At 34.5% G+C, this 130,982-nt stretch overlaps 1 protein-coding gene across 3 annotated transcripts; it reads left to right on the top strand.

Annotated features, from left to right (window-relative positions):
- The first annotated feature begins 27,391 nt into the window (after positions 1-27,391).
- On the top strand, positions 27,392-96,074 carry PPIP5K2 (diphosphoinositol pentakisphosphate kinase 2). 3 transcript variants are annotated; one of them, XM_037530100.2, is made up of 32 exons: positions 27,392-27,866; positions 28,621-28,748; positions 35,346-35,732; positions 37,182-37,377; positions 39,807-39,897; positions 41,355-41,440; positions 42,473-42,627; positions 44,129-44,230; positions 45,412-45,573; positions 47,017-47,138; positions 48,938-49,039; positions 50,530-50,617; positions 51,913-51,987; positions 52,074-52,183; positions 52,827-52,912; positions 55,066-55,191; positions 55,326-55,447; positions 55,716-55,898; positions 61,008-61,149; positions 61,710-61,933; positions 63,645-63,772; positions 64,342-64,456; positions 70,367-70,474; positions 70,564-70,680; positions 74,099-74,263; positions 76,496-76,669; positions 77,949-78,021; positions 79,647-79,766; positions 80,650-80,712; positions 84,065-84,205; positions 88,643-88,768; positions 94,363-96,074. In XM_037530100.2, the coding sequence occupies exons 3-32, from the start codon at positions 35,619-35,621 to the stop codon at positions 94,473-94,475; spliced, it is 3,729 nt and encodes a 1,242-aa protein (XP_037385997.1). In that variant the 5' UTR covers positions 27,392-27,866; positions 28,621-28,748; positions 35,346-35,618; the 3' UTR covers positions 94,476-96,074. The 3 variants fall into 3 exon arrangements, with proteins under 3 accessions (XP_037385997.1, XP_037385999.1, XP_037386004.1); XM_037530102.2 differs by lacking the exons at positions 27,392-27,866; positions 28,621-28,748; positions 80,650-80,712 and having other exon boundaries at positions 35,592-35,732; XM_037530107.2 differs by lacking the exons at positions 27,392-27,866; positions 28,621-28,748; positions 76,496-76,669; positions 79,647-79,766; positions 80,650-80,712 and having other exon boundaries at positions 35,592-35,732.
- The last annotated feature ends 34,908 nt before the right edge of the window (positions 96,075-130,982 follow it).

Here is a 130,982-nt window from a genome sequence, read left to right as displayed (position 1 = left end):
CCTCTGTGGGCTCAGACTGCTGGTCGGAAGGGGCCTGGCGTGGAATAACTTCCCGGCTGGCCACTGGGTCCTCCAGAAACCTTCTGCCCTTTTCAGCAGACTTAAGAATGTCCTGTTTTATAGGGTTTTAGTGACTTTTTTTTTCCTGGTCGCTAGGTGGCGCAAGAGATCTCTCCTATTGTCCTTGGGGGGCTGTTTTTTCGCCTCCCCCCCCCCAGTTGGACAGAGAACAGAGCGGGAATGGTAGGGTACACCTCAACAGCTTTGGGGGCTGTGTCTGCCTTGTGCCCCAACCGTCGTGGAGAAACCACGCCCCGAATTTTCGTCCCGGCGGGTCTCAGTTCAAAAGCCCTCAGGTCCGGACGCGGGCTGTAGCCCAGTTCAGTGGCGCGGGAATGGCGCCTTTTGCACCCGGCTCCCGTGCCTGGGCGCCTGGTTCCTGCTCACTCAGGGAGGGACCTTCACCTCAGTGAGGACCTCCGTGCGTCTCCCCCCGCAAGCCTAGGTCGTCTCCCCCGCAAGCCTAGGTCGCAGGCGCGGGGACCTGGGCAGCCGCGATCCCGGTCTGCACTTGCTTTTCAAGCGCGCCAGGCGCGCCGCGTTTCCCGCGCAGCTATACCGGCAGCCCGGGCTGTGTGCGCGGCTCCCGGGGTCTTTGTTCTTCTCTAATGGCGCCCGGAGCCGTCGCGCACCGCCGTGGCGGATCCTGCAGGGTTCGCCTCAGCTCCCGTTCACACGGGGTGTGGTGGCTGCAATAGTTCCTTTCCGCTCACAGTCCCGCTTGCTGCGTCGTTTGTTCTTGTTGGTTGTTTTGGTTTGTTGTTTCCTCCTCTCTGCCGGTCGGAGTGCCGCCTCTGTGGGCGGGGGAGGGGAAGCAGGTTTCTGCGCTTTCCCTCCCTTCTAGTCCTCTTTTATGGCCACTTTCTTCTTCGGGCAGTTCGCTGGCGTCACCCGTTTATCTCCCGTGTCCCAGTTCCTCACTGGGACTGCCGCTTTTCCTCCCTATTCACTTTTTTTAAGGGAGATCTTACTCGCAGCGTCTCCTGGCCGCCATGTTGCTCCGCCCCCTTCTCCAATTCTTATTAATGTAAAAGTAGTTAAGTAGTTTGGAAATGCTGTTAAGAAAATGCAGATATTTATGACGGAAATATAGATAACTGAAGGTGGTAAGAAAATGAATTTTAAATGTTAGTATGGAGTGAATTGCTACGTAAGAGAAATAATTCTGAAAAATAAAAAAATAAATTATACAACCCATGAGAAGTGCTATATGAAAAAGCAGCAAGAAAAAAGAAAAGTGGTGAAACACTTTCAAAATGTGTTGCTAGAGGTTCAACAACAAAGTTCACATTAGCCTGTGTTAACAGTGGAGAAGGCTATGGAGTAGTTATTAAAAGAACTTTAAAAAGTTCGTTAAAAGTGTTGCTGATGGGGCCTCCCCTGGTGGCGCAGGCAGTTGAGCACAGCGCTGTGAAGCTGTCCTTAACCTCTGCAGCTCCAGTTCCATCCTGGCTGGCCAGAAAGCGTCCCACCTGGCGAGGCAGATCTCTCTTGTCTCGCCTGCTGCTCCCCTCAGCAGTGTATTTCATCAGTCTGCCTGTTCTGTTCCTCGCTCTGTCTCTGGTGAATCCTCTCACCCTCTTGCACATCTGGCCTATACCCCGGTTCTTGTATAAATAAATCTTAAAAAAAAAAAAGTGTTGCTGATGAAATTTTCCCATTAAGCTAGGGAGAATTCCCTATGTTTAATGCTGCAAAGAATCAATGACCACAGATACCACAGAATTTAAGGTAGTTCCAAAGATCTTACATAGATATTTGATGCAGGAAGTTTTCTGTCTCAAATGGTATTTTTCCATACTGAAGAAGTAGGTCTGTTTTAGAAAAAATTCTTAGAAGTTACCACTTTGATTTGCTGGAAATGTATGCACAGACATTAAGTGTAAGCATCTCCTAGTTACATTTGGCTTAGGAAAAATTGAACTTTATCAACTTCATTCATTATTTAAAAGAGAAGAGTTTCTATATGTAAGCTATAAATGTATGTGGGAAAAAACACACATATATATCCTTTTTCTCTTAAATAAGTGATAAACTTTAAAGTACTGTGATGAAACTATAGAAAACAAGGATTAACACAGCAAATTCTACACAAATTATATGCAATGGTAAACTGTTTTGGAGATATCAAGCTTTATTTGTGTAGGAAACAAACAAAATTCTCATTCATTCAGAAAAGGTCAAATATGTTTCTATTCCACAATGGTCTAAATACACTGATGCCAAAAGAAATGCTCTTTAACTTTGAAAAAGAATACCAAAAAAACTGTTGAGGCCTAACACACATGTTGAAATAATATTTTATATATAGTGGATTATATAAAGTATATTACTAAACTTATTTTCACTTATTTTTTGTACTTTTTAAATGTGGCTACAGAAAATTAAAAGTTGCATTACATTATTTTGCATTATATAGCTATTAGACAGCAATGATCTAAAATAATCATGATTTATGCACACAGAAAAGAGCACAGTAAGTTTTGCCCTCAACAGAGACACATAAACAGATCATATTAAAGGACTCACATTCCATTACAGACATTACTTAAGTATTTCTTCTTTTCTCATTCCACTGATTTAATTATATTTATGACATCTGTTTGGTAAAAACATTGTTTCAGTTTTGACCATGCTGAATAATAAGGTCTTTAATTTCTTAAAAAGCAAGGTATTTTCAAAACACTTCAGCAGTTTGGACATACTTTTTCTTATGCAGTTTTAAGAAGTTAAAAAAAAAGATTAAAAAATAAATTTTAAAATTTCCCTGGGGGTGGGGGGGAGTTAAAATCAAAGCCTTAGAAAAAGTCTGAGTAGGTCAGATTAATTTATTTCTTCAAATAGAAAGAAAAGCACAAGGTTTTAGAATATTTAATTTTCTTATTCTGAAGAGCGATGACTAGATAAATCCTATATATGGCCTGAAAATTCTACAACATTCAGAATGTCTTGCCATTCTAGTGCATCCTTCCTCATGATAAAATGACTGATAACTATAATCTGATACCACAAAGTTGTCAGATTAATAACCAGTACTAACAATGGAGAGCTACATGACTGGTGGTTTATAGATTGTATAACCAAGGGAGGTCATATAAACTGTATTAATAACAGTCAAGATCACAGGTTTGATGCTACAGGGCCTGAACTTTGCTTTGTTTCATGAACACCGTAATTGTGTTAGGTAGAATGATCCACTACTAGAGATGGTATGGACTAATTAATCCCTGGAACCTATGAATAAGCCACCATACAAGGCAAGGAAGAATTAGGATAGTGATGAAATTAATGTTGCTAACTAATTAACCTTAAAATAGGGAGATTATCCTGAATTTTCCAAGTGGGTACAGGGACAAGGCCCACATGGAAAGGGAAGGGGAAGAAGAAATGTGCAAGGGGAAGGAAGGAGGTTGGAATGTTGTGATGTGCGAAAATCTCTAGCCATGATTGCTGGTTTTGAAGAGAAAGGAAGAGGGCCGCAGGCCAAACAATGTGGGCAGGCTTTGGAAGGTGAAAAGGCAAGGAAAAGATCTCTTTGAGAGCTTCCAGAAGAGAGCACAGCCCAACAAATGCTTTGATTTTAGCCCAGTAACACCAACATTGGACTTTTAAGCTACAGAACTATTAACAGGAAAAAAAAAAAGTCATATTTTAGGTCATTAAATCTGTGGTAATTTGTCTATGGCAGCAACAGAAAATTTACAAAATAATGAAAGCCATTTCACAAATGAGGGTTTTCAACTGTGAAGGGCAAGCAGACTAAAAGTTTTTGGGGAGACACACACAAATCTATCAGAGTAACCACCCAAAACAAAACAAATAAAAACTACTAGAAATCTATGTTGGATAGAAAAGTGGGTCAATATCAGTTTTTATTTCAAAGGAGAACATTTTGATTACAAATAGACATAGAGCATATCATAAAATTTCTTGTTAAAATAATTAGTCTTGAAAAGGTGCCTGGCATTGAAATAGACAAATAGGCCTACTTAAAATAGCAATGAGAAATATCATGGACCTGGTACTGAATGTGCTCCTTCTATATTGTTTCAGATAAGAATGGATAAGAAGTTGGCAAAGAAGCTTATCAGCTTTGGACAGCGAGTCTAATACAGCTATGAAATCTCAAGGCAAGAGTAGCAATGACAAATGCAGACAGACAAATTCAAAGATCTTTTGGCTATAGCTCATCCAAATTTATGTCAAAAAAAAATGTGATGGTTATTCAATGACATTTTTCTTGCTTTAAATTCAGTTCAAGGATTATTTAAAATAAGTTCTCGAGGTTTATAAATCACATTTATTTTGAATTTTGGCAGGTAATATAAAGGACCAAATGTAATCAGGAACCAGATTCCAGGATGGCTAGATCAGCACTTCCTTTGGTTATGACAGAAAAAACAATTCTGCCCATCAAACCCATGTTTCTTATGTGTATGCTAGTATAATACTGCAATTTCCTTTAAATTACTGAAAGAAACATCTGCAAAGAATTCAAGTATGAGGCAAAAATTAAACTGCCTCTGTTTTAATACTATCTACTCTACTGCAATCTGAAATATTCAGAAGCAGCAAAATATCTGGCCTTCTAAGAAAGTCTTTGGCAAGAGAAAATTTAAAATGTTGAAACAGATCTTAAGACAGCAACATTTTAAACATAAATTTTGTGTTCATTAAGGAAAATTAACACATGAGAGGGGAGCAAGTGCTGAATGCCAAAGACTAAGAGGAAACCACGCTAAAGAGGAAAGGACAAATGTATCTGCATAATCTTTCTTCTACTTAACATGTAGAAGAGAGAAATTATAAAGGGTGGCTCAGCACTCAAAGAAGGCACAAGGAATGATATCATTTATAACAAAGAGAATGAAAATGCTATGAGCTTTTGGAAATAGAACAATTCAAGACAAGTTTACTACTAGAGCAACCGAGTCTGTCACAAGAGAAGGAAAGGCACAGGTACGGAGAGCTTTTAACACAAGAGTTGTGACTCTGAGCAGAAGCAGAGTTGAGCTACTACTGAACAGGTCCCAAGGGATTCATATCCTAAAAAAGGTATAGGGTAAGTGTAGATTATCTGTTATTATTGCTGCTGTAATAATTGTTTCCTTAAGCCTATTAAACAATTCAGTTGTTTATACTGTTTTAAAATATGCCAAATTATTGTTACTCATATTCAAACAATATTGATGCTTCATCATTTTTTTTAAATAGAAAAGCAAAATTAACCAATTAACTCCCTCTCATTTATCTACCCCAGAGAATCTCTAGGGAGCAGATATAATAGGGCAAAAATAAAAGAGTCTCAATAAAGTAGGATTTAATCTGAAAGCTGTGGCAAAAATGTCATTAGCTCTAGTCTGGGAAAGAAAGGGTTAGAGATCAGGATATGCTCACTGTTCAGAAACTTATTATGGTATCTGAGTATACCCAAGTATACATATATCACATGAATGCACCCTCCTTGCATCCATCATGACCTGGCTATCAAGCAACATTAAAAGTAAATCACGTATTTTTAAGGCTCCTAATATAGCTAACAAAACATTCTGGACAGGTTTGTTTTGGTGTTTTTCATGTTAAAATGAGGCATAAAGTGAAAAAGTTCTGTGACAGTAAATAGAGAAAACAATTCTGTGAAACCAGTTCAGTATCTGTCACAAGAATGGGGGGAGAGTGTGAAAAGTATACTAGAAAAAAAACAGCTCTTATAAGCCCAAGAGTTCCAGAGGATACGAACATCTAAAACTATACCAAATGAGAAGGGAAAAGAAAACTAACCAAAGAGGGTGAAGAGTTGTTCTTCTATTTTTAACTTCTTTCCTTATACAAAGAATATAAAATATAGAAGAGAATTGACAGATATTTACCTTGTTCACTGGATTCTCTCACATAGGGCTTAAGGTGAGACATTTTGATAGGTCTTTTAAGTCTAGTTCCAGTGTTGTCTCTCAGAACAGCACATCCACTTTCTGTAATATAGTCTATGACACAAGGACCAACCCATTCTGACTGGAAACGACCATCCTTCCACCAGTTTTTCCTCTGTCTTAAAACTTCATGACCCACTTTTAAATGGAAAGGATTTAATTGCTTTGGTTTCTTTTTAACAATGATTTTGCTTTTATTTAGTTGCTCAAAATTGTTGTTCTCCATCTACAAGTACGAAAAACAAAAAGAGAATGAACAAAGGGAGAAAGAGCTATAGTTTCCTGAAAGAAAAATGCAAATACTGTTATAACAAAATAAGCTATTTATCATGCCACTAGTTTCATTTAACTCTTACAACAATATTTTAATTATCATCATCCCAACTTTATAATGAAGACAGACAGGATAAGTAATTTTCCCAAGTCAAACAAGTACAGAGCATAAGACCAGAGATTTGATCCAGCCCTAGCTAATTCTAAAACACATGACTTTCACAATTTCAGTCATGTAGTATATAGAGAAACCAAACAAATGGATCAGTTAAATAAAACAAAAAAACACTTTAAAACTATTAAGACCAATAAGTGATCAGAAGAAAGGAAAGGGGTTAGAGGGGTAGGTAAAATGAGTAAAAGGGAGTGATGAAGGACACAACTGGACTTTTATGAACTTAATGTAGTATGCACGTTGATTTTTAATAATGCATTAAATCTGAAACTTATGGTATAATGCAATGTTACTTCAAAACAAATTTTTTAAATACATGGTTTTCCCATTATCTCTCAGAACTTCATGGTTAAATAAGCATTCCATGTAATCAAGAGAAGCAGAATATGATAGAAAATTTGGTTTATGGATATATTATACATATGCATGTATATATGTGTACATTCTGAATTTTTTTTTTTACATTCTGAAATTTTTTTAAAAAATCACTTTATAGATTTTTAGATTATAGCATTTCTATTAGATAGAATCACCTGGCCTGCTGACGTTGTCTTACTTTCCATTTTTTTATCAGCTTCTTTAATTGCACCTAAAATTTTGGCAAACATACTTGTATTATCACCATCCACTTCACGAAGAATATCTGAAGTCTCAGGCATATAAGGATTTCGATTAAACATTTGAAAATATGGCGTATTTTTAGTAGGCTCCTATTTCAAGGAAAACAGATAGCAATTTATAATAAAACATTTATATAATCAAGAAATAGTCACAACTTGAAAGTGTAAATGATATGAAGGCACATACCAAGTGAGTTACATTGAAGGCAAAAGAAAGAGCTGACAGGTGATCATCCCAGTTGTTGGGGTGGTCAGCACAGTGTTTGGAAAGAAACGTTTTGATTGTACTAGGTGTACTTTCAGCTGGATTAACAGTTTGAGAAGCATGAGAAATTACAATTTGTTTTGTGCCAAACAACCCACACAGTTCAATATTGATCTGAAAAATATATAAAAAACAAAGCTGACTTTAAAATGTAATTTACTTGAAACTTGTCTATTTCATGGACCACAGTCATTCTACACAAAACATGAATATTTTGTTTAAAATAACAAATACTATTATAATCTTGATGGGCCTGGACTTTTATCTAAGTTATGTGTTGGAGAAAGACAAGTTTCTGTTACTTTCAGCTGTATACAATTCCTAGTTAATATATTTATTGACTTAGGTGGCCTTTTAATTCATAAGTAATGAAATTTGGGTCTCCCTTGGTGGCACAGTGGTTGAGCGCTGGGTTGTGCAGCGCCAGTTCGATCCCCGGCCACTGGCGAGGGACCCACCAAAAAAAAAAAAAAAAAAAAAGTAACGAAATTCTGGAAATCTCAAAGAACAGGTATGATTTGGGGAGGCCTAAGGTTATGATACAAGGTCATAATCAAAGATCTTAAAATGAGTGACCTTTGGAAAAGACTTCAACTTTTTGTCTCAAGAGGTTGCCAAGGAATAATTCAGTAAGTCCATGTGCGAAATGCTATCTTCATACTCTTATCCAAACAGTCTTTTCTCTATTAAACCAGATATTCCAATAATGGTTATAATTTTGGTTTTCCAGATGACATTTTATTTTTAATTAAGAAGGAATTTTTCCTTGAAAATGTTTACTCCGTTTCCTTCAGAGATTTACAAAAATGATTTTTGTGCATTTTATCAAAAACAATTTAGGAAGTACCCTTAAACAGAGATATGTCAGAAACACCTGTATTTTCATCCAAGTGCACAATAAGCCTTCCATAAAAGGTTTATATTTACTGTTAGCTTTTGTAAAATTTTTGCAAAATTTTCAAAGTCCTGAATTGATTATCATGTGACTTTAAAAATGACTGGCAAAACTGCTGGTGATTGATGGCTTCATACTATCATGCAATATCTTGAAGCACTATATGCATTTAGGGTGAGGGTTTTGTTAATAAAAGTGGAAATGAATCAATATTTCAAATAACTTCTTGATAATTTTGAATTTTGGAGGGCAATTTCCTATCTGATATTGTTTGCCCATTTTATTTTCATCTCTCTATAAGAGAGTTAGTACTAGAAGTTAAGTAGAAGTATCAGCTCTATTACTCTCTTGTGGTTGATAATGATTGTATTAATAGTATTATCTTATTTCACTGCAAGAAATCTATGCTGCCTAGCTATTCTTCAGGGAGAAGTCTGGTGAAAACTAAATGACATCTGTAAATTCACTTACTACTAAAACCAAAAGAATGAGTGAGAGAATCACTGTAGATTTCTATATATTGTGGATTTTCACTTTTCTCTCAGGATACCTTCATATACCGTGTGTGATGCACAAACATCTACCTTGTTGATTCAGAATGCCATTATCAACCTCTACACATTATTAGAAAGTTTCATTTCTTTCTTATTTATTAGATAAAAAAGAAATAAATATAAACAGAAAGTCTAACATTAGCCCACAAACTGAACTGTCTTACACACTCCATTTTGTAGACCACTGCTGATTCAGTTAAAATAAGCAAGATAATGTTGCAGTTACAATCACAATCAAGTCTCCATGGCATAACATGGAAGTTATGCAGAGTTGATGTAGTTTGAGATATCTTTCCAAGACACTTCTTCACTAGGCACCTCAGCAACCCTAGATAAGAGAAGTTCCACCATATTACACTGTAATATCTGGACTACTGAGTCAATTCCCCAGAGAAGGAATAAGACCAGATTAAAAAACTGAGCATGACATTGTCACTGCCTTTGGCTAAAAGTGGCACACATTCACCCACCTAATTCTGTGGGCCAGAACTAGTTACTTGGACTTGTTCTGTTTGGAAGGCTAAGAGAACTACTTATTGCTGAGTATTAGTATATCGCAAAAGTAACAGATGATTATTCATATTTAAATCACTAAAAATATAAAAGCAACATAATAATACATATAAGCAGAAAAAAAATTAAAAATCTATATTCTCAGCACTTTTAAAAATAAAAACCCGAAGGTTAACTTTATGATTTTGTATTTCAGCTTTTTGTAACTATTTTATATAGCTCTATATGTAAATATATGTATATGTAACACATAAAATTATTTACCCAGATTTTTAATTCAACATGTTGTAAACATTACCTGTTATTTCCTTTTCTTTCTAAACATCATTTTTAAGGTTACAAAATATTTCACCATGTGACCAGAACTATTTTTCTGACTTTTTTTTTGGATATTTAGGTTGCTTTCTGTCTCTCCCTAATATCTATAAATATATACAAATGGCATCATAAAAGAGCTGTTCATATATACTCAGGATATTTTCCTTAGAATAATTCTTAGAAATAGGATAGCTAAAAGACAAAAAATAAATACATGGCACTTAATGGACTTTTGGCCAACTGCTTTACAAATGAGGTAATTTCAAGGTCTAATGCTGCCAGTAATGTAAGGCTATTATCGGTTTACCTGTAGTCTCTTTGGTATTACTACTATTTTTGTTGATTAGGTAAGTAAAAATGATCTTAACATGCATTATTCATTACTAATGAGTTTGAACATTTTTCTGTGTTTACTACTTTAATTGCCTTTGTGAATTATGTTTTTACCATTGACTAATTTTTGAAATTTGAGTCTTTTATAATAAAGACAGAAACCTCTTTCTGCATGGATTTATTTAATTTTTGTTGGCTTATTCCTTGCCTTATGTTTTGGTTATTTATCACATGATCTTCATATAGCCAAATTTGGTGACGTTTTCCACTGAAATCCATACCACCTAAGTTAGAATGTTACCTCCATCTCTAGACAATTAGGAAAACTAAAAAGATAATTGTATTATTTTTGTTTCAATTTAAAAACCTGAAAATTCTGTAATTTAACTGAAAACAATTTTAGTATATGGAAATTCAAAAACCATATTAGAGAAATCAGAAACAGTTAGAAAATTGTTATCAATGCTGCCAAATGTATTTAGTAATCTTTCCCTACTCCACTTATCTGTGATGTGCTGACATTCCTATTTTAACCAAAGTTATCAAACTGTGTGCCAAGGGGCTCCCTTAACATCTGCTGGACACTCTGAAAACTACTAGCATAAGGAGGTTACAGTTTTAACATTAGATAAGGTTACATTACTTTTGATGATGTTATGTCTTTACAGAACTAGTTTTTCAGAGGATGCTACAATAATCAATGTGAAACAGAAAATGAAGACAGTTCTCTGATTCCAAGGTTTTAGAAACTGAGCAGTGATTAATATGCATACATTTCCCATTAGTAAGCAATTGTGTTTATTTAAGAGTGAAATAAAAATATTTTCTCCTTAAATTTATGAACAATCCTTTTTAAATAACTAAGTTTTTAAGATCTCATTAAGTTGTTTGGACCTATGCAAAAGAGCTAATATGGCTGACTTGAGGCTGCTATCCTTTAAGAGACCTGCTAACAAGGTTGGACTTTGGCTAGAGTCTAGAAACATGGACTTGGCAGGGTTTCCACCATTCCCTAATTAATAAGCATGGCTACTCTGCCAAAACAGTTCATACAAACTGTTTGCATTAACATGGTGGTTTATGTTAAATAACTTCTTTCTTTGGGGAGTCTAGAATTTTGGTATATGCCAAAAATGGGATGCCTATGTGACTACCCCCCACCAAAAAAAAAAAAAAAAAAAAAAAATCTAAGGTACTGAGTCTCTACTGAGCTCCCCTTGGAACATGTGTAGCTACAACATGTTGCTGGAGAACTAAACATATGCTGTTTGATTCCATTGAGAGGACATCTGAGAAATTTGTGCCTGGTTTCCCCTGGACTTTTTACCATAAGCTTCTTCTCTATTGATTTTGCTGTATATCTTTCTATTATCATAAATCTTACTCATGCAAAGTCCTCTTCCTAGTATATCATAAAACCTGCAGACAATCTTGGGAATCCCTTCTCAACGGACCTAACTATTTAATAAATATAACCTTAGGCATTCCTATTGGATTGAGATATCAAAGTTGCCATGAATAAAGACAGTTTGGCTATCACTGATTTTTTTCTTATATCAGTACTCTGTCAATTACAAAAATTTTTAAGTATGCCTTAAGTACAGTAGATAATGCATTCTTTTAAAAATTTTTCATATATATTCTTGCCCACTTATTCTATCAGGTTAACTTCAGTCTGTAAAAGGCCAGAATTAGGGGAAAAGCTCCCTTCTTTTTAATGTTGATTAGAATTTCATTAATAATTATACTTTTGATTTGGGAGAAGATGATACCTTTCAATATTTAATATTTTCATTCAGAACATGATGTACTTCTCCATTTAGTCAGTTCTCCTTTTATATAAAATGATAAGCCTTGTTAAGGTAGAAGTAAAGATTATTTAGCCCAATTTCTTCATTTTAGTTTGCGGAAACCTGACAACAGGTTTATAATTACTTAGTGGTAAAATAAGTACTAAAATCTTGGTCTTTTAATTTCCAGTCTAACTATCTTTGTACTATACAATATGCAACCTCTATGTAGCAATTTAGCTAAACTTATTAAGCACTCTATAGTACACAAGTGTGTTGGGCACTAAAAGGAAAATAAAATACGCTACTGGACCTAAAGTAGTGTCTCTGTCTTACCTGATGAATGAACTCATCTCTTTGGTCCATTATTATTTTCTGAGGGAGTCCATATAAGAAAACAATATTGATAATAGCTCTAGAAATTTCTGATGCCGAAACATCAGATAAAGGCAAAATCACAACCCATTTTGTAAACAAATCTGTCATAATTATAGCATATACATGACTTCTGTTGCTTGTATGAAATGGGCCCATCAGATCAACAGTAACTATACTCCACGGATTTTCCACTTTGAGAAGGTGCTGTTTATGTGCTAGAACAACTGTACTTTTTGCAACTTGGCAATGCTGGCAAGCATATACCTAAAAAACAGGCATGTGATAAGAAAAGATTAAAAAAAATGTTAATGTAGTCCACACAATAAAAGGCAGTCTTATGAATCAGAACTTTAGAATGGTTAGTAGAAATCTATAACTTAAGAAGAAATTTTGGGACTATTTTCAAAATTGAATGAAATTTCCTATTCAAAATAAGGAAATTATTACTTGTTACTAACACTCAATGATTATCATAAAGGGTGTTATTTACATGGAACCTAATTCTGGTTTACAAACAATAATTGATCTTAAGAACAAATTTGCTAGAATTTAAAATTAGTATAGAAACATAATGCTTCCTAAATGCAAAACACTGTTCATTTAAAAGTTAGCACTCCAATAAGTGAATTCATTCATGCATTCCAACAATAATTAAAACATAGATAGCCTTATTCAAACAATGTTTAAAAATTTCAGAAAATGAACAAAAACAAATCTCATACTGTCAAAAAGCTTTCATTTGAGTGAGGTAAGATAAACTGATCTACTTACCGATGGTGCCATTGTTCAAGATATTTCTGGAAGACCCTCGGAAACTACTTTCAAACCAACTCGTGAACAAAATTTTAAAAACAATCTTACACATGAAAGCTACTTTGGAAAGGATTAAAAATTTGAGTATAAGACCTGAAACCATAAAATACATAAAGAGGTGATACACTCTGAGGTTGACAGATATATCAACCTCAGAGATATATTTGGAGATACAACTCTAGTGGCAAGGGAAACAAAAACAAAAATAAACAAATGGGACTATCAAACTAAAAAGCTTTCGTACCCTGAAAGAAACAACAACAAAAGCAATAAGGCAACCCAACCTATGAACTGGGAGAAGATATTTGCATGTTCAACAAGGGATAAATTTTCAAATTACATAAGGCATACAACTCAACAACAAAAAACAAAAACTCCAATAAAGAAATGGGCAAAAGACCTCAATAGACACTTCACTAAAGAAGTTATTCAAATGGTCTATAAGCATCTGAAAAAATGTTCAACATTACTCATTATAAGGGAAATGTAAATCAAAATTCCACAATGAACATGAAAAGTTTAGCAGGAAAAGATTAATGCATGCCTATGTTCACTATAGCTTTATTCAAAATAACCAATTTCTGGAACCAACCTAAGTACCCAATGACAGATGACTGGGTAAAGAAACTATGGAATATTTACTCAATGGACTACTTACTCAGCTATTAAAAAAAAATGAAATAGTACCTTTTGGGACAAAATGAGTAGATCCTGAGGTAATTATGCTAAGTGAAATAAGCCAGAAAATGAAAGATACTAGATGTTTTCAACTATTTTTGGAAATAACCAAAGAAAACAAACTGGCAAAGCACAGAAAAAATAATTCTTAGACTTTGTAAAAAAATATGCTACTATAGTGAATGGAGGGGAGGGAAGAGGAGAAACTTCACCTTTGATTAAAACTTTAATATTTTGATTTATGCACTAGTTTTATAACAAATAACCTTTGTTTCCAAAAATCATATCCATTCTCAAATTATAATAAAGATTTCATGGAATGTTTGTAAGTTATCAAGGTCTTTGGAATACCTGCATAGGCTCATAGCAGATAACTCATGATACTTATTTAAATGTCAGTTTAATTCTTTATACCTGAAGTAACAGTCTTTCTGATGTATTATTATAATTATGAAAAGTTCTCATATAAATACCAAGGAAGTCCTACAATTTGCCATATAGTATACACTAGAAAGAGTAGGAGGTCAGCTAACTTATCAGCAAAAATCCCAGAATTCAGGGCCTTCCCGGTGGCGCAGCGGTTGAGCGCTGGGTTGCGAAGCTGCCCGCAGCCTCTGCAGCGCCGGTTCGATCCCAGGCTGCTCCCTGGCCACCGGAGGAGGGTCCCACATGGCACGCAGACCTCTCCTGCCGCCTGCTGCTCCCCTCAGCAGTGTACTTCGGTCCTTCTGCCTGCTCTGCTCCCTTCTCTGGCTCTGGTGAATTCTCTCACCCTCCCGTGCTTCTGACTATACCCAGTGCTCGTATAAATAAATAAATAAATAAATAGAACTGTAATAAATAAATAAATCTTTAAACAAAGAAAAAAATCCCAGAATTCCTATGTGAAGTTTCTATTAGAAGACTTAAGTTAAAGGTCTCAAAGGGTTATAAAGTTACAAAACTGAGGTTAATTTCCTTATCTTCACAAATGGATTTTGCATTTAGTCGGTTTTGGGTTTCTGTCATATTTGGCATTTTTTGTTACAAGATGAAATAGGCACAAGCAACGAGAGCACACAATGGGCTATTACAAATATATGTATATTATGAATATTATGAACATACTCTACTCTCAAGAAAAAACTGTATGACTGCCATCAAAGAGGTAATGATTTAGTCAAAAGAATTTCAATCCTATTTAAATTCTGCCTATGCAAAAGGGTTTAATAATAAAAATCTGGTTCTAAATAATCTTTATCTAAACATGGTATTTCATAATGCTTCATTCTAGTTCAAATTATACTTTAGTGATTTGCAGAAAGAATTCTGAAAAGAGTTAAAACTATCCCTTCAAATGCTTTTACACAAACTTAACAAACAAAAAGTACTTAATGAAAGGTGATACCCAGCCTGGAGCAATGATGAATTTTGGATATCTATTATAAATACATTATTCAAAATACTCTAATATATATAAGCCATACCCACTGTTTGACATCATTGGTCACAGAAGTCCAATAGTAATTGGATTCCACTAGTGTAAGGGTTCTGGATATGCCATGATGGGCTCCGGTGTCGTTTTCATGGCATTCTCTTAGGACTTTCTTTTTTTCTTCTTCTGAAACAATTACCAAACGATTTTGTTTTCTGTCTTTTCCAACATAATACAGCTTTTTTTCTGTAATAAGTGATACCAAAAAGATATAATTGTAATTTTTTGAGATCTACAGAGTTTTAAAATAATCTTAGCCTAATCTTCCAATCATTAGGGTTTTGTTTTTTAAAACTTTTCCACTCTAAAACATTTCTTTTTAATGATGCTACCACGCAATTTGAAAAGTCCTTAGCTATTACTAAATATATAGAAGGAATGCTAGTTTCTTTGTAGCTATCAATACAAGTAGGGCTAGCTTATTCACCAAATCAATAATAACTATGGAAGTATGCAATTATTTTTCTATGGGAGTATACAAAATAGAAAACTAGTTATATACAAATGGCACAAATTAGCAAATGAATTATGTACAGATTAGCTACTGGACAGAATTTTCCAAAATAGTATTTTATAATAACTGCTTTTTTTTGTAAGCAACCACCTCTCCTAAAATTTCTAGATTTGAATAGGAGATTGGACAGTAAAGCTTGAAACCTTAATCGTCAAGATAGTTCTCAGTTTTCAGTTAGAGGACAGTTGAGAAGAATCTACATCTGGCATGCACCTAAATAGGTAAAGAATCACCACCTTTCCAGTGTGGATGATATAGCTATTCAAACTCCAGAATACATGATTAAGCTATCAGTGCAATGATTAAGCACACGCTGAGTGGAACATTCCTTATTCGAATTAGAAGGTAAGCAAACTGAAGGCAAAACTTTTATCTTACTCATCAATATATCTCCAATGCTTAAATTGTAATTGGTACACAGTAAGAATTCAGTAAACAATGGTTGCAGAAATGATTTAAATAAATGAATGTATATTCTCTTTAGTCTAAGGGGTAATAGGCATGCCTATATGTAAGGCAGTTATTAGAAGGGGTGTACACAGGGAGAAATGAACAGGTATTTATTTATTATTTTAGAATTATCTTAATCTGCTTTGAGGAAACACTGATTCTGGACATATAGAAGAAACACCCTTTAATAATGCCAACATTCATTTAGTTATCTGCTGGCAGACTTCTTATTTAGCATATCCAAAATCTCTCTTCTCCTTTGAAGGAGGAGGAGAGAGGGAAACATTATTATAACCTTTCAGAAAACATATTTCACCATCTTTTAAATATTTAATCCATTCAGGGAGATTTGGGGGCCAAAAATAAAGGTAATTCTGAGACAATTTAATGGCAGGGGAGGGAGAAAACCATAGAAATAAATATAAGTGTTTTGTTTTTCTCATAATACCATTTTCTACCAATAAGTGTGCTTTTCATACTCACTGATCTCCAGTTAACTTCAGTGTGATTTTTATTTGCTTTTGACTAAATAGCATCACCAATTTAACTGGTAATTGTGAAGCAGTAAGTAATTACTTCAAACATTCTCAGGATTCCACAAAGAACACATAAGGAGAGGCATCTATTTAGACTCTATACAAGATGTGGGACATCAATTTTACCTTTCAAGACAAATTTTTTTGCTGCTCTTCTTATGCCACTTCTCTCACTTGGCAACGTAGTTGGATGATATTCACCAGTCCGCTTATAATATGCAATTTGTTTAAGATGAAGGTCACCATTTTTTCCACTACGCACCATCATGAACCTAGGTAAAAGGTATTTAAATACAGAAGTTAAATGATGAGCTAATTCAGATGCTATTTTAGTTCAGGCTTCTATCATATTTCTGCTTACATATGAATTGCACATTCCCAGAATATTATCTGTGAGGGAGTTAATTGTAGTACAAAAAAAGGAACAGCATGATGTATATGAACTAAAATATTCAAGTGCTATTTTTGAGAAAAATCATGACAAATTATCTTGTCTCTTTCCATGTGATAAGAAATTCTGAAAATTTTCCACATGCTGAGAAAAAAGGAAATGAAAAGTACACTTTAAAAAGTTTTGCTTAAGGGCCTCCCCTGGTGATGCAGCGGTTGAGTGCTGGGCTGCAATGCTGCCCGCAGCCTCTGCAGCGCCAGTTCGATCCCCGGCCCCTGGCAAGGGTCCCACATGGCACGCAGACCTCTCCTGCAGCCCGCTGCTTCCCTCAGCAGTGTATTTCGGTCCTTCTGCCTGCTCTGCTCCCTGCCCTGGTGAATTCTCTCACCCTCACGCGTTTCTGACTGCACCCAGTGCTTGTATAAATAAATAAATAAATATTAAAAAAAAAAGATTTATTAAAAAAAAAGTTTTGCTTAAGTCTCTCATTACCACTAGCTGAAATGTTCTTTATATAAAATGGTCCTATTATGTGACATTTAAATAAATGATAGGTTATGAAGAAAAGACAGAACTTCTAAATATATTCATGGTCATTACAGAATGCAAATAAAAATCTATTCAAATCATTAGGAGAGGGCCTCCCTGGTGGCGCCAAGGGTTAAGCACCACACTATGAAGCAATCCGCAGCCTCTGTGGCACAAGTTTGATCCCGACCGGCCAGAGAGAAACCCATTGGCGAAGTAGACCTCTGCTGTCTCGCCTGCTGCTCCCCTCAGCAGTGTGTTTTGGTCAGTCTGCCTGTTCTATTCCCCGCTTTGTCTCTGGCGAATCCTCTCACTGCCCCCCTGAATCTCTGGCCCGTACCCCAGCTCTTGTAAAAAAAAAAATCTAAAAAAAACACAAACAAAAAAAAAAATTCACGACAGAAAATATTTAGCTACATTAGTTTTCATTACATTCTTTTGAACTACATATAAGCTGCTTTTTCTTCAACAAAAATGAGTGTTATCTCGTGCATACTATCTATATGCTATGAAGAAAAATATTACTGTACTGACAAAAAAAACAATTTTTTTTTTCCTATTTTAGAGCCTAAGTGATATGGGAAAACATTAAAAAGAAAAAAAAAAAAACTTTTCTATTTCAGTTGAAAGGGTATTATGTGCTGGTTATTCTGTTTGCCACTACCCTCACCCATCCAGATCTGATTTTGGCCTTTCTCTGCTAAGGTGCCCTAGGTGGCTCTTACAAAATGCATTTGTTATTTTCTGTTGGACTTGCCCAATGGGAAGTGATAGACCGCAAGTCAGAATGCAGAAGAAGGAAGGCATGGTAGTACCTCCCTCGTGGCACAGGGGTTAAGTCTCAGCACTATCACCACTATGGCCTGAGTATGATCCCCAGCCAGGTAGCTAACCCATACAGGGTGCAGCAGATCTCTTCTATCTTGCTAGCTGCTCCCCTTAGCAGGGCATTTCAGTAAATTTGCCTGTTCTGCTGCCCACTCTGTCTCTGGTGAATCCTCTTACCCCCACACCTCTGGCCTGTACCTACACAAATAAAATTTTAAAAAGTTAAAAAAAAAAGCGAGGATAATTATTTCCTGGTCTTTGGTTTAAGTTGCAAACCATTAAACTATAGCCCCTGTCAGGAAATACATCTTCTTTGCCTCTAGTTCTTATTCGAAGTCTATACCATCATTTCTTCTCTGTGTAGCATCAACCGTAGAGGTGATAACTATATCCTGCTATTGCTAGTCTCCAGAAGCCATGCTGGTTTCTTTGACTCCATCCACATGTCTATAAATTGGAGCTCTGTTAAATTTTCTTTAAAATCCTATAGATTATATCTTAGTTTCCTGCTTAAACTGACAGATTAAAAATGTTTAAAAATTTGAATTTCTAAAGGCAATATGGATGTTTATTGACCATCAGAAGATCTAGGGATGAGGCAAAAGGAGAGGATTACTGCAAAGACAATGTTAGAACAAAGCAGAAAAGGCCATGCCTATGACTAAGACTGAAATGACTTACTAAGTCTCTTTCCCAGTAGTACAGCACTTTGCACATTCCATAATTATCTTTTGGATCTTCTCGTAGCCTCTAGTGAGGGTATCAGTATATTTCTAACATTCCTTAATCTAACGCTAGCATAAAGGGAAAACCATTTTAAAAGCAAATGTTCTGCAAAGCTAATCATTTCCTATCACAACTGAAAAAAACAGGTTAATTAATTCTGCAAAGATTATAAAGCAATTAAGGTTGTTCTAAGTTTAATTCACTGTCAATTAAATATACGATTTTTTAATTTTATAATGGATGGTTATAAATTAAATTAAAAAAATTTGGCTTGTCAGTTTCTAAAACATCTCAAAAAAGTAGGTCCAATTTTCAAGACTTTCTCTAAAACTAAGTTGAATAAGACAATTAAGTATTGTCCGAAGGATAGACAAAGAGGTCAGTGAGACAGAATAAGGAGTCTATAATTACATCCACGTGTAAACAATCTGCAACAAAGGCATCGATACTGTGAAGGAAGAGATTTTTTTTCAATAAGTGAGGTTGTATATCAGCATAGAAAAAAAAAAGAATCTTAGTTACCAACTCTCCTACAAAAATCTAATTGTAAAAGGTAAACTATAAAGCTTTTGGACTTAAACATAAAAGATGTAAACAGTAACATCTGGAGAAGATACTTGTATGTCTCACAAAGTAAAACAACCAACAAACAAGCAAAAAATTATTTTTCCTTGTGTACTATTTTCATCTCTAGGCTACACGAGCTCTTCCAAGTCCAATGGACTTGCTCTTACCCAGTTTAAATTAAATCATGATGATCTGCATTTTGCCAATTTTTAACAAGTTACATATGAATCTAAATCATTACTTTCCCTTAATGACTTCTTGGGACCATTAGTGTTCTAAAGCATCTAAAAGAAAACCTAGCAACATCACATCCTAGTCAGCTGGAAGTATGGTATCTGTAGCAAGAGGTTTATAAGAAAGATAAATTCTGCTCATTAAATAATTATGTTCCGGTAATAGACTATGGGTGCTTTCGTGGTGGGTGCACTCTGGTGGCAGTATGTGGGAGGAGAAATCCTTTACTTCCAAAATACAAACAATAAGCCAATGTTACCTTATTTAAAATAAATAAATTTATGAAATGATGAAGTTATATTCAAGCACCTTACTAAGTCTTTAAGTACCAGAAACTTGGTAGCCACTAAAAATACAAGTACAAAGAAATATTTTTATTTCATTCTTGAATAACACAATTACTCACTGACGGCATGGATGTACCTTCTGTGCAGTGAACAATCTCTAAAATCTTGGAATCAGATTGGATACTGCCATCCTCACTGATTCTCTACATTGTATTTTTGTATAATTTGCTTTATTACCACAGCAACATCCATAAAGCCTGTTTTGCAGAAATATGAAGAAAGAATTGTAATGTGACCTAACATTGAAACTGTGAACTAGCTTAAGCTAGTAGTCTACGTGAGATATGATAGATGTTGAGTATAGCTCTGTTTCCTTTAAAAATTTTAAACATTCCAAACACCTCTATGAATTCACTATGATGCCCCAGGGAGCCTTGACACAGTTTGAAATTTTAGAGTTAAGGCATTTAACAACTAAACAGACTAGGTTAAGTTAAATTGTTGGATGTTAAGGAAAGGCTGAAGGTAGATAACATTGATACTTGTAAATTGTATCCTTGGAGATACAAACTAAAAGATTTTGGCAGTCCTTTAGTTGGGACTAAAGAGATATGGTACATGACAATGCTAATATACTAAATTCTTTAAGTGTAGAACAGGAAGCACCTATCAGGTCAATCCCTCATTTCTGTTTTCTAAGCACTTCTTGAATAAAGAAAATAGGCAAGAGATAATTTTGCAAAAGAGTAAGTTTTCCTATTTCATTTCTCTTTGTAAAATTAATTTTCATACTTCTTTATGTACATCAATCTCAGGGATATGTATTAGTAATTTCCAAAAAATTAATGAAATAAGGCTTTCTAATGTGACAGAACAATATTAATAACAGGAAGTCCAGATTATCTCATTGTATTGCTTGACATCTTTCACAAAAATATAATATAAAAAAGGGTAGTAAAAATTTATTTAATTTTCAAAAAGAATATAAAGATTTTTGAAAAATTAAATATACCAAATCACACATGGAAAAAAAAAGAAAAGATCTTGACTAAACAACACTAAAAAGAAACCTAGAGATTGTAATTCAATTTCTCGGTTTCCAGTTAAGAAAAAATGATTTCCAATGGCTGAGATTCAAATTCATTTGGTGAATCATAATATACTCAATAACAGAAGTAAATTCTTCATTTCTGAAACAACATTTTAAAATTCACATATAGGTTTCTGTATATATTGAAGAAATTAGAGCAAGAGTAACTTCCACCATAACAGAAAAGCTGGGTAAGTTCACTAAGTATCAATTCTCTACAAATTTATATATAGAATCAATGCAATGCAAACAGAAATCTTTTTTAGTTTTTTTATAGAAGTTTTTTTTATAGAAAGTCATAAGCTGATACCAAAGCTGATATGAAAAGCAAAATACTTATAATTAAAAAATGAGTTTGGAAAACAAGAACATTGAAGAATTTCAATATTTCAAGGCTTCCTTTAATGCTATAGTAATCAAGACTATCTGCTATTAGCAAAATGATAATCATTGATCTATTTAACAGAATAGTGTCCAGAAATAGAGCCACAAAGAAATGGTAAACTGATTTTTGAAAAGGTGTCAAGGTAATTTCATGGAGAAAGGATATTTACAACAAATGATGCTGAAATAACTATCCATATTTCCCTATGAAAAAACAATACTCATACCTTGTACCATTTGCAAAAATTAACTCACCAGTCTATAGACCTAAATATACAACCTACATGTATAGAACTTCTAGAAAAAAGCATACAAAGTCTTTGTGAGTTTAGGTTCAGTATTGACTTCCTAGATTACAAACAAAAAGAACCACCCATCCAAAGGAAAAAAATAAACCTTTGATCTTTTAAAAATACTATTAAAAAATAGAGAAATCACAAATGGGGGAAAATATTTGCTGTTCAGAATTTATAAAGAATCCTTAAAACTCAAGAATAAGAAAACAAAAATCCAACTTTAAAAAGTAGACAAAGTAACAACCTAAGTGCCCACTGGCAGAGGAATGGATTAAGAAGATATGGTATATCCACCATGGAATACTATTTAGCCATAAGGAAAGATAAGATTTTGCCATAGATTGCAAAATGGAAGGAGGTTGAGGGAATCATGCGTAGTAAAGCAAGTCGGAATGATAAAGACACATACTGAACTTTATACAGCACATGATTCAACAAAGCAAAATGTTGACAAAACCCAGCAGACTCAAACAAATGAAGAGGTATTTCTGAGGTCTGGGAGCATGAGAGAGAAAGGATTAAAAAAATAAAGTTCTGAAAGACTTTATGGAAATTAAGATTTTTGCGGTTTGACTACTCATGCATTGCTGTCTTACCCAGGGAGTCCATCTGTCCATAGTAAGAAAGTAGATCCTGGACAGGAAGGGAAGTTGGATTCATCCAGCTGAACCTCACTGAGATGACCACCTTACAGTCAGACAGGAAGCAGTTTAGCACTTAGGTAGCAGTGGAGGGAAGAGCTGATACACATACAGGAAGAATTGTTACTCTGAATTTGTTTCAAAAACATGCAATGAGAAGGATCAAGGGTGGGTATAGGAAACATGGCATTCAGGAAGCTCTACGCAGGGCCTACCTCAGGACTTTGCCCAGGGATTAGGAAAGACACTATTGCAATCTCTAAGTGTTAGTTCCACCCTCCCTTGGGTGGGGCAGGGAACCTCCCCCTTTCCTGGGGACCACCCTGTTACATAAGGACATTATGAGACAAGAGTGAACAGTGCTTCTTTTGGACACCACACAGAATTCCCACTTGAAAATTAAGCATAGACACGGAAAAGAAGGGCTATGAAAAGAGAAATAATTAATGACCCAATGACATTGTTTGAATCCTTGGATCCAGTTGTTCTTGAAAGGAACCCTGCATTTTTGAACTCTTAAGTCAAGTGAGCCAATAAATCTCTTTTTGCATCAGAAAAACCTCAAATCCAAAAGAAAAAAAAATAAAAAATGGGTAAAAGAATTGAAATCAAAGAGGATATTGTTGGCAAATAATCACAAAAAAGATGCTCTACATCCTTGGACAATGAAAAATACAAATTAAAATGCAAATACCACCAAATATCAATCAAAATGGCCAAAAAAAACTCAACAATAATAAAACAAAACATAATACTAAATGCTATCAAGGATACAAAGTATTGAAGGTCAGAATACAAAATAGCATCAAAATGTTGGAAAACAGTTTTCAACCAATAGAAAAGTAAAAGTGCATGTGCATACAAAAATCTGTATGTGAATGTTTCTAGAAGCTTTACAACAGCCTAGCCTAAAACAATATAAATGTTCATCAACTGGCAAATAGGTAAAATAAATTGTGGTAGATCCACAGTGGACACTACTCAGTACTAATATGGAACAAAGTGAATATAACTAACAATATGGGTGAATCTCAAAGTCATACTAAGTGAAAGAAGGCAGACGCAAAAGGATACATATGTACAATATGCTACCATTTAGGTGACAACCGATAAAGCCAAAACTGTAGAGATTTAACAATTTTTTATCTAAAATTAAAAACATATAATGGCAAAAGCTTAAAAATACAGACACACACACACACACACACAGAGTACTTCACTGTGATTATCCTCATAACATCACGTGTGGTAGATATATATTTTATAGCCATTTTATAGATAAGAAAATAAAGGTTCAGAGTGACTATAAAACTTATGCAAGGCAACAGTGAGGGCATGCACTGACATTTGAACTTCGGTCTCTGTTGCTTCACACATCTTATGGTTTTGTTTTTTGGGTTTTTTTTTTTGAAGTACTACACTAATAACTCAACTGTCATCCTCAACTTTTGGAATACTTAATTCAGACCTCATCTAGAAAAATTTATAAAGACATTTTGTAATAAATGATTTATAAAAAAAAGTGAGAAACTTATTAATTTTTAATGTTTACATTGCTTTACATGGTGTTTGAGATGCCATGGATATTGAACTATTTGTGAATGAATAAAGAATGACCTGCATTTCCTGACAGGAGAGTTTAGCACAGAATTTAAAAGGAATATACCTTCCCAAGATTAACTATTGAAAACATTCTTCCCTTGCTTATATATGGCACTAGAAGTAGGTGTGTCTAAGAAAATAAGGCTTCTTGCAGTCAGATTTTCTAGTATGACAGTCTACTAAGCCTAGGTATTCACATGGGAAAAGAACATAATATTTCTGCCTCCTTTTTTCACAATGTAAGAATCAATCAGGTCATGGATTTGAAAAAGTCCTTTGCAAATTATAAAGCAATATAAAATTATTCTCAAACTATTATTATCATCTATATCAAGTTATTCAGATTAACAGAACTCTTTTTGTCCTCAAAATTTTTATCTAAAAGATAAAAGATTTTAAAGATTCCCTTTCATTAATGGACATGAATATTTTATAGCAATGTTTATTTACAATGTTTTAACGCTGACAACAAAACCCTAAAGACTCAAGAGTTGTATGCTTCATAATCAGTTTGTAGTCTAATGGGGTACACAAGCTTCTCCTTCTGGCAGTAAAGACAAGGACAAACAAACAAAAAAAACAGCTCACAAAGAAAGCATAATCTTTTAAGTTGATTGTTAAAAAGTTTCCTGCTAATAATTGGTATTTACATATAGGAATAACTTAAAGAACCAGTTTTTTTTCTTTTCAAAATACATTCACCATTTGCTTCCTAGAAACTATCTGTTGTTAGTATGTGAAAATAGCTATCAGCTAAAATATTCAGAAGATAAAACATTTTCCTATTTCCACATATTATTAAAGAATTAAGGCATTTGAGTTATAAAAAATAACAATAGGCTTCCTTTGACTATACTTGTATTTTCAAGAATTTTTGTTAAAACAATTAATTGTGTATTAAAATATGTAGGGATAAGAAAATGTAGTGAAGGTGTCTCATTATAATTTCTAATTTTGCAAAAGAAATGCCAGGGTCATGTTTGGTTACACTTTTTTTTTTTTTTTTTTTTTGGCTCTGTCTCTTGCACAACATCAAATAAAATCAACAACCACCTGTGTAAATAGTTATTAATTCCTTTAATAACTTTATGTTGTGTGCAATAAAGTAAGGCAATTAAGTATCACTTTAAATAAAATTGGGATTTAACTGTGAAGGGATTCAGAAAAGACCTCACCAAGGTATCAAATGGATTTTCTGAGTTGAAGGCAATCAAAAACCTGCAGGTTCCAGGCCTCCCTGATGGCACAAGGGGTTAAGCACCATCGCACTGTGAAGCAATTCACGCCTCTGCAGCACAAGTTCGATCCCTGGCCAGGGAGAAACCCACATGGCACAGTAGACCTCTCCTCACTCGCCAGCTGCTCCCCTCAGCAGTGTATTTCAAGTGAGCTGCCTGTTCTACTCCCTACTCTGTCTCTGGTGAATCCTCTCACCCCCCTCCACCCACACCTCTGGCCTGTGCCCCAGCTCTTGTGTGCATAAATAAATAAATATTAAAAAAAAAAAAAAAAGAACCTGCAGCTTCAAGATAAAACATGCCTTTCTCTTAACCACCTAAGATAATTTAAATGGGGGAGGGGGTGGCTTTTCCATAATGAGTTATTATCAGAAATAAATTTTTGTGACCTAGCTGTATGGGAGGACAGATATCTAATTGCCAAACATCTGCTTTGCTTTTCTTATTATCCTGTGAATTACCCTCTTCTGGAATGACCTCCCCAGGGCCCTATATTATCCCTTGGCTCAAGAGGACATATAAAACTTCCCCCTATACCCGTCGTTTTCTTTGCACCCCCTTATGTCTGTGAGTCCCTATGTAGATTCCCAGGAGGCAAGATATTAAATGCGCTTTATGTCAGGGTAAAATTTAATAGGTGGAAAACTAAGCGCCCCCCCTCCTCCTGCCAGTTGGCAGGTATGAAAGGCTTGAATTGATGAGGCACTTGATATGGTAGCCTTGGGAACAAGGCCATGAGACAGACCACCATGACCAGAAAAACCAGCCCAGCTCTAGGATGCAGAAGCAGAGGCCAGGACACGAGTTTCTGTGTCAAAAGCCAATATCTGAGACCAGACATCCTAGCAGATAACTGGTGTAAATTGGTGCCCCAAGTTAGCCTAGGAATACAGAATGTGCGGGCCTCAAACCCTCATTCCGGATGAGCCTTCTCTGATCCTGCCGCTGCTTCTCTTAGCAGCAGTGTATTTCCATAAATCCATCTTTTCTATTCTCCATTATCTCCGGTGAATTCTTTCACCGCTCTCCTCCATGCCCACCCCCATGCCTCTGGCCTCACTCAGTATTTCTCCCCACTACACTTTTCTCCTGATAACCATCAGAAAGAAACTTCAAGGGTAAAGAAAAAATTTTCCTCTCTTAAAATCCTTCAAAGCTACCAATTTAATTAAACCTCTAAAAGGCATAAAGTTTAGAACAAGTCTGTGTTCCAACTTAAAAACTTAAAATCTGTTATATTTCAATAAAATGTTCACTTGGGATCAGTAATTTTGCTTCGCAATGATTTTATTTTGATGGGGGGGGGGGGGAGTGTACAACTTCATGCAACCGCCAAGGCTGGGAAATCTAATGACAACAGACTTTAAACGGCTTCAATTCAGCAAAGAGATCCGTTTAACGAGTATGTCCTAATCGTTTTAAGAATAACGTGAAGCCACATGTGATATAGGAACTCCACTTAGAAATTCATTTCTCTATCTTCAAAAACGCTCATTTACGAAAACCCAGTGAGATCAAGAGGGTCGTTTTCCTTTACAAATAGGCGACAAGAGTCTCCCTTGAGCTCGAGTTTCTCCCCGCCGCATATTTTAATTTGGGGCATAAGGTAATACTTCATGCTAAAAGCCCACTTTGACAAAGCAGGGGGGAGAACTGTTTTATGTCAAGTGAGTGGCGCACTCAACTTTCGAAATTTGCTCAGTCTCCGACGCCACTAGTAACTCCGAGGGAACCATTCCCAGAGCGTTTTGGCGGCTTGTTAACCAATTCCTAAGGGCAAGGACCAGCTAGACCTCCAGCCAGACCAGAAGCAGGAAAACGACCATTAACGAAAACTGTTACACACAGCAGGCACCTTCCCAGGCCAGACAACGGAACTCGCCTCTTTTCCGCCCAGCTGGCGCGGGGCGTCGCAACGCCCAAGCAAGGCCCTCCCGCTCCCAGAGCGCCTGCGCAATCTCTACCGCCTCAAACCCTTCCGCAAATGGTTTTGAAATTATTGCCACGTCACGCCTTACTTTAAAAAATCTCTAGGAACGACAAAGCACACTAGAGCGACCACTCACCGAAGTGGCCCTAAAGGCAAGCGACAGGATTTAAGCTTCCTCTCGCGACTTATCTGGTGCTGCCGGAAGCGGAACTCCTCGAGACTAAGCGCTCAGGAGCCCTTGTGGAGCTTCCGTCAGGGAACATCTCGGCGGACCGTTTGACTGTTGCCGGAAATCCTTCCGCCCGGTGCGCTTTCTGTGTGAGACCAAAGCAGGAGGGGAAGAGGCGTGACTCGAGATTCGAGCGATGTAGTAGTGCCTTGCAGCACCTCTCTGTGGCCCTTCTGCTGCACCGACGACGGAAGACTCAAGTCCACGCCGCTGCTGGAGTCTCTCGACTAACACCTCACCCCTTCCCTCAGGACTAAAAGGCAAACCGAGACCTAAATGGGCTTGACTGCTTCCTGCAGCTCGCGTGACAGTCGCAGCCTTGGCAGGTGAGGACTGTGAGACCGAAGGAGAACCCGATACACAGAACCTGGTCGCCCGAATTGGCGACCTCCGCGGGGCAGTGGCTTTGTCTTCTGCTGCGCTCTGCAGAGCCCAGGCACGCGCTCCTACCTGGGGCATGTGCCAGGGCGATAGGCTGCGTGGACGGAGGAGTGACAGTGCAGCCCCGAGGGTGCTTCCGCGCTTTCATTTCCCTCCCTCCGTCTCCTCCCTTGCCTCTTTTTTCATTTCTTGGGCTGGAGAGACCCGAGATATTAGCTCAGCTGAAATAGAACTGGTACTTCAGACCGCGGTCTCGCGCCACTGAAGTGGGCAGCCTCGAGTTTCGGGACTGCTGTGGGCAGAGATGGCTATTTTATTTTTTCATTTTCAGTCTTTCTCGCTCTGCTATTCTCTACCTCCACCCCCACTTCAAAAGAACAAAAAGCCCCATGCGTTGGAGCTTTCCAGAGTGAGGACGGAGGCTGCAGGCCATTCGATTGGAGTGTTGCGCCCTCGCACGCTTTTGAGGGAGAAGGTGGCGAGGGTGATGACCGTAGAATCTCATTCACTGTGCTCTCGACGACTTCCTGGGAGTTTGCGACCTTTGGAGTCCTGTTGGTAATACTTGGCCTTAGCTTGTTGAAAGGCTTAGCAGTGGAAGTAGGAAGCATGGCTGACTTTAGTGCCCAGCATCCTTACTGTACACTTGGATAGGCAGGGTTTTGTTTTTGCTATTGAAATTTAAAGTTTTTGTTTCAGGCTGGTAAGATGACGACAACGGCCAATAACTGAGTTCTTATTTGTTGAGCCAAGTGGTTTTCATATCTAATTCACTCCTTTCAACAATTCCATGAGGCAAATCGGATTATTCTTCTCATTTTACAAAGGTAGGAACGAAGACCCAGAGAAGTTACTTAAATAGCCCTAGAAAACTTTTGCAACTAGTAAACGTTTGAACATGTGTTAGAGAAACAAATTTGTCATGTTCCAAGATCTGTATTCTTAACAATTATAACCGCTGTTTTCTCACCATTATGCCTCGTTGCTTCTAGTTTCTTCACTAGTGTTTTCAGGGTTGAAAGCATTCAATGATTTAAAAAATAAAAAAATATTTGGTGTGCCTACTTACTTCTCTGATGAAAGACAAATATATTCTGTTTTCATGGAGCTGCAGTACTGTGTTGCAAATTTAAGTAGTTCGGAAACCAAAATATTATGCTTACTATAGCATGGATTTGTCTAAAGTGAGTGAGTTAACTAATGTGCAGAAGGTTCAGATTTGTACAATCACAGCTTGCTGTTTAAATTTTAAACTCATATGACTTGTAGGATGGTTGTGCAACTATGTGAGCAATTGATAGAGCATTTATTGATCACCCAAATAAGTGTTATGCACCCATTAAAGACTGGAAATATAAAAATGAGTTCCTTGTTCTTCAGAAGTTCCCACACAAAACTATATATAAAGAGTATTATGGAACTATTTTTATTTAGTGAAGATGATATTGTGGTTATGTAAGAAGGAGATGCATACTAAATTATTTGGGGATTAAATGTCTTGATGTCTACAACTTAACAATGGCACAACGAATTTATGTGTATATGTATGTAAATGTGGTGAAATATTAGTATTTGTTGAGTGTCGTACTGGAAAAATGGCTGTGTATAGTGAACTGTTCTTTCAACTTTTCTGAAAATCTGATTTTTTTTTCTTTATAAAAGGTTTAGGAAAAGCCTAGCACTAATGGAAGCAAATCATTTTATAAGTAGACCCCCAAATGCTGTGGCCCATAAGAGGTGCTAATGTATTTCTGGGAACTGGGTAGAGGTGTGGTAGACTTTCTGGTTGATTATTATAGAAGAAATAGAAACTTTCAAGAATGTTATTCTAAGTGGTGGAAAGGGAAGCTCAGCAAAAAGGTACTGTTCGAAGGTTCAAAGAAGGAAAAAGTCAATATGATGACCCTTGGAATTTGGCTTTTTTTTTTTTTTTTTCTTTGTATAAATGTTAGAAAGGTTGCTAGGTTGCCTAATATAGCTGTAGCAATAGTTCAGTGAATGGAGGCACCTTTTATAACAATGTTTCCACTGAAAAATGCTCTGAGGATTTCAAATTAATTGGTTAGGTGTCTGTAGACAAGTTGAGTAGCAGGAACTGTTGCTCCCATTTCAGCTGATTTGGGGAGCACCGGTTTACTAGTTAATAGCTGGGTTCGTCAGGGAACCTATACAAAGGGCTGCAGTGACAGCTTGGAAAGACTAAATTCAAGTTGTTGGTGGTTTCTGAATACTGCCTGCGGCTGATGGATGAGTCAAGGTGTTATTTTAAGGTTTAGACAGCTTTGTCAAGACTAGTAAAGGTATGACTTTATCTCAGGCAGTGTTCAAGGTAGTCTCAAGCAGTGTAGCAGTAGACTAGAAAAGAGTTCTCCAATAGGAATGGTGGTAAAGAGGAGTTTATATTGTATAACAACTTCATTAGATGGGAGGTAAGTAGGTAACATTCTAAATTGAATTGTTTGTTTGTTTTGTACCAAACTAAATGTGTTCCTAAATTTAGGTCATAGATCTCCTTCTTAGTTATAACAATAGCTAACAAGATATATAAAGAGCCAACATTTACTGAGTGCTTACAGATATGCTAATTATTTTGATGTCTGCATTGTCATTTAATCTTCAAAACAGTCTATGAAATTTATAATCCCATTTTACAGATGGTGGCCAGAGAATTTCAATAACTTGTTTAGGGACATAACTGGCAACTATCAGAACACTTTTTAGCCCAGTTTTGTCTAAGTCAATATGGTTCTTAAAGTGTGATTCCCAGACTAGCAGCATCAGTAGAAAGTCAGTGTATTGATTCTTAGCCTCAGACTTTTTTGTTTATTATTTTAATAAGCCCTCTAGGTGAATCCCATGTATGCTAAAGTTTGAGAACCACTCTTTTGAGTGTGGACACGTTAGTAGCACAGTACTAATTTCAACTTTAAAAATCCAGGATTAAGTAGCATTTGTCTTTTGCATAGATTTAAAGCAATTCCTAAACCTGACTACACATACCCATTTGTTAAAAATCTAGATTCTCCACTTAAGAAATGTTGCTTCAGAAAATTTGTGGCAAGTCTAATAAAGGGTAGTGCCCAGATAAATCTGATCTAGCAGTCCATTACTATTGCTATAGAAGGAATCTTCAAAACAAAGAAAGATTCAACTCTGATTTTTAAATAATGTAATATCTTTAAAACTAAACAGTAGTTGGAATTCAAGATCCAGGATTTACTTTGATCAAAATGCTAAATAATGTAGCACTACTAGATGCTTAAAACTATTTTTAGTGTAGTTTTCAGGGTTTCAAGTGAAATAGCATACTATGAAGAATGTCCTGGATCTTCTCTAATGTCCATAGGATTTCTCATGTACCACATTTGGGGAGGAGAAATAAAAATCGGTTTCATTCCATACTTTTAGTTTTCCAAGAATTTATTAAATACCTGTAATGCTCTGATAGGTAGAGGCCTGAGTTTGCTCTTTGGAGAACACGATGGCCTTTGGTTTAAATAGATCTGGGCTTGGGTTCCATTTAAAACTCATCTGACTGTGTGATCATGTTCAAATTGCTGAGAATTTCTCCTTCAAGTCCTGTTCTATAGTAAAATGATGGACCTACATTTATGTACTTCAATACTTATAAAATGAGAAAAATATCCCAAATCTGAGGATTTCTGTCAAGATTATTGTTACATCACAGAGTTGTAACTATGTGCTTCCTAACAACATTTTTCATGTTACAAAATGCATAGGAATTTAGAGTATTTGTACTGACTAGAGTGTTTCTGAGGGCAATTGGCAGGGCTTAAAGATTGAAATAATCAATTTTGGGCATATTTACAGTTCATTATGGTGTTGAGAGACTCCGAATTAACAAATCAAGTGTCTACCAGGTGTGGTGTTTAATAAAGGCTCTTTCTCTTGAGGCTTATCATATTTTGGAGAGATACATGTAACTGAAGCAGTTAAATAATAAACTTACTGGGTGACCAAAGATCAAGCTGAATGATTCAAAGAAGAAATCTTGAATGTTGTTAAGGAAAGTTTTGTTTAGGAATATTTACTGGCTACTTGAATTGTACTAAGCACCAGGAAGACAAAAATTCTGCTTCATCAGTTTTATGTATTTTCTATCAGGTCTCCTATAATACTCTGTATATAGTACAATCTTATAACGATAGTGAACACGTATGTTTTGTGTGTTTTGTTTATGCTTCCATTGTTGTACCTTCCCTAATCTCTCTCTTTCTTTTTTCTTTTTGAGCAGTACACTGATTCTCAGACTTGTCTGCATGTTGGAATTACCTGGGAAGTCATAAAAGTACTTGGGCCCTACTCACAAATATTCTGATTTAATTGATATAGTGTGGCCTGAACACTGGATTATAAGCATTTTTTAAATGAATAAACGACCTGTGAGATAGGTACAATTTACGGATGAGGACATTGAGGCCTTGAGATGTTAACTAACTTGCTCAAGGTCACACCACTACTGGAGTTAAGAGTCAGACCTAAGTATTTTTGGCTCCAGAACCCTTGCTCTTAACTATTAGTATGTTTATGACATGTCTAAGTATCTCTCATATATTAAAAGAGAATAAACAGGGAAAAAGATCTTCTACTTTATGCTTTTATAAGACCCAATCACTTTGCCTGTGTTTGTTACAAAGTTCTTCAAAAGAGTTGTCAATTTGTATGTCTTGTCCCTGTAGTCCAATCACATTAAATATAATTTAAAATCCTTACTATGTCTTCTCAGTCTTCTATGTGCATCTTAGCCACTTCATTTGGTTTTCTACCATTCTTTCTCTACTTACTTGCTCTGCTCCAGCTACAATGGCCTTCCTTACACTTCCTTGAACATGGAAATAGGCCAAACAGGCATCTGCTTTTAGTCTTTTCTACTTTGTTTCTTGCCTGGAATGCTTTTATCATTAACCCCGTGGCTAGTTTCCTCATTTATTTGAATTTTTTCCCCAAATGTCACTTTGTTAAAGAGGTCTTCATAACGTAGATTTATTTGTTGATTTGTTTCTGTCCAAATGAGTGAGAGAAACATGGTTACAGACCTAAATTCATAATCAAATGTGAGATCTATATCTATGTACTTCAAGCAACTTTGAAGACTGAAACAACTCAACTAAGTGAAGAGAAGGGAGCAGATCAGTTACTAATCTATACTCTTAAAAATATATACAGGATACATGCTTTTTTTCAAAAATAGTTTTCTATTCACACATATGCATGTGTAAAGTACCAAAAATATGAAGATTAATAGGAAATACAAACCCAATACTTATACAACTTGTAACTACAACCAGTAGGTCTGCCACTAGGTCATGAGATTATTGACTTTAAAAATTTTGATTTTATGCATTCCAGACTTTTCACCATGAGCACTAAAATTACAAAGGTTTTAAAAATTAATTTTTAGCTCTGACTGTTAAACAGGATGACTGGTTTTGTTAGAAAATGCCTGATTCAGAAGAAAGTATTTTTTAAAAAAATACCATATGCACACACATAAATATACATATGCATACATATAAGTATATATTCATTGATATACATCTCTTGTTGCCACTTTGAAATGAATACTGAGATATTTATTGTACAATTACGTATTTCTTTTAGTTTTGTTGAAGTGCTATATACATTAGAACAGATTTGACTGTCTCCTAAACTATAAGCTTAAGGAAAAGAGCCATGTTTATGTTGTCAGCCCCCAAAACAGTGCCTTGTCTAATAGGTGAGAAGTGTTTGTTGAATAAATACATTAATTTCAATGAACCGATGAGCGAGCTTTATTCTTTTAAATTTGCATATTAATAGGAAACTTTGTTTTAAAAAACTAAGGTTTATGGAGTGTTTAGTATATTTTTTAATACTTTTTTTAAAAAAATAATTAATTAATTAATTAATTAATACAAGCACTGGGTACAGTCAGAAGTGCAGGAGGGTGAGAGAATTCACCAGAACCAGAGCAGGGAACAGAACAGGCAGACCAATGAAGTACACTGCTGAGGGGAGCAGGGAGCCTGCAGGAGAGGTCTGCGCTCCATGTGGGACAGTCGCCCAGCAGTGGGGGATCGAACCGGTGCTACAGAGGCTGAGGGCAGCTTCGCAGCCTGGCGCTCAATCGCTGCGCCACTGGGGAGGCCCTTTAGTATATTTCAAGCACTTATATTACCTCACTTAGTCTTCACAACATCAGCATGTTAATGATACCTCTTTTTTTAGATAAAGAAACAGACCTAGAGATACTAGCATCAGTTGCTAGTTATGTAGTGACAAATTTAAAGATATTTTTGACTATAGACAACATACTGTTTTTTTTTTTTAATTTTTAATTTTTATTTTTTTGTGGAATTTCTAGGGTGTAGGCCAGAGGTGCAGGGGGTGAGATGATTCACCAGAGAGAGTGGGGTTGAGAGGATTTACCAGAGACAGTGAGGAGCAGAACAGGCAGATTTACTGAAATACACTGCTGAGGGGGGCAGCAGGAGAAACAGGAAAGGTCTGCTGTGCTGTGGGTTAGCGCTCTGGTGGGGGATTGGATTCAGGCCTTAGAGGTGATAATGCTGATACTTAACTATTAGGCGGTCAGGGAGGTACCACTTGCTGTTTTCACAACTGAAATTCTAGGATTGTTTGAGATAGGAGTAGTAAAATTTTAAGAAACCTGAGGATATTGCCATTTGATATAAAGCAGAAGAGTTGAGATCAACCTATACATTGCCATCAAATTTTATAGCAATTGGAAACTTTTTTCCAGCAAATGTTTTATATATAAAACACTGCAAATGAAATAAGAATAAAAGGTATTGATTTATAAAGTGAATTATTTCTGCACTCTTAATTACAATCTATTTAAATTTTACACACTGTAATTACAATTTTTAAGATTAAAAATAAAGCTGACTTGGTAAACTAGTGTTAATATTTCATAACTAACCACCAGTTAAACTAGAATTAGGAATAGGCATCTTGAGTTATGCTTTGTAGTTCAATGTAGTATATTACGCAACTCCTAAGACTATTTGAGGGGCCTCCCCTGGTGATGCATGCGGTTAAGCGCAGTGCTGTGAAGCTGTCATCAGCCTCTGCAGCGCGTGTTGATCCTGGCCTGCCAGTGAGGATGCTACATGGCGCAGCAGACCTCTCCTGTCTCGCCCGCTGCTCCCCTCAGCAGTGTATTTCACTCAGTCTGCCTGTTCTGTTTCCCACTCTGTCTCTGGTGAATCCTCTCACCCTCCGGCACATCTGACCTGTATCCCAGTTCTTGTATGTATGAATAAATAAATCTTTTTTTAAAAAAAAATATTTGATCAAATAATTTCCCATATAAACAGTAATCAGATGAAGCATTTGGTATGTACTTTCTTGAATGTTTTTGAAGTACAGTCTCCAAAATTAATTTTTTCATTGCATTTTAGGTAAAAAGATTGCTGTGTCAACTTACTGAAGCAATAGTCTCACTATCTTCATCTTTTAAACTCCATTAACAGTGAAGCAGTAATATCCAGGAACAAAAGAACATATGCCAACTACCTGTCATCACAATTTCAAGTGATTGTATAAGCAGAAACAAGCTGCAACAGACCTACGTGTCAGCTGGTATCGAAAGAATGCTTTTTTCTGATACTGTTTATTTAAAAGCAGTTTCACTATAGCACATTTAAATTTTATCTATAGCAAATGAAATAAAAATGAGTGAAGCTCCCAGATTCTTTGTCGGGCCTGAAGATACAGAAATAAACCCTGGAAATTATCGACATTTTTTCCACCATACGGAAGAAGATGAGGAGGAGGAAGATGAGTCTGTAAGTTGTTTGCTAAAAGACGAGCAATACAGGATAGACTTTTAAATAATGTGAAGGTGAATTAATATCTTAAATTATGGAGACTTTTTTCACATATAAATTTGTTGGACATATTTTAAACTGAAAAGGCATATTTTGTTTTATGAGTAACTTTGTTGAATAGATGGTGCATGAAAGATACAACTAGACTTCTAAGTTGTTTAATGATGCCCACTGTAGTGTCTTTCAATGATGTGCCTAGCAGAACTCAGGTTTGGGTAGAGGGGTGGCAAAGATAAAGCATAATCAGGGCCATAAATCAAAAGAGTTTCTTGTTAAGTACTTCTAGTGTATATTTGAAGCAGTGTGAAATGTTACTTTGAATATTTTGTTGTCTGGGGAAATAAGGTAGAACATGATAATGAGCCATGATGGGCTTTTGACAGGGAAAGAATTGAATAAGAGAACATAGAAGTATATCAGAGGAGGAAATAGCAGGAGACCCCAGGGAGGTTAGAATTTATAATCTGTTTGATTTATAATGAAATATTAATACCAATTTGAACTAAATTTCAATGAGAGGAGACAATGAAGGAATATATTTCTAGACATGAAGAAGAATAAGAATTTGAATGTTACCCATTTGAATTTATAGATAATAAGAGTAGTAAAGCAGTTTTGGGCACAGATTATGTCATATGAAATATATAAAATATAGAAGGAAGAGAAGAAAGGAAAACTGAACACAACTTTATATGTTTGATAAAACTTTAAGCACTTGAATGCAAAGACCTTAAAATGAATCTTTAATGTTTTGTAAGCCTGTTAGCTACTGATAAGCATTGTGTCTATGTCCTACTTTTTCAGTTTCAGACCAAAACATGGCCTTGGGACTGTAGTGAGGGTGCCAGGGAAGAGCAGCACCAATAAATAGGAATATTGAGTGTGACAATTGGAATGTGGGGGAGCTTTGTTAGCATTCTCCAAAATTTCTTTCCACGTTGTCATTGGTGACCAACTAATATTTACTCAACTTACAAAAGTAGCTCAATTTACCAAGTAGTTTAATATTATATAGCTTTGTAATCAGAAAAACACTGATTTTAGACAAGAGAATTCATAATCTCACCCTAATAGGCCTTCTTACTTGAATTAAATGGATTAGGGCTCATCTTTGCCCCTTTTTTGGTGTGAGGAAGATCAATAAATACTAGATAAAGGAGTATTTGTTTAAGTTGGAACTTGGAACATGTTCTGAAAGTGTTTATGCTTTAAAACTTCTTTGCAGAACTTTGTAGAAAACTTATTTATTTTAATAACAATATAATTTTGAAAAATGCCTTTTTGGCCAATATGTGACTTTTATTGGTTCACCACATGCCTCATCTACTTCTGAAAAAAATTCATGATTAGGTATACTTTGAAATTCTTACTAAGATTAGCCTAATTTTTGTTTCCTCTCTGTTTCAGCCACCAGAAAGGCAGATTGTGGTTGGAATATGTTCCATGGCAAAGAAATCCAAATCTAAACCAATGAAAGAAATTCTTGAACGGATCTCCTTATTTAAATATATCACAGTCGTAGTATTTGAAGAGGAAGTTATTTTGAATGAACCAGTGGAAAACTGGCCTTTATGTGATTGTCTTATTTCTTTCCATTCTAAAGGTAATAGAGAATGGGGAGGGAAACCTCATTTATCCTCTCTGATTATAAAATGAATACATAGTAACTGTGGAATATTAAATGAGACAGAAACAGAAAATTAAATTTGCCAACTCTCTCAGAAGGCCGATAGTAACCTTTTGATTTGTTGCTTTCTGGTCTTCTGTGTGTTTTTTCAAAAGATTAGTGTTATGCCATACATGTAATTTTGTGTGTAATTTTTTTACTAATTATATCAAGAGGTTTTTTTTTCCATTCATATAGTGCTTCATGGTGTCATTGTATACCATTATATATGACTGTTCTATAACATATTTAGCCAGTGTCCAAACAATTAAATGGCTTTTCATTTTTACTATTAAAAATAAGGTTGTGATAAAGTGCTTTGAATGTATAACTGTTTTTGCATTTCTAAGTTTCTTGGGGTAAATTTTTGAATTATTAAATATTTTAAGTCTTAATGCATTTGCCACAAAGAAAACCATCTGTCGTTCCTCATATACACATTCATACTTTATTTCTTAAGAATATAATATTTGAATTTTAGATCTTACTTGCTATCTTTTATAAATCAAACTGAAAAATTAAGTAAGCTTATGTATTACCTCATAGTAAAGTCTACTAATCAAAATTATGGTATATATCTGAAATCCAAAAACAACCCATGAAGTAAGTGAATTTCCCCCTAAGAACTATATAAAATACGTGCTTTCATTTATAAAGATATTCATATTAGCTCATTTCTCATTACCAGAATATATAGTATTAAATTCTCAACTTAATTAAGTGATCAAAATGAATCTCCTTTAGCACAAAAGAGATGGGACATGATTGAGACTTTTTGTATTCCCATAGCCTATACGGAATTTCAGTATTTCTTAGATAATCCAAGGTCCTGGTCCTCTTTACAAATGGCATTCCCTCATTTTAGAGAATCTTAAAATTTGCTTATCCCAGAGGGTAAGGTATTCTTCGCTTACTATCACATATTCTTCCTACAAAAGCAATTTGCTTGGAAAACTAGGTACTGTTTAAAGTCATGTTTCATAAGCTGTCTCTTGGTATGAAAAAAGCTCCTCTCACAACTACAGGAAAAAAAGTCAGGCAACTGACTATGTGGAAGTTTCCTATTTGCTGAATTCTGTTAGGCTTCAAAGCATAGACTTTGAGATATCTTTACAAGTGATGAATTCTGAGAATCCTTATAAAACTTGAAGTGTTTGTAGCTTGTGGCCAAGTGACTCTTAGTATAGAGTACCTGTATTTAAATCTTAAAAATGATAATAAATTTAGGAGTAAATCTTCAACTGACTTGTAGTTTTTTTTTTTTTTTTTTTTTTTTTTACCTCAATGTGCTTTAATACTTCCTCCTGCTACTTTCTAATCTGATAATGCTGCAAACTATAGTGTCTTCACAGGTATATTGTAAAATACTATAGTTTAATGCTGAAGTTATTTATACTTGCTGATTTTTAACCTTTTCCTTAGATAAGATACTCACTAGAATATTGTCATTTAAAGAATAAAAATAGTTTACATTTATTGGGCATATAATTTATGCTCATAAATATATAAATTATATATTAATATATAAATATAAATTACAAATAATATAAAATATAAATTATATGCTCAATAAATTATACCAGATTATACCAGATATTATGGCAAGTGTTTATATATACATTCTTTTATTTAATACTTTAAAAACCCTACTAGGTAAAACTGGCGTAATACCCATTTATAGTCTGGAATTAGAGGCATGTTAAATAAATTTGTCCAATTTCTTGTAGTTGGTGTGAAATGGAACCAGGACTTGAACTCTGCTTCATGTTCTTTTGTAATTTCCTGCCTGTTTTAATAATCTGTATTGATGGTTAAAATTGGAAACATTCCATGTCAATACAAAATATAATCATTAAAATTCTTTAGATATTTGTTAGGCCTTCATATATTTTATTATATTTTTTGAGTTTATTATATATGAATTTTTATTAAAGATGTGTAGTTTCTTTGAATTATCAGCTAATTTATATGTTTATCTTATGTGAGAAGAAGAGTGCTTATATATACTTTTACAAAAAATTACCAGGTGATTGTGATATACTTATTTATATTTAAATTTCTGTTGGCATATAAAGTATTCTGTCAGGTGATTTTGGGTAATCAGGCATTAACTACTTGTCAGTGTTCTAAATTTAGTAATGTAACCACTGGCTTGTTGTGCCTTATCAAAGTAACTAGGAAACAGTAAGATTTATTTAACAGTATAAGTTAAATCAAATTCTGTATTCCTGGCCTTATACTGAAAACATTTATAGTCGTAATGGAATTAATCTTTTATGGGAAGTGGCATAAATTCAGATTGATAAGTTATAAATCTCACCTTATTTTAAGATTGTACAGAATATGTTAATAATATGTGTTCTTAGGATTTCCACTGGACAAAGCAGTTGCCTATGCAAAACTCAGGAATCCATTTGTAATCAATGACTTGAATATGCAGTATCTCATACAAGATAGGTGAGTGGTGAAGTTGACTGTATTAAGACAAGGAAAATTAATTTACTATTTTAAACTGACATGGCTTTAGTGTTTTTACATTTTTCATGGTATTCTTGAAATAGTGCTTAGATCTTACAATTATATCCAATTTTACAGATGAAGAAATTTGAAAATTAGGGAGATCAATTAATTTGCTCATAGTCACAAATAATTCCACAAGTAGTAGGATGAGGACTTAAACTAGGTTTAATTTCTTGACCCTATTAAACCAATGAAAAAATTTTAATGTGACTGAAAATAAAATTAGGATTTTACTCATTTTTAACTGGATTTTTTAAAAAGGAAAAGTGTAACCATTTTGCAAAATAGTTCATTCTAGATCTAAGCATTCATTTAATAAGCCAAATAGCATGGATTTCTAAGAAAAAATTATACAATAATGAATGTATTTATTTCATTTAATTGAATTTCATTTTGAAGACTATATTCTTTTCACCAGAATTCTATTTTGTTTTATTTATTTATTTAAATCTTTTTTTCTTTAATATTTATTTATGTATGCATATAAGAGCTGGGGTGCAGGCCAGAGATTGGGGGGTGGGGTGAGAGGATTCACCAGAGACAGAGTACGGAGCAGAACAGGTGGATTCCCTGAAATACACTGCTGAGGGGAGCAGCTGGCGAGACAGGAGAGTTCTGCTGTGCCATGTGGGTTAGCTCCCTGGCTGGGGGGCAAACTCTTGCTATAGTAGTTGCAGATAGCTTCATAGTGCTGAGACTTAACCCCTTGTGCCACCAGGCAGGTCCCCTCTATTTTGTTTTATAATGGTATTATAATATGAGTTTATTTATATGAAAATACTTGAGAAACAGGACCCTGTATTTTTTTCTATTCTTATTTTTTTCTATTCTTCCGTATAGTTATATTATTAAGTTCTAAAATTTTCCTAGGTTGACATAGTTATATATTTATGTATTTAAATGTAAATATATACACACATAAAAGTTCATAAGAAAGGTTTAAACCTGCCCCTACTTATTTAATAGAAAGCAATACATAACATAAAACCACATTTTACAAAAGGATCACTTTTCATTTATAATACTTAAACATGTTCATGTGTCATTAGGTATTAAGTATAAAGCTTTAATGATTAGGTCATATTTTGGTTTGCGATATAATTACTTCATTTAACCATTACTTTTTACATACTTAAATTCCCAATTTTAAAAAATAACATTTTAACATGTCACAAAATTATTATGCGTGCATTTTGTGCTAATTGCTGTGTATTTTCTAAGAATCATTTTTTCATTATACATTGAAATGACACATTTATTTACTTAAAAAAATCAAGACTTGAATCGATGTATTTTGAGTAGTAGAATAGTAATGTACTTTAAGAACAACACAATAATACAGTCATTGTGAAGGATAGCAATAATATCATAAAGATGATTCCCTTTTTCCTCAGGAGAGAAGTATATAGTATTCTTCAAGCTGAAGGTATTTTACTTCCCCGCTACGCAATTTTGAACCGTGATCCAAATAATCCCAAAGGTAAGAGTAAGATTTTTCAGCAGAGTGACAGATTTTACCTCTGTCACTCAACATACTTTAAAAACCATTTAAACTATTCAAGTGGTGGGAATTTAAAGAACTCATAGTATTCTGTTCATTTTTTTCCCCTAATGATCCAAATAAATAAACATTATATTCAGTTAAAATGTCACACTATGAGCTAAAAGACTAATAATTTAGGAGTTGTATATCTTGCTTTGGTTTACATTTGTTATATCTCTGAGAATCACTTATTACGTACTTAATAAAAACTTGTATTGATTACAGTGATTCATCTATGACTGTTGAATTAACTATTGGAAACTTCATGTTAGGGTGCTACAGTTAAATTTTTAATGTCTAGAAATATTGATATATTACTATTAATATTTTGAAGCACCTTTTGCTTCATTTTCATGGTTATCTTAAACACAATTTATATGCTCTGTATAAATTAATGTAAAAATGCAAGATAAATGTTTTACCTATTTTAAGATTTAATATTTAGATAACAGTATGTGGAGGAATTTTGATGACTTTCTTGTATCTTAAAGTAGTTTTTACTAAAAATCACACATAATTTTTATTGTCTATAACATAGAACTTTTCTTGTTTCTATAGGGTAAAAAATTAACTTTCATTGTTTACTCTGCGTATAAGTAACTTTTCTAACTTAAGTAATTTCATGTTTTGTGAATTTTGGGTATGAATGATCATGTTTTTCAGAAGTTAATAGCTTCCTGGAATTATTTCTCAATCTTTTCTTGTTGGCATAATTTCATACCTAACATTGAATTCTGTGGTATGATGGGGTGAAATGGCAGATCCAAGTGATTTTGAAGAACAAAATGCCATATTGCATATATTATAAATGCTAATATATATTGCTTGCATTAACATTTTTAATTAAAAACAAAAGAGTATATCATCCAGGCTTACTTTTTTTTGTAATCTCTAGTTAAGTAAATAACAATAATATATGTAGATAATATTCAATATGTAATTTTTCTGTCTGTTATATTTGATTGATAGAATGCAATCTGATTGAAGGAGAAGATCATGTAGAAGTAAATGGGGAAGTTTTCCAAAAGCCATTTGTAGAAAAACCAGTCAGTGCAGAAGATCACAATGTTTACATTTATTATCCAACCTCTGCCGGTGGTGGAAGTCAAAGACTTTTTCGAAAGGTGAGCCTTTATTATCGTAGTGAATACTCTTATTCATACCTTGTGAAGTTTTACTAAAAGAGATCAAGTGTTTAATAAAACTGATTAAAAAGTATGTAAACTTTAAATATAAATCAATAAATACTTTGCTATAAAAACTAGAATCTTTTCAGCTATTTAATATTGCTTACGCAAATTCCCACCTACAAAATTTCAAGGGAATCACTTATTTTTGTTTTAATTTCTATTTATATATTTGTCAACAAGAAAAATACAGGTAAAATTAGCAGTCTTAGATAAATGGCACAAAAATGGGTAGTTCTTAGAAAAAAGTAATGTCAATAACTTTTAAATACATGAAAGTATATTCAGAACTTTATCCATAAAAACTTAAGTGCAGATCAAATCTAAAAGATGATGGTGTTGAATTACTTTTTGGATGGGCAGAAATCAGAAAGGTTGAGGTAGTTGGAAAACAAGCAAACCCAAACATTTTTAGCAGGTAGACAAATTAGTGTAGCCATTTAGTAATATATCAGGATTTAAAATCCACATATATTTATAATCAATCATAGAAATGGAAATTGCAAAGTAGGAACACAATGCTATATACTGTTTTATATCCATTAGAGTGGAGAATACTAAAACTAATAACAATACCAAATATAGACAAAGATGTAGAGCAGTGGGAACTGATAAATTGCTGGAGACACTCTAAATTGTTAAGACAATTTATAAAAGATGTTGGCATTATGTAAATTGGATATGAGCATAGTCTATCAACCAGCAATTCCACTTTTCTAGTGTATACTTTAGAAAACTTGCATACGTTTATGAGGATGTGAGAATATTTGAAGCAACATTATTCTAACTAAAATTTAGAAAGCAACTTAAATTTATACCTTCATAGGAGAATGAAATATGGTATATTTATATAGTGGAAATTTTGCAGTTGCAAATTCTTTTATTTGTTTGTTTGTTTGTTTGTTTATTTATACAAGCACTGTGTATAGTCAGAAGCACGGGAGGGTGAGAGAATTCACCAGAGCGGGAAACAGAACAGGCAGACTGACAAAGTACATTGCTGAGGGGAGCAGTGGGCGCAGCAGGAGAGATCTGCTCGCCATGTGGGACCCTTGCCGGAGGCCGGGGATAGTGCCAGTGCTGCAGAGGCTGAGGGCAGCTTCGCAGCCCAGCGCTCAACTGCTGCACCACCAGGGGAGGCCCATGCAGTTGCAAATTCTATAGCAGTGAAAATGAACAAACATGCAAGGATATTGTTGACTCTTAGAAACATAAAATTCAATTTAAATAAATAACTATTTTTACACTGTTTAACTTATGTATAAGTTACAATTATAGCAAAAATTATGTGGTGTCAACTACTTCGTAAATTTTGTTAAATATTTGTGAATTAAAAAATTTCTACCTGAGATGGAAATAGATGGTAAAGAGATTATATTATATAAATTGAGGGGAGTATTTTAGTTTTTATTTTAATGTACATTCTTTTTGTTTCCAGATTGGTAGTAGAAGTAGCGTTTACTCTCCAGAAAGCAATGTACGAAAAACGGGCTCATATATATATGAAGAGTTTATGCCCACAGATGGTACTGATGTTAAGGTAGGATTGAGCAAAGTATATTTTAATGGTGTACTTAGAGTTTACTAGCGGTTGCAGAAAAAGTATTACATTTAAATTAGCTACCGCTAACTTCTAGATATCTTTCTTTTTGAATAGGAAATACCTGTTTTGTATATGCACCCTTTGGTAGTCTGAAGCCTTTGTATTTTTTTTTTTTTAAAGAATAATGATCTTAAATACTTACAACAGTGTGTATAGGATTAGAAAATAAGCAAATTTTGTTGAGGTATAATTATCAAAATATTTAAAAACTTACAATGTGTCTACTTCTTTAAAAGGCTATTAAATAATAAAATACAGTGGCTAGTGGTTTAATATGTTCCACATTTCTGAGCATTGATCAATGTTTTGAGATCTATGACAACTGTAATATGATAGATATAAAACTAATGTGATATAAAATATGTGTGATTTCTATTGGTAACAAATAAGATATTAATTTCTTTATCTTCAGCCAAGTCTCTCTCTAACCAGAATGTTCTTTCTAAAGTGTAGACCCAGAAATAAACGTCTCTTAAAAATCTCTAGTGACTCATCATTGACCACAGGAAATAATCAGATTCATGAGGCTGACTGGCATACAAGACATTTTACAGTCTGCCATATGAACCTTATTTCTTATAATAGAAACCATACCACATGAACAGAAAATATACCAAATAACTTGCTCTTCTACAGATGCCATGCTATTTTATGCCTCTGACCCCTGTCTGTGTTTATTATCTTTGTTTAGAGTACCTTTCCCTCTCGTTTCAGCCTTTAAATTTATGCTGTTCCCCCCGCCCCTTTTTATCTTTCTTTTAGAGTTACTTCTTTCTATAATTCTCTGATAGTTATTTGTACTTCTCCTTTGTTAAACTAAAACAATTTGAGGAAACACTACATATATTCTCATGTTCCCTCAAAAGGGTAGGATAATTGTTTTCTGTAGAAAATAGAACTTCACTTCACCAGTTTGCCATATAATTAGAATTTTTTCCAATGTATTGAAAATTTTGGAATATAAAATAGGAAGCTGTGGCTATATAGTAGTTTGGAGACTGAAGTATCCTGTGTTATTTTTTCTTTGAGTTTGTTGTCTGCTGATTCTATATAAACATATATATATAAATATATAATGCATATATAAGTATATATATACACATTAACCTTTGTGAAAGGTTTATACAGTGGGCCCAGATTATGCCCATGCTGAAGCTCGAAAATCTCCAGCACTCGATGGCAAGGTGGAACGAGATAGTGAAGGAAAAGAAGTAAGATACCCTGTTATTCTCAATGCACGAGAGAAATTAATTGCTTGGAAAGTGTGCCTTGCATTTAAGGTAAGCCCTTAATGTTATACATGTCATATAGACCATTGTAAAAGAAACTCCAAATTTATTTTTCAAATAAAAGAGGTGTTATATGGGCTTATAATTGGGGAAGTAAGCTATACATGTAAGAGTGGTACATGAACCGATAATACATTTTTCAAGGGTTCTTATAGTACCATAATAAAAATGTCTTGTAAATGAAGATCTCTGTTTCTTAATATTCTTTCTGTATTATAAATAGAGCACTTTTGTCAATTTATTCAGTTATTAAAAATCCAGGGGAAAAGGTACCTAAAAACGGTTTAGTTTACCAGTAATTAGGAGTATTGTTTAATTTATTAAAAACAACAGGTTATAGGTATTGTTTATTCAAGCAACTAGAAACCAGAGACACACTGGGGTGGGGAGAGGGAGTAGGATCAAAACAAGGGGGATGGGAATTGTATGGGGACTATAACCAAGATGACAATGCATACATTATGCAAAAATGAAAAATGATGTAAAAAGTATATAAAGTAAAAAAAAGAAAAAGAGTATTGTTTATTCATAGAATTGATAAATGTTATTTTTTTGTTGTTCATTAAAAAAATGTCCTGAATAGTCTTCTAGCTTGGTAATTGATACTTTAACCAAATATATGGTGAAAATAATGTAAATACATTTCATAAAACTTTTTTGTTTGATATTTGAATAATTCTCTCAATTAATACTTTTAGGCTTTTGTACTACAATATAGTAAAGTTACAAGAATAAACAGTACAACATGCATCTACTAAAAAATAAATTCTACCTTTTTTGAAGACCTGCCTTCGATATGTAGCTTAAAGACAAGTATATTACTAACTTCATACAAATCATTTGAATTTTTTAATAAGGTTCCAAAATCACATATTCATGTGAATTTGATGACTTTATTATGAAATGTAGAAGACCAGAAAGTCTTGTATCCTGAGAAAGACATTTATACCTTTCAATCATTTTCATCTCCAAGATAAATTTATTTCAGATGCTCACAAGTACATAGTTGTCAGGATAAAAGATTCATAGAGATAATTGGGCATTTTATCTAGGTTATGTCTTTAAAACTGTTTTTCCCCCTTTTTTTAGATTAAAGTGATGTACTTTCTGATAACACAAAACTTTCAAGACCTTTAAAAACACTTTTTCAAATTAAAATGTTAACTGAAGAACTTTATATCATGTGTTTTTTTTTGCCAGTTTAATCCTATAAGATTATTGCTCTAAATCTACTTTGTGGTAAAGAACTGTAATCACCAAGTAGCATGTGTTATGTATCATCAGATTACTCATATTACAGATAATATCTCACATTTTTTACTTACTATGAAGTGAACTGATATACTTTTATACAAATTTGATGTGTTCTATTAAAACTGGAAACTGAATCTTAATTCAAATGGGACTTTAAAGTTTATCACTTATTTTAAATAGCAAACAGTTTGTGGCTTTGATTTATTACGAGCCAATGGACAGTCCTATGTCTGTGATGTCAATGGCTTCAGTTTTGTGAAAAATTCCATGAAGTATTATGATGATTGTGCAAAAATACTTGGGTAAGAATTTTTTTCTTTGTATTTTTTCCTCTTATTTTGTTACCAAAAGAAAAAATACTTGCAAACATCATTTTTTATATTAAGGTTTTGTGAGCTCTCTAGAGTAAAAATTGGTGTTCATAAAATGACATCCCCAAAGACCATGCCAAATCCTGAGTTTTACTTTGGTTATCAAAGACTAATTTATAACCACAATACATAAAGGGTTAAAGTTATTTTAACTTTATAGATTTAGAAATAATGTTGATTATTGATCAAAATAGCTAATTTACTAGATTACCATGTTCCTCAGGTTTTTGCTATTATTATTATTGTTATTTTTTTAAAGATTTATTTATTTATGCATACAAGAACTTGAGTACAGGCCAGAGGTGTGTCGGGGGGGGGGTCAGTGAGAGGATTTACCAGAGACAGTGGGGAACAGAACAGGCAGATCTACTGAAATACACTGCTGAGGGGAGCAGCAGGGCAAGTCAGGACAGGTCTGCTGCACCATGTGGGTAACTCCCTGGCCTGGAATCGAACTCGTGCTGCAGTGGCTGCAGATAGCTTCACAGGTTGCATCTTAACCCCTTGCGCCACCAGGGAGGCCCAGTGTTTCATTCTCTTAATAGCACAAAATTAACAACTCTGAGACAAATAATCAGAGTAAAATAGATATATTCAAAATTCAAAATTTTTTTGAATAATGCTACTTTCTTCAAGGGTATGTTACTTAAAATTAATCTCATGAGGTTATCAAGTGAATGCAAAAAAGATATTTATAGAAATACCATTTTATATTATTTGTCCTATTTTCATGTAACTTAATTTATAAGACTCTGAAGATGAACTTTTTTAATGCAGTTCAAAGAATATATGGCAAAGACATAAGAAATACTTTAAAATGTATATTATTATCAGCTTTTATAATATATTTCAAAAAATTTGTGAACTTATTCTTGAAATTTGTAGCAGTTTACTAAATTTTAGCATAAAAGATAAATTTAAACAAAACAAAAATATAATTACTTAAACATGTTGTCATGATTCATTCTTTAGTAACACATGTATGATAGAGGTTTGTTAAAAAAGAACATGTATTTATAAATAGGTATTGAGGTAGCTGGTAAGAAATGGTTAGTGACCTTACAGATAGTAAGAACGTAAAGACAATCTGGAATTTTAGAATGTATGTAAATAGAAATGATGCAATTATAAAAAAGAAGTGCCAAATTATATTGATTTATTTGCATCTACTGTGGCTTTTTTTAATAAATTTTTTTAAAGATTTATTTATTTATACAAGCACTGGGGTACAGGCCAGAGGCAGGGGAGGGTGAGAGAATCCACCAGAGACAGAGCAGGGAGCAGAACAGCAGAAGGACCCAAATACACTGCGGAGGGGAGCAGTGGGCGTGACAGGAGAGGTCTGCCAGGCCATGCGGGAATCTCCCTGGCCAACTGGGAATCGAACCAGCACCACGGAGGTTGCGGACAGCCTCACAGCGCTGCACTCAACCCGCTGCGCCCAACCCGCTGTGCCACTGGGGAGGCCTGGCTTTTGTTTTTTAAAACAAATAAGTAAATAATTCCAAAATCACGAAATCCCATTAGTGTATTTTAATATAGTAATTTAGAACTGTTGAAATAATTTTTCTTAAGCATAATTGATTCTTTGAGTCCAATTTTAAGTAATATAGTCACATGATCATTAAATAGTTTGACTTTAACTTCTGTGTTTTTATCATTTGTCATTAAATGCCTAGTTTTGTCTTAAGATGAACTGATTTTTTATTTTTCATTTCTTTTTGTCTCAGCAATATTGTAATGCGAGAGCTTGCTCCACAATTTCATATCCCCTGGTCAATACCCTTAGAAGCTGAAGATATCCCAATTGTACCAACTACATCTGGAACTATGTAAGTTTGAGTATCTTCAGTTAGAAACTTTGAGTTTTCCTTGTCATTCTGTTCATTGCACTAAAGATTACATTTCTTTTTCTTTTTTTGATTGAGGTATAATTGACATCTATGTTGTATTTGTTTCAGTTATATAACATTGATATAATATTTCTGTATTTTGTGAAATGATTTTAATAAGTCTAGTTAACATAGTTAGGAATTTTTTTTGTGTGTGTGATGAAGATTTTAAGATCTACTCTCTTACCAGCTTTCAAATACGCAGTATATATTATTATTAACTATAGTTACCATGCTGCATATTGCATCCTCAAGACTTCATTTTATAATTGGACATTATACCTTTTGATACTTTTTACCCATTTTGTCTACCTTGTACCTCCCACTCCTGGCAACCATCAGTATGTTCTCTGAGTCTATGAACTTGGTAGTTTTGTTTTTTGTTTTGTTTTAAAATTCCATATATAAAGTTCATATGGTTTTTGTCATTCTCTGATTTATTTCACTTAGCCTAATGCCCATAAGTTCTATCCATGTTGTCACAAATTGTAAAATTTCATTCTTTTTATATGTCTGAATAACATACAATTGTACATATGTGCCACATTTTTTGAATCCCTTCATTGACCTATGAACTCTTAGGTTATTTCAATATTTTTGCTATTGTAAAATGCTACAGTGAACATATGAGTCGCATATTTTTTTCAAGTTTGTGTTTTCATTTTCTTTGGATAAATCTTTGTATTGTTATGAAGAATGTCCTGAAAAATGCTTGTTAAATTATATTAAACTATAAAAAAGAAGGAAGGGCCAATAGGCATGTTACTTATAGGTTCATATAGTGAATGATCATACAGTTCTGGTGCTCTTAGCATTTAAAAAAATTATATAGTTATATTTTGAAGTAAATTAATTAGATCAAAGCATCTTTATAATAATCTGCTAGAGAAAGTTATTTCCTATTACTTACCTGTTACTTAGGCAAATTTTGTTTTATGCCTCAGTTTGACAAACTAAATTATTTCTCTTAAACTAAGCATTCTTCCTAAGATAGTTGCATCTTCCAGTAAGTTGAGTTTGTAATACTAGTTTTTTCGTAATGGGCAGAATAAGTACTATTGCTATTAAGAAAAGCTTTATTTTATTTTGATTTAATGAAATCTCAGTCTGTAGTGGCTTATGCTGTATAGGAGATAGTTAATAAAGTTCTGGATTGCTGTCCATTTTACTTTTATCCCAGAGTTAGCATAGTTAGAAATCTATAGAGGTAGCAGATATTACACAACTTAATATCACTCTTCCTCTAGCTTCTAAATGAATTTCTTTTAGGATTTGATTTGTAAATTTAAGACTGGTTGTTGTTAATACTGTTCTTCATAGGAAAGATGTTGAAATGGAAGTTGTCTCTAATAGTTATTAGTATGAATTATAAAACAAAAATTTTTGTTAGAAATTGAGAATCTTTTTTTTTTTTTTTTTTTTAATTTTAGGATGGAACTTAGATGTGTCATTGCTGTCATACGTCATGGAGATCGAACACCAAAACAGAAAATGAAAATGGAAGTGAGGCATCAAAAGTATGTTTTAGGAGGAATAATTTTATAACCAGGAGATAATTTAATATTTCTGATAAATGATAAGCTATTTTGAATACTACATCACACAGAAAAACTATACATCGGGGCCTCCCCTGGTGGCGCAGGAGGTTGAATGCAGCACTGTCAAGCTGTCCCCAGCCTCTGCAGCACAGGTTTGATCCTGGAAGGCTGGTGAGAATCCCAAGGCGTGGCAGACCTCTCCTGTCTCCACCGCTGCTCTCCTCAGCAGTTTATTTCAGTAGATCTGCCTGTTCTGTTCCCTGCTCTGTCTCTGGTGAATCCTCTCACTCTCCCACACATCTGGCCTGTACCCCGCTTGTGGTATACATGAATAAATAAATCTTTGGGCCTCCCCGGTGGTGCAGCCGGTTGGGCGCCACACTGTGAAGTTGTCCACAGCCTCTGCAGTGCAGGTTCAATTCCCTGCTGGCCAGGGAGAAACTTGCATGGTGCAGCAGACCTCTCCTGCCTCGCCCGTTGCTACCCTCAGCAGTCTTTGGTCCATCTGCCTGTTCTGCTCCCCACTCTGTCTCTGATGAATTCTCTCACCCTCCCGTGCTCCTCTGACCTGTACTCTAGTTCTTATATAAAGAAATAAATCTTAAAAAAAAAAACTATATACCGTTTCTTGGTCATTAATATTTACACCACTGGTTGCAAACAAAACCCACTTAAATGATTGTATATATCAGTATCTGAAAATAATTATGGTAATATTGATACTTGATCATCAGTCTGATCTCACTTTCACTTATTGCTATAAAGTTTTTCTATTTAATCTTGGTGTATTATTGTCTTATATTACTTTCTGAGAGTTATTTACTTCTCAGTCTTCTAGAAGAAATTTAATAGAATGAAAGGTTTTGTGTTCTTTTTAGTGTTGGATTTGGAGATGATAAAATTTGAAAACGTACGCTATTAAATAAGTGTTGAACAAATAATTTCTTAATGTGTGTGTAGTGATTTCAGGACATATTTCATTTTGTATTATAAATTGTATGTTCCGTTTCCATCATGAGAATACTTGTAAAAAATCATCTAGTAACTTCATTTGACATGGTTTGGAAAATTTCCTAATTGTTTTAATGTAAGGAGAAGAGCAATATGGTATAGTGAATATAATATTTTAAATTTATACATCTCCAAGTTCTATTTTGTATTATTTGTTCTATTTCCATTTTTATCATTATAGTTGATTCGTGTAAGCATAGGATAATAATATTAATTACTGCAAATAACTTACAGTTATTTTTGTTCTGTCTTTTTTTATAAGATTTTTTCGATCTTTTTGAAAAGTGTGATGGATATAAATCTGGAAAATTGAAACTCAAGAAGCCAAAACAATTACAGGCAAGTGCAATTGATTTCTTGTTGAGTTTTAAATTGCTAATGGCGAGTAGCATAAAGATTCAATTCTTTATTAATTTATTTTATAGGAGGTGCTAGATATTGCACGACAACTGCTGATGGAACTGGGACAAAATAATGATTCCGAAATTGAAGAAAACAAGTCAAAACTTGAACAGCTCAAAACCGTGTTAGAGATGTGAGTGTCTTTTTAAACCCCTTGACTTAATAGTGCTCTTCTTTTATGTGTGACTTTCTGTGTTAATTTCCTTCATGGTTTGATCTGGAGCTGCAGTGAGAAAATAAATAGATTGTTGTATTAAAGAGTGCTGTCTTACTTTTACTTTTACTTTTAATGAGAAGTTCAAAATTAGATTCTCTGCCCAGCACTTCCTATTTAGAATAAAGTCCACATTGCTAACTTGACCACAGATTCAGTTCTGTTTAAATAAAAAGCAGTATTGAATTCTTTTAATGAAGTGAAATTGTTACCACAAGTGTTCTTATTCTAAGCTTTGCATATTTGAATATTTACAATCTTATTTCCTTTATATTTTGCGAAAACATAGACATGTGTTTCAATACCGTTCAATACCTTACTGTCTCTTCAAAATGATCAAACTTTTGTAAAGAATTTTTTTCTATTTTCGTAATATATTTAGATGGCACAGGTTTTCTTCTAGAATATTTTGAAGAATTTGCAAGGTAGTTACAAATTGAAGGAGAGAGACATCAATCTTAAGATCTAGTTTTTCCCTAAGATGGGTTTTAGGTTTTCTTTAGAAGATGACATGGAATACGTAGTGAATGGTATTTTATTTTTTTGCCATTTTATTTTTCAGGTATGGCCATTTTTCTGGAATAAATCGTAAAGTTCAATTAACTTATCTCCCTCATGGATGTCCTAAAACATCCAGTGAAGAGGAAGGTATGCCATTATTAATGGTGTTTATGTTTCAGTTATGTATAGAAACTTATTGCTCATTGTTGATTACCTTTGGATCTTTTTCTGTCTAATATTTTAGGGACTGGCCTGCTGAATAAAGGAAAAATAAAGTGTTTTATCTAACTTTATCCTTTAAGTGAAATATAGGAATAGACTTTTATTATATTAAAAATTGCTTAGGCATTTTCCTTTTACTTGGGTTGTTTCAGAAAGCTTACTTGTCTATAGTTAAACACTACTTAATGTGACCTTTTTCTTTTTTTGGTGGATGGAAAACTCAGAATGTAAGAAAACACCATTTGGAAGACGTTATCAATGTGTTTCTGGGATATATAGTTTCCTCCACCCAATAAACCAGAATGAGCTTTTTATTTTATTTTTATTTTTTTTAAAGATTTATTTATTTATTTATACAAGCACTGGGTAGAGTCAGAAGCGCGGGAGGGTGAGAGAATTCACCAGGATCAGAGCGGGGAGAAGAGCAGGCAGAATGACGAAGTACACTGCTGCCAGCGGGCGGCAGGAGAGGTCTGCGTGCCATGTGGGACCCTCACCGGCAGCCAGGATCGAACCTGTGCTGCAGAGGCTGCGGGCAGCTTTGCAACCCAGCGCTCAACTGCTGCGCCACCGGGGAGGCCCCAGAATGAGCTTTTTAAACAAGATTAATTTTCTAAGAGTAGTCAGCACAGAAGTACATAAATTCATTTACCTTTCAGAAGAAAAATGGACAGAGGTGACAGAAACCATTTCATGAGAAATGCAGGTGCCCAATAAAATAATAATGACAATAGTAGCAATAATTACTCTTGCCTATCATACTGGCAAAGTGTCTTCTTATTTTACTCTTTTTTTCAAACAGATAATTAAAAATGTTAATGAGCATTCAGTGGGATAGAGTTTCAGTCTACTGATAGGAGTATAAACTGATACAACTCTTTAAAAATATAATTTGGTAATATATATCAGAAACTTCAAAAAATGTTCATATGCTTTGACCTTAATTCTGTTTATAAGAGTCTGTAGCAAGGAAGATATCAGAAATCCAGAGAAAGAATGATTTGTAGGGATATTTACAGTGGTATTATTTAGTAAAAATAGAAATAATGATTGGCTTCCGTGCAAGTGCAAGTTTGATTATTATTGGTCTTTGTAGACTTTAAAGTCTGCCATGTTCTCATGCCACTCTGTGACTGGTAACAATACAGATTAATTTCTTGTATCTTAATGTTTATGATCAAAATATTCTATAAATAACTATAATAGAACAATCAATTGTCCCTAAATTAATATTGCCTTTATGGTAAAGTATATACAACTACTGACTAGCCCCAGGGGGAAAGGATGATTTTTCTATCACTTTTAATGACTTATCATTAAGTTCATTAGTGCTTATATTGCTTATTTTTAAATTACCTTTGTTTCTGAAATCCAACACAGATCTTAGAATGTGATAAAAGGGCAAGTCAAAATTAAGTATAGAAATCCGTTCACTTACTTACCTTCCCTTTGTCTGAGAAAATACTTTGGTTTGAGACAGATTTCAAAACTCTGAATTTAAAGATTTGCTTTTGACTGATACTACACAATCTCATCCATTAATTTAAATTATAATAAATATTAGACTCTGTGATCTCATTTATTCCTAACAATTATGAAATCACTGATTCCTTATCATGAAAATGTATCTGTCTTCTTTACTTCAACATTACCTTTTATGTGACAGCACTGCTAGAGGCTCTTCATCAATATAAGATCTGGATCTGTCAGCATCCTGGAGTTCTTAACCTGGCACATGTTACACAAATAATTGAAATACACTCAGCAAGACACTGTGAGAGCAGGGAAGGAGAAGCAATCCATCCTTTTAGAAAAGTGAGAGCAGAGAGGGAGAAGCAATAATTCCTTTCAGAAAAGTGAGAGAGAGCCTTCTCCTAAAGTATTAAAGAGATTTTGAATTTTTTGATGAGTTAAAAAGTTTTAACAGGTAAAACAAGAGATTCCTGACAGAAGCAACAGCTTGCAGAAACAAATTTTCATATGGGTCACATTGTACTTCAGAAGAGAAGTATTTAATCTTGAAACATGTTTGTTTAAAAGAAACAAATTTGATGTTTGTTTATCTATATGTATCTTAGACAGCAGAAGAGAAGAACCTTCCTTACTTTTGGTTCTAAAATGGGGAGGAGAACTAACCCCTGCTGGTAGGGTTCAAGCTGAAGAACTTGGAAGAGCTTTCAGGTGTATGTATCCTGGAGGTCAAGGTAAATTTTGAAGTTTCTTTTATTCGGTTAAATTCATGCTGCATATTTTCATATCTTTGTTTCTTTCTTTAAATATTTATAGAAATACAGTGAGATAAAAATATAGCTTAAGTGATTTGAGGATTTATTTTCAGGAGATTATGCAGGATTTCCTGGTTGTGGTTTACTTAGATTACATAGTACCTACCGTCATGACCTCAAAATATATGCCTCTGATGAGGGACGAGTCCAGATGACTGCAGCTGCTTTTGCAAAGGTATAGTTAAATGTTTCTTAGAATTTCTAGAATTTCTATCTATTAGTGCATTTGAAAGATTTTTACTAAGGCAGTTTAAAAAATTACAAATTTTAAACTTCCAAATAAAGTCCTGAAATGACAATGGTAAGCTGTATTATTATAAAGTTTATTATAAGTAATTAGCTTATACTTTATGAAATTCAGCATATAACAAAATTATTATTATGGTATTTTTTATTTTACATACTAATTTTAAATCTATGTTGGTTTTATTTAATATATTTAGGGGCTGTTAGCTCTAGAAGGAGAGCTTACTCCCATTCTTGTTCAGATGGTTAAGAGTGCAAATATGAACGGCCTTTTGGACAGTGATAGTGACTCTTTAAGCAGTTGTCAGCAACGCGTAAAAGCAAGACTTCATGAAATACTTCAGAAAGACAGAGACTTTACTGCTGAGGATTATGAAAAGGTGGGTCCTAGTAGTCTTTTACATTGTAAAATGTTGCGCTAAATATGTGTATAAAGCATAAATTAAGAGCTTATTGTGTTATAAAGCAAATAGTTACATAATCACTGTCCAGACAGATGTAGAATATTGGAAAAACTCTAGCCCCTATGTGCCCCTTTCCAATTGCAAACCTTTCCCTGTTGCCTAGAAATAACTACTATCCTGACTTTTTATAATCTTATCATGTCCAGGATATTTAACTTGGCTCAGTATGCATTTCTAAGTACTGTAGTCTCAGTTTTGACTAATTTCTCACCATTTATGAAATTCATCCAAGTTTTTGAGAATTTCTATAGTAAATAAATAATCACTTTTTATGTGGTATTTTATGTTAGGGACTGGCAAATTTTTTTATAAATGACCAGATGGTAAGTATTTTAAGCTTGGTAGTTTACATATGGTCTCTGCTGCCTTTTTTTTAAACTATGTTTAAAAATATAAAAACCATCCTTAGCTCATGGACTATGCCACAGGTCACATTTGGTCTGCAAACCGTAGTTGTTAACCCATGGTCTTTTTTATGAATATACTTTAATTAATATATGCTCTCTAGTTGTAACAATTATATTCTATTAGATTAATAAATACTGCTGTGAATACTTGTCTGACTTGTACTGCATATAAGCATACATTTCTCTTCCGTATACTCAAGGAGTGGAATTGTAGTGACATCCAGTATACATCTGTTTCAATTTCAATAGAGAATTTCAGGCTGTTTTCCATTTCCAAAGTCATGGAAATACCCGAGAATTATCATTGTCTTACGTAGTATCCATTCTTGGTATTCTCAGACTGTTCAATTTTGTCCATTCTGAAAGTAGATGTAGTATCTCATTATGGTCTTAATATTTGTTGTCAATTTAGCCAGAATGCTATCATGTGGCTTTCTCTTTAAGTGCTTGGTCCTTTTTTTCTGAGTTGTATGTGTTTTTCTTTCTTTTTTTTTTTTTTATTATTTAAATTTTATTTTTATATTCCCCTTACAATTACAACCCCCTTATTTTGACCCCAAGCCCTCCTTTCCCCGCTCCCCACTCCCCATAGAGTGTCTCTGGTTCATAGTTGTTTGTTGATATTTTCTTTCTTATAGTTATTCTTTTTCCTGGTCCCTTATTTAAGTTTTCTAGATTCCTGCTATGAGTGAGACCATCTGGTATTTTTCTTTTTCTTTCTGGCTTATTTCGCTGAGCATGATCCCTTCCAGCTCTTTCCATGTTACTGCAAATTGCATGTGTTTATCTTTTTTTTCTTATTGAGTGTTCTTGTTTTATGTGTTCTAAATACTACTACATACTCTGAGCCTTATGGATATTTCTGGATAAGCAGAAATTCTTATTTTTCATGAATTCCAAGGTATATTTGTTCATTTTTTCCCTTTATGATTACATTTTAATATATTGTTTATAATATCCTTTTCTAACCAGAGATCATAAGCTATTCTTATGTGACCTTTCTTGACCTTCACATTTAATGCAATCCAACTGAAACTGACTCTTGTGTGTTACAAGAGTGTCAAAGTTGATGTTTTTCCTCCAAATATATGTATATCTTTGTTTCTTAGCACAAGAAGTGTCTTTTCCCCACTATTTGTACTATGGTCTTTTATCATATGTGTCTGCTGTTTCTTTTATTGATCCTTGTACCATTGAAATAGTTCCCCAAATCCCACATGATTCTCTTATGCAAGCTTTCCTCCACTCTTCTTGCATTTGCAAATAATTTTTAAAATAAACTGGACAAAAATTCAATTGGGATATTGATTAAGTTTGCATTAAATCCTTAGTTTGTGAAAATTTGCATCATTTAAAGAAATTTTATGTAATTGTAAATGGCACCTCTAAAAATTTTGTTCTCTAATTTTTGCTGCTGTGTAGAAATATAATTTATTTGTTAATATTGACTTTATATGAATGAGCCTTATTGAACTCACTTATTAATTTAATAATTTATCTGTAGGGTTTTTTTTTTTTAATTTAGAAGAATACCCAGTGTTTTAGGCCTGTTCTAACCTATCAGTAACCAGTTTTATCAGTGAACCTGCCATAAGGTTCTTTTCATGATTGCAAGATGCCCTTTAATAACCATCAGGAAACTTTGAAATAATAAAGGCTTATTGTATACAAGACCAGGAAATTACATAGCACACCTGGGTTCACTTAATGTGGTCAAGGTTGAAGTGGAGACTAGGGGAAAAGAGTGTGTATGTAAGCCAGCACATGGGCTTGGAGTCCTGCTTTTATTTGGCCCACAGAGGGAGCCCAGGGGTTTTCAGGTGCTCTTTCACTCTTTATTAGTGAATTTAAAACCTAAGAGCAAGAATTTGAAGTGTGGGAAGAGAGAATAAAAGGAGAGGGAGCTCTCAAGTCTCCTCCAAATGTGCCAGTCATCCAAATCAACCAGGTTCTGTAAAACAAAGGAGTATAAGTGGAGGAAGCCATCCTGGCTCTTTATCTATTAATAGTTAGTGACTGGCAGTGTGTTTTTTCCAGCTAGCCCTCTTTGAAGTTGATGCCTCAGCATCAAAGCTTATGTTAGGTACTTGGAATACAAAACAAAAAAACCTGTCCTTAGGGTTTATACTACACATGGGTCTTTTTCCTCCCTTTCTAATCCTTATATTTTTTATTCTTTTTCTTGTCTCGTTTAGCTAGCACCTTCAAAATATTAAAGTGTCTTTTTTTTTCTCATCCACATTCTTAAAAAGAAAGATTTCAATATTTGTCCATTAAGTGAATTTTTCGTAGATTTTTTTTATAGCTACCCTTTCAAAATAAAGGAATTCCATTTCTCTTTTGCTAGGTGTTTTTATCATGCAAAGTTATTGAAATTTATCATATTTTCATTTCCTCCATTACAGCTTATTATTTTGGAGGATGTGAAATTAACTCGGTTCCTAGAATAAACTCAATTTTTAAAGAACATGTCACTGGTTTGAATTTCCTAGTATTTTTGATTAGGAGTTTTGCATGCCACTTCTGTTTAATATATTCATAAATGAGATTGACTTTTACTTTTTTATTCTTGTTTAGGTTTTTTCAGCTGATAATATCAGCAGTGCAATTGTCTCATAAAATTTTTACGGTGCCCTATTTTGGTGGAATAGTTTGTACAATTATGTTTTATTAAATGTTTGGTAAAGTTAAGTGTTTGGTTAAGAAATCCTATGGTAGATGCTAGGGGCATTTTCTTTGCAGGGAAGCTTGTAATTATGGGTTTCAGAGAAATTTAATAGTTTTCAGTTATCAAGTCTTTTGTCAGTAAATTTATGTTCTTTTAGATGTTTGTTTATAATATCCTCTTTAAGTTCTTTGTAATGTCTGCAGGATCTATGGAGATTTTTCATGTTTGTATCATCTTACTGTCTTTTTTTACCTCTTGATCTGTTTCACCATGGTTGATCAGGTTTATTATTTGTTAATAAACTATCTTTCAGAATTACCGGTTCTGTGAATTATGAACTTGTTTTGCATTTGATTAATTTTTAATGGTTAATATTTTATTCCTTCTACTTTTGTAGTTTGTTTTGCTCTTTTTCTAGTTCTTGAACACTAATATCATTAGATAAATGCTCACCTCACCCAAAATTAAATAGATGTTGAATCTTTTCTAAAATATGCACTATAAACTAAAAATTTCCCTTTATGTAGTAGTTTGACTATATATTTTGATATTTATGCAAGTTAGTAAATTCTCTCGTTTCTTTTGTGATTTCTTCTTGATCATAGGTTATTTGGAAGTATATTTTTAAAATTTCTAAACCTACTTATTTTTCTTTATTATTATATATATTTTTAAAATATTTATTTATTTATACAAGCACTGGGTACAGTCAGAAGTGCGGGAGGATAAAGAATTCACCAGAGCCAGAGCGGGGAACAGAACAGGCAGACCGACCAAATACACTGCTGAGGGGAGCATCGGGTGAGACAGGAGACGTCTGTCGCGCCGTGTGGGACCCTCGCCAGCAGCCGGGGATCAAACCCGTGGTGCAGAGGCTGCGGGCAGCCTCACAGTCCAGCGTTCAACCTCTGCGCCACCAGCGGAGGCCCTTTTCTTTATTATTTTTATTGAATTTATTTTCTTACATTGTTGTTCATTTTTCTACAGTAATTGAGTCTCCCCTCAGGTGTAGTTCCCGTAGTTCTCCCATCACCAGAGCACCCGTGATCAATCACCATAGTCCTAAGATGGCTGGCGGACCTTGTGCCTATTTTATTTAAAACTGTACCTTTCTTTTTTTTTAACTGACATTTTAGTAAAAACAAAGATTCTTCCTGATTTTTTGGCCTGTTTTCTCTTCTTTACGGTTGTGTGTTAAAATTTCCCACTGTGTTTCAGCGGTTTTTTTTTGCCCCCAAGTTTACTTTGCGATTAATATAGCCACCACAGTTGTTTTTTTATTTTCTTTTTATTGGTTTTACATAGTATATCTTTTTTATCTTTTACTTTCAATCTTTCTGAAACTATATACTTTTAGGTATATCTCTAATTCTGAACTTCACTTTGTCCCCTTAACCTAACAAGACTCTTAAAGAGTTACTGAACTTTTCTGCTATCTACAATATTCAGGATCAACTGATGTCTTCAGTGGAAAAACTGTCTTCAATGACAGATTCACTCTGAATGACTGGCCTATAAGTTTTCTTTCCATCATTTCATACTATCTTATTACCTATCAGATACCTTAAAGCAGAGGTATAATTCTTTGATAGAATTGTTACTTACCTTATAGGTTAGATTGAGTCATACTACCTAACTTCAGCATATGATAATAAATAGTATGGTAGTTAAGAGCACCAGCACTTAGGTAGACGACCAGCTGCTTTGTCCCACTCCTTCATTCACTATTGACTTCATCTTGGGAAAGTTGCTTAACCTCTATTAAGTACCTCATCTGGGAAAAAATGACGACAATAATAGGATTGTCATATATAAATATATGTCAAGTGTTTAGAACCATACACACATTGAGTCAGCAAATTGTCACATCTCATATACAATTTTGTATATTGTTCTCTTGGACAATTGAACATAACCTCATTATAAAATATGTACTCTACTTGTTTGTAGCTTACTCCCTCTGGAAGCATTTCTCTTATCAAATCAATGCATTTAATTAAAAATCCTGTGAAGACCTGTGACAAAGTTTATTCTTTGATACAAAGTTTGACTTCTCAAATCAGACATCGAATGGAAGATCCCAAATCATCAGGTAGCTATTATGTTTTTCTTCGAGTATAAAACAAATAAGAATTTCTAATTGCTATAAATGTTTTAAAATAAGATACACTGATCTTAAGACATTAAACTTCTCATACTGTATAATGTGATGGTATGCGTTAATATGTATCCAACAAATGAACAATAGCTAAGTTATAGCATTTTATCCATGGTAGCAAGAAAAAAGATAAGAAAGCATTTAGTTATATAGTAATGCCATATAGTTAAGCAGGAAATAACTGCATTAATAAGGAGTAGACAAGATGATCTGGACTCAAAATAAAGAATAGAAATGTATCTACTTAAAAGAGATTTATTATAAATTATTGTTCTTTTTCTTATATTATTAAAGTATATAACATAGGGAAATCTAATTCCTCACCTATGTAGTTGTCACTTTAGTCAAGTCTACAAAATATGCCTATAGTAACATTTCCTAGCTTAAGAATTTCAACTTTCATATTTTAAAGACGTTTCTAACTATCAATTTTTAATATATATTCTTAATCTCACTTTTTAGTTTAATGTACTAATGATGTTATATTGTTTTAGATATCCAACTTTATCACAGTGAGACATTAGAACTTATGCTACGCAGATGGTCCAAGCTGGAAAAAGACTTTAAAACCAAAAATGGAAGATATGACATAAGTAAAATCCCTGATATATATGACTGTATAAAATATGATGTCCAGCATAACGGTTCCCTGAAATTAGAAAATACAATGGAATTATATAGACTTTCAAAGGCATTAGCAGATATTGTTATCCCTCAGGTAATTAATTCCTAAGAATTAATTTTTTTATACTAAATACTTTTAAAATGTGTACCAATGGGTGAAAAAAAGATAATTGGTTTTCATGTCCCTGTAAAACCCATAACTTTGTGAGCTTACATATTTAAGCTTTTCATTTGTTGTATTAAATTACTAAATATATTTATCATCTTATGGATATATTTAATAGATATTAAATCATATAAGACCATCATTTGATTTTCTAATGCTTTGATTTTAGGACTTCAAAATTTAAAAGTTGACACTCCTAAAGAAAAATAGTAAATTAACAAACAAGATAACTGAAAACAGGATAGAATAAATCAATTTAAATACTTATTGGGTACTTACTATGCATCTACTACCTCTGCTATAGAAATGTGTGGGGAGAGACAAACAGGGGATATTACTTTTAGTTATTTTAATAGCTAAACTAATTTTAATTTTGATAGGTATTTGTGCTATGATAGAATCAACTTTTTACTTTTTAACCAATCAGAACCCTTGATTTAAAAATGATGTTTTAAAATAATCATGGGTTCAGTGCAGTAAATAAAAACATCTAGATACTAAATTTGGTGGTAAAATTCTCTTAAAGGCACACATTTATTGAACTTGGAAGATAATTTATTTTTTTTATAATATCACTTGTTGTATAAGTCCAGTGACACTGTCATTATGTATCACCACATAAGTTTTTAAATATCATCATCTGATGTTTTAATCAATTCTTTTATGGCAGAAAGATTTTATAATTATGTATGAGAACAAGGATATCTCACAATTATTGGTCTTAGTTGATAATAACAGATGAATAAAATATGTCATTGTATTGTAGGAAAGATTTATTATAAAAGAATATATCTTTGTTGTGAATCAGAAAATGTAACAATAGCAAAAAAGTCACTTGGACATTACCAACTAGAGAAAAGCATTGCAATGTTATGGAAAATCTTTGAAGACCATTTCCCTTAGTTGTGCAGATATGATTTTTCTCATAAATGCATATATGTAACAAATGTATTCTTTGCAAAAAACAGAATCAGGAACATTATACTACTCTACAACCTGATTTTTTTTTCATTTCACTTAGCATCAATAGCTTTACATATATGTAAACCTATTATATGTGTATGTGTATATATATATATTTATTATTTCTAATGCTGAATGGTGTGATATAATACTAATTGATTTAACCAATTTCTTATATTTGGAGACCTTTATTGTTAAAAATTTCTTTCATTTTTCTACATATATGTCTTTACATGCACTCAAGATAATATTTGTAGCTCCAGGAAACTTACCAGTTTTATTGGAGATGAACAATGTATGAGAATCCCTGTTTACTCATACCTTGTTTATGACTAAAAATAAATTACCCCTAATGATTTTCAATTCCAACATTTTCCAGTCTTTCTTTTAGGGTCATATTGAGTTAAACTATTCATAAGAATTATATTCATCCACTCATCCTTTCCTCTACAAAGTTACTTGCTTTTTTCATTTCTACCAAAAAACTCCTTTCAGTTATGCTTAAGAGTTTGGGGAATAGTATACATGAAGTAGCAGTAATATAAACTAGGAATGTATAATCTTGAAAAAAGGTCTAATAAAAGTATTTGTTTCTCACAAGAATAATTCAATTCTGCACTTGCTAGAACTCTTTTTCTTTATACCTTTTTTCTAATGTCATCTATTTTCTGTTCAGGAGTATGGTATAACTAAAGCTGAAAAACTGGAGATTGCCAAAGGCTACTGCACTCCTCTAGTCAGAAAAATTCGTTCAGATCTTCAGAGGACACAAGATGATGACACCGTAAATAAACTTCATCCTGTGTAAGACATTGTACTGGGATTTGTATTACTGTGCATCCATTTTTCACGTGTCAAATGTAAATTACTTTTTAATGTTCCTATGAAGAAATCAGGAGTGTGTCCCTTGCTGTCGAACTAAGGATTACATAGATATACTTAATAGTTAGCTTCCAACCAACGTTCTTTTTTGGCTCCAAATTTTGTGGGAAATTGAGCAGAACAGTAAAAGGGGTTATTTATTGTCATTACAGGAGATTATCAGTGTGAACCCCATTCAGTAATACAAATGTCTGTGAGCTTCTTTAGGATTATGACTTTTTCCATTGCTTTTAGAGGAGCTAAAATGACCTATTTACAGTAACTACTAAAAATGACTCATCTTTGACTAATTCAGACTCCTCGTTATTTCTTATTAACTTATGTTAGAGCAAGATATACTAAGACAATTACTCACTTGTGATTGGAAGAGTTACGTATTAACTTTGGTCTTTTACTTCTAGTAAGATTGAATGCTATTTAATAAAATAATTTCAGTACTTACTAAAGTTAGGCTGTATGGTTGTTTTGACACTGTTTGCTTCTAACTTTAGGTATTCCAGAGGTGTTTTGTCTCCTGAACGCCATGTCCGTACCAGATTATATTTCACTAGTGAAAGTCATGTACATTCTTTATTATCTATTCTTCGCTATGGTGCCTTATGCAATGTAAGTAGAATAAGCTATTCCAATCTACTGAAAAAATGCTTCCTTGAATTTGTAATCAAATTGCTAACAATGCAGTTTTTATTGGGCAATTTTAGTAATTCTTTATTTACACTCTTTTGTCAGGGGTCTGCTTCATACCAAGCATTTTGCTAGAAGTTAGGGATAAAGATATATTCTCTTTCCTTCAAACAAGATAAATTTAATCAAATAATAACACAAAATATTGTTGATGATGGTATATAGACTGGTGACAGTGGGATAGAGAAACTCATGAATTAAGTTATTTAGTGGTTAGAATGGATAGGACTTGGTGTTTGGTTGGACATTGTGCCTCTAATCTACTATTATATAATGAATCATATCAAAACTTAATGACTTAAAATATTCAGTTTTTGTATTTCTCATAGTTTAGAGACTTGACTGGTTATTTAAACAGTTTCATTTAGGTATCTCATAGGGTTGTAGTCAGACTTGGCTGGGATTCAAATCATTTCAAAGTTTTCCTTTCATTTCTGATGTTGTCTGAAAGTTGGGACATAAGCTCTGGTTACTTGTTAGAACAACTACATCTGACCTCTTTATGAGGCCTGCTTCTTCAAAATATGGCAGCTGAGTACCCAGAGTGAGTTTCTTGAGGAAACAAAGTACAAGTACAAGGCATTTTTATTTTTTATTTATTGTGAAAGATTTATTTATTTATGCATATAAGAACTGGGATACAGGCCAGAGGTGCAGGGGTGTAGGAGGATTCACCAGAGACAGAGCAGGGAAGAGAACGGGCAGATTGACTGAAATACACTGCTAAGGAGAGCAGCGAATAAGACAGGAGAGGTCCGCTGTGCCATGTGGGTTAGCTCACTAGCCAGAGATTGAACTCTTGCTCCAGTGGCTGTGGATGGCTTCATAGTGGTGAGACTTTACCCCTTGCACCTCCATGGAGGCCTAAGTACAAGACATTTTAATGACTTAACTTCTGAAGTCACAGTATGTCACTTTTCCTGAACTTTATTGGTTGAAGCAGTCACAGAAATCCATCCACATTCAAAGGGGAAGGGAAATAAGTCCACTTTACTGGATGATTGGCATGCCACTATCACATTGTAAGATGCGTACTTGGAATTGGATGTATTATGGCAGTTATCTTTGGAAAATAGACTCTATCACAATATGCCCCTTGACCACATAATCCATGTACTTCCCACATGCAAAATCCACTTAACCTCTTCTCGAGTATTCCCCCCAATTTATCCTATTATAACATAAATAGGAACACATCTAGATCAGGTTCAGATATGAATGGGGCCCCTTGGATGTAACACCTGGAGTGCTCAAGAGAATTCAGTCTTAGTTCATATACCTGTGAAATGAAGAGACTAATTATCTGTCGTTCAAGTACGCAAAATACAATGATGGAATAGGCAGAGGGTAACTTCTGTAGTATATCTTTTCAAAAGAGGGGAAAACAGAAGGCATGCCACAGTTACTGGTCCATAGCAATTTTGAAATCTACCTATGTTTATGTTACTTGTTCTGTAATTAATGATTTGTTGTCCTGCCAGGAAGTTGTTTAGAATACCTCATGGCTTCACAATTTAGCATCTTGATTACTTCAGTCTAGGTGATCCTTCATTTTCCATGCTTGCAGCTGAGAAATTTTCTTCAACCTGCTCCCTACCCAGAAAAGTTTAGGGATCCAAAGGTCTGAATTTTTCTTCAAGGTAATAATTAAAAAAGCAAAGCAAAATGAAATAATTTATAATACATTGCATTAAACAAATTACATCCACAGGCCTCTTAAGGACAAGCCCTTTCCTACTTTGGACTCCCTTTGTGGCTATTATTAACACTTACTAATCCTTATTGCATTAACAGTGAGTACCTGAGTGTTGATAAGATCCTATTGATGAGGCCTAGGCTATAGAGGGGGTTTCAGATATCCTTGACTTCAGTGTAAGAAAGAATTCATGATGTTTCAGAGTAGTTGAAGTAGGAATGAAGTTTTTATTGCAAGCAGTAGTATACATTCACTCTAGAGAGTGTGGGCAGATTCAACAGAGAATCTCCTTGGGTCTTGAGACTGCTGATATAGAATGTGAAGTAGGCGCTTACACACGGATGTGGTTTTGAGCTTCTTTTGGCCAGTTTCCTTGTTTGACGAGACTGTTGAGTCATAACAGGACAAAGGTTAAACCAAGATACTTTAAATAAATAGGGTTTGAGTCATCTCCCAGAACATACACAGTTGTTTTTTAGAGTTACTAGATTGGTGGGTAGCACTGCAGTTTACTTTATTTCTACCTCAAGAGATTTTAGTCTCTTCCCTTATTTAATCTCTTATTTACTAGCCCTATGAAAACAGTGGGATGACCAAAGTTCAAATTTCTGTCCTTGAATCCTTTCCCTTTGTCTGTCCTGGGGCCCTTGTCCCATTCCTCTCTGAATGATATTTCATCCTCTTTGTTACTTAAAGGGGTAAAGGTATAATGATCTCAATATTCCGTAGCGACTTTTTGTTGAATGTGTGTGTAATCACTACCTACAGGTATAAGGAGTGAGATTCTGTCTCAGCCTGTGAGAGACAGAGATAGACATAGGGCTGTGGGTTTGGAACAGGTTAAAACCTCTGTATTAATCATTTTTGCAGATGGCTGTTAATTGTTGACACCAAGAGCTTAAACACTATTAGGAGGATAAGAGAAACTCAGGATCCTCTAAGTGAGGAGACCCAAGATAACCATTCTGTATCTTATCCCATGGACTCAACATCTCTTGAATTCTTACAGCCTTTTGGAAACAAATGGCACTAATTAATTTGAGAAATAAGGGCAAAAAATCTAAAAACATAAACATGTTCTACTAACAGTAGCTGTCGGACCTAATGAGTTCATTAATCTAGCCAAACCAATTAGAAAGCACTTTGTTTAAAATAGGTTTCTTTCTATTTTGGTTGTCAGCTGGTTCTGAAGCTCAACTCAAGACTATTGCTATTATTCATCTGTAAATATAAGCCTCAAAGAGAAAAAGTTAGAGAGAGAGAGAGAGAGAGAGAGAGAGAGAGTGTGTGTGTTTACTTTAAGGCCTGAGAACAATTTAACCATTTAGCTTCCCTTATACTCAGAAAGTTTTTTGTGTCTTTGAAAGGTCTTGAAGGACTCCTCAGATTCTCCTGAAGTCTTAGCAAGTATTTTATAATCATATCTGTGTTCTCCTGATAGATTCTTGTATTTCTTTTCTTCCTAAAAGCCACTTTTTAATTATAGCCCTCTGGAGAGACTGAGAATGAGAAACAATTTTGTTTTGATCTTAGCAAGTTTTGACTCTTGGCTCCCTTATAATTAGCAATTTCCCTTTAACTCATTTTTCTCCTTTCATAATTTATCACAGGCATTGAGAAGTCTTTTGGTGTCATTTTTAATGTTTTTCTGGGAAATTTTTCTAGGTTGCTCGCTGGGTTCATCAGATACACTCCCTCTACTGTCTACAGACTAGTTCCTGTACTTTATGCCACTAGAGTACAGGATGCTTTAGGGTGCTTCTAGTAACATTTTTCTTAACCTTTTTATAATCCCTCACCGACAACCTCTTCAAGAATCCTTTAGATTTTCACAGACACTCTCCTTATGAGGCCCCTTAACTTTCACCAACACTTTTCTGAGGCCCTTCCAGATATAGAGGGTACAAAAAGAAAAGAGAATCAAGAAAGATTCTTGTAAATTCTAACCAAGTAACTTAGAAGATGATTCTACCATTCACTGAGTTAAGTAACACTTGTGGGGAAAATGAGGCCTTAGAAGAAATGTAGTGAGTTTTTGTTTCAGATAAACTGAGTTGGAGATACCATCCATCATTAAGTGAAAATGACCAGTACTTGTTTATAACATGGATAGAGGTTTGGGTTCATATAGAGTTGGGGAGCCAACGTATTAACCACGGAGGCTATTGACAAGATTCCCAGAGAGTTTGTGTTGGAAAACATAAAATGTTTTAGGAATTGTCAGTGAAAGTGACATGTATGAAAGAGACTTAGTGATTTTCATATCCCCTTTCTTTCTTCATACGATTAAACCATAGATTACCTAGAATACAATATCACTTATGTAAAAATATTATAAAATGATCCTTTCTCCCACCTTTAAGCTAGCAAAAAGAATTTTCCTTTAACTTTATATATATATATATAGAGAGAGAGAGAGAGTACATATATCAATGTACAACCTTTATAAAAAAGTGATCTTTAAAAGAAAATTCATGCGATTTATTTTTCTCTGTTCTTTTAGAATAAAGGACTGTGAAATGTATAATGAAGACTTGGTATATGTCTCTTTATTCTTAATCTGTCTTATTGTTGGGACTTGATAAATAATTATCATCAAAGATACCCTAAGGCAATTTCAGTTTTCTGTTCCCATCTAAATTTCCAATCTATATGTTCTTTCCTGTTTGGTTTCTTGTCTCGTTAACAAATAGCAATGTGATATACCTTAGTGGAGCTTTTATAAGAAATAGTGAGTGAAAAAAATTTAGCAAGGTAAGAGTTTGTATGTCCAGTAGTAATGTTGGAATTGATTTGGGGGAGGAGAGACACACCTTTCACATGGTGCCCTTTTTTTTACGCTCTTGGATTTAGAAGGGGAGGGAACTCAGATGGGTAAAATGGAAAAACATAAGTTTGGAGAGCCAGTGCATTGGGGGTCCTAAAGGGATTAGGAGACCTTGAAAGGTTTTAAGCAGGGAAGTTAGTGACATTGGTTGATATGTAGACAATTGATAGGTAACAATTGATATGAAAACACCAGTTAGAAAACCCTCATAGTGATCCAAGGAAAGATGATATAATTTGTACTATTGTAATGGCAACAGAACTAGAGCTTATTGAGTGTATGTTGTATTCACCCCGAATTTCTAAATCAAAAGCTGCCCACCCACTCCCCGTTCTCTAGAGAAGAGAGAGAGGCTGGGAGTAAAGTTAATGATCCACCAGGCCAGTGTGATAAAGCCCCCTTAAAAATCCTAATAGCATGAGGTTCAGGATTCAGAGAACTTTCAGGTTGGTGATCACATTCACATACCAGGAAAGTAATGTAACCTAATTCTACAGGGACAGGAGCTCCTATATTGGGGACCTTTCCAGACCTGACCCCATGTATCTTTATCTGGCTCTTCATTTGTGTCCTTTATCATTTAATAAACTGATAAACATTAAAAAAAATAAAGCAAAAGTCAAACATCTACATTCTTTTATTAGCTTGTGTTTCCGGGATTTAAAATATATATATATATTACATGTATTTACTAGAATGAAAATTAAAGTCTGTAGCAAAATGATATTCTGTTCTCTAAATTTCAAAAAAATCTATTGGAATTATAATTTATTATCCAAACTCATATTATCCTTGTAAGAACCTGTAGTAGACTTACAATCTTGTTCAATCTCTTCCCAATTTTTGATTTTTCATTGCAGAATAGGTCAAATCTCTCTTTCCTTAGTAAATTTTTTTAAAAGTCTTGGTAAGGAAGAAATAGCACTGCTCTTAAGGATAGTATTCTGTGTTCTGTTTTTAAAACATGACACTATGTTAAGTTACTTTGGGACTTAGGATTAAAAACTTTTCCTTCAGACTTCAACATGAGTAAAATATTTCAAAAGATTCTTTATTTTTTATAAACTATTTTTTAAACGTTACCAGTAGAGTTGAGTACTGTGGATAAATGATTTTCAAAAAAAATTAACTTAAATTTATGTAATTTATTGACACTTAAATATAATTGAGTTATTCGAAAGGATAGTACATGTATTCACCTTGCTTGTTTGATATCACGACCATCATGAAACAAAGCAGCTAAACTGCCATAATGAAAATAAAGTGACTTTCAAATAGTGCATATACTTACTATATAACTTTTGTTCAGGAGTCAAAGGATGAGCAGTGGAAACGAGCCATGGATTATTTAAATGTTGTCAATGAACTCAACTACATGACTCAGATTGTTATCATGCTTTATGAGGATCCTAACAAGGTAACTGAGTCCTTGATGTTTTTGTTACCAGAGGTAAATAAATATCTTGAACTTCCTCATTTTGAAAAATGTTCTATAATGTTTTTTAGGATCTTTCTTCAGAGGAGCGCTTTCATGTTGAATTACACTTTAGTCCAGGAGCCAAAGGATGTGAAGAAGATAAAAATTTACCATCTGGTTATGGATATAGGCCAGCTTCAAGAGAGGTAATAAAGATAAAACTCTTCAGTGACTGGATACTATAGTTAATAGATTTTCATGAGCTTTCTGTGAGAATTTTTATTGTGTGTTATAATTATCTCAACTATTAACTAGCAAGATAGTTTAAAAATTTTAAGTTTGATTGGAAACGACATGATCTCCATACATGTCAGAATACTTACTCTTTTTGTCTTATTTAGAATTTTTTGCATATAAGCCCAGTGTTTAGAATGGATAACAATATAGTTTTTGGTTTTGGTATTGTTTTCTTGAGAACTAGTTCATATTAAACCCTGTACTAAGGATGTGACATGATTTGCTGTGTTTTGATCCTTAAAATAACCTAACAAAATTAAATATGTACTCAGTTTGAAACTTTTTTACTAAATTATAATACATATTGATAACAGTACCTAAATCATAAGGTATACCTTCATGACCTTCCATAAAATGAACAGTCTTACGTTATAAAACCATCAGCTCAAGTATAGGTGGAACAGTACCATGATTCCAGAAGACCTAATTGTTCCTCTCCCTAAACACTGCCTCACTCTGTTTTCCCAAAAATACCTACAGTCATGATTTCTAGCACCATAGTATGTATAATTTGTCTATTTTTGAACTTTATATGAATGAAATCACAAAATAAAAGTTTGTTTTGGATGGGGAGTAGATTTAACTTCTTTCATTATGTTTGTAAGATTGAACCATTCGGTTCTGCATTTCATTGCCATGTAGGATTCCATTAAACAATCAAAGTTCAGGTTATTAATCTGTTCCACTTTGATGATCATATGATTTGTTATTGCAAGCTATGAAGATGGATGCTTTTTATGAACATTCTTGTACATATTTTGGTGAATATATGTACACATTTATTTTGGATATACATCTTGGAGTAAAATCACCAAGTCACAGGTTATGTATAAGTTCAGCTTCAAAAGATAGAGTCAAGTTGTTTTCTAAAGATAGTGCTATATCTTTCTCAGCACATAATGTGGTTGGTGTTTTTAAATAGCTATTTTCGGAAGGGTATATAGTGATAATCTCCTTGTGATTAAATTTGCTTTCTCCTCAAGATCAGTAAGAATTAACACCTTTCATATATTCATTTAGATTAGCATATACTATTTATGCACCTCTGGACATGCTTTCTTTATGGAATGCCTATTCAAGGCTTTTGACCTTGAAGGAAATTGTCTGTTTTTTTCCTGCCGATTTGTAGTAGTTTCTTTCTGTGTTTTGGATTTAAGTTCTTCATCATTTATTTGAAAATAACTTTTTCCACTCCATAACTTCCCTTTCACTCTCTTACTGATATTTTTTGATTAAAAGAAGTGCTCAATATTAGTGAAGTCCAAGTTACCCATCTTTTCCTTTAGGTTAGTGTTTTGGTATCATTTAAAAAAATCTGTTTTTATTGCTTACTAGACAATGTAATAAGCATTTAAAACACTTCAATATTTTAAGTCCCTACCTCACCGTGTACATTGTTATTGTCATGTATTTTAATATGTAATTTAGCAAATGTATTTTAAATCCCACAGATCGTTATTATTGTTTATAATCAATATTCATTTAGACTTAGAATATTATAATGTTTTATAATATTGATTGTGTTGGAACAGTGTCCTCTTAGAACATATTATCATGTTTTCTTAGTGAAATAAGCATGTGTATTAGAGCCTGTGTTCCAGGTCAGTTTAGGTCTTTCTACACACTTGGCATTCCCATTGTTATTTATCTATTCCTTCTTGCATCTCTTCTTTCATCTAGTATCATTTTCCTTTCTTCTTTAATCTACAGAAATTGACCTTTTTGGATATGGTATTTGAAATGTATAGTCCAGTTTTGTTATTCTTTTCCAATTAGCTAATCCTAGCACCACATATTGAACAGTCACATCCTTTCCCTACTATATATGATAACACTTCTTATGCTGTGGACATTTATTGTGTCCATATACTGGTAGGCTTGTTTCCCAACTTCGTAATGTTCCATTCATCTGTCTGTCTCTCTCTACCAATAACAGTCTTAATTTTAACTGTACAATATTGATGTCTGGTAGTAGAAGTTCTCTACCTTTTTGAGCTTCAAGATTAACTTAAATATCTCAAGCTTCATGCATTGTTATAATTCTTTTGTGATATTCCAAAGGGAAATTTTTTTACTTTTCTTGAGATTGCATTAAATCTGCAGATCAATTTTGAGAGAAGTAACACTTTGATAGCACTGATTCTTGTAGTCAAAGGAGTTGCTATCTCTCTGAATTTATTTAGCTATTCTTTATGTCTTGTACCTTTTCTGCCAGATTAATTTCTAAGTTCTTTGTAATTTCTTATGCTATTCTGATTTTTTTCAATTCCACTTCTGTTATTGTCATACTGATTTTTAACTCATTTTTAAATTACTTATATTTAGCAACCTTACCATCTATTGTTATTTATTCTAATAGTTTATCTAGACTCATTTCATTTTCTGTGTTTGGTATTATCATCTCTGAATGACAACAATTGTCCAGAAATAAGTTCAATAGATTTAGAGTATGTGGACACTTTTATCTTTTAATCACTTATTATTAACTGTGATGATTATTTAATGTTTTTACCTTATGTGGTTAAAGGCATTTATTTTCTATACCTCTTAGTTTGATGAGGGTTTTATGTACTTCTGTTTGGCTTCTTTTGGCTAGTATGATATATGTGAGGTTTCTTGTGTAATTATATTTAGTTTCAGTTTGCTCCTTCTTACTGCTTTAAAATAAATGTTTTTAAAATATATGTGTTTTACTTTTTAACTATGCTGCAATTTTCCCACTCTATTGTAGTTGCATATAAAGTGTAATTTTTTTTTAGCTTGTCTGACTTCTATATTGTACTATGAGATGCTTGCAATTTGATACAGTATCTTATTCATTTTGTCCTGTATCACTTGCTCAGTATCATTTTGTCCTTGTATCACTGGCTCAGTATTTAATGCATCACTGAATGATAGTTACTGATACAATCATCACATTTATTGGAAATATTTATGAAATCCTTTCAAATTTATAAATTCAGATATTGTTTTAATTGTGATCAGGTTGATGCCATTCCTGTGTAATGAAACTGATCTCAGTTCTTTCTTATTGTCATTTATTGTTATTGTTTATTTGGGTATTTTATGAAATTTACTTAAGCACTTGGTTTTACCTGGCTTTTTGCTGTTATTTTTGTTTAATTTTCCACAGTGGATTTCTTGAAGTCAGGGACTCTGTCAACTATCTCACAATACTAGCTGTTGTAAGAGTTCAATTAATATTAATTCAAGTAAACAACCTTGTATACTTACTGAAAATGACAGCACTAATTTGTGGTTTAATTAGTTTATTGCAAGAGATTTTTATTTTTCCTGAATTATATATACTGTTATATTTGTCCACAGAATGAAGGTAGGAGATCTAAATTTGATAATGAGGATGAACCACATACTTCTAAAAAAGATGAGCCTGATCGAGCTGTGATACTGTTCAAACCTATGGTATCAGAGCCAATTCATATACACAGGAAATCTCCGCTTCCACGATCTAGGAAGATGGCTACAAATGAAGTAAGGATATGTGTCAGACCATGTTTTCATAAATTGAACTAACTATATTTTAATAAGACAGAAAAGAAAATACAGCTTTAATTATGGAACTTGGGAACCTAACAGATTTTGTCAACTGTCTAATTTTCAAATTTCAAAAACATGGAGGTAATTAGAAAATATAACAAAGGCCTTTCTAAGAACTTGATAAAACCAATCCATTTTTTTGTCTTGTCACTTTAGGTTATTCTTAAAGTCTGATTTAATGGGTTAGGAATAATTCTTGGTTTAAAGTAGGAAGATATTTCTAAAGATGCTTCATCAATGACTGATTCCAGTGATTGCAGATTAAGATATGAAACCATGAAATGTTAGCTTGATTCCAAAAATTAGCATAGGAATCTGAAAATTCGATGATATAGTTGAAGTTTTACCTTTTTATTAAATTTGTAATTAAATAATTTAGAATTATGCTCACTAATAGAATTGCAAATTTAAGTAGATACTGAAAGAACATTTAAAAGGGATGATCAATACTTGGAATGAAACTTTTCAAGTAAATCTTTAATATCTGTGTGTATTTAAATATTTTTATTTGGAGTCTCTTTGTAATAATTTTTCCAGCACTGATTGAAGTCAGTACATATAAATGTTTTCTAAATGCTCAAGTAAAAGTATAAGGCCAGATTTAACCTTTTAAACTTTAATATAGAACTAGCCATCAACTTTCAAGTAAAAAAGTATTTTTTGTTTACAACTAAATATGCCAAGTCTTAAGTTAGGTTGTTTTAGAATAACATGGCATATGAAAAAAAAAAATTATGCTCATTTCTGTAGCCCCAAATTGAACAAACTTCAGTACTTTAAGATTCTCAAATTTTAAATATGTGTGTATCCCAATTTGACAATTATGTTTAGGAAAAGTCCATTGACAAAATAGGTTGTTATAATTTTATATTGGAAATTGTATAGTAGTTACTGTTCCTGTGAATGTGATATTTTAAGTTAATTATAAAAGAGAATGATAAGTATTTATAGATTTGGGGATTATTCTATTAAAGATTGATTAAAATGAGTAATTGGGGTTATGTTCAGGTATCCTTAATTTCAGATAATTGGGAAATGACATATATTAATATAATGGAAACTACCACTTTGTGTGGGGCAGTGATTTTGATGTTGTTGGACAAAGCAGTCTGCAGTTAGTCAGATTGTTCAGAATTTCATCATTAAACCCTCTCCTGCTTTCCAAAAAAGCCTATAACACTCATACAGCAAAATGTTTTGTGTGTCTATTTTGCAATTCGCCTATTTTTATAAACTCTTCAACAAAATCACTGCCCTTTGTTGGCCCTTAAAACACAGAACAGATTTATAAATCTTTTTCTCATAAATAGTTGCTTTCAAGAGATTATTTCTATGCCATGCTAAACTTTTACTTCTACAAGGTAAATTATTCAAGTAAAACCTTGAAGACTTTTTCCAGCGTCCACCACCTCCATGGATATCAGAAGTTTGTACTTCCAAAAGACACACAGAGAAAAAGACTATTCTCTTCATTTTGTGCAAGTAGATTTTACTCTGTCCTCACTGTCTGAAACCTGAACATGCAAACATATAAAATAAGAATGTTTGCTGCATGTTTTGCTTACTGAACTCTATTAGTAATTTTTGGAGGGGGTAAACAAATAGATAACTTGAAAAGTGTAAGCAAGTATAATTTGGATCCGTCTTATGAGTCTGATTTTTTTTTTTTTTTAATATGTGGCAGAGAGATTTCCTTTTCTACATTATATACATTGAAAACTCTTTTAACTCTGTATGATTATTTAGTGCTTTGGGTTGAAAAGTGTGCCCAATATAGCATAAAACCTTTGATTATTTAAAATTAAGCAGAATACTTTAATATTTTAAAAATTGCTAAGCTAAAAAAATTGTTAAAATCTTTCCAATGTTAAGAGGGAAGGGACAACTATTAAGCAGTATAAATATCTTGTATGATTAAGATAGTAAGGTAATCCTCATAATTGTTACCATGTACAGTTAGATTTATGTTATGTTATTCCTATCAGTTTTCAAACACTGAAATTTGGCTCCCAAATTACTGTTTAATAGTTTTTTAAAAATTGATATGCAAATGCAAACAAACTGTATTTTTTTTTCTTTCTGATCATTTGGCTCTGTTGTATCTAACTTTGCATGCTCTGCTTTTTTTTTTTTTTTTTTTTTTTTTGCCCCCTTTCTCACTTCCAGGAAGAGAGCCCCCTGAGTGTGTCTAGCCCAGAGGGTACTGGTACCTGGCTGCATTATACCAGTGGTGTGGGTACTGGGCGTCGAAGACGCAGATCAGGGGAACAAATCACTTCTTCCCCTGTCTCCCCCAAATCATTGGCTTTCACATCCAGTATTTTTGGCTCATGGCAACAGGTTTTTACACTTTAATTCATTAAACATTTTTCCTCCCTGAATTCAGAGCAACAAACAGCTGTCTTTGAGGACATCTAATCCCTTATATTTTACATTAGAGTAAATCCTTCTGTTTTTTAATTTTGAATTCATTTTAAAGTGCTTGTGATGTCAGACATTATTTGAGGGACAGAAACCACTTACATTGCATGTTTTTATCATTTTTACTGGGAGGTTTTAAATATCCAGGACTTTAAAAATAATGAGTAAATTTTACCCTCCTGGAACTTTATTCCTCCTGGAATATTTTGTAAAAATAAAGAAATTTTTATTTGACTCAGTTATCCTTAAAAGTATTAAAGAAAAGAAAACCTAGATAATTTGATAATAAAAAAATTCATAACACCCCCCTGTATTTGAAAAAATGAGATTCCATTTGGAATTTGCTGAGAATGGGAACTTTTCAAAAAATATCCAAATTTTTGTGGCCCTGTGTTAATTAGCAGAATACATCTAATACTAATTGTTCTCTCCCTCCCATTATCTAGAAGTATCTTTAGGGATACATACAGTGTGGATTTTCTCAGTTGTGTAATATTTTAATGCTCTCTTTGAAATAAGAGGTGATGAGCATATATATGCCCATCAATAATTTGGGTCAAAATAAAATTACTTCAGAAGGACTTTCTGTGATGGCATTTGGAAACTTAAAATACTCTCTTTTTTTTTTTTTTTTTTAAATCATTGAAAGGTCTGCTCTTAAACATGACTTTTCGGAGAATTTCAGCAATTTCCTTTTGGAAATATAATGCATTTAATTATAGGAAAAGGGATTATGGTATCCATTAAGCTGTGACTATTAAAGGTTACTCTGATAAATCCCGTGCATGGATCAGTAATTGTATGGTGATCTCAACAGTCTCTGTCTGTCTTTTCTTTTGTTTGTGATTGTTTTTTCCCCCTTCAAATACAGGAGCTGTATAAGAGTGGGCATTTGCCTTCTTTTAAGAGTGTGAAATTATATCAATCTATATTAATTATTTCTTTCCATCTGTCTTGTTTCATACATGATGTTTCATTCTGAATGCCTGCTTCGCACCACTTCATTGCAAGGACCTCATATGAAATGGACTCCCTTCAAAAGGGGATCTTGCATGATCTTTCATGTTTTATGTATTTCTACTAATATTTATCATACAGCTTATTAACCTTTGTCTGTCTGGAACAGGCTGCAAATGAAGTATGGACGTTTGGATTTATTTTACCATTTTATCTCATTTATTTTTCTTTCCTCATACAGGTTGTATCTGAAAATACTAATTATCTGCGAACACCAAGAACTCTTGTGGAACAGAAGCAGAACCCTACTCTAGGTATGTAGTCTAAAGAAACTTGTATTCCAAACCTTCTTGAGCACACTATTATATACATGTAAAACTTTTCAGTGGTGAAAGCATGACCAAATGCTATGCTTTAGTTTTTATTTAATATATATTAATTCATAAATTTTGAATTGTGCAACTCAAAATAGACAATAAAGTTGTAAGAAAATGGATAAGAAATAGTGTACGTTTTGTTTTTATAATCCTTTTGAATGCCCTCGATATAAACTACTTAGTCAAATTGTCAATGTTGCTTTTAATTTTGACTTCTGTATGTTGAAATGCAAACAAGTTTTGAAAAGGAAACTTTATTTTTTCCATTTAATTAAGATAAACATACACTAATGCATATAAGAAAGAATCATCTGCTTTTCTGATCAAAAAATATATTTTTATAAATAAACCCTATGTGGGCATATATTCCTTTTGAGCATCTTTTCTGAAAAATCAAAACACAGTGGCAGTTATACTCTACATTTACCTATAGAACAACGTAGGTTCTTTGCTAACATTCAACCAAAGCAACATTGAAAAGGCCCTTTCTAAACTTACTTGGACTTATGTTCATTGTTGATACAATGTGTGAGGTAATGGCATTTTATTATTGTCTAAATAAGTTCAATAAATCACATACAAATTTCAATAATTTATGTACTATGAATTCTATACTAAATACTTGAATTGTCCATGGATACCTGCATACTTAAAGATCTTTCTTTAGTTGAGCATATATAGCCTTTGTTGGTACCTTTTCATGTTCCCATAGTCTCTTGCCAAAAATATCCATATGTGTTATATGTAATATGCATGTATTATATATAAAATGTATTATATATAAAATGTATTTTATACCACACATACACACTATCCCTTCCGTTTGGTGGACCATAATGTATTTAATAGAAATTTATTTAATCCTCACCTAGTGGTAAGAGTTTTACTTGTATATAAAAACTTTTGCTACAAATTACACATGAGTTTATACTATCTGTGTTTCATTTGCTGATAACGGATTTTATTGGGGTCTTATTAAGATCTTAAGTCATTTAAGTATTAGAATTTAAAGTGATTTAGGCCTCAATGACCTAAAAGGAATTGTTTTCTCCTGGTCTTCTCACAAATAAGTAAGCTTTGATTTACTTTATTTCATAATAAAGTAATAACATATTGATAGTTATTAATTCAGGGGCATTAGGAATGATACACATTTACAGACATACGTTCAAAAATATTGATTTAATATGGCTTAATGTATGCTCACAGACTTTTTTTTATATGGCTGTCTAATGCAAATTGGTTGACAGAATCCCTTATCATCTTAAATTCATTTTCATGGTAGTCTTTTTAATAGTTTTAATATATATGTCTAGTTACTGTTTAGGCATAATATTTTCCTCCAAGACAGTATTTTTTTCCAGTGTTAAATACCCCCGGTTGTACATATGATAAATGGTGGTGATGATTATATTAAAGTTGACTTTACAAGCTTATTGTGAGTCTGTTCAAGATACTACCAAGTATGTTTGGTAAGAATCATGTTATTGCATGCTGCATGAATTCCCAATGTGAATGGAAGAACACCCGTTGTTGTATGTATTTTCTCTAACTCCCATCAGGGTCTCACTGTGCGGGCCTGTTTAGCACCTCGGTGCTCGGGGGTTCTTCAAGCGCACCTAACCTACAGGATTATGCTCGTACTCATCGTAAAAAGCTGACCTCTTCTGGCTGCATAGATGGTATGTGCACACATGCACACACAGACTCACACCTACACTCATGCACACACCCATGAGCACACAGTATTTCTCAAAGGCAAATCTAATCACTCACTGACTCAAGTGGATTCCTTGTACCCTTTGCCTAAATGACTATTAGTGTTGTGTTATACCCAGGTTGGATCCATGTTTCATCAAACAGCATTTAGAGTAGATTTATATTACTTGTTCAATGAGGATTTTGTTGAAATAATGAAATTTAGAACTGCATCGTGTGTATTCTTCTTCTAGATAATGAGCCATACTATAAAGAATAAAACTTTATTCGATCTTTAAAACTTTTGTTCATTGTTAACCCTTATTTTACTTACTGATATTGATTTAAGTGAAGTGAACAGAATGTTTATAAGTAGAAGAAAATACCGTGTTGGTGATATTTTTACAAAAGTGAACAGAAGATGAGAGTATTTTAGGATCCCTAATTGAAGGCGATCCTTTCTATTGTTAATATACCGAGTTTTTAATATTCAGAATGTCTTCAGGGGCTCATGGAAGCGTGCTCCTTTTGTTGACAGAGTATTTATTAGCCCTTTCAGGATTAGCCTCATTTAAAACTTTTTCTCATATCTCTACAGATTTACTTTAGTCGGTAAAACATAGATTTACCTGATTGCCAGCTCATTCTGCTTCTCTTTCTTTTGTATATTTCATCAACATTTTGCCTTTATCATCAAGCCATATCAGTTATTTTAACTAGTATTTGGCTTATTACCTTCTCTCTTTGTGCCTTCTGCATGTCACCTAATTCTAACTTCCTTTTATATTTGTTTTTCCCCTCTTTTTTTAAGTGTTCTTCTTTTGGTAGCTGTTGTGAATTTCAGGTACCTGTTTTTCTCTTTCTCAGACGCCACACGCGGTTCTGCTGTTAAAAGGTTTTCTATCTCATTTGCTCGACACCCAACCAATGGTACGTTTTGCTTTTATTTTAAAAGATACTCCCCTGCTTCATCCTTTTTTATTTTTCTTTTATTTCAAAATGTGGGGTATGCAGTATCATTCAGTTCTGTGCCCTTAATTTTGGTTGGCATACAGTTCCAACTTAATTGTTCTGCCGAAGTATTGATACTGTCTAGCTCCTTCTTCTCACCTGTAATTTACACAATAACTTAATACTACTCATCAAACTTATAAATGAACACAATGATGAGTTTTAATTATAATTAAAAACTGTAAATTCCTTGTAATTTCTCAAGTGATCAGTCTACAAATATTTTAAAATTACAGCAAGTCTTTAGTTTCTTCGTTATTCTTGGTGATTTTTTTTCCTGCTTGATTCCTTTTCTGATCACATGGTTTTTTATGGAGCATTTAACAATAATATAGAGGCACACTTGTCAAATAGCAAAATGAGATGTGTCTTTTAAAAAGTTCTTGGCAACCAAGGGTTGTAGGTTTCACTGTGTAATATCATTCATCCCTGACTTTTTCTAAACCTCACATGGTCGGTAACACTCTGAAAACTTCATTTAGCATTCCAGCATTCTCCTAGTCCATGTGGCATTTTTTGTTAAAATTTGGGTAACTCCTCATAGGAAGAAGACTAAGGTAAAATCTAGAAAGTCATAATCAATCTAGTTCACTCATTGAGGCTGATGTTTGTGGCCATTATTTATAAATTGAATTGTACTATTACAGCTTTCTCTCACAGAGTGTGTTCTTGTTGGACAAGAGCAAGTATTTACTGATCATTTAAAAATAGTTCATGACCAAAGAATTTATAAGAAAACATTTTTTTTGCTTTTATTCAAAATGAAGATATTTTATCCTTATAACTTTTTCTTTTTAATTGCAAACAAGTCTTTCAAACAATCAGGTTTTTCAAAAACCTTTATCAGACTAAAGATCTAAACACCAGTGTTTAATTGTTCTCCCACTTCCAGATCCTTTAATAGCAAACCTAAATAAAAATGCACTAACACTTCTTGAAGGTGTCATAAGAAGAGCTCATCCTCAACAACAAGTGAAAGATTTAGCCTTAAAGCTTAATGTGCTTTTCCCTCAGTAGCTGTTTTTCTTTGAAGAAAAAGATCCTTATTTGATACAGCTGCAGCTTCTAAAACCAAAGTTGAAAGAGAAATGGAAGTCTCTAGATTAGAAGATTCCTTTTAGGTTTAAGACAGACTAATTTTTATACAAAATGCTTTTGTATGTATAGCCAGTTAGTATAAGTTTTTAATAAAATAAATCTGTGTTTAATGGAGATTTTAAAAAGACATTTATTCCATTTAACAGAGAATAGAGTAATTTTATATTTCTTTGGTTTAAGCTTTGAAAAAATAAATGTATTTTTCACGTACTGTGCAACTTAATGCACTTAAAATACGTTTCTTTCAACACTGGATATATTTCTTTGGGGTTTTCAAAATTTCTTTTTTCTTTTTTGATACTGTGTTGTCTTATCTGTCCTATGAATTGTCATTTGACCCTTTCACTTTTTATTTCTCCTAACTTTCATGTTATTTTCACCTTAACACATATCTTGGACTTATCCCTGCCTTCATCTTTAGTTCAAGGAACATGGTGAAACAAGTATCTTCTGACAGTGCTTTACCTTATTTTCTGGGCCTCTGTGCAGAACACCCACACCTCTATAGGTGCTGGTCCATTTCCTCTGTGGAATTTCTAGGCTCCAGTGGTATGTTTTTCTAGCTCCTGAACATGACAGCAGGGTGGCTTTTTAAATTGCTGTGCTAACCCTTTCATTGTGCATTAAAGAGAACAGTTACTAAAGATAAATAAAAAAAGCTGTAGCCCAGAGGAACTTGATTGTATGTCATTTGTCTGCCATGAAATCTTAACAGACAAATACAAGAAAATAATTGTTACAAATGACTTATAAACATTCTGAGGAAAGGATGTTAAGTTTAGTGTAATGCAAAGAAAGGGTTTGCGCTTATTTGCATGAATCTTGTACTTCAAATAATTATAATTATTGTATAAGCCTGATTTCTTTAGTGCTTAACTTAGGTGCTTTAGCTGCTGTTATGGTTTTATGGTTTTATTGTTTTGGTTTTTTTTAAGCATTTGAAATATTCTGTCATTCTTTGGTTTGCTCCTGAAAATCAGATCTAACAGTTTTATAAAAACATTTGGTATTTTCATAGGAAGATTAGGTTCTCTTTTAAACAAAGTTTTCCTATTTTGCCTAAAAATCAGGCAGTTCGTAGGTCACTATTTTCCCCCACAATTGAATACATCAAATAAGTACTTGATGTATTTAGTTCTTGTTGTATGTCATTTTATAAAATGAGCACATGCCTACTGAAGTAGAGTTTGCCATTTATTTGAGTTTAATAGTCACTTTTTAATTAACAATGTTAATCTTTATATGAAACTTTATGTATGAAACGTATTTCATTTGGAAGAATATTAGTTTGAATTTTTGAAAGAGTAAATACAGAAAGACTTGTTATTCTAATAGTGTATAAAAGCAATTTTAAAAGCCATTCAGTTGAAAAAGTTAAAATAAACAGGCAATTTTTATTTTAAAAAACAACTTTATCCTGTTTGTTTAAAAAAAAAAAACCTATGTTTAAATGCTTTTGTTTCATTGATGGTGTGAATACATAACTGCATGGTTTGTTTCATGAAATTTTTGTATTTCTGTGCCATTGTTGAATGCAGATGTATTTGTATTCTGTATTGTGTTTTACTTGGCCTGACTACTCAGGTGACAGCTTCCAACAATAGAATTATTATGTTAATTCTTAAAGGTATGTGAAATATGTTTTAGGGTTTTAATTCCAGCGTAAATGAATGAATGTTGTTTGGGGTAACTGAGTATAGTTGGCCTCGGTATAAGTAGGAAAGTATTTAAAATTACTCTTCACAGTTATTTACATAGTTGTTTTTCAGTAAATTACCTTTAGCATCCTGGCACCAGGGACACATCATGGCATCAGTTTAATCACCTATCAAATAATCCTGATTTAAAAAAAATAAATGCTGAAATATTATATTTTTGTCTATCCTGCTCCCGCCCCGATTTTTTCTTTATTATTTTTAGATTTTACCAAAATATAGAATGAAATTGTGTGCATGCTATACTATGTGATTACATTTAAATGAAATCTTTGTCACATCTTGTTCCAACCCCATATTGCATAGCATCTGGTGTCATGACTTCAGAATATTATGTGTTTGCATGTAATAGATTAAAAAGACCTAAACTTTCTAGTTCTAAACAATGGTCTTCCATTTTAATTAATTACATTTTTAAATGTCCAACTTTTCTTTTCATTTTGTTTTTTTCCCCCCAGGCTTTGAGTTGTATTCCATGGTGCCATCTATTTGTCCTCTAGAAACTCTTCACAATGCCCTGTCTTTAAAGCAGGTGGATGAATTTCTTGCTTCCATTGCTTCTCCATCAAATGAAGTTCCACGGAGGACTCCTGAAATTGGTAGGAAAATTTACCTTCATTTTTATTCATTTGATTGTTGGGGAGGAGATATTATCAAATATTAAAAAAAATATGAAACCATACAAATAATGGTAGTACATAAAATTTTAGAAGAGAAGGGGATATAAATGAACATTTGGATATTATTTGGACAATATTCAAGGTACTTCTTTTCTTGACTTCTCCCAAAATGCATTTAACTTACAAAATGGAAAAAAATCTAAGATCCAGCAATAGAAGTCAACAACATAATATAGAAATATGGTCATTTTGCCCACATTCCTATTATATGTTATTTTATAATGAACTTTAAAAAATTAATAAATTATGTCTACATTAATGCACACATGCCCATTCCCTCACCACTTTTGGTCAATAGTCATATTAATTCAGAAAATGCTGTTGGCTAAAGAGAACAAATTATGACAGTTTTTCAAATTGTGTGCTCCAGAAAATACACTAAAGAGATTAATCTGTGTGTGTAAAGAAAAGGGGTTCAATTGCCATGCTAAGTATATTTTGGAAATTATATGTTATATTGTACCATCCTTTGGAGAGATGTAGTTACATTAGCATATCTTGTAAGGGTCTTCTATATCCAGATATTCCAAAACTTTTTTTTAGAAAATACCTTTTAAACTTTAATTATATATTTTATACATAACTCCATAATATTATAATCTTGAAGGTAATCATCATAAAATTTTTAAGAAGATACTTCACATTTTTCTTTTCTGAGCTAAGTCTTTAAAATCCATGTATTTATAGTTATAATCTCCTTGTATTTCAGTTTACAACACTGTATCTGATTAAGAAGTATAGGTTCATACCTTTTCAGGTGTATTTTACCACACTACAGTCACCAAGATACTTTTCTGGTAATACAATTAAGCATACAGCAGTATCCTGTGGCATATCATTTTGGAAAATGTTCAGGGCTACCATTTTAAATGTGAGAAGTTAGCTGACTACCCATTTTCAACTATGTAAGATCCTTCACCATGTTGGAATTTCCAGTTTGAGATGTGTTAGTTTTGGAAGAGAATGTTCTACTTAGAGTTAAGAATCTTGCTAGTACTACTTATATCTTAGGAAAGTTCCAAACTTTCTATTATATCATTCTCCTGTTTTAAAGGAGAACGTTGTAAATATATTTCTCCCAAGAACAAAATCGGAGGTCTTGGAATGAAAGCCACTTTATGTCTTGTTATTATCTTCTTCCCTTTCCTGGGTTACCCCATTATTATTACTATAGAGAACTCAGTCCACAGTGTACTCTCTCCAGAGACGCCCCTTATATTTCTGCGGTACTATGGTCTTTCTTGTTTCTTCTACTTCTGTAATAGAGGCCAGCTTTCAATCATCAATGGTAATGGATAGGTATTTTGGTTGAGGTTCTAAAATATGTCACTTGGGGAGTGGTTTTGGGAAGTAGGGTTTAATTTCAAAATTTGCATGTGAATGTCTGATGCTGAGCATTGATGAGATTCCAAATGAAATCACTTCTCCAAGCTGTGTCAAAGTCAGGGATTTCAAGGATGTTTGTCTCCTTTAGATGATAGAATAGGCAAGATTACGCCTCAGAATGTAAGAGAAAACCTAAATAAATTCTCATTTACCCTTTTACGCCTCTTTATACTTTGTTTCACTGCTCCCTTGGGGCAGGAATTTGAAATATTAAAATAAAGATGAAAGAAAGATTCTACTGAGTGAATAAAAACTTAGGGGAAATAACAATGCTATTGAGAATTTAGAAGATGTAAAGTGAATGACTTAAAGATAATAACAACAGTGATGACATTTGTTTTGGAAAGAAAATCTTGGTGAAATATATACAAAAAGACGGGCCTCCCTGGTGGCGCAGCAGTTGAGCGCTGGGTTGCGATGCTGCCTGCGGCCTCTGCGGCGCCTGTTCGATCCCCGGCTGCTCCCCGGCCACCGGAGGAGGGTCCCACATGGCGCACAGACCTCTCCTGCCGCCCGCTGCTCCCCTCAGCAGTGTACTTCGGTCCTTCTGCCTGCTCTCCTCCCCGCTCTGGCTCTGGTGAATTCTGTCACCCTCCCGCACTTCTGACTACTGTACCCAGTGCATGTATAAACAAAACAAACAAACAAATAAATAAATAAAACATGCCTCTATAAAAAAAAAAGAAAGAAAGAAATATATACAAAAAGATAGTCTTTAAAGATCTGTTCTCTGGTGCTATAATATTATAATGACTTCATTTCTGTGGTTATTGAATTCATCAGAATGTATATACAATTAAGGTACATTAAATTCCTTTTTCCCTTCTAATTAGCTCGTCTCTGTTTCATGGCTGCAAGTTGTATACCCCGATCCCTTCAGCTTTTTCTTGAGTTCATGCCATTTCTTAATAAGGGAACTAGATGAAAAAGTAAAATTCACTGGTTAGTAGAATTGAATAAACTTTAGAGATGATCTAGTTCATTGGCCTTCAAACTATATTCCCAAGAACATTTGGACTTCTGCCAGTGGAATTTATATTCATTGAGTGAATCATCAACCATATAAGACACATTTTCCATAATTGGCCCACATATTGATTTTTCAGAGATACATTATTTATTGCTATCAGATTCATCCCCAAAATTAGCACAGATGGACTAATCTATTTTTATCTCCCTAAATCCTCTTGTTTAGGAACCCATATACTCATGTTGCCATTTTTCTCACTCTGGCCTATCTTTTCGAAAGGTCTGAGTATTTAAGAATTATCCCACTTTGCTTTTCTACCTCAGTTTCCTCACCTTGACTAGAAAATGACAATCCCATTCCTGAAGATAAATCTGAACTTGGTGCTATAGGATGACAATGTGATTTATTTAATTACTTATTATCTCATTATTTTATTCTGAATCACTACTTGTTTTTTTTTTTTTTTTTTGATAGAAAAACAATTTGGAACTCTTTGTTGTCTGTTTCCAGGCAATAAAACTATGCCATCAGCTCTCTGCCATCCCTTAAAAATTTAAGTTTCTATCAGGGAAGAATACAATTAAGTGTGCTGCTGTATTCTTATTGGTATTCCTCTGGTAAATACTGGTAAATGCTTGTTGTTTACAATATAAATAGAACAGTTATTTGACCAGGAGTACAAGAAAACTTTATTATAGGAAAGACAGTTTTACAGAATTTATTTTGTAGGCATTATCTATTTTCCCCTATTATATGTATTCATAGGACCACTCAATTTGTCATAAGAAAATTGTTAAAGTGAGACTTGGATGTAAGACATAAAACCATAAAGTACATAGAAGGAAAAAATACATAGGCACATTATCTTCTGCGATCTCTTTGTGTATTCATCTCCAATGGCAAAGAGAATATAAACAAATGGGATTACATCAAACTGAAAAGCTTCTGCACAGGGAAAGAAGCTATCGATAAAAAGAATCCCTCCTGAATGGGAGAAAATATTTGTGCATCAGACATCTGACAGGGGTTGATTCCCAAAATTTGCAAAGAAAAGAAAACAAACTAGCCAAGAAGTCATAAACTCAACAAAAAGAAAATAAAGAACCTAATGAAAAAATGAGAATTAAAGAAGCACTTCTCCAAAGAAGACATACAGATGGGCAACAAGCACAGGAAAACATGCTCATCGTCACTTATCACGGAAATGCAAATCAAAACCTCAATGAGATACCACCTCACACTTGTGAGAATGGCCTATATCAAAAAGACCAGAAACAGCAGGGGTTGATTTGGAAGGTACAGAGAAAAAGGAACCCTTGTACACTGTTGGTAGGAATGTAGACTGGTCCAGCCCGTGTGGAAGCAATGTGGAGGTTTCTCAATATAGTAATAGATCTACCATATGACATGACAATTACACTCATAGATATCTACCCAAAGAATGCAAAACACTAATTCTAAGGGATATATGTATTCCTATATTCACTAAAGCACTATTTACAATAACCACATTATGGAAACAACCTAAGTGCCCAAGGACAAATGAGTGGATTAGGAATATTTGGCATAAATACACAATAGATTACTAACTACTCAGCTATAAAAAAAGACAAACTTTTGCCATTTGGAATAACATGAGTGGAACTAGAGGAGACAATGCTAACAGAAATAAGTCAGGAGAAAGAAACACTGGGTGGTTTCACATATATGTGAAACAGAGAAAAACAGAACAGAGTCCAACAGAAGCAAACCAATAACAAATCCTAGAAATCTGACTAGAATTGAGGCTACCTGAGAAGGATAGAGAGCAGGTGATGGAGGGGCCCAGTGGACTATGGTGGGTGCCTTGGCATGGTTACGTACATTTGAAGAGTTATGATCCTATGCCTTTGAATCATATAGAGTTTGTAAAGCAAAGTTACCCCAATTAAAAAAGAAAATGTAAAGATAGACTTGCAGGATATTATTGAATTACCATGCATATTTACTTTGTTTTTCAGCCTCTGCAGCTTCCCGTACCAGTCCAGTAATGAGAAGAAAAGTATCTTTAAATACATACACACCTGCAAAGATCCTCCCAACGCCACCAACTACCTTAAAGTGTGCTAAAACAAGCAGTAAACCAGGTTAGGAGTGTGTGAATTTGTTAATTCTGTGTAGCAATTGGAGTAGTAATACTTTTTAAATGTAAAATCTGTTTTTAAGGAGGATCGTTATATTTCCTTACAGTGTAAAGAATAACCCTAAGGTTCGAAATCTTATTTCTGCCTATTGAAATATTTGTATTTTTTCCTCTGTTAATTACTCCCCTTACCTCCTCTTATCTATTATAAAGTATTTCATACTCATACTTTTGTCCAAATTAATTTATGAACTATTTTCTCTTCTTATGCTTTTCTATTTAGCCTAAGCATCATTTTAATCATTTTATATAAAGATTTTTTTCCTGTTTTGTTACAGCATTTAATCTCTCCATTCTTAGTGTGAATATAAGATTACTAAATTTAGCTACTTTTTATCAGCTTTTTTTCTTTTTTAACTTATTTGTATTGTTGATCATTCCAGAAATGTTCTCTAATCCTGATGTTCAATCAAAATATTATTCTATCTAGGTGTTTTTAATATTTCTCTGATTCTTCTACTTTTCTTGTTTTTGAGGTTTCTTCCTAACTTGCTATCCCAGACGGGCATTCACCTATGTTCATTTTTCTCTTAACCTACACCTTTTTTCTTCAAAGAATATTTGCATAGTTCCAAGGCTTTGGCTGTATCCTCATTGAAAATATCTGTATTCTTTTCTTCTTTTTAATGCTTTCATATATTTTTTGGTTAAAAGTTTATGCTGGGAAGTCAAAGGGACTTAGATTAGAATCTCAGCTCTGCCATTTATTAGTATATGAACTTGGGCAAGTTAACCCCTCTGATCCATGGTTTCATGGTCATAAAATCAGAGTAATAGTACTTCTTTCATAAGGCTATCTGAAATGAATACAACAGCATATATAAAGTACTTGGCACATGTACTAAACACTCATTAAATGTTAGCTGCTATTGTTGTCGTTACACCATAGCAAATATGTCCTCTGCCACTCCCCAAATAAATTCCCCTAGGACTCATGTCATTTCTTTGCTTTCTAAGATGTTCCCTCTCTTACTTCCTAATTTTCAAAGTCCAACCCAACCCCTCTATTGATGTTATATTATATGACTATCAAAAGAAGAATTCCAATGACTGTACTACTCATTTGTTCTACCTACCTGATCATAGCTCTCTCAGATTACTAGGACTTATAGGTCAGGGCCAGATTTGAACCTTGTACATTCATTTTTTAAAAAAAGATTTTATTTATTTTTGCGTAGAAGAACTGAGGTATAGGACACAGGTGAGGGGGTGAGAGGATTCACCAGAGACAGAGTTGGAGGGGAGCAGCAGGCAAGACAGGAGAGGTCTGCTGCTCCATGTGGGTTAGCTTCCTGGCCAGGGATCGAACTTAGGCTGCAGCGGTAATAGTGCTGAGACTTAACCCCTAGGCCACAAAGGGGGCCCTGAGACTTGTACATTCTAAATCTGTCCATGCAACTATAGAAAACTGAAAAAGTATCTTAAATTAAAATAATTAATTAAAATGAAAAAATTTAAAAAAAAATCCCATTTCCCCATAGTTTCAATAAGATACATTGTTAAATGATTAGAATTTTTACCAATGTGATAGGATAAAGGTAGTATTCTAGTATGGTTTTAATTTATATATCTATTTTTATAAATAAAGTTTTGAGCTTTTAAAAAAAAAAGTATCTTAAAAGTGAATATCAACAAGCAACTATAAACCAGAGACACACTACAGGGGGAAAGGGTGGAGTAGGATCAAAACAAGGGGGTTGGGAATTGTATGGGGACTATAACGAAGCTGAAAATGCATACATTGTGCAAAAATGAAAAATGATGTAAAAAATGTATAAAATAAAAAATTGGGGTTTGGATAGAATGCAAATTTATACCCAGAGCCAAATTTTTTGGAGGAGTCAGGAATTAATTTGGAAATCATTTTGTTCCTATGCCTAGAGATAAGAATTTATTAGTTAAAAAAAGTTTTTTTTAAAGTGAATTATGAGGTGTTCCATATATACTCAAAGTTAACTCTTTTGTAGTTCTTTCTCTATATAGCAAAGCACTTTGTTATTCTCATAGTTTTTAACATAACCTTAAGAGGTTATGTACTCTTTTTTTTTTTTTTTTTTTTTTTGGGCTTAATACCATTTACTTTATTTTTTTTTTTATTTATTTTTTTTTTTATTTTTATATTCCCCATACAATTGCAAACGCCCCATTCTGACCCCAATCCTTCCCCTCCCGCCCCCACCCCCAAAAAGTGTCTCTGGTTCATAGTTTTTTGTTGATTTTGATTTTTACTTTCTTATATTCATTTTCCTGGTCCCTTATTTAAGTTTTCTAGATTCCTGCTATGAGTGAGACCATCCGGTATTTTTCTTTTTCTTTTTGGCTTATTTCGCTGAGCATGATCCCTTCCAGCGCCATCCATGTTGCTGCAAATTGCATGTGTTTATCTTTTTTGAATGCTGAGTAATATTCCATGGTATATATGTACCACATCTTCTTGATCCAGTCATCTATTTTTGGGCATTTGGGTTGTTTCCAAAGCTTAGCTATTGTAAACAGTGCTGCTATAAACATAGGGGTGCAGGTGCTCTTTGGAATTAATGTTTCTGTGTCCTTTGGGTAAATACCTAGGAGTGGAATTGCTGGATCATATGGAAGCTCTATGTTTAGTAGGTCCAGAAATCTCCACACAGCTCTCCACAGTGGTTGGACCAGTTTGCACTCCCACCAACAGTGCACGAGAGTTCCTTTTTCTCCACACCCTCGCCAACATTTGTTGTTGCTAGTTTTTTTAATATGTGCCATTCTCACTGGTGTAAGATGGTATCTCATGGTAGTTTTGATTTGCATTTCCCTGATTGCAAGTGATGTTGAACATTTTTTCATATGCCTGTTGGCCATTTGCATTTCCTCTTCAGAGAAGTTTCTTTTTAGCTCTTCTGCCCATTTTTTGACTGGATTATTTTCTTTGTTGTTGTTGAGTCTCATCAGCTCTTTGCAGATTTTTGTGATCAGTCCTTTATGTACTCTTAAGGTACTATTGCTATGCCCATTACATAGCAATAGTAAAAGGAAAGTTGCAAGGTTGTGATATCCATAAAAATGTAATAAATGGAGTTGTATTTGACTTTTCAAATGTAAATTAAGCCAACCTTACATTCTGGTGATGAACCCTACCTGGTCATGGCACATGATTTACATATATATATCTTGATGTAGTGTGCTGTATTGAACATCTTCACACCTGTATTCATGAAGGTTATTGGTCTCTTGTTTTTTGTTTTTTTTTTTTTTTTGGTAACATTTTTGAAGTTTTGATATCAGGATAATTCTGGACTCATAAAATAATTTCCTATTGCAGTTAATCAAAATCAACAAAAAACTATGAACCAGAGACACTCTATGGGGGGTAGGGGGCGGGAGAGGAGGGATTGGGGTCAAAATAAGGGGGTTGCAATTATATGGGGAATATAAAAATAAAATTTATTATAAAAAAAAGAAACATCCTTGTGCATTGCTAGCAGGATTGTAAAATGGTCCAGCCACTTTGGAAAACAGTTTGGTAATTCCTCAAAATGTTAGACATGGAGTTATACCATGGAGCAATTCCAAGAGAAATAAAAACACATGTCCATACAAAAACGAAAAAGAAAAAAAAAAAAAGGAACATACAATGTATGTCAGTCTTTTAAATGTGAGACTTTTTTTTTATGGCTTAACATTTGAACTTGGCATATTTTAAGATAACAGGTATACTTGGGCCTCTATTCTCAATTTTCAGTTAGTGGTTATTATAGGGATTATGCTTAAATTACTTTGTATTTTCAGAAGTTAAAGATACAACTGGCATAATAGAGAGCTTGGAATCACCTCCCCTAAAAACTGTTATTAAAAAAATATTTTTGCTCAAAGGAAGACCCAGAAGTTCTCCAAAATAGTCCCAGCACTACCATAAAGATCTTGAATTAGGGTTGGTGGCTGCTGAGGGGAAGAAGTGGGAGCAAGCAAAAAATAGCATGGCTGGAAGAGTAGATATTGCATTCAGTAGAACAGGCTGGGTGTCAGCCATCCAGGACAAGACAGGGCACATGGGGCATGTGAAATTTCCTCCATGAGCTTTGCATACGTGAGGGTACTGGTACAGCCTGGCACACTGGGAACTCTGCCACTGATGTGGGTAAGTAAAGTTAGGCCTTTCAGTGGTTCTTTCTTTATTCCAGAGATTTCCTATATATTTTTTCAGTATCAGCATATTTTCCATTGTTTTTGAGCATAGTTAAAATAGTTGATTTAAAATTCTTGTCTGCTCATCTGGCTGATGTCAAGATTGGTCTCTGTCACTTTACCTGTTCTCAAGAAGAAAAATGTTTTCCTCTTTTTTCATTTATTGAATAATTTTAGATTGTACCATCAACATAGAAATTCATAGAAATTCTGGACTCTTTTGTTTCAGTTATGTTCCTTTAAAGGGATTTGGTTTGTTTGGGTTTTTGTTTTTGTTTTTTTTAAAAAAAGCAGAGTTAACAACTTGACTGAACTCGATTACAAAACTGTGTCCCTCAAAGTGGTTAGTAGCTCAAATTTCACCTCACTTCTTTTAGCCTCAGCTGAACCCCTTGGATCTTACTCTGTCATACATTTTATCAGGATTTGTTGAGCTCTCTCCCTTTCTAGGATATGCCACCATACTTTCTAGCAGCTACAGTTGCCCTAATATTTGTCTTCTGGTTCTTCATGCTGGTAAGACTTAGGGGTTTTCTTGTTGCAATTTTAGACATTCCACAGATAAAGACTAAATATTGTCCTTAGACCAAAGGCTATTAAAAAACCCATCCCATGTTGTTCCTTTCTTCCAAGTGTTGAATCTTTTCCAGTGTATGCCTGCTTTTGTTCCATCTTCATTGTGTTTAGGTGGTTGTTTTTCAAATTTTACCTGAGCTTATACTTACTATCTGGTCTGAGTACTGTTCTAACAGGAGCTTTCCCATCCCTGCCAGTCGGTATAAGTCTATTTAAAATAGCTTTTAAATAACTCATTAAAGGCTTGGTGTTAGTTTGGATAGTGAAGGATTAGCCCTAAGTGAAAATCATTTCTAGTTTTCTAACCTTTTAGCTTTCTGGATAGTGATAATAAGAAATATAGGAGAAAGTTAGGAAAATGATTAGTTCAGTTTAAGACAAGTTAAGTTTATGCTTCTTGTCAGATATCTATATAGGGATTTCTAGTTTGATATTATAGGATATATATTTTTTGATGTAAGGGTAAAAGCCCTGGTCCAGAAGTGTAAATTTGAAGATTGTTGGCACAATAGTTGGTAGTTTAAAATAATAGAATAAATTCTTCCATTTTCTTCAAAAGAAGAATACAAAGTTAAAAGATAATTGGTTTTGGTGAGCAGTTCACTGACAATTACTTTTCTGAATTGACACTAAATTCTAAAAAGTAAAAGTTCCCCCAAAATGCTATATTAAATGTTTACAATGTATCGTTTACATTGCAATTATAACATAAAATGAATAATTTTGTCACTCAGCATTCTTATTTGAATTTAGAGTGCTTGTGTAAATCTAAACAGTATTTTTTTTCTTTTTTTTGTATAGCTACCAGTGGACCTTCCAGTGCAGTTGTTTCTAATACCTCATCTCGAAAAAAGGGTATAACTAGCAAAACAGAAACGCATGATCACAAAAAACCTACTGGGAAAAAGAAATGAAATCCTCTTAGCAGAAGCAGAACTCCTTATATTTAAGAAAATGTCATGCTAAGTAGAAAGTACATTTATTTATTAAGCCTTGACTGGAGACTGTCAAAGCAAGTAATTTATGTTTTTCCCTTTATATCTCTGTATTCATTTAAAAATATGTTAAATCTGGAGAATTCTTTGTATGTATTCAGATAAGGAACTTTTGTTATGATCTGGAAATGATTATTAGCATTTTATAAGTACCAAAACTTATGGTGATAAAGGTCTGTCGTTTTAATATGATGTTTACCATGTGCCTGTGTTTTCTGAAGAAAAGGAACATGAAAGCCCAGATATCCTGAACTGGTGTCATAGTGTAAAGCTATTTATTAAAGAATCTTTAAGGTGACCTCTGTATACTTTCATTTTCAAAGGATTTCATCTTGGCTATAAAAACCTGTAGCTTGGATTAAAATTTATAGCTGGGATTACATACTGGGAACTTTTAAAAGGTATATTTCCCAAGATATTTCACTGACCATTTAGATTAGAAGCACCCCTGCCCCCAGTTGTTATAATTACATATATGCTGCAATATTTAATAACTGGAGTATTAGCATATTAGCATATGGGTTTGTTTTTTTCAATCTGTTCTTTGAATTTTTTTATTTTGTGTTATTTAAAATATTACATACATATACAGCTGGGATACCTATACCTTTATGCATATAAATTTGTATGAAATAATTTCTTTATCTGTTTCCTTACCATAAGGTGCTTCTGCTCATCAGGAAAATTTTTGCTTATATTGGCAAGAAAGATATCTTTAGAGTTTCTTTTAAGAGCTATGGTTGACAAGTTCATAAATGTTATACTCATTTTCTGAGTTCTTTTTAGATCTAAGGAACTCAGTTCAAAAATGGAAATCATCAATGTGAGAAGAATATCTCAATTCTATAGTTAGTAGGTATTATGTGTCACACTGTTTTTACCATTTCCATTTCTGTCTCTAAGTGTATCAGTTGATCTCACCAAAAAAAGCTTAAAGATTGAGCATTTGAAATAAATGGACTTCTCATATGATTAGATTTTTGAAGAGAATTGATATCATTGTGTTGTGATTTCATCTTTGATGTGGAAAATATTTATTATCCTTGGTGCTTTTTTTAACCCCTGATGCACAAATAATTATGCACTTGAAATGACTTAAGCTATAAAGCAGACTATTCAACCTGTTAAGAATTCCATCCATTGCCAGTCAGGTAATTTAAATTGCTAAAACTTAGCTTGAAGCTTACATTTAGAAAAATTAATAAATTCTCATATGAATACAACTTTTAAAATTCTTCAAGAGACTCTCCTGACCATCATATATGAACTGACTTTTAGAAGATAAGCATATTACATCTTAGTTATAAAAGGTACCAGATGCAACAGTCATAAGTATGTATGTATAATTGTGTAATTCGTATACTTCTCATGAATGTAAGTATATTATACAGTGACATGTCTTGTAAACAGTTAAATGTTCCTAAGCTTTCTGTATGTGAAAATGTGGTTAATATGTTCATTGTGGGAGTAAGAAAGCTGCTTTTATTTTTTAAGTGAAACTGAATTAAAATATTTTATTTCCAGAATCAAGAGAGTGACTTTATTGGAAAAAATATTTTTCATTTATTCTTTATCTTTCCTTTTACTTTTAAAGTACAAAGAAGAAAATGATTTTACTTTTAAACAATACTTATTTTAGGTGTTAAATAAAATTTATTACTGGCCATATACATCACAGTTATTGCTTTCCACAGAAAGCAGGGGTCACTTGTGATAAAGATTTCAAGTAGAGGGCCTCCCCTGCTGGTGCAGCGGTTGAGCGCTGGGCTCCGCAGCCTCTGCAGCGCCAGCTCAATCCCCAGCTGCCAGCGAGGGTCCCACATGACACACAGACCTCTCCTGCCGCCTGCTGCTCCCCTCAGCAGAGTATTTCTTCGTCAGTCTGCCTGCTCTGTTCCCTGCTCTGGCTCTGGTGAATTCTCTCACCCTCCCGTGCTTCTGACTGTACTCAGTGCTTGTATAAATAAATAAACAAACAAACAATCTTTAAAAAAAAAAAAAAAGATTTGAAATAGAAACAGCTCTACTTTATTTTTTTTAATTTATATATTTTTACATTGTTGTTCATTTTTGTACAATGTTTGATTTCTCCTCAGGTGTTGTCCCCATAAAATTACCACCATCAAGACACCCCTGAACTGTTACCATAGACTTGTGCTCTTCCCTGCCATTTTGATCCCTCCCTCCACCTCCTCTCTAAATGTCTCCGATTTATAGTTTGCGTGCTAGTGTTTTCCCCTGATCCCTTCTTTGGTTTCCCTGTCTTCCTCCTGTAAAGTAAAATCATCCAATGTTTTTCTTTTTCCTTCTGACTTATTTCACTAAGCTTAATCTTTTCCAGCTCCATCCAGGTTGCTGCAGATGGCGTAAGCTCATCTTTTTTGATTGCTGAGTAGTATTCACGTTGTGTATATATGCCACATCTTCTTGATCCAGTCATCTGTTTTTGGACATTTGGGTTGTTTCCATATTTAAGCTATTGTAAATAGTGCTGCAAAGAACATAGCAGTGCAGGTTTCCTTCTGAAGTAATGTTTTTGTGTCTTTTAGGTAGGTTCCAAGAAGTTGAATTGTTTGGTCATATGGTAGATACATTTTTAATAATTTGAGGGTCCTCCACACAGCTTTCCATAGGGGATGTACCATTTTGCATTCCCACCGGCAGTGTAGGAGCGTTCCTTTTTCTACACATCTTCGCCAGCATTTGTTGTTAGTTGTTTTAATGTGGGTCATTCTTACTGGTATGAGGTGATATCTCACTGTGGTTTTGATTTGCATTTCCCTAATTATAAGAGATGTTGAGCATTTTTTTATGTGCCTGTTGGCCATCGGCATTTCTTTGGAGAAGTATCTTTTTAGCTCTCCTACCCACTTTTTGCTGGATTCTTTATTTTGTTTTTGTTGAGCTGTGTACGCTCTTTGTAGATCTTTGGTATCAGTCCCTTATCAAGTTTGTGGAGTACAAATATTTTCTCCCAATCTGTGGAGTGTCTTTTTGTCTTGGTTACTATCTCTTTTTCTGTGCAGACATGCTTTTTAGTTTTATGTAGTCCCAGTTGTTTATCGTTTCCTTCATTTTCTTTGCTTCGGTGATGAGTCTTTAAACATGAATGTCATGGAGTGTTTTGCCTATGTTTTCTTCGGAGGATTGTGTGGTCTTAGGACTTACATACAGGTCTTTTATCCATTTTGAGTTGATCTTTGTATATGGTGTGAGATTGTAGTCTAGTTTCATTCTTTTGCATGTAACGGTCCAGTTTTCCCAGCACCATTTATTGAAGAGACTGTCCTTGTTTTATTGCATATTCTTTCTCCATTGTCATAATTAGTTGTCATATATGTGTGACTTTATGTCTGGGTTTTCAGTCCGGTTCTGTTGGTCGAAACAGCTCTACTTGAACAGGATAATGGGTAATAGGATAATGGGTACCAAAATAATGCCATATAAAGTTCTATTATATGGGTTGGTTTTTGTGGAAGTTCTAACCTCTGTTTTAAGAGACTAGGACACTATAAAGTGTATTATTTTATACTATATCAATTATGTCCCTATTAACTGTATTGCTTGGATTTCCTATAACCTGCTTTCCTTTCATCTGTGCTTAGTAATGATTTGAGAGAAGTAAAATCAACTTGTCTTTTTTGATCACTGAATAGTATTCTATTGTTATATATACCACATCGTCTTCAATCCATTCATCAGTTTTAGGAAATTTAGGTTGTTTCCATACCTTGGCTGTTGTAAGTAGTGCTGCAGTAAACATAAGGGTGCAGGTTTCCTTTGAGTTAGTGTTCGTATTCTTTGGGTAGATTCCTAGTGATAGGATAGCTGGGTCTTACGGCATATTTGGTGGGTCTTACATCCATATTTAGTGTCATGTGAATCTCTACAGCTTTCCATAGTGGCTGGACCAGTTTAAATTCCTACTAACATTATAAGAATATTCCCTTTTCTCTACATCGTACATAGTCAGCGCTTGTTTCTGTTTTTTTAAATATGGGCCATTCTTACAGCTGAGGTGTATCCCGTTGTGGTTTTGATTTGACTTTCCCTAATAATAAGTGACAATGAACATCTTTTCATGTTTGTTGTCCATTTGCATTCCTTCTTTGGAAAAGTGTCTATTTAGCTCTTCTGTTTTAGCCTTTTATCTTTCTAACCCACAAAAATTGGCAACTGCAGAGCTATTCACATTTTCGATTTCTTTCTTCCTCTCTGTCTTAGCTACAGACTGCTTCTGTAGATGTGACATGTCCGTATTTCTTTCTTTGCTTTTGCCTTTCCTGCTACCCTGGAAATAGTACCCAGGAAATCCCCCTTTCTGACACTTACCCCATACCTGCTGTTTCAGATGAGGAATTATCTTTGCCCCTCAAATTATGCCATCTATTTAGTAGGAGTCTTTTGGTCTAATGATTTTGAGATGAGGAGCACAAGCATCCGCTTTAGGTATGTTGCTGTTTACCTTTACTGCACCTGTCAACTTTTTCTCATACTGTGGTTGAGGTTACAAGTGTCCTAGTTTTGTTGAAGACAATTTATATCTCTGTTTCACAAGTGAGGATACATTTTTTTAATAAAAAGTGATTTCTCTATGATTTTAAAAGGGGGGCATCACTTCTGTTTTGTAATTATCCTTTCACAAGGAGAAGGAAGGGAAGGAGAATGAGGAAGAAGCCTGTGTTTCTTTAGACTACTCAATACACTTAATTTTTTTAAATAAACTTAATACCCCCAGTCCTGCCTTCAGTAAAATGTTCTGGAATCAAATGAAATGATATTTTGCTAAATTGTAAAGAGAGGAGCAAATTTGAAGCATGATTTGTATTTTTTTTTCTTTAATGGAGTTGTATGTAGTCTAAATGTCAACGAGGCCTCTGTTTTCAATAGTATTTCAGCATTTTTGCAGTCAAGGATGTTCTAGACAGCTCCTAAAACTCTTTTATTATTGCTTTTGTTGCCATGGGAACAGCCTGCCTAGTAACAATCTGACAAACAAAAAAAATGAAAAGAAAATCAAGGTTATTCTGGCATCTTCCCCCTTTGAAAAAATCTTTAAAATAAAGCAATACAGTCCTTCTTGAAGCAGAGCTTAAAAAAAAAAAAAAAAAAAAAAAAAAACCACAATATTTAACACAAAAAAATCAACCTGCCCTCCCACTCACTCATGTCATATTGTGTATGGTATGAATGACACAGTTGTGTGACCCTGATGGGATAATTGATGTACAGTTTAGATACCCACTTTAAAGTACTTAGAAGGATGTATCTCAGTGAGGAAAGTGGGCTACTTCTTTGTAATTCTATGTAAGTTTCTTCAGGAGTACTTGATACATGAAGGATGATTTTTGAAAGAAAAAAAAAACAACATGCCTTCTAAAAGTGTTTTGCTGCTTTTTAAAAACCGTAAGATTTTTCTCAGACTAGTCAATGCAGAATAGAAAGCCCAGTAATGAAGGAGAATGTTTTGATGGGTAGAAAAATAAAAGCGTGAAGGAGGGGTGAGACAGACTAGAAACACAAGTTCTACCATTATAAAAATTCACCATTGCTGATGTGAACAAAAGAAAATTGAAACCAAATAAAGTCTGTCTTTCCACTACACATAGAAATGTATAATGCCTTTGTTCAAAATACAGATAATTATTAAAATGAGACATGGGATTCCTAAATGTTAGAACATCACAGTTTTGTTTAAATTATTCTTTATTGGTCATCCAAAAACTTTTTTGAAAGTCGCATATGCTATACCTACCTCTCAGTAGGATAGATGGAAAGAGCCACACATAATGGTACTCATATTGGAAGGCTACAGAATCTACTCAGGAAAATGCATTCACTTAAAAACCTGAAAATTGAAAGATTCACGCTGAAGAAGAATTTGGAGTCAATTTAGAAATGCTGTAAGAAACAATGAAGGTCCATCTTGATGTCATGTGACTAAAATCCCTCATGCTCATTCCACAGGTCAGGGAAAAGGACAGAGCACAGAATAGAGTCTTTAATTCCATTTGTTGGCAATGAAATTTGTGCATTTAAAAACATAGTGTGCTGCCTCTTTGTAATGGTTCTTGCCCCGTTTTTCAGAACCTCTTCAGGAAAGAGCAAAGTCATTTTGCTCTAATGGGTAGAACAAGGGACAGAGAGAAGGGAGACATGGGTGGAAAGCTTAGTTCTGCACTGGCTCTCTGGGGAAACAGCTGGGCTCTGTACTTTCTGGACACCAGTTCTCTTGCCTACATGTCTGTAGGGCTGGCCCGAGGCTCCCTCATCCCAGAACTTGTTAATTTGCTTTTCCTTTCCTTCCTTCTCAGAATTCTAGAACCTAAACTAGTCCTTCTGCAATCTCTAGGTCCCTCTTTCATCATAGTCAAAAAGTGTTTCTTGAACAAATATCTAGGTAGATAGCTTAACTAGAAAAAAAAATTAGTGGTGGTAATTCCCATTACCATGCCCTCATGCTCCCCAGATGCTTTTTGAGGAACTTACTTGGTTAATACAGTTAACACTACAATATAATGTTTTGAGGATTATCAACATAAGAGTATTTACAAACTAGGGCCTCCCTGGTGGTGCAGCGGTTGAGCACTGGGCTGCGTGCGAAGCTGCCCGCAGCCTCTGCAGCACCGGTTGGATCCCCGGCCGCTGTCCAGGGTCCCACATGGCACGCAGACCTCTCCTGCCGCCCGCTGCTCCCCTCAGCAGTGTGTTTCGGTCCTTCTGCCTGCTCTGCTCCCCGCTCTGGCTCTGGTGAATTCTCTCACCCTCCTGCGCTTCTGACTGTACCCAGTGCTTGTATAAATAAATAAATAAATGTTTTAAAAAAAAAAGAATATTTACAAAATAGCTTTTCATTAGCTAGTATGAAGTTAATCCTGGATATTACTTGATATTGTGACTGCTAACTATTTTTCATATGTGCCTAAATGAAATATAGTTATGAAAATGTTTTTGCAGTAAGACAAAACTTATACTCAGTATCCTTATAAATAATGTAGCCCTGTGGACTGTAAGGGAAAAACATCTTTGTGTGAGATATGTCCAATATTCCAACTACATGTGCATTATTACCTTTTGTCTGACTGGTTGTTTAAACTGACAGCTGTAAACGATTATCTAGGTTTTGATATCTTTCTTACAGTCTCTTATGTTGAGACTTTTAAGAAAGTTCAATTCCTTGTTATATTCTGCCCTCTCTATTCTCACCAATACTGCAACCATAAGTGAGTATCTGTCTTATTCTTTGAGAAAGAATAGACCTGGTAGAATTTTATTATATCACTAGATTATAACCCATGTTGACCACCAAAAAACAACCTCTAAAAAGCTAGTCACATCATCAGACGACCTCATGTTTCTGGATTGGGCCAGTGGCTACTACATAAGTAGAATGTTGATTGTCAGCTAAGGTGTGGGAATTAGAAGAATTCATCTGCTCAATATTTCTCACCTGCTTGCTAGGTCTAGTGTCTGAAATGTCAACACTGGATATCCTGTGGGGGAGAGGAGCAGAGAAATCTTCAGGAAAGCTCAAGGAGCCCCTTGGTGAACACAGATCATCTTTTTCAAGATGCACATACACTTGGAAGACGTGCCCCTTCATGCTTTTCTCACAGACCTCTGAGAAGAGGCAGTTTCTCGCCAAATGTGAGCTGCCATTTTAAACCAGTTTCGGTGCTAATTCCTCGTGATACAAATTGTTCAAGGAGAAGACTGAGTGTTCAAAAGCAATTAGAATCCACAACAAAATGACTAACTTTTTCAAAACACTTAAAAATTCTAAATAAAATACTTATTTTGCAAATATATGTAGCAGCTCCAGGGCAAAAAAATTAAAACCAGGAGGTATCAGAAATATACCTAAACTGTTTCTGTCCAAGGAACGTGAGCAGTACCTCAATCCCTTGTGTTTGGGGGTTATCTTGTTGTTGTTCAACATTAGTTATAGCTTAGGATACCCTTACAAGGTACTACAGGGGTTGAGGTTGCAGACTATACATGACAAGTTGCTGAAACTTGGGTCCTTTCATAAAGGAGAGAGCAGGGAAGGCCCTGCACTGTCCTTGAACCAGAATTGTAAAATATGTCTGCTCATTATCTTAATAAGCCCTATCTATAGAGCCACGAAAAGGAGAAAGGACTGTAACAACCATGGTAAACTTTCACACTTTGGGACACACACAGGGCTCTCCCATAATAGCAAATGACACCAAAGAGAATTTCACAGTGAAAAAAAACACAACTTGCACATTCAAGAGAAAAACACAAGAGACACTTGGCATCCTGAGAGCCTTATGTAAGGAACTAGGTGGTATGTTATGGCATATAAAGAACAGAATAAGAGGTTGGGATAGGAAGAGGCATTCAAAGGAAAAGACAGGAAAGACAAACAATGATGTCTTTATAAATGTGGTGGGCTAGCCTTGAATGGGAGGTTTTAATTGAGGAGACTTTAAATAATTTCATAATATTGGTGTATAAACTAATGGAGATAAGGATGGTTTTTATCCTGATAGACTCTCAAATAAAGCATGTGTTCTAAAATGTTACCCTATAAGTTATAAAAGCTTTTTAAAATAAAGCATGCAAGTTAATAATGACATGAATTAAGTAAGTCACTTATTATTCCACTATCCTAATAAAACTTCATTTTTCCATAGTATCTTTCAATTATTCTTAGGCATCATTACATAGTTATAAATATTGTTCCATGAACACGCCATTTTGTTTTGCTTAGGTTTTTTTGCTCCGTATATTTTCCCATAGTTATATAGTGTTTACAAGTATCCCTTTAAAACGGTCATTAAATTTTTTTAAATTATTATTTAAAAAAAAATGTATCATACAGATAATATATGCCTGTTGGTCGGCTGTACTAAAATGTAACAAAAGCGCTTTATTCCTTGCCTCTGTTTTTCCTTGACTTCTATTCATCCCACCCCAAATTTCATTTTCCAAAAGTATCCACAAGTTTTCCAGATTTTTCTTCAGATATTCTAATCACCTCCATATGTGTATGTAATAATCTTGCACATCAGTGTTTTGATTTACCAATTTTAGATATTCTCTACTGACTTCTTGTTATTGTAAGAATTTAACTTTGTAAACTCTACTTTCCCTTCCCACCACCTAGTGTTATAATGTTAAATCATGAATCAGCACTTCCAATATTCATGGGCCTATAAATATTTATTGCTGAACCAAGCAGTATACTATGATTCTTGTATCATATTTGTTTTTTCTTGGAAATAATTGTTTTCATTCGATGTAGGTATTAGAAGTTCTAAACATTCTCCAATGGATAGGTAAAGCAGAGTTCAATATTATTTTCAACATAAGAGATAAGCAATTGGTTCTATATTCCCTCATTTCCTGTTTCCTGTTAGCAGACTGGATTTAAGAGTTGCACTCACAAAAACAAACAAAATGGCACATACTCAAAAATCAATACAGTAGCATCTTGATATTCCGAAGAGCTGCATGTCCTTTCTATCAAAGAATTGGAAATTCATAAAATTCAGGGGGTCTTTTTATAATTTTTTATTTGCTTTTCAAGGTCAAATTATTTTGTAGCATTAAATATTTGAAAACATCATCCTACTAACATTCTATTCCCCTACATCTTTAGGTATCAAAATTTAGAATATCCAGTATTGTATTTGTGGCATTGCTTTCTCTAGTACAATTTTCACGTCTTGCCTGGGCTTTGGGCACAGTCATCACAGTGCATCTTATTTTGATGACTTTTTCTTGGGCTAGTGGCCTCAAATAATGGATGTTACATGCTTTTCCTTTTTCTCTGTCACTCCTCTCCCTACTTTCTCCTCTCTCTCACCCCTTGGGCTTCAGTTCATTTTGATACAGGAGGTATTTATGATTTTGAAATTATAGTTAAAGACAGGTTTTAATTTCCTTTTCAATATCCACTTGTTCATAATAGCACCTAGTAGATACATCTATTATAGGTCTTGCTCCTCCTTATTTCTCTTAGGATTATCCACTCCAGTCCTATTCATGTTGTCACATGGCAAGAATTCATCTTTTTTAACAGCTGAGTCGTAGACCACTGTGCATATTCACCATACCTTCTTAATCCACTCTCTCCTTTGTCACTTTAATTGTTTACAATTCTTGGCTACTGTGAGCAGTGCTGCAATGAACATAGGAGTGCAGATACACCTTCCAACTAGTGTTTTTGCATTCTTCAAATAGATACCTAGGAGTGGAATTTCTGAATCATGTGGTAGATCTATTTTATTTTATTTTTTAACTTGTGATATCCAGAGTGTTATAAAAGAACCCAAAGAGAACATTAATTACTCTTAAATTACTGTAAAATTTATAAAGAATCTATTATAGGTTTTATATTTTAAAGAATTAACTGAAACCTTAAATATATTGAAGCTTGTGAATATTACGATTAACTACTTGAATTAAGGATATTGTAAATATATTATCCCTCTTAACCTAACAATCTTTGGGAAAAATGGTTGAATCAAAGACTTCAATTAGTATAAAGTACATTTAAACTATATATTTGGGAAAGAAACTGGCGAAGTTAGAAACTTTTTTGTTTTTGTTTTGATTTGTCCAATATAAACATGCTTCATAGTTCTCCCAAGGGGGGAAATCAATGTTTCCCCCCCACACACACACACACACCAGTCTTTTCTATCAACCTGTCCCTTTCCTTCCTCTCTCCATCTTTAAATCTGAGACCTCAGAATGTTAATTTATGTCCACTGGTTTTTAAAAGTGTTTTTGGTGGGTTTTTTAAAAAGGAATTATTTATTTATTTATACAAGCACTGGGTACAGTCAGAAGCGCGGGAGGGTGAGAGAATTCACCAGAGCCAGAGTGGGGAGCAGAACAGGCAGACTGACGAAATACACTGCTGAGGGGAGCAGCGGGTGGCAAGAGAGGTCTGCACGCCATGTGGGACCCTCGCCCAGCGGCTGGGGATTGAACTGGTGCTTCAGAGGCTGTGGGCAGGTTCACAACCCAGCGCTCAACCGCTGTGCCACCGGGAGGCCCTTAAAAGCAATTCCACCCCTAGCTATTTACCCAAAGGACACAGAAACATCAATTTCAAAGAGCACCTGCACCCCTATGTTAATAACAGCACTGTTTACAATAGCTAAGCTTTGGAAACAACCCAAATGCCCAAAATGACTGGATCAAGAAGATGTGGTACATATACACCATGGAATATTACTCAGCATTCAAAAAACATAAACACATGCAATTTGCAGCAACATGGATGGCGCTGGAAGGGATCATGCTCAGCGAAATAAGCCAGAAAGAAAAAGAAAAATACCAGATGGTCTCACTCATAGCAGGTATCTAGAAAACTTATTTAAGGGACCAGGAAAATGAATAACTATAAGAAAGTGAAAATCAAAATCAACAAACAACTATGAACCAGAGATACTCTATGGGGATTGGGGGACGGGGAGGGGAGGGATTGGGGTCAAAATAAGGAGGTTGCAATTGTATGGGGGAATATAAAAATAAAATTTATTAAAAAAAAAGTGTTTTCTATAATTGAACTGTCCGTTACATAAATGCCCAGTATTTATTTTCCTTTTGGCTTACCTTGCTGCACATAATTCTCCCAAATCCCCTCCACTTGGTTGAAACTGACTACATTTCATGCTGTCTTATGGCTATATAATCCTCCATGATGTGCATTTACCAAATCTTGATCCAGTCATCCATCAATGGATATTTAGACTGCTTCTGTGTCCTAGCTATTGTAAATAATGCTGCTATACACATTGTGAAACATGGATATTGATGTTGATGGTTTTATATTCTTTGCATAGATACCCAAATGTGGTATTTTGCTGGGTCTTATGGTAGGTAAGTCCAGATTGCTTTCCATGTGTTTGTACCACTTTACATTTCCAACAATTTGTAAAAGGTTCCTTTTACTCTGTATCCTTTCTAGCACTTTATTGAAGGTCTTTTTGATATGTGCCATTCTCACAGGTGTGAGATGGTATCTTAGAGTAATTTTAATTGACCTCTCTTATTCGAAGAAATGAAGAATATTTTTTCATGTGTTTTGGCCTTCTGGATATCCTCTTTGGTGGATTGTCTGTTCATATCTGCTGCCTATTCATTAACTGGGCAATTTTGTTTTTTATGATGAATTATATGAGTTTTTTAATGTCTGGGATAGAGTATCTTTTTAATCTTCTTGTATGTCCATTCACTATATATAAAACCTTTTTAACCTGAGGTAATCCAGTTGTTTATTTTTGTTTTTAATTCCCTTATCACAGAGGTTGAGTCACCAAAAATGCCTTATCATTGACATTCATGGAATGTATCACCAATGTTTTCTACTATGTATTTTATTGTTGCAGGTGTTACATCTGAATCATTGATCCATTTGGAGTTGTTTTTGTGTATGAAGTTGACTGTATCAACTTCAGTCTTTTATGTGACTTTCCAAATTTCATATAACCATTTATTAAAGAGATTTTTTCTCCCCATCTATAGTCATAACTGCTTTAGCATAGATTAGGTGTTGGTATACGCATGGGTTTATTTCTATTCTATTGCATTGATATTATTTTTGTGACAATACCATATAGTTTTTAGTACTATAGCTTTATAGCAAATTCTGAAGCAGGTAATGTGATGTCTCCTTTCTGGAGATCTATATTTAATATTTTGAGAAAACTCCATATTGTTTCCCATAGTCTATTTTTCCATAAACAGTATACAAGATTCCTTCTGTCCACACCTTCACTAATTTTGTTTCTGGTCTTTTTGATATGGGACATTCTCTCCGCTGTGGGATGGTATCACATTGTGGTTTTGATTTGCATTTTCTTGATGACAAGTGATGATCATTTTTCATGTGCCTATTGGCTATCTCTGTGTCTTCTTTAGAAAAATGTCTATTAGCTCTTGTGCCCATTTTTTGATTGGGTTCTTTATTTTCTTGTGGTTAAGTTGCATGTCTTCCTTATAGATCTTCAATATCAGTCCTTTGTTAGATATGTGATGTGGAAATATTTTCTCCCATTCAATAGGTTGTCTTTTTGGAAAGATTGTGGCCTTTTGGAAAGTCTGTAATTTCTATTTCATTTATTTATGCTCTAAGTTTTATTATGTACTTCCCTATATTAGCCTTTTATTTTATTTTTTTTCCTAGTTCCTTAGGGTATGAGGTAAGATTATTTATTTATTTTTTTAATAAAGATTTATTTATTTATTTATTTATTTATTTATTTATTTATTTATTTATTTATACAAGCACTGGGTACAGTCAGAAGCGCCGGCGGGTAAGAGAATTCACCAGAGCCGGAGCGGGGAGTAGAGCAGGCAGAAGGACTGAGGTACACTGCTGAGGGGAGCAGCGGGCAGCAGGAGAGGTCTACATGTCATGTGGGACCCCTCCCCCAGTGGTGGGAGCAGCCGGGGATCGAACCAGCGCTGCAGGGGGATAGAACCAGCGCTGCAGGGGGATCGAACCAGCGCTGCAGAGGCTGCGGGCAGCTTCGCAACCCAGCGCTCAACCGCTGTGCCACTGGGGAGGCCCGAGGTAAGATTATTTAATTGAGGTCTTTCTAGTTTACTGTTGTGGTCTGTATTGTTATACACTTCCCCTTTAGCACTGCTTTTGTTGTGTCCCATAGGTCCATGTGTTTTGTTTTGTTTTGTTTTGTTTTTTGTCTGCCCATCTTGCTGCTTTGGCTCTTAGAGATCTTAACTGCTTATACCTTTTTCTGAAAAGGTGACACTGGCTTTTATATGATTTTAGTGATTTGACCTTTCTGATATTCTTTAGATCTGAGACTTGACCTTGCAGCTGCTGAGTCAGGTGGTGGGGGAGTAGCTTAGAAGAGTCAGTCCCTTATGTATTGAATGCTCTGGGGTGGGAGAAGGCTTCTGTTTGTAGCATTTGCTCTCTGAGGTTCGAGATCCAAGACTCTGCTGTCTCTGTGCATTCTCTGTGGACTTCACAAGGTCAGTATCTATCCCAAGGTTTGAGAGAAGGGATACACAGCACCTTGTGCCTTTCACTGGGGATCCGGCCCTCTGGGAGCACCCAGCTCCTCTGCATGTAGTTGCTCTCAGTCAAGGGCATGTGAGCCCACACCATTCAGTTCTCCCCTCCTAGGGCTATTGACTGAGAGACAGTGCCAGGGTGGTTTGTGGAGCAGCCTCCCACCTCTGACCACATCCTCCCTGCAGCTCTCTCCACCCACCTCTTGCTCTCTAAAGCATAAATCCCCATGTCCCTTCTGGCATAGTCTGCCTGTTCTCTGATGTCCAAGTGTTGTTCCAGTTTCATCCCAAGTCACGGGATGGTCTGGGTGCAGTAGTTCTCTTGTTAACTTAGATGATCTCTGGGAGAAAAAGCAAGGAACTTTCTCTGATGCCACCTGGATCTTTCGCCACCCAAAATTTAGTTTTTAAAGTTCAAAAGTGAGATACTTATACTTTAAGATGGACTCAAAAATTCAAAATTCCATCAATTAATCTTATGGCCAATTAGATGGACATAGCAGACTTGAAGCCTATGAGTAGGCAGAAAAATTAGGTAATGTATATTTCAAATTTATGATATGAACTACTTAAAAATTTCCCCCTTCTTTAATCAGAAAGTGCTCAACAGTGTTACTGTAAACAGCACTAAGTCAGTCCCACCAGTGTTGAAGGCAAGAATCCAGTCCTTGTCCAGACCAAGGTAATCTCTGAAAATATGGAAAATTAAGCAAGCTGAAAAGTATACCTCAACCATAATAGAGGATGGCAACTTAGTCATAAAAAAATCATTCACTTTTTCACCTTGGGAAGATTTCTAATTAAGCAGAGGAATACTTAATAGAATCAGACTTAAAGTGACTAAAACTTTTGTGTTATGAAAACTCTGCATATTGTATTAAGAACATTCTATTAGAGTTAACAGATCTACCTTGTGACTCCAATGTTAAGATTATAATTGATTTAATTTGACTTTAAGTTGAAGCCAAACTTTATTAGACTTATAGGAATTTCATGAGTACCTAGGAATATTTGTCAGACATTTAAAACTTGCAAAATATAGATTAATTAATACAACAGGTGATTTTATGGACAGTTTACTAGGTAACATAATTCTGTTTGATTTTGAGTATACAGGATCATGAGAAAACAAGAACTCTGCTCTCACCATTGTGACTGATAAAGGGTGAGGCATAATGCTTGCAACAAATGCTAATGATTTTACAAATATGTCCTTAGGATTACTTTTTAAACATTAGGTTATGTAGGGTAAATGAAGTTGATCGGGCTTTTCATGCCATTGGCCTCTGTTGCTATCAACTGTGGCCTTGATCTTTTTAACATAAAAGGCACGTGGGTGTAGGGCAAGAGTGCCTGATTATGGACACCTGAGCATGGGTATGTGCACATGTGCAAGTGTGCACAGCTGTGAGAAGGTAGGGGATAAAAGGGTGGCATCATCTTGGGGAAGGTGGCTCAAGTTGCTGTCTCCCTGCTGGCTTGTTTCCCCTGCTTACCATTCAAACCTGTGAAAATGACACCAAGAGCTCCAAAATTCTCTTTCAAGTCCCTAGAATCTATGGTGAACCCACCCAGCTTCAATGGTTGCAAAACAGGTTATTTTTACGAAATTTTTCTAGCTCCTTTGGACACTTTTGAAGGGTCATTTTGTTTTCTACTTTATTTACAGTCAGTTTTTAAATTCCTTGAAATTTTTCATATGTTATTCCCTTCAGTGATTTCTACTTTTATTTTATTATGTCTTGGTCCTACTTCACTTTTTTATTCTCTGATATTTTTCTAAATTTAATATTTCAACTTTCAAGTATCCTCATTTTTAACTTGTGCATTTAAAGTTATAATTCTCATAATACAAACACTGAACCTGTAAGCACTAATGTTTTATTTTTTGTGTTCTCAACTGTATTTCATAAGTTTAATAAGTATCTTTCTTTGGTTCATAAAAAAAATATGCTTAAACAGGTATCAATCATCAACCAACCTAGTAAAATGGACTAAATATCTCTCAATAGATCCATCAAAAGTGGTTAAAACTTGCTAGATTTACAAATTGAAAATGTGATCTAAGTGCTTAGGAATTTTGAATTTGTAACATTAAATTGAGCATTATGAAAACCAAAGTGCTCTGTGAACATCATCCTTCCGTGACCCCAAGCTACCTTTCACCGTGCCTATCCATCTGCTCCAGTCTGGGGTGGTTGCTTTCTAAACAGCTTGTCCAACTTTCTTTTTCTTTCTTTCTTTTTTTTTTTTTTTTAAAGATTTACTTATGCATAGAAGAACTGGGATGTAAGCCAGAGGTGTGGGGGGTCAGAGGATTCACCAGAGACAGAGCGAGGATCAGTGGGGAGCAGAACAGGCGGGTCTACTGAAATATACTGCTGAGGGGAGCAGCAGTTGAGACAGGAGAGGTCTGCTATGCTGCGTGGGTCAGCTCCCTGGCCAGGGATTGAATTTAGGCCATAGTGGTGATAATGCTGAGACCTAACCCCTAGGCCTTTTTTTTTTTTTTTTTTTTTAAACAATCCAGGATTTGTTTAATTCCCATCAGAAAGAGCAGGTCTTCACAGGACTAGGGAGTGAGTTCTGAGTAGGTGAGGCAGTCCCTACTTACCAGCAATGAGAAAGCTCTGCAAGAACACAGTAACCAAGTCCCTGAACATAAACACCTAGAAATACACCAATCCTTGTTGGCTGACTTTGGCTTCTTCTTGCCCTTCCTGCTCTTAGGGACCTCCATCACATTTTCACGTTCTCTAGTGCCATGTTGCAGTGCCTGCTGAAGGCCTTTACATGGCCCAGGTGCTTGTCTTTGTTGCTGAATTAATGAGCCCTTGAGTGTGGTTCTTGACAGACTGTGAGTATGGGGAGTGGGTATGTGTCGAACCCTTTTCCTCCATCTTCTGCAGTTTCTCCAGAGTCATCTCGCTCTTGGTTTTTTGAGGAGGCTATCCACAGCCTTCCTCATCTCCTCAGGTGACAATCCAACCTTCTAATTAAGGTGGCAGTGACTATTATCTTCTTTTGGCTGTGTTGCAAATGTGATGTCTATGTCTTCCGCTGAATCACCTGGTTGCACCATCAGACTGAGTGAGGGACTCAGTGTTCTTCCCGGAGAGAGGAAGGGCAAGCATATAGAGGACAAAGTGAGAAATAGATAATCATTGGTGTCTGCTATTCAGCCTTTCACACAATCCCCAGTCCATCATTGCCTCCCCCAGGGCACATGCCCTTTCAGCATTTCTTAGAGCAGTTAATTTGCTTTTTCTCGCTGTCCCATTCTGAAGTGCCTCCACTGGGAGTAGCCCCCGTTCTATAAGTCCTATAATGCAAGGTGAGTGCTTTCTACTTCCCCAGGATTTTTTAACACTTCTCATCTGACATTCTTTTTTATTTATACTCTTTATGGTTATTAAAATGTTTTTTATCTTTATTATCATTTTATATTAATTTTTAAGAAGGTATACATATATTATTACATGAGCAAAATTCAAAAAAATTGTAAACATCCTTGTTTACTTTTTAATAATATAGGATTTCTCTCCCTCCTTGGTGTGATCACCATAGCTTTCCCATCAGTAAAGTGCCCACAGTCCTCCACCACTCTCTATCATGTCCCTTCTCTACTCTACTCTCCCTCCCTTCCTGAGAATCTCAGCGCTACCATCTGCTTTCAAGGGTCAGTTGTACAGTTTGTCTATTCCTTTGTTTGGCTTCTATAGATCTTATATATAAATGAAACCACCTGGTATTTAACTTTCTCCTTTTGGCTCGTTTCACTTAGGGTAATCCTGTTCAGCTCCATCCATGCTACTGTATATGGCATGAGTTTATCTTTTTTGATAGCTGAGTAGTATTCCACAATGTGTGTGTGTGTATGTGTATATATATATATATATATATATACATACACACAATATATATACATACACACACAATCTTTTTGATCCACTCATTGTTCTGGGGCATTAGGTTGTTTCCATATCTTGATAATTGTAAATAGACATGCTATAAACATAGGAGTGCAGATTTCCTTTCAAATTAGTATTTTTGTACTCTTTTGATTTTTACTAGGAATGTAGACTGACCCAGTCCCTATGGAAAGAAGTGCAGAGATTCCTCCAAAGACTAAAAATGGATTTACCGTATTACCCAGAAATTATATTCTTAGGCGTCTATCCAAAGAGCACAAAAATACTAACTTGAGTTCAATTTTGATTAATGGGAGATCTCACAATTTTAATGGATACAGTATTCCATTAGCTGATCTATCATTGTTTATATTTTCCTATTTTAGTGACTTAAATTCCCTCTTTTCATCTCAGCTTGTTGTCTTCTGATGAATTATATGCTTGCAATAAATTACAGGAGGTGGAATTTTGAGCTCAAGAGAAATACAATGTATGGTATTAGAGTGTGGGCTTTGGAGAGGGTATAATTCAATTTCTAGTTATTTCTATTCATTGCTATCTGTAGGATAAACTTTTTTTTAAATCTCAGTTTCAGTACCCAAATTCAGATTCAGGTATAATATTTATCCCCAAATCAAGATATACTAAAAGAAAATAAATGAAATTTGAGTAGCTATAAATATGGATTAAAAATAAAAAGACACTTGATAGATATGACCTGACACTGTGAACTGAAAGTGCTGATGAAGACATCTTTATATGGCGAGGAGACTGATGGAATTCAGATTCACAGTGTCTTTGAATCTCTTCTTTGAAATGTCCTTTCTCTAGCAAGAAGAGTTAAGGAGAAAAGTGTCACAGTTGGAGAATCTCCACATGTCTTTACATTTAATGCAACAGTATTTGCTGTACCACAACCTCAGCAATTTTAATAGGTGGCATCTTAATCAACGATACTGAATCTACAGGTGAAGAGAACTGGACAGTCATTCCCAAGGAGGTCTTTCAGAAGAAAATCAGACAAGATCTGAGAACCAGCTGCTCAATTTCAATTAGTATCTGAAGAGAAGCTGTTACAGGTCAACTGCAGCGGACACATGGGTGACCTGGATTATAACTTCTCACCACTATGCTGAAGACATAGAACAAGACCCGAAAGCAGATATGTGAGATTATGCAAAAGGGTTTGCTTACAAGGAGAATGAGGAGAGAGATTGGATACTTCCATGTATAGTTATGTTGGGGGTCAGTGTCACCAAACAGGCATTTCAGAGGTTCTTCCCAATTGATGCATACAGCTTTGAGTTAGAAAATGTTGTGTTGTGTCTTCTTATAACCACAGTTACTATACCATCCTCTTGCTGACCTGAGGCAATTCAGAATTCAAAACTGAATAGGTTGTTCCACTGTCTACCAAAGGACAAAAGAAAAAAAAAGAAAAAACAACATTGTACAAAAATGAAAAATGATGTAAAATATATAAAATAAAATAACAATTAAAAAAAACACATTTAAATGGTTCCCCATAGTGAGAGTTACTCCTTGGGAGCTCAGCTAACTCTCACCATGGGGGACCATTTGATTGATTTTTCTGATCAAGTTTTTCATCTGAACCCCCAATCTGGACTACCAAGTGTCTCCTTTCCTCCCTCCTTGCTTCTTCATTCCTTCCACTCTGCCTGTATTCCTTGTTGTCACACTTGTCTGAATCCTCATCCTGTGCCATTAGCTGTTTCCTTTCCTTTCCTCTTATTTTCTTATTCTATTTCCCCCCTCTTGCTCCCAGTCTGGGACACCTGCCCTTCCAGTGTCCCTCTTCCTTTCAATAAGCTTACCAATTCTTCCTTAAAATTTCACTCCTGTTTCTTTTCTATGTTCATTCTTTGTACCTCCTAACCTATCCTGTCTTTTCTCTGTCAAAATGGTTGCCCCCTAAGTTTTCTCCTCTTGCATTATAAATGCTAAAGGATGTTTCCACCAATTGGGAAGGACGCATCTCTCTAACACTTTCAACTTTGGTTAATTTCCTCCTTGTATCTGGGGTGCCTTCCCAATGAATGTCATGCTAATCGTACACGCATCTTCTGGAATATCTGGATTCATGTCTGTGTAAGTACAGCATTTTGGATAATACTTTTAAGAAACTTCGACAGATTCTCATTGGCCTTTGCTGAAGCTCCAATATCTTACCAAAACTCTTTTTACTTAGGCAGTCCCTGCCTCAGCCCTACTATTAAATACCTCCTGTAGTGTTCTAGTCTTTCTATTCCCCCATCACTGGGGTCCCAGGAAGGATCTACAATTGGCACAGCCTCTACAGCCTCCCTAGGAGAAGCGCTGGCCTTTTAAAGGAATTCTCTATTGGTTGGTTCAAAATCTCCAGTGTGTGGTGGCCTTCCTCCTTCTCTCCTTTCCTATCAATAAGATAAAGACTGCTTCACCCTTCTTTGTGTTGTCAAATTGGCCTCTGTCTGTTCCAAACCTAAGTTTTCGGAGGGCAGACAGAATTTATCCAAGAGGATTTTCAGTTGAAGTAGAAGGCTTACCTCTTTCGAAACCAAAATCAAAATTATAGAAAATGCTACACACACACACAAAAAAAAAAATGTATTCCTAAAAAAAAAAAAAAGAAAATGCTACACATACTCTTGAGAAGCCCCACAGAAGAAAAAATCTTAAGTTGAAGAGAGAGAGAGAGTAATTGGCCAGCACATGACCAGATCCAAACAGCAGGGGCATCAGCACAGGAGACCAGGGTATAAGCTGAAGCTGGAAGAGCAAGAGAGTGAGGCCTGTTATCTTCAGTCTGTTAAGGTCAACATAGCAGACCTCTGCCCCTCCCTCGCAGAAGTATGTTCAGAAAGTCAGAAAGCAGTGTTCAGAGAGAGAAACCTGGTAGGCTTTACCTTTTACTGTGAGTTGGCTGTGAGCACCACCCACTGGCTTGAAAGTGGCTGTTCTCTGTTCTTCTTACAAAGCTAGTTAAAATATCAGCAACTGTTAACACAGAGGTGTTTGATATTTAAATTAAAGTCATAAAGGAATTAAAATTAATGAAGGCAATAAATATATTAGGAAAGTAGACCCCTTGAGGTATATAACCAGTCTCCTTAGCTAACTTAATTCCATTATTTAATTTTTTCACCCTTAAAAGAGTCTCTACTTTGAAAATTTATATTCATCAAAATCATTTGTCACCAAGTTTCTTTCATGTACACATTCTCAAGGCTTTCAAGAGTAGGTGTCTGAAGGTTGAGCATTGCTTTTTGCACCTAGCAAATGGTATTATAGTGAAAATGAATTTTCTTACTAAGATACTTTGGCAATCTACATATGAACTTATTGGACCTTTCTGGAGCCTAGCAGCTTTTAGATAATGACATTAAACCAGTACAAATGGCAGGATAGTTTCTTTACTTCTCTATTCTACTTAAAAGTTGATTGCCCAAACTATACAGAATAGATTCCTAACATGTTTGCTTCTGTTTTAAGTTTGAAGAGCAGGTGTACTACAAATCAGTTAGGGCTGAACTAACTGCCTAATTTTTTGATTATTACCTCACTGTTGTGGCAGGATGGGCATGGTGCAGGTTTTTCCTCTGATTCGGCAGACCCGGCGGGTGAAGGAGGAATCCTAGAGCCCTCGGTGGCTATCTCAGGCTTTTATTGAGCTTTTATTGAGCTTTTACATGTAGTGCAGCAAACAGGTACACGGCAGGCAGGGGTGCTGAGGTGGGGGGCAAGTCTTCATTCTGGGCTTCTCAGGCCTTCTTTCTCCTCTTTTCTCTCCTGCCTCTGCTTCTCTCTGAGAATATCTCAATACTGAGTCATGGCCCACAGAAGTAAACAACATAACTTAACAACAATGTAACAACATAACTTAACACCTGATGGTGCCCCATCAGGCAGGGCAATCCTAATGGTGGGAGGGCAGAGAAGCTTAAAACCATTTACCCTACAACCATTAAAATGAGATACTATTGTTTCCTAAATAACACAGAACAGGTAAAGAAGTATCTGTTAGGCTAGCACAAGGAAAAAAGTGAAATGTCACTTATGACATTGCAGCTTAGGTGTTATATTAGAATTTACTTTCCAATGATACAAGTTGATCTTCAGTAGAAATTTCTGTTGAAATTAGAAATTGAAACAATTCAAAATGAAAACAATTCAAGGGAGGCTCTTTACAGTAGGCTAAGTACCTCTTTCAAAGTAGAAAATTACACCAGTTAGAGCAAGGTGAAATTCGGAACTACAGGGATGAGGGTGCTGGGTGCAAACTATAGGATTAAATCCAAGTTCACTATAATTTGGTAATTTACAAATTGTTTTCAGACTTCCTGTCTGGCTGCCAGGTCTTCAGATTTTCTTACCAATGAAAGGCTTTTTGAAGGAGAAATAATTTAGTAGTGTGTGTGTGTGTGTGTGTGTGTGTACATGCAGACAAAAAATGAATATTTACAGAATAATTAAATTGTTCATAATTGTTTTTGGTCTTGCAGAGTTATCACAGAATATTCATGGAACTAAGCTCACTTCTATGCAGTGCCAGCATAGAATACACATCTAAAAGACCTTACCAAAATGTGGTCTATAACACAGGGTCTACAAATACCTTTTCTCTTCTATTCTGGTAGAGAGAAAGGGGAGGAGAACTCGTCATATTGATATAGCACAGTGTAGTGGATTATTATCTGTGGTTGTTCAGATGGCCCAGCACTTTACTTGCACTGAAGAAGTGTATATCACTTGTATCCATTTCTACATATTCTTCCTGATTTTTTTTGAGATTCCTTTATAGTTCTGAGATAAGGAATTAAGGATTAATGAAAACAGGTGAATGGAGGTAAATAGAAAGGGGGAGGGTGGGAGAAAGCTAATTGATTTTTAAGTAAAAAAAAACATAGAAAGTAATTATTCCTCTCTTTAATTGTAATATTACTTATTTTCTAAGAGATATGAATATATATGCCAGTTGTATTGCTGGCATCAAATGGCCCTCTGAGGAAAATTCTGTATGGGGCATTGGTCAAGACCTTGAGTGATAATGATGAGAATGCCCTTAAATTTATTCCCTTCAACATAGAGTGAGCTTTCAAACAATCTTTCTACAACAAAACACCTCAGTGCCATGCCACTTGTTAAGTAGTAAACTTGGCTAAGCGTTCGATTTCCTAATAGTTATTTATGGCTAATAAAATGAATTTGAGAAATGAGTGCTATTTTTCTCCACCAAAAACATATCTTCGATAGTGGGTTATGTTTCAGAAAAAAGCTTTTAGAGAAGATTTTAACTCTTATGGAATTTATTAAGTCTTTTGACTAAAAACACTTCCTTTTGTTCTTTTAAGATTACTGTCTTGCTCTAACCTGCTCTAACCTAAATTCTTATCTGAAAGATGGTCTGTCCCCAAGCAACAATGTAAAAACTGCGAGGTGGCCTTTCTGAGTGGTTAATATAAACTTTATGTAGAACAGTTATTAATGCAGACACTCTGAATATTAGTAGCAACTAGGTAGGGGGAAAAGTTCAATGATAAATTAAATCTGGGAATAAACATAGATTATACAAAGTTAAATAGTCTTCATTAATGTAAAAGTCCTCACTCACAACATTTAAAATGATAACAAGTCTGATTCTTCCAATGGGGAATTTAATAGAATGTGTTCCCCAAATGTATTTGACCATGAAATCCTTTTCTCATGAACGCATCTCTTGGGAAAGAAAAATAATTTAGAAATTGACTTTAACATGGACATTAGAAAACTCTTTAAAATAGACAGGCCCAGGATGAAAATCAGAGTTCCAGTCCTTGCTTTGCTACTTACCAATTATTTCTGTGGACAATTCACAAAGGCCTTCCTGACCCTGAATTTCCTCATCTGTAGATGAGAGTAAGAATACTCAATTCAGGGTCTCCTTTGTAGCGCAAGGGTTAAAATCTCACCACTCTCAAGCTATCACCAGCCAGTGCAGCATGAGTTGGATCCCTGGCCAAGGAGCTAATCTACCTGGTGCAGCAGACCTCTCCTGTCTTGCCTGCTGCTCCCCTCAGCGGTATATTTCAGTAGATTCTCCTGTTCTGCTCCCACTCTGTCTCTGGTGAATCCTCTCACCCCCCACACCTCTGGCCTACAACCCAGTTTATGTATGCATAAATAAATAAAAATATATTTAAAAAAAAGAATACTTTTAATGGTAATTATGAGACTTACAAAAGATACTATTGCAGGACTTCAATTGATATCTGTTATTAAATAGTGTTTCCTTATTATATTAATGAAGAAAAAAATCCAGGTTATCCTTGAATAAAACAATGTTATCCAATTATTAGAAGATTTGGCTTCATTATACATTGGTTAGCTTAAAGTCACAGTATTTAAGAACTATCCAAAATGTTAAGAGGACTTACAATGTAAAAAGTGCTCTGTAACTTACATGGCATTTAAAGATAGAAGCTTTACAAAAATGATTGGTGCAGTATTAAAAATTGGTCTCACTGCCCATATTTTTTAAATGTGCTTCAATATTAGATTAATGATGTGTAATAATCAGAATTTCTAATACTGTGAAGGAGAACTGCTCTGCAAGCCATTCAGATAGTGCAGTATTAATTTAGGAGAAATAACAAAGTAATGAGGCAAACATTTCCATGTGGTTCATTATTTTATAACAATATAACGTGAATTCTTGCATAGTGCTTATTGAACTGGAGATGATAAATGTTATAGACTTCATTATTGCTCATGAAATACCAGGCTATCATTTTTTTCACTTGTACATTAAAATACTAAGAAATTAAGAAGGAAAATACATGTATGTAAATAATTATTTTAATTTATAGCCTCTTAGTATCAACTAGGTCACTGGGGGTGATATAATAAACTCGTAAAATGACAATAAGAAGATAATGTTCTTTGACAATGGAGTTGATATTATTCTTTCAAAATGCAATATAATTGTTATGGACTGAATTGTGTTCTCTCTCAATTCATATGTTGAAGTTTTAGCCCACAGCACCTTAGAATGTGACTTTATTTGAAGATAAGGTCTTTAAATATAAGAGTATAAGGCAGAATGCTGTAAGGTGGGCCTTAATATAATAGACAAAAATCCTTACACAAAGAAGAGAGTAGGACACAGACAATACACAGACCAGCAGGACATCCTGCGGGGAAACAAGGAGAACCAAGAAGAGAGGCCTCAGAAGAAACTGACCCTACCAACACCTTCATCTTGGAAGGAGGAAAGGAAATAGGAATGAATAACTCTTATGTATGTTAGTGAATCTTATTTTAGTCAAATGTACCCTATGCCTACATTCCATTTTTATCTAAGAAAAGTTTATGTGAATTATTTAGAAATAGATTCTAAATATTAAATCTTGAATGCTCCTACAGTGGAGATAGTAGAATATAGCAAAGAACAAGGTTTGGCACTAGAAAGCCTGACATCAAGTCCTGGTCCTGCCACTGTATAAGTTCACCCATAAAATGGGCATGCAACTAGTAGTTATTTTTTAGGGTTGTTGTGGAGGTTAAAGGAGTTAAGGAGTTTAAAAGTTAGAAAAACCTGAGTATATAGCGTTGAAGGCCTGCATTACAATACAGGGAAATTAAACTTGCAATTTATATATCAAACACCAGATGGCAGTGTAAGCATCCAAAGTTAGGTGGTCATGCAGTTCCATTGATGAGTAGTAGCATGAATATCTGAGATAAAGGGTCACCAACATGTAGAAGAGTTCTATGAAAATAAAATGAATTAAAAACCTCTATGCAAGTAATTCTATACAAAGTCAAAGAAATATGAAAATTTTAAATAGAATTCAACTGATAGCATTTGTTGCTTTCTGTCGCTAATCAAATCGTACCTATGGTTTACTAATTGAATGAGCTTGGACAAGTTACTTGCCACAGTTTCCTTAAATAATAAAAAAATCTAAGCTTCATAAGTTTTCATATCTGTAAAATAATATGGGTATTTGACAACATTTTATTGAACTCCTGTTATATGTCAGACTGTTCTAAACTCTAGGGATACAGCACTTTATAGAAGAATAGAAATCTTTGCCTTCATGATGCTTGTATTCTAGTCACTGGAATCTAGTGAGTAATCAGAGAATCTCTACTTTTAAAGATTATGTATTGGATATTATAGTGAGACTTTCTACCTCAGTTTTCACTGAATCCCCAGTTGGTTCAAAGCACCCCTACAGTTTGTAACAAGGTGTTTGGTTCACCATTGAGGCAATACTTGCAAAAGGAGTGGTTAGCAGCGGCAGACCTCAACTCAGTACTTACCTCAAGCATGCAAAGAGTGTGGATAGATTGGAAAATATTTTTTTTAGTTCTATAGCAATTTTAATTACTTTTATTAAATTTATTTATTTTTGGGCCTCCCCTGGTGGGGCAGCAGTTGAGCGCTGGGCTGCAAAGCTTGCCTGCAGCCTCTGCAGCACCAGTTCGATCCCCGGCCACAGGCAAGGGTCCCACATGGCACGACAGACCTCTCCTGCTGCGCCCACTGCTCCCCTCAGCAGTGTATTTCCTCAGTCTGCCTGTTCTGTTCCCTGCTCTGGCTCTGGTGAATTCTCTCACCCTCCCGTGCTTCTGACTGTACCCAGTGCTTGTATAAATAAATAAATAAATCTTTAAAAAAATTTATTTATTTTCTTACATCACGGTACATTTTTGCACGGTATTTGAATTCTCCCCTCAGGTTTAGTCCCAGGTGTTCTCCCACCACCATAGCACCCATGATATCTAACCATAGTTCTTTGTGCTCTCTCCCCACACACACTGTTTTGACTCCTCATTCCTCCCCCTGCCCTGTTGTATGCCTTAGAGCTATGGCCAGCTTGGAAGTTTTGTTTTTTTCTTGACCTTTTGTTAGGTTTTCTCTATTTTCCACATATAAGTGAAACGATACCATATTTGTCTTGAAAAAAGATTTTTTTTTTTAAGATTTATTTATTTATGCATACAAAAGCTGGGGTACAGGCTAGAGATGCAGGGGTAGGGAGGTGAGAGGATCCACCAGAGACAGAGTGGGGAACAAAACAGGCAGATTGACTGAAGTACACTGCTGAGGGGAGCAGCGGATGAGTCAGGAGAGGCCTACTGTGCCATGTAGGCTGCTCCCTGGCCAACCAGGGATCAAACTTGTGCTGCAGAGGCTGCGGATTGCTTCATAGTGTGGTGTGCCACCAGGGAGGCCCCCCAAAAGAATTGTTTTAAGAGATTTTAGTTGGAGAAATTTTTGGAAGACTCTGCATTCCCAACATAATGAAGAGTGGTCAATGTTCCATCACTCCTAAATGTGAAAGGAAGCTTCAAGAGAATCATTGAATCATTAATCTGAGTCCCCTGGAGTTGAGGCACATGAAAACAGTGAGGGGTTGTGGCTGCTTAGGCCTGAAGTGACAGCTAAGTGAAGAGCGCTGTACTGAAGGCCAAGTTCACTTCAGTAACTGACTGGCAACAGCATAAATGTCTCTCCTAGACTAGATGGGAATTCCGAGAATGTTAAGAATTTACATCCAGAAGGACAGTGTGATGCCCATTATTAAAACATAAACTGGGACACATTAAAATTTTCAAGAGTTTTTTTGAGCAAGCATACATTGAACTCAGGAAGCGTCAAAACAGAACATGGATAAACTTTTTAGGGCAGGTCCACAGCAAAGTAAGGCAATTATTTGATTGGCTATAGCCTGAGTGGTTATCACTTTGAGAAAACCTAGTTGGTTGGTTGTAATTGATCGTTCTTAAATTTTGTTTCTGCCATACAAATACCTTTATTGGAATTGACTCTGGTTAGATTTAGGTTTGCTTAAATTTGTTACCATGGCACCCAATCTAACTTAGACAAATGACCTCCTTGTTTAATTACTTTAATAGCAGGAAGAGACAGGCCACTATGCAGATGCCTAGGACATGAGGAAGGAATCATGATGACAGGTGGAATTAGGTGTTGCCAGCATCACACTATGAGGTCTCAGAAGTAGTGTCTTTGAGAAAGAATCAGCCCTGGGATCTATCACTTCGGAAGGGTCTCAAGGTTGTACATATATATATATATATGCAAAGTAGCAATTTCCTGTCCCTCCTCTACCCCTTCTGCAACTGTAAAGTGAGGTCATGAGGAGCAGCCTACAGACAGCAAGAAGGAAGAAAAGTGCTCCACCAGTTCCTCCTCCCCACCACCCATTCCAGCCCAAAGTGGGCCCTGGTGCATAGGGAAGGACTGCTAACTGGGAGGAAGTTTGGAGTAGTAATCATTGTACTGCGCTGTACATCCTAATTATTACTTTGTATACTGTTTTTCACATTTTATTTAAGTAAGCACAAACCAATGTTTATATTTACAAAACAATGTCTGTTTAGTGCTCCCTCTTTTGTCCCTTTATGTGAAAGTATTAAGAAGAAATGATATGATCTATGATATTTTCGGCAAATGCTTCAAAATGCTGTTGTAATAGATGATACGATTTTAATGTAAAGGATTAACATGGGACCATTTTCCTAAAGGCATCAATACAGTTGACCAAAATAATATTGTTCATTTCATGAGTATTTCATGGAAGTGAGCTCCCTTTGGAACCCTGCAATAAGTCTTTTAAGCCAGTTTTTTAAATTTTTTTTAAATTTTATATATTTTGTGCATCCTAATTTTTAAAACAAGGATATTCTTGTGCTAGAAGGAATTTGAAGACTTGTTATTAAGATTCTAAAAATTACTATAAGATTTGAGTGAGATCTCATGTAGGTACAGGAAAACTACCTTTGAAGTAAAATGAAAGTAGATTATATGGGCTCTCCCTAAATATTTGTAGAACAAGTATATGTATGAAAACCCATGACATGATTAGGGGATTGAATTACTTCTGGAATTTTGGTAGTGAACCAATTCTGACACCAAGACAAAATGGTATAATTTGAATGTTACCTCAGGAATATTTCTTTTCTCCAAACTGTGATGTGTTTACCACAGAGTCACTCCTTTCAGTAAAAGAAGCATTTTTTCAAAGGCAGCCTTTATTTTCCACTAGTCAAATAAGTTGGGGAAAGTGGTACACTTTGTCCTCCTCACTAGGACAGAGCACAATAACATTATTGATTATTCAAATTTTGCCTAGGTTCTTTTTTTTTTTTTTTTTTTCAAACCAAGCATACAACTGATTATAGTAGCAACAAGAGCCACTTGCTCAGCATACCATTCTGGATGCATAGAGCTGAGACTGTTTCACAAAAGGCCTTCTGCAAAGGAACAGCACATAAATAAGTTAGTGTATAGATTAACCCATGCCTTGGCTTTGAAAGTAGAAAGCAAGCTGCAGGAAGCAGTATCCATGGGGAGAGGTAATTTACAGTGAGGTAAGGAAGGGTCAAAAAAGAATTAAGGGCCTCCCTGGTGGTGCAGGAGTTAAGTCAGCACCATGAAGCTATCAGCAGCCACTGCAGCATGAGTTAGACCCCAAGCCGGCCAGGGATCTACCCACATGGTGCAGCAGACCTCTCCTGTCTTGCCCGCTGCTCCCCTCAGCAGTGTGTTTCAGTCAGTCTGCCTGTTCTGTTCCCCACTCTGTCTCTGATGAATCCTCTCACCCCCAGCACCTCTGGCCTACACCCCAGTTCTTGTATGCATACATAAAAAAAATAAATCTTTACAAAAAAAGAAGAATTGAGAATCACTGTAGTTGTGACGGGGGAGTAAATATGGTTTGACGATGTACTGGCCAAGGGAATGGGAGCCCAAGGGAGAAATGTGATGTGTTTCACAATTTTGTGCATGACAAAACACAGAACTATAGGGAGGGGGACAAAGATTGGAGGAAGATAGAAGTGCCATAGTCTATAACTCAGATATAGTGAATTTTCTCTATTTAATTAAGACTTCTATAATATTCACTATTGAGGTACTATTTGGAACATATTATAAATATTAATTCATTAGATTCTCAAAATGACTAAAGGTAATTTCTGAGATTATCATCTCCATTTTCTTACAGGTGAGGGAAAAAAAGACACGGAGATATTTACTTACTTGCTCAAAGTCCAGGCCTGAAGTCTAGGTCATCTGCCTCCAGAGTCTATGCTCTTAATCTCTGCTCTTTGGTGCTTTTGTGAATCCATAAAATAGAACACAAAGCTGCTGGAGGTGATCCTGAATTATATAATAGTAAGACCAACAATGACACATATAAAGGAAAAACTTCTCTCTTCTGGATCATCTGAAATGGGAGAAAGTGCTCCATTTTAATCAAAACTGGCTTTCATTAATGTTCACACCTCTAATTTCTTGATATGACCTTTTCTATAACAAGATGAAACTAAAATTGATGGGAGGGATAGCATCCCAGGTAAAACAACTTAAGTGATAATAGTTGTTATCTTAGCAATGTTGCCCGAGGGGCAAACTTACATTTTTTATGAAAAATGTTAAGCAGAAGGTCTTGAAGTCATTTCATGCACCATTTAATCAGATTTAGCTTTATAAACAGGGAGAGATGGAAAACTATATTTTTCTAGAACTACAACTCATATTTACTTGTATTACTTGTCTTGAATTACTTGTATTGTTGAAAAAACATAAATTGTAATTAAAAAATAAATATATATGTAATTCTACCACTCAAAGACAACTACTGTGATGTATTTACTGCCATTCTTTTTTCCCCTATGTTGAAAATAAATGTGTGTTTTGCATACTCAAAGTCATTCTAAATACATTTTACATCCTATACTTTTTAACATTATATTGTCAACATTTTCCCAGGTCCCCCCAAACCTCTTTATTGTTAAAACTTGTGTTCTTTAGGTTATATTTATGCTTTGGTATCAAGTCCTATGTTCTCTATCTTTTGATTATAAAGAATATTTTGACTTTTGTCTTCTGAAGTGACTTTTATAATAGGTACATGTATTGAACAAATAGGTCTGTAATTATGCCAGTCAAGACTGAAATTGAATTTTTTGATTCAGCTGACTTCAAAAAACTAGAAATTTTCATACCTTTCTTCTTCCATGTCTTCATCTTTATTAACATAATTTGAAGTTTAAACTATTATTTAATCTAATATATTTTATATACATATATAAATTTGTATAGTGTCACATAATATATATACACGTATATAGTCTCAATGAATTTTAAATGCTTCATATAATTCAAAGTATGTTCTCTGACACAATGGAACTAAATCTGAGTTAAAATATATGTGTGTATATGCAAAAGTTCTTAAAAATTTATAAACCAAAACAACACATTAGAAAAAGCCCATAGATTAAAGACATCAAAAGGGAAATTAGAAATATTCTGAACTAAATGAATATGAAAAAAAATCATTTCATATTCATTTCACTAATTTCATATTCAATTAGTGAGAAAAAAATAAAAATAAAAAATCTCAAAACAATGAGCATGTTAAATATAAAATATACAGAAAAAAAATAAAGATCAGAGCTGAAATCAATGAAGTAGAAAGAAAAAAAATTGAGAAAATCCATGAAACTAAAAACTGGTTCTTGAGATCAATGAAACTGATAAACCTTTATGCAGACTGATAAGGAAAAATTATAAAGACAGAAATTACCAATATCCGAAGGAGAGAGGAAGATGTCATATCTTAAAAAAACTGACAAAGGATAACTACTATAAACAACTTGATGTTAATAAAGTTGTCGATTTTGAATAAATGAACAAATTCCCTGAAACATGGATTACTAAAGCTTACTTGAGAATAAATAGATTACCTGAAAGTATAATATCTATTAAGGAAATCTGATTACTAGTAAAATTATTCTTACAAAGAAAACTTCAGGCCAGATGTCTCCATTGGTAATTTTTGCCAAAGACTTAAGAAATAATTAATATTAATTCTAATAAATTCTTCTGGAAACTCAAAGGACATTCTTTCTAACCCTTTTTTATGAGGCTAGAACCACCCTGATACAAGAGAAGAAAATCAAAGATTAATATTACTCATGAATATAAATGCAAAAATTATTTTTAAAAGATTTATTTATTTATTTATGCATACAAGAATTGGGGTATAGGCCAGATATGTGGGGGGGGGGTGAGAGGATTCACCAGAGACATAGTGGGGAACAGAACCAGCAGATTGACTGAAATACATTGCTGAGAGGAGCAGTGGGCGGGATAGGAGAGGTCTGCTATGCCATATGGGTATCTCCCTGGCCAGCCGGAGATCGAACTGGTGCTGCAGTGGCTGTGGATAGCTTCATAGGGTGCGTCTTATCCCCTTGCGCCACCAAGGAGGCCCTGAAAAAAATATTCTTAATAAAATTTTAACAAATCAAAGCTAATGATATGTAAAAAGACCATATAATATGAGCAAATGGAGTTTATTCCAGAATTCAAGGTTGTTTTAACATTTGAAAATCAAACACTGTAGTCCACCATATTCACAGGATAAAGAAGAAAAGACATGATTTTCTCAGTAGAAACAAAAAAGTTGACAAAATTTAATATTCATTAATCGAACTTTTGAAAAGAATTTCCTCAATTTGATAAAGTGCAGTAAAATCGTAGTTAATATTATATTTATTGGTGAAAGATTAAATACATTTTCCTTAAAATTAAGAACAAGGAAAACATATCCACTTTCATCATTCCTACCCAACACTGGACTGTGTGTTCTAAACAGTGTAACTGGGGGAAAATAAAGAAATAAAAATCATCTAGGGCCTCCCCTGGTGGCGCAGCAGTTGAGCGCTGGGCTGTGAAGCTGCCGGCAGCCTCTGCAGCACCAATTCAATCCCTGGCCTCCAGTGAGGTCCCACACGGTGTGGTGCGCAGACCTCTCCTGCCACGCCCGCTGCTCTCCTTAGCAGTGTATTTCACCGGTCTGCTTGTTCTGTTCCCCAATCTGGCTCTGGTGAATTCTCTCACCCTCCCGATCTTCTGACTGTACCCAGTGCTTGTATAAACAAACAAACAAACAAATAAATAAATCTTTAAAAAAATCATCTATATTGAGAAGGACAAGTAACACTGTTTTTATTCAAGATGATTTTTTATGTGGAACATTGTAATTAACAAGAAAACTTTTAAAACTCAAAAGTGATTCTGATAAAGTTTCAGGATATCAGGTCAATATGCCAAAAAGAAAAAAAAAGCAACTTGTAAACACTATCAACAAATAATTGGAAATTGTAATTTAAAAATGCAATTCACAATAGAATTAAAATATGAAATACTTAAGAATAAATCTTACAAAAGATGTTCAAACCTGTACCCTGAAATCCATAAAACATCACTGAGAATAATCAAAGGAAATCTAAATGAATAGAGAGAACGTACTCATGGTCTGGAAATTCATTATATTAGAATGTTCATTCTGCCCAACATATTTTATAACTTCAGTGAAATCCTAGTCAAAATCATGAGAGACTATTTTATAGAAATAAGATAGTTCTAAATTTTAAATTATAGAAAATGAATAGATAAACTATGATCTGGGGAAAATTTACAAATCACATATTCAATAAAGAGCTTGTATCCAGACTGTATTTTTTATAAGCTTCTCAAATGCATTGATAAGAAGACATCTCAATTTAAAAAAAGAGCAAAAGATTTCAATATCCTTCACCAAGGAGATGTATGGATAGCAAATATACATATGAAAAATGTGTAATGCCATTAGTCATTAGGGAAATGTAAATTAAGCCCGCAATGAGATTCCACTGCACCCTACTTAGAATGGTGAAAATTAGAAATACTGATCATACTAAAAGATGGCAAGGAACCAGAAGAACTGGAACTTTCATACATTGTCAGTGGGAAGATAAAACGGTGAAAGTGCTTTGGAAAAGAGTTTGACGACTTTTTAAAAATTAAACTTACCTTACCTTGGGCCTCCCTGGTAGCACAGGGGTTAAAGTCTCAGCGCTATTAAGCTGTCACCAGCCACTGTGGCCTGAGTTCGATCCCCGGCCAGGGAGAAATCCACATGGCTCAGCAGACCTCTCCTGTCTCACCCACTGCTCCCCTCAGCAGTGTATTTCAGTAGATCTGCCTGTTCTGTTCCCCACTCTGTCTCTGGTGAATCCTCTCACACCCTGCATCTCTGACCTAGGCCCCAGCTTTTTTAATGCATAAATAAATACAATAAATCTTAAAAAAATTAAAGTTAACTTTTACCATATGGTATTCATTTCACTCACAGATATCTACTCCACACACAAATACTTGAATATGAATGTTCATAGCAAATTTATTTGTAATGTCTATGAACAGATGTATGAGTAAACAAATTGTGATATATTGATACCATGGGATACCCTGCATCATTAAAATAGAATAAACTATAGCAACACAAATGGTCTCAATATAATTATGATGAAAGTAAGAAAGCAGGCAAAAAACAGCACATACTGTATCATTCCAAGAATATAACATTTTATGATATGAAAACAAATTTAATGACAGAAAATGGATCCGGAGTTACCTGGATAAATTTGGGCTGGGATGGTGCATAGAGATGTGGGAGAAAAAATGACAAAACAGCACAAAGTAACTTTTGGAGTGGTTGGAAATTTTCATTACCTTGGAAAGGCTTCTAAAGTGTGTCATTATTAACACTTATCAAATTGTGTCATTTAAATAAGTTTGTTGTACTTTTAATTATTCATTATTCTTGCATACATCTGTGAACACTTTCAATTGCAGACCCAGGTAGTATTTTTTGTATGTCAGATCTGCTTGGTCTCTCTCTTCTTGAAGTAACAGCACATTACATGTTTCAGGTGTACATCATTGAAAATCAACATGTGTATATATTACTTTAAGTTCATTGCTAAATGTTGACTTCTATGTATCATACTATTGATTGTCTTCTTTTTCTGATTTACGCAATCCTTCATCCTTCCCTTGTGCTAACCACCAATTGGTCTTATAGTCCAAAAGTTCCCTTTTGTTTCATCTGTGTGTTCGTTTTCTCTCTATATAGACATGTGAGCGAAATCATATGCTGTTTGTCTTTTTTTGCTGACATATTTCACAAAACATAATTCCCTATTGATCCATCCACATTATTGCAAGTGGCAGGATTTCATCTTTTCATTGCTTAATAGTATTTGTTGTGTATATACACCACATCTCCTTTATCCACTCATCAGTGAACACTTATATTGTTTCAACTCTTGGCTATTGTGTATACTGCTGCAATAAACATGGGGAACACGTATCTTTTAGAATTAGTGATTTAACTTTTGGGTAAATACTCATAAGTTGGATAACTGGAACATATGGAATATGCTATTTTTAGTTTTTTTGAGCAATTTCCATACTGTTTTCCAAGTGGCTGCACCAATTCATATTCCTCCAACAGTGTATAAGGGTTACCTTCTTTTCATATCCTCCCTAACACTTGTTGCTTCTTGCATTTTTGGATAGTAACCATTCTCACGGTGTGGAGTGATATCTCACTATTATTTTGATTTGCATTTCTCTAATAATAAGTGATGATGAACAGCTTTTCATGTGCCTATTGGCAATCTGTATGACATCTTTGGAGAAGTATTTTTTCAGATCCTCTGCCCATTTTTAATTGGGTTGTTTGTTTTTTCATCATCTTTGTAGTGTAGTCTCCAAAAACATCTCTAAGGATGATGTCAAGGAATGTATTGTCTATGCTTTCTTCCATATATTTCATGATTTCAGGTCTTATATTCAAGTCTTTAATCCATATGAATTAATTTTTGCCATTCCTTTTATTAATATGGTGTTTATTGATTTTTGTATGTTGAAGCACCCTTGCACCACTAGACTAAATCCCAATTAATCATGGGATATTCTTTTTTTTTTTTTTATTTATTTATTTTTTTTAAAATTAAATTTTATTTTTATATTCCCCCATACAATTGCAAACGCCCCAATCCTTCCCCTCCCGCACCCCACCCCCCAAAAAGTGTCTCTGGTTCATAGTTTTTTGTTGATTTTGATTTTCACTTTCTTATATTCATTTTCCTGGTCCCTTTATTAAGTTTTCTAGATTCCTGCTATGAGTGAGACCATCCGGTATTTTTCTTTTTCTTTTTGGCTTATTTCGCTGAGCATGATCCCTTCCAGTGCCATCCATGTTGCTGCAAATTGCATGTGTTTATCTTTTTGAATGCTGAGTAATATTCATGGTATATATGTACCACATCTTCTTGATCCAGTCATCTATTTTTGGGCATTTGGTTGTTTCCAAAGCTTAGCTATTGTAAACAGTGCTGCTATAAACATAGGAGTGCAGGTGCTCTTTGGAATTGATGTTTCTGTGTCCTTTGGGTAAATACCTAGGAGTGGAATTGCTGGATCATATGGAAGCTTATGTTTAGTAGGTCCAGAAATCTCCACACAGCTCTCCATAGTGGTTGGACCAGTTTGCACTCCACCAACAGTGCACAGAGTTCCTTTTTCTCCACATCCTCGCCAACATTTGTTGTTGCTAGTTTTTTTAATATGTGCCATTCTTGG

This window comes from Talpa occidentalis, unplaced genomic scaffold (assembly GCF_014898055.3).
Source record: "Talpa occidentalis isolate TD23 unplaced genomic scaffold, MPIMG_talOcc4v2.1 talOcc4.6, whole genome shotgun sequence".
Lineage (NCBI taxonomy): Eukaryota > Metazoa > Chordata > Mammalia > Eulipotyphla > Talpidae > Talpa > Talpa occidentalis.
The sequence above is the reverse complement of the archived record's forward strand: the minus strand, read 5'-3'. Positions and strand labels throughout refer to the sequence as shown.

Excerpts from the sequence above, each read along its gene's own strand:
- PPIP5K2 (XM_037530100.2), top strand. The coding sequence starts at position 35,619 with ATGAGTGAAGCTCCCAGATTCTTTGTCGGGCCTGAAGATACAGAAATA. Across the intron at positions 52,184-52,826 it reads CTCAAAACCGTGTTAGAGAT|GTATGGCCATTTTTCTGGAA; the intron begins GTGAGTGTCTTT and ends TTTATTTTTCAG. Across the intron at positions 79,767-80,649 it reads CTCTTCTGGCTGCATAGATG|ACGCCACACGCGGTTCTGCT; the intron begins GTATGTGCACAC and ends TCTCTTTCTCAG.